The sequence below is a fragment of the Acomys minous genome, assembly GCF_964271855.1.
Source record: "Acomys minous genome assembly, chromosome: 3".
NCBI classification, from domain to species: Eukaryota; Metazoa; Chordata; class Mammalia; order Rodentia; family Muridae; genus Acomys; species Acomys minous.
The window spans coordinates 31,151,053-31,295,231 of record NC_140485.1 but is presented as its reverse complement, the minus strand read 5'-3'; the positions used below and the strand labels follow the sequence as shown (position 1 = coordinate 31,295,231).

General features: G+C 42.0%; 1 long non-coding RNA gene across 1 annotated transcript; it reads right to left on the bottom strand.

Annotated features, from left to right (window-relative positions):
- Positions 1 to 35,876: 35,876 nt before the first annotated feature.
- Positions 35,877 to 128,838, bottom strand: LOC311594122. The gene is made up of 8 exons (XR_014777965.1): positions 128,662 to 128,838; positions 125,781 to 125,892; positions 106,725 to 106,835; positions 99,983 to 100,321; positions 50,996 to 51,055; positions 48,770 to 48,931; positions 38,225 to 38,398; positions 35,877 to 36,022 (listed from the first exon to the last, which is right to left on the bottom strand). It is a non-coding gene; the product is annotated as an uncharacterized lncRNA (long non-coding RNA).
- Between the last annotated feature and the right edge of the window lie 15,341 nt (positions 128,839 to 144,179).

Genomic DNA, 144,179 nt, shown 5'->3' with positions numbered 1-144,179 from the left:
TTTTATGATTAATCAAGCCAGCTTCTGTCAATGTATATGGACGTATGCAGGTAGCAACTTGGTTCTTAAAAGACCAGAAATAAATGGCAATGGCAGATGCTATGTGTTCTCTGGCCTAGAAAACCGGAGTTTGATGGACTCAAAAACTATGCAAAACTATGGTGTGGTGGTTAGGTCAGTTGTCTGCTGTTACGGAGTGTTCTTTCTGTATGGAACTGTGCCAACACCACATATCTACCTGTGACAAGAAAAGACATCACAAATTCTCAGACACTGGCAGAAATGTTAGGGCTAACATTTGGCCTGTTTTCCACGAGAAGAAACATAAAATAACCTAACTCTCTCTGGAAGATACTTCTCTGAGAACAACACACTTCTTGAGAAAGTCTGTCTTCCTTCCTACAGCATCTTAGCTATTAATTTCCATGTACATCTTGTGGCCAGTAGTGTGAATTTTTCTCCCAGGCACATGGCTCATGATGACCAGATAGTGAAGGATGGAGGCCTGCCTGTAAGGACAAGCACAGCCTCAGGGGATCCTTATAGGAGAAGGGTCTTCTTCCTCCAGCCTCAGATAAGGAAGGCACAATTGCTCAAGCAGTACCCAATAACACTGAATTCTATTACACTGTCGTCTTTGAGAATTAAGTTCCAATCCTTTAGCGAGTTGAGGATGTATAAAAAGAGCCTACTGGACAGTGGTCCTAAGTCCACAGAGGTTTGTCTACTTTGTCCTGCTACCAACTTATTTTGTTTTCAGCTGATTTGTCTATCAGAATCTTCCCTGCCTCATTGGTGACCCCAGACCCAAAGTCCACTCCATGGAGAGATACATCTGTGTGCCTTAGGAGCCACTGACTTCACAGTGGAACTGATGATTTATCCTTGCTTACTTCCTGTGACTTTGAAGAACTCCAAGAATCCTTAAGTGATATAATATATAAAGAATTAGCACAAACATGGCAGAGAGCAACACGAACCCGGAGATCTCTTCTGTGTCATGAAATGTTTCCTCCTAAATTGGATTCAACGGGCTTGAAGGAAAACATAGTCGGTTCACAGGGCTTGAGAAATTGGCTGGGAATCTGTAAACAGCAGAAGGGTCTGTAGAACCACCATGTCCAAACTTGGGCTGTTGGCTCACGGGGCACGGGAAAGGTCGGGTCGCCTTTACAAGAACCCCTGAAGTCTAGAGGAATGGACTCAGAGGTCGCTGGTGTCTCACTCCTCATCTCGTGTCTGCACTGAGCTGTGTCTGGACCAATTAATGTTCAATACAGATTTCTTGAAAAGACTCCTCTGTCATTGCCGACACGCAACCAGTCTAGAGTACAGAAGAGCGCATGCCCCCTCTGAGATGGCTGACCTCGGAGTCTAAAGGGAAACAACGCTGAGTAAAGAGAGATGAAGCTTAGTTGTCAGGGGTTGGGGGCGTCTCCACCGGGAAGATGGTGATTCTTAAGGATCAGATTCTAGGGGTGATATCTGAGGCAAAAAGACATCAGAGTGAAGGAATGATCAAGGACTTGGTGTTTCTAGCAGGGGAGATATCAAGAAAGAGCCTGACTCCCAGGACTCAGGTTGCTATGCTTGGACCTTGAGTTCAGGGCTGACTGAGAGGAGCACTGGAGGGAATCAGTACAGGAGCTGATAAGATGCAGGGAGGGTCCAGCCATGTTACACAGGGAACAGTGAGCACATAAGGAGTCCCTGTACAAAACACAAATGTGGGGTTCCTTGTTTAAAATCAAGAAACAGTTAATAGTTTAAAGATCCACAAAGAGACCTACAGAGTCAGCTAACCTAGCTTATGGGGGCTCACAGAGACTGAACCACCAACCGAAAAGCAATGCTTGGCCTGGCCCTGGGCCTCCTGTACATATGTAGCAGATGCCCAGCTTGGTCTTCATGTGGATCCCCCAGCAATTGGAGTTGGGGAGCCTCTGCCTCTGATACTTCCTTTTGAATCCCGTTCCCCTAACTGGGCTGCCTTGTCTGGCCTCAGTGGGAAAGAATGTGTTTAGTTTCTGCAGCAACTTAGTGTGCCAGGGTGGGTCCCAGGGGGGACATCCTCATCTCTGAGGACAAGGAGATGGGGAAAGAGGGGTTTGTAAGGAGGGGTGATACAATCAGGATATAAATACATACATACATACAGACAGACATATATACAGACAGACAGACAGAGTTTTTAAAAACCCTCTTTCTTTTCAGTCTATCATGGCGATTTTATTTTCTATCGGTGGTCTCTCCCCATTGCTGAGCACATTCAGCAGTGAGCACAAAGCTTCTGGAATCAGGGGCGTCTGTTCTGGATGTGCATGGGAATCTCACTGACGCCCAGCTTTCTCCTTCCACCAATGACTCATCTAATGGGCTCTGCCTCATCCTCCAGGTTCAGGGAAGCCTTGTCCTGGGCTCTTCTGTCCTGTATGGAAGAGGAGTGGTGCCCAAGGGATTTCAGTTACTTTGTTGAGCTGTGCTCAGTCCTGAGATCAGGGCAGTGACAGCTGGCTTCCTTTCTTTAACCCAATCACTTTTCAAAGCACTGCTTGCCAGCCAGGTCCAGATCTTCCTCAGGTGCAAGACTTCAGCTGTCAATTGTCAGAGGCAGAGAAGATAAGGTTGGTTGGGAGCTGGGTACACAATGAGTGGGGATCAGGCAGCCAAACCCATCCTGGGAGGTAGGAACTGCTATGAAGAAGAATTGCTCATAAGCTGGGGTACCAAGACCTGAATACACACCTCCCTGTCCTTCTGTCCTTAATTCCCCAAACTCAAACTCAAAGAGGCCTTGTGAGAACCATCTTGAGTTACTAAGAATTTCAAGAGCTCAAATGTAGAGAGTAAAGTCCAACCATAGGAATCTTAGGAGTTCCAGTCCCTGAGCAGCTGCTCTGATTGGATGCTCAGGCAGCTAGCTGGTCCTGCATATGGATCTTAAACACTCAGCCTTTTTCTAAGTGAGACTCATCGGCTGGGCATGGGTGGTTAGAGGTGACAGAGGAAATAGTCCTAGTGATTTTTTTTTATTCTTCTAATAGCTCAAGGAAGAAAGAAACTCAGTCAGAATCAGGGTGCAGGGGAATGCTAGAAGAGGATGTGTTGCTCAGCAGGGTGTTGAAGGCTGGGAGAGGTGGTCACGTTTCAAACATGGTTTGAAGGAGTGACTTCTACATTTACCTTAAGAAATTTCTGGGGCTGATAGGCGCTGTAACAAAAATGCCACCATGATGGGTAATTTCAGAATAGAAACCAGGAGAGGTACCAGCTTACAAACAAGAAAATAACTAAGACGATTGACTCACAAATACAACATCTTTCAAATAAGCGACGTTAAGCTTAAGGGCCATATTATATAAGGAAAGCTTTGCTATGAAAGTTGCAAGATGATTTCACAAAAGGAGTTGATCTGATAGAGTCCCCGGGGCTTGGAGAAATGACTTCTTGTAGACACTCACCAGAGTAAGTGATAGCTGGCTTTCCAATGTTAAAAGAACCCCAGAAAGCTCAGCACACACTCAGTTAGACAAGCTTGAGACATCCTCACCTTGAAGGCTCCACTCCATCCTAGGAATTTCTGGGTCCATTGAGGCATTGTTAAGATGCCAGTATCTGTTAGCTCAAATGCCACCTCAGTATGCCAAAGTCACAAATGTCAGCTCTCGGAGCCCTCTCTCCTACTTCTGAGGGAAGACCACCTCTGGTTTTATGGATGCGTTCCCTCTTTCCCTCAAACCAGAGGCCACCCACTGGGAAGTGCATGCGTGTCTCTGAGCCATGAAGATTATTCTAAACACTGTGTCCCCAAACGGCGTTTACACTTCTTAAAATTACATTTTCTAGTTATATTTAATCGGCTAATCATTTAAGTGGTAGTTGATTCTCTAATTATCTTTCTATTTACATTTTGATGGTGAATTATTTTGACGTAATAGGATATTGTGGTCACTTGCAGAGAAACACATGGAAAAAAATATTGGGAGGAAATTTATTTGCTTCTGTGAAAGCCCACATAGCTGGAGTCACTGCATAATAATTAATGGGAAAATATGCTGAAATTCTCCAAGAAGAAATGAAGGGATGGGGTAAGGAAAGTGCCCTAGAGTTTGGACATTCTCCTAAAACTTTAGAACTAGAGAGCTGAAAAAATGTGCTTTCCACTCCCAAGTCAATAGTGATGTCATTTCTAACATAGAAATGGTGCCTTGTGGTAAGTGATAGTATCTACATGTGTTTCTTCTCTGCAATAAAACATAGAGGATCTAAGTAGTTATAACCCCCCCACCCCCATTTAGGACCATGATCTGTCCGGTTCTGAAATAGGCCCGTCACGGTATGTAAAACAGTGCTGCAGATGTCAAATCTCAAGTTTGGTACTTTGGTTCTTTCCAAAACTTTATTGCATTAATATTTCTTTCCCTGATGTTAGAATAATGAAAGTCAGTGTGGTCTCAGCAGTGCTGCTTGTTTTTCTTGTGATGCCCTGAAGGGAAGGCGTCGTGAGAGCTGCCTGCGGTCTGTGGCTATGGGTAGACGTGTACACAGTGGTACATTGTCCCTCTGTGCAGATAAATCCATGTGTAGGACTTGCCCCATTAGTTCAGAGAGCTGAGAGACGTGTTGCCTTCACAGCTGGTACCTTTCTACTAACCTCAGACATGTTTCCATGGTAATGGACTGTGCCATGGATTGCTAGTGTGCTGCTATGGTTTTTGTATGTTACTAACATCTTGATATATGTAAGAAGTTGCATTGAAATTGGTGTCCACTAGTTTTGTCAATGCAGGAAAATTAATAAATCTGAGAATGACCGTGACGGCATGTGCTATTAATTAAAGATAGCCTCTAACATTAAGAAGATAGACTAGACTCAGGGGCAAGCAGTACAATCCTAGCCTAGGATGGGAAACTGCATAGATTAAGATGGAGTTTTGAATTGTAAAATATAGAAACATCATGAGGAGTTTAGGGAACTTTACGCAGACACCAGAATTCTTATTTCATTAGTTGATGAGAAGCAATGGTCTTTGAAGGCAGAGTGCTACCCTGCTCCTCCGTCAGCACAACAATCACAAAGGATGCTAATCCAGAAAGAAGATGCTTCAGTGCTGCTCTTGGGCCATGTTTCAGGAACTGTCTTCGACTCCCCTTTCTCCTACTGATGCCATATAGTACTGGTAAGGAAGGACAAGAGATTCACACATAAAGGCACAGATGTAGAGTTTTAAGCTAGTGTTTCCACGGGGTGAGTGGCAGTGTTAACCCCTTCCCTGGGGGACACTCTGATGCCTCAGCACTATGAGTTCTTAATCTTGTCAACATATGTCAAGTTCAGAGCAAGAAAAATGAGCTCTATGTTGTTGTGCATGCGTTTAAAGAAATTTATCCAAAAGGTGCTTTAGCTAAGGATGTTAAATTTTCTGTGAGATCTGTTCTGTTATTGGTCTGAGAACTTTCTGGCATAGCTGATGTATAACAGGTGGGTGAGAATTATGTAGTGAGAAGAAAACACAAAGAACAATAGTCTGCTGCTGCCCATATATTACCTAATACACACACTTCTAAGATACAACAGTAGGTTATATCCACACAATTTGTACCTTTACAGATAAGAGCCTTAGCATCATCTCTGTCCATATGCCTGGCTTTCATGTGGTTATGCATGCTATAGAGCTTTAAGAGGCTTAGTGTTTACCTAGTCCACATGTTCTGTCTGTTCTTTCTCTTGTCACTGTGTAGGAAATGGAAAAGCGCGGCCATACACATACATGAATATTTAGACCAGAACCCTAGACTTTTTATTATAGTTAGATAAAGATCCCTAAATGTCTAATTTGTGATTAGTTGAAAGATACAAAGATTTATTTTCCATTTTCTCATCATCATCTATCGTGTCTTTCTCCCTTGGGAGAGATGCTAAGATGGAGGGCAATACACATGACTTCACAAAATGAGACGATTCTCTGAGTCCATGGATGGCTTCAGTGAAGAAATATTTAGAGAAGAGAAAGCCATTGGCTGAGAAAAATTAAAAGATGCTTGAAAGAAACCAAGTAGTTGAACCTATGCAACCATGAGGTTATTAGAACCATGAGATTCTAAGCATCTGGTCACAGCCGCTGTCTTCGCCTTAGAAAAATGTATGTTTCTACAAGATTTTGCTGATGTGTTGAGGTGTTTTTCAGATTCCTCTGGATCTCAGTCCATGGTTTCATATTACAAATTCTATTACAAAAATAAGTCCTTTATTTGACATGGCAGGTAATGCCTCAGAAGACACTGAGAAGGTTGCCTTTGCAATTGTGAGAGTAGTAAATAGAAGGAGAATGCTGCAAGGCTCATCTCAGAGGTGAGTATCAATCTGGAGATTTTAAACATTTTAATTGTATGAGCTTTGATGAAAATTTCTACCAACACATTAGTAAGAGTCACTCTCTGAGGAGGAGGGCTCCAGGCAGCCTGGTGAGAGAGAGCAAGGCTAGTGAAGGAAAGGCGGAGTGGTGGGTATACAACTGAACAAAGACCACCTTGTTGATCCATGAGTCCTTTGTGAGCTAATAAGCCACCTGGGAGAGTGGGCTCTAGGGAGAGGAGAGCTGAAAGTTTTCTTAACTTGGCAGCAAGACAGGGGTGCTACTGATTTCCAAGTTCTCTGGTCCTTGGAGACTTTACCAAGGAACAGCACCAATAAAATGGCTTAGGAAGCAGGATCTTAGGATTTGTATTTCTTGTTGCTTTGCATCTGTGTTTTTCAGTAGAAGAAAAAGAATCCTGGGTGAAGTTTGGAGTCCTTAGCTGGGTAACAGCCTCCCTCATTCACTTTATAATCAGTAAACTTTATTCTGCATCCTTGACATGGCAAACACCGTGCTTTATGTTGGTAACGAATGATTACTGAATGGCTAACATAAGCTCTGAGTTTGTGAAATGTTAATTCAAACAAAAACAATGACACACAAAACAGTAATGTATAACGGAAGATTTGAAGGAAATCACAGGGGAGCAAATGTATTAGTTACTTTCATCACTGCTGCAACAAAATACATGAGAAGGATAAATATAGGGAAGGAAAAGTTCTTCTGCCCTAGAGTTCTAGGAGATGTATCCTGCCCTGCTGGGGAAGGCATCACGGCTAGGAGCAGGATGATGCTAGTCACCTTGTCTCGCCAGCCAGGAAGCAAGAAGTGAACAAGAAGTTGTAAAACTTCGAGGCCATCACCCAGTGATACACCTCCTCTGTGATGTAATACTCAGCATCCTAAGGGTTCTATAGCCTTTCTAAACAGCAGCTGGGATACCCATTGTTCAAAGGCATGAGCTTATAGGGCACATTTTACCTTCTAACCACAGGGATTTTCCAATCAAGTATGAGAAGATGCTTCCTAGCAAAAATAGAGACCTGAAAGATGGGGTAGAGTTAACCAGAGGCAGAGGAGGAACAGAAGGCTCTAGCAAGAAGACAGTGCCATGTGATCAATTGTTTCTGAAAAGAAAATAAATGGGAAGAGAAAACTAAAAGAAATGGTAGGCACTGGACCACACACACAAAGAAGGAAGTGGTAGGTGCTGCACTGTGGGACATGCTAAGAAGTTGGAATTACTCATTGTACATGGAAGACACTGGAGAGTTGTGCATGAAGAGATGAGCACTTACTCTTGTGTAACTGCTCCTGATAGAGAGCCATTGGCAGGCATCACATTAGTATGTGGCTGTCCCAATTCTCAAGACTCTAAGACTCTTGGAAAAGAGGAATTCCTAAGTAGTCTTGCCTCATGTACCTGGTGAGATGCCCAGTATATATCTGTGCCCTTGGGCTTTGGCTACGCACTGTAGGAATGGATCAACCATCATAGTTATACTTCCTGTCCTTCTCTATGCACAAACTCAGTGTTATTTGTCTGTTGGAAGTCATAGTGATACTGCTCTACCCCGATCCTTCAGGTAAAGTGCGTGTGTTCCATCCTTAGCAGATAGATAAGTGTGGTGATTGTGATGGCTTGAATGAAATGGGCTCCATGGTGTCTAACATGGTAATACTTGGTGCACAGTTGGTAGCACTGCTTAGGCAGGCTTTGGAGGTGTGGCTCTGTTGGAAAAAGTAGGTCAGTGGAGCCAGGCTTTGAGGGTGTAAAGACTGATAAGATTTTGAGTTTGCTCTCTCTACTTTGCACTTGCCATTCAAAACGTGAGCCTTCGGCTTCCTGCTCCTGCCAGTTGCTGTCGTGCCTTCCTGCCATGATAGGCTCTAGACCCTCTGGAACTGTATGTCTAAATAAACTCTCTTTTTTATGCTGCCTCATCCTGGTTTTTCTTCTAATCATAACAACAGAAAAGTAACATGCTGTGGCAAAACTGTGGGTTGTTTCTCTTTTTGCCCTCATCTCTTACTTACCTCCTGCCTGGCCCATGGGAGGACACGCATATGATGTTAAATAGACAAGCATATCAGACTTTGCAAGACCCATCCTCTTCTTGTGGCCTCTTCTGTCTATGTATTTGCCACATCTTCTCTGGGTCCTTTTGCTTCGTTCATGCATTTGTAGCTTACGGTGTGCACTCTGTCTTCACAGTGTGGAGGCCTGGACTTCAGAATGTAGGTTCTATTTATGGGACCATGTTTTGGTTGTCATTCAAGACACAGTCTCAAATCAGCTACCCAAAGAGTGGGGATGATATGTTAATTCCCAGATTTTAAATTCCTGTCTCCATTTTTGTTTGATCTGAATCTGAAAGAGAAGAAACAAATCGTATTGCTTACAGTCTGATAAACCTGAGTGTGGTTGCATTGCTGGGCTTCGGTGGTGTCTGTATGTTATGGGGAACTTGTATCTATTGATCTACTTTGTCTTTCAACATTAAGAGAAGGCAGACTATATAGATTAGGCCATCAAAACAGACATGAAGGTTATGGCATCGTCACTTTCCTCACTGACCTTAGCTACCACTTACTATTTCTTTCCTTGAGGGAAAAGTGAGAACGTGGAGTTTAAAGGTGGCCACTTTGCCACCCACTCATACCATGTAATGAGTTGACAGTAAGATTAGAAGATGCTAAGGGCTGGAACAGACAGATGAATGGTTTTCTCTTCAATTCTCATATTCCATCCAATGTCCAGAGAGTCAGTGTTTCAATACTATGTTAATGCTTGGCTCCATCTTATTTGTGTAACCTTATTTCCCCTTTTTGTTATTTTCTTAGCTAAGTTTATTTTGTCTTTCTTTATTGTATGCACCTTTATATGGTTCTTAAATCATCTCAGCAACAAGGTGGAGATTAGATAAATAAATAAAACCATACCTAAATGTTTAAGTCGTTTCTGATCTGCTTGGCTGCAGTCAATATTAACATGTAGGGCTTGGATAGTTTAAAGCCATTCACACTGCCCATAAAAGCGTGGCAGAGCCCAACATATTAGAAATTGCTACCTTCCCTGCCATCTTTAGCTAATATCAGTTTTTCAGATGTCTTTATTTTTAGTTCATATTTAAATTGATTCAATAGCTTTTGAGGGTGACTCCAAAACAAAGACCAGTTTTTAGTTTTCTGAGCCTGTAGACTCTCAGCCTACATAGTATTCCTTTGCTAACCATCTCTGAGAACAGTCTAAGCACGTCTTATAAATCAGTTCAGTGCTTGCCTGTAATTTCCATGGACTTTGCACAGTGTTTAGTGATCACTTTCTTTTTGGCAAGGGTTGGGGAGGCAAGGTCTTAAGGCATGCACCTCCACAAATGCAGCCCAATAGAGGGGTTCTAGATGGTATTATGGCTCATAGAGGTTCAGGTCACAGAGAGCTGAGAAACTTAAACCTCTTCAAAGGTGCTGTCTGATATCCTCCTAAGGACCGTCTTCTTCTGCTCTAATGACCTTATTATGCCCCTGTCTTCAGGAAGTGTTTATTATCTGGCTTCTGCATTAGGAGCTAGTCATGTCTCCTCTTGGGACTCTCGCTCCTTGATGCTTTATGAGGAAGTAAATTCATAGGCTGACACTGGGGTCATATAATCCAGTTTACAGCTTCCCAGCTGTATTGGCCTATTTTTATGAGGATTACTTCTTTTGGCACCATATTCTTAGTCTCATTTCTGCAAATGCTTCAACCCAGTGAGTATAATTTCCTTATAGTCCAGAACACACCAAAGATGTGTTAAATAAACATTCTATTCCTTGGTTATTCCCATATTTTAATCTTTAATTCTTGCTCTGTGTATGTGTGTGTGTGTGTGTGTGTGTGTGTGTGTGTGTTTATCATTTCTGCTTTCTGAGTTGGCATACTGGCAAGTCCTGCATAGATCTAGAAGAAAATACCACTCTGTAATGACAGATTTGGTAGGAAAACGTTTTCTTCTTTAAGGATTAAAAAGAGGAAACATGTTCCATGTTGAAAGGATGACATATGTAATTATCATCCCAGCTGTAAATAGAAATATCCCTCTGTGGTCAAGAGGATGTACCATGGCCCTGGCCTCCAAAAGACACAACCCAGTTGTACTAGATGCCTGCTCCATTGAGGGGCCGCAGCAGATGTAGACTGGCCTAAGGCCACAGGCTGTATTTTCTGTTTGAATGTGTTATTCACACTGATAATCTAAGACCCTCATATTGAGCTGCCACACAGAAGCAGAGCACCATGAAGGCTATGCTTCGAGACCTTCCCACCTTTTTGTGGTACTTTATCGAGCTATTCCTGAAACCATCCCAAGCAGGAGAGCCAACTGTTTACATGCCCTCCCATCTTCAGACCCAATCAGACCCACCAGGGGTGTGCTGGTGCCCAAAAGCTTTCCTGTCTCTGGCTCTCCATGAGCATGCTTTCCATAAGACCAGATATCCCTGAGCTGTGAAATGCTGTAGGCAAGGAAGGAACATGTATCATTGGCTTCTTTTCTATCAGCATCTTAATTCAGAGCAATTGCATTTATTCCATTCTTGGAACTGTGCTGGATACTGGATACCAGCACGGAAAGAGGACCTTCCTTGTGTCTACAAAACCAGTCGTTTACTCAATAGTTTTTATAATTGCAGAGCAACTGCTTCTCACTCACTAGGTACATTACAATTGTTGAAAGCTATAGTAGTACCTCATCTTTGGAGAACATACTCCAAGATACCCCAGTTGATGCCCAAAGCTGTAGGCAATACGAAGACCTATATGTGCGAGTTTTTCCTGTATATATATGTATTTCATAAGTTTATAAATCACATACTATAAAAATTAAGAACAATGATGTACTGAGGAATGATTTGTATCCTGGGTAATATGGCATGGAATTTCGTGACACTATTGTAAATAATGTTCAGTGTAAAACTCAGAACTGTGCACATTCCTTTGTTTGTGTATGTATGTGTGCATGCTGTGGAATTCACATACATGTGTTGTATACATGAGTCTGTGCATGCTTGAGCACTAGAAGGGAGTACTAGATGTCCCTTCCTATCATTCTGCATCTTATTCCCTTGAGAGAGAGACTTTCACTGAAACTGGAGCCTGGTTGGTGGCAGGTAAGCTTCTGGGATCTTCCTGTCTCCACAGCCCAGCCCTGTGGTTACTGGCTGAAGTGTAACCATGCTTGACTTTTCACACGAGTTCTGAGAATTTGAGCTCAAGTCTTCATTCTTGTGAAGTAAGTATTTTACCCTCTAAGCCATCTCCCTAATTTCTGCAATATTTCATTTCAATTTCCATAGGGCATTTGACCAAAATAAAACTGAAAACAAAGAAATTAATTACATGAAGAGGTGAGGAACTAGTATATACCAGTAAGCAAAACAAAATTAATAGTAATTAATAATAATAATTCTCATGGTGCTTATATTCTAGTGATGGAAGAGAAACAATAAACAGCAAAATATATCGACTGGTTATTATGTGGATTTTTTTGGCAATTTTGATAGATTATACTTCCTAATTGTTCACATACACCCTAATTGAGATGTTGTAGTTTGTAGATATAATCAGAGTCCTTATCTACTTGCCTTTAAAACAATTATCCCTGAAAGGCTGGTATGTTCAGTCAGCTGAGGGACTTAAATTGGGACTAGTATGTTGGGGTTCCCTAATGGTTCAGAGCTAGAGTCAACTAATGAGAGAGGACACGTGGCATTTGTCTTTCTGATTCTGGGTTATTTTACTCAGCATAGTATTTTTCATTTACCTGCTAAATGGAGGAAGAGCTGAAAAGTCCCCATCCTTAGCTACAGACAGTAGAGAGCTGCCAAGGCAGGGCAAAGCAGTTTCCTTAAGTCTGAGTTCCTTTGAATATAGGCAACACTAATTGGATTAATTTATATGTACATATATATCATGTATAATATAAGTATTATCAATACATATATTAATAATGTACCACTAGAAGATGGAGGGCATGGATTTGAGAGACATATGTAGGAGATAGGATCTGGGAAAAGATGCACAGAATGGGCAAAAAGGTCTTATACTCTCATATAAAATACTAAAAATCAGGACTGGGACTGGGCTGCTGAGGTTGTTGGAAACAAGAACTCATTTGTGGCACACACCTTCAGCCCACTCTCAGGTGGCTCAATGTGCTCTCTGTGAGGGCCTGGCCTATGGACTTTGTGCCTGAGGCAGCCCCACAATTCCTGGATCAACAAACTTCATTCTGTTATTGTCACTGTTTTTTGTTTGTTTGTTTGTTTGTTTGTTTCTTGTTGAGTTCTGCCTGATATAGTGCAATGCAGAAAAACAATGTAGGAAGAGGTTTAAAACTTGTTGTGTGTTGGCATAATGTTATTGCACATGGTATAAAGTTTATCCTTGTGTTATTTATATGCTGAATTCTCTATCCCACAATCTGGTTTTCATTCAGACATGGCACTGTCATGGATATTCTAAGAATCTCCTGTCTCAAGTCTATATAAACATGGCTCACCATTTATTCTCTGCCATGTCAATAAAACTGACCAGCCAGTAACTGAGCAATAGAAAGAAAAGGGTGGGACTTCTGATTCCCTCAAGACACAAACAGAAGAGAGGGATTTACCCAAGAGGAAGAAAGAGAAAAGGACACCATGAAATTACAGCTAGAGCATAGAAGGCCAGAAATGCTAGTATTATGGGGATTTTTAGCTGGGAGGTAGCAAGATTAGCCTAGAGGATGAGAATAGAATATAAAGCTCCATTACTGTGCACTTAAGCTAATTCAATCATAGGCTTTCTGTATCAATTAATTGGGAACTAGCAGGATTAAAAAAATCATTGGTTTATTAATTTCATGTTACAGTTGTGGAATCAATATTTAGTATCAGTGAAATTTATACCTGCAGGCTTAGTGTTCTATGCTGGAAAGAGACACCATGACCACAGCAACTCTTTTTTTATTATATATTTTATTAATTTATTCATATTACATCTCAATTGTCACAGCAACTCTTATAAAAGAAAGCATTTGTTTGGGACTTCCTTGCAGTTTCAGTGGTTTAGTCCACTGTTATCACGGTGGGAACATGGTGGCATGCAGGCAGACATGGTGCCGGAGAAGGAGCTGAGGATCAGCAGGCTGCAGAAAGAGAGACATGAGGTTTGCCTTGAGCATTTGAAACCCCAGACCCCACCTCCAGTGACACACTTACTCCAACAAGGCCATACCTGGTCCAACAAAACTACACCTCCTAATCCCTCACAAGTCCTTCTACTCGCTGAGGATCAAGTATTCAAATATATGAATCCGTGGGGACCATTCGTATTCAAATTACCACATCTGCTATTGTGCTCATTTTGTAAGTTTTTTTTAAGTGTGTGTGTGTGTGTGTGTGTGTGTGTGTGTGTGTGTGTGTGTGTGCGCGCGTGGTGTGTGCGTATACATATATGAGCATGGCCACCTGAGTGCTGGTATCTACAGAGGCCAGAAGATGGAGTCAGATCTCTGTAGCTGGCATTGTAGAAAACTGTGAGCCATTGGATGTGGGTGCTGGGAAGCAAACTCAGGAGCAAAAGCAGTACTTGCTGTTCACCACTGAGACAACTCTCCATCCTTAGCTTGTCTTTATTGATAAGAAGAAAGAAGAAACAGTGTTGATTATACTGGTGAAAAAAAATCCCCCTTGGGTAAAGAATGAACTTGGTTTAATCCTGTAGGGTTTGGTCAGATTGTGGTTTTGCCCTGTGCTTTTGCTATTTGCTTATCTTGTAAATAACCCATGTCAACATCATATGCTTATTACAGAAATAAACCTATCATGTATACAGCACCTAAAGGTATTTCTGGCATGTTCTAATTGTGATTTCCTCCCTTCTGATTGTTGGTACCCTCCTACTGAAACCTGAAAACATATGTGACTCAGCATTTTCTCCTCACCGTGTTCTAGTGTACCAGGGCCACCAGCACAGTGTCAAGGCACACAGTAATGAAGCCTGATCAGCCACTAACCAAGCTGAAGGGCTTGCAGAGATGGGGATTAAAGCGCCATGGTGAGAAGCTGGGCTTGTCAGTGCAGGCGGCCCACTTTCCCGTCTTGTGATGCATTGAAACTTCCAAGCTCTCTCTTAAGGTCTGCTGAGAAATGTGACATGTTCAATCCTGTCGTTAAACATTTTCACAACAACCAATTATCAGAGAATACATGAGTGCTGTTTTGTGTTAAAAATCAAGACCAAGACTTCAAGTAGGATCTTCCTGGGCACTTTCTTCTTTTTGTCAAAGAACTTTGAGGCAGGCGATAGGAGAAATGTCATACTCCGGAATAGATCTCAACACTGTACTTTCTGGGCAAGGGAAATTACTGCCTGTCCTTTTGTACACATTTTGCATGGAGATGAAGCTCGGGAGAGTAATGCTTTACTAGAAATAGTCCACAGGCTGTGCACGCCCTTTCTGAGTCTGGTTAGGAGGACAGGAAAACTTATTTCCAGGGTGACTCGCCCTTGGGTAAGCTGGGCAGTACTCACCTCTATAGTTTGTTTGGAATGGTATGACGCTTTGGCTTTTGGGGTACGTGGTTTCTGCCTGGGGCATATTAAAGAGTTTCAGCATTAGTAACTTCTGGTTCTGGTTCAGCATGTCCAAGGAGGAGGATGAAATTGTATTTCCACATCTTGAAACTAATAATACTGGAACAAATCTTACATATTCACTCTTATACCCTTACCAACTAGGTGATAGGGACACATCAGTGTGCAAGAAAGCTGAGCTCTTTTCATGGTCACCATTGGTGGGAGGTCAATAAGGAACACATTCCATTTATTGACAACTTATGGTGTGCGAGTTCTCTGCTTAGCTAATCCTTAGTAAGACATGGAAGCCCAGGGAATCTTGGTCTGTGCCCATAGATGGAAGGAGGCTTGCAACTGAGATCTGGCCATGCATAGGCACCAGGACACTGCAGTCCCCTGGTGACATTACAAGAGGTCTAAAGGAGCAACCTGAATCCCGACCAGGGCCTGGGGCTCAGAGTGGGAAGACAAAATCCAGAACACCTTTCTAGGGAGCTAGATTCTGGCTAGCATATTAAGACAGATCTCAGTCTGGACAAAGTAAGACATAGGACGTGTATTAAGCAATCGCGACTCTAAATGCATAGCAAGCTCCTGGCAAGGGCTCGCTCAGTAAGCAAGCAATAAACACTTGCTGGGTGAGAAGAAAAAGTAACAGTAACATTTATAGCAAAAGTGAAATGGTCTTGCAGAAGTGTCCTCTGCCAAGAAACTGAATTTTGCCTAGGGCTCTGGGGACTGCGCTCTGAAGAAGTCAAATGCTCCCCTTGTAGAGATGGGCAACGTTTGTAGGATGGCTAGTCTTCACTGGGTGGTCACCTGGACGTGTGGCCAGCTTCACAGCATCACTGTTACCTCCTTACTAGACACAGCTCAGTACCCTGAGGGACGTGGGACAGTGAGAATGGAAGTTAGGTCTCTGGAAGCTGTTTCTAGTACCTTCTCCTCCTCTGTTCCTGTGCTTGCAATATAACCCTATTGAATTGGAGAATTTCTACAGACCATTTCTGGGGAAACTTTAGTCTCCCAAAGGCTAGTTCCACATCTGTATTAGCTTCATTGTGCCAAAGTTGTCACTGTCCTATCACTGAGAAGTTTTGTCAACTTTGGAAGAGGAAATTACAAAATATTTTTATATTTTGTGTATATATTCCATATGTTGCATGATACATAGAGTACTATACAGTCTGGCATATTAATTCAATAAAATAATACATATATTAGTTATATAATGCATCATATACAGTCCTATATGCCATATATTGAATATCAGGATACAATCAAAATTATGTATTTCGGCTTACCCAAAACATACAGTTGTACACAGTTTTGTATACACAGTTGTATACATTAGGTGAATGTGTGCTGCTGAGCCTGCACAGAGCTATCAGGAAGAACACTCCAAGTCACAGACTTCACAGCACATCTCTGGAGCCAGAACACAGCCCCATGTGGTTTCTAGCATTGCCTATGCAGCCCCTTTGCTGTGGAGAGCACCAGGTAAGTATTAAGCAAAAGACTACAGCAAGCAGGCTGAACTCCCTGGGTAAAGGGAGGCAGCAGCATCTGGAGGCCTTAACTGTGGAGGAAGAGTAGCAAAGAAGGGACAATAGCACAAGCAGTCACTGCTAAATTGGGACATCCTTTGTCCCCGCCCTGGGCTGAAAGTCTTCATGGTCCTGGGAGGTATGTGGTTTTGCTGATGAGAAAACCGAGGCTCAGCAAGATCAGCTTATTTCTCTAGGGAGCATGCCTGCACAGGGTCTGCACTCTTCCTAAGTGGAAAACTGAACAAACAAGGCCATGTGGCTGGCAAGTTGAGACTACAGTGATGCTCAGGCTCATGCCACAGACAGGCCCCTGCTGCTTTCTTCTCTGAGGCCTCAATTCTGCTGACAGTAAGAAGGCTACTGGAATAATATCTTTCAAGCTTGTTTCTGAGCACCATGTCTGTCCTTGCCCTTAAATAAGCCCAGCTGCCAGTGTACACTGGTGGGATTATGTTACCAGCCAGGAGTAGCTGGCTGCCTACTGTTATCTACATGAAGGAATGCTGTTTTGCCATTTCCCTCTGACTGATACTGAAATTGAGACAGGGACACACTCCAAGCACAACATATCACGCGGTGGGGAGAGGTACCTTCATGGCATCACACTGTGAACTTGCCGAGAACACATTGAAATCATTATTCTGACAGGCCCGGAATATTTTCCCAGTTAAAGCCAGTGGCCACGTGTGCTGGGCACACACCATGGTAGGGCTGAGCTGGCCAAGGGACACTCCTACTGGGGAGGCAGACTCATTTGTCCCACAACGCAAACATTAGAACAGTTGGAGGCGAGACTTTTGGGCTAGAGGCTTTGATGACATACTCCCAAGAAGTCATCTATACATTAGTGTTTTGACTCTGAAAACAGAAAGCACATGCTGTGCTGTCACTCTAGGGTTCATACCACTGTGGACTCAAGGCCTGAGTAGAGCATTTCCATGTGTGTTCATTGATGAGCCTCTATGAGGCAAAGAATCCATCTCTTGGTACTTGTATTAGGCAATCAGGAGAGCAAGTCAAAATGAAATAAGCCTTCTGTGATTCTCTCCTTCTTAGAAAGTCTACTCTGGGATGAGAGCGAGCCATGGGAGAGGGATGCTTTATGTAGTCTCAATATAGTTAAGCTTTGCTTTAGAAACCCAGAGGTCCTTAGACAGATGAGCCGCTTCGCTGGGTTCAGTCTTGTATTGGTTAGTTTTATGTCAATTTGATACAAGCCACTGGAGAGGAGGGGGCCTTAACTGAGAAAAGGCTTCCATAAGACCAGGCTTTAGGGCCTGGAGAGATGGCGCAGAGGTAAAGAGCACTGACTGCTCTCCCAGAGATCCTGAGTTCAATTCCCAGCAACCACATGGTGGCTCACAACCATCTATAATGAGGTCTAATGCCCTCTTCTGGCCTACCAGTGTACATGCAGGCAGAATACTATATACATAATAATAAATAAATAAATCTTAAAAAAAAAAATCAGGCTTTAGGCAAACCCATAGGGCATTTCCTCAATTAAGGATTCATGGAGTGAGATCCTAGCCCATTGTGGGGTAGGGTCATGCCGGGGCTGGTAATCCTGGGTTCTATAAGAAAGCATCCTGAGCAAGTCATGTGGAGCAAGCCAGTAGGCAGCATGCTCCCATGGCCTCTGCATCAGCTCCTGTCTCCAGGTTCCCACCCAGTTTGAGTTCCTGTCCTGATTTCCTTTGACGGTAGACTAGGATGTGGAAGTATAAGCCAAGTAAACCCTTTCCTCCCCAACTTTCTTTGGGTCATGGTGTGTCATCACAGCAATAGGAGTCCCGACTAAGCAAGTCTTGCAGTCTTACTGAAAAGGACAACTTCTGCTTAGACAGGCCTTAGAAGGCAGGGAATTAATGGCCTGAGGAAGAGGACCCATGGAAACCTGTCCTCTCATATATCCAGAAAATAATAGAAGTCAGGTGGCCTAAGGACTCTGGCTCAGGAATGTTCTAGACTTGGAATGGCTGCTTCAAACTGCACCTGAAGATATAACTCAGGAAAGCAATTTTAAGACATGGACCAACCATCCATCTCTGTCTTAGACTCTGAGGCACTGATTAAATAAGTGGCTTTCAGTGACAGAGAATTGTCACCTTCTTTGATTAAATATCTGACACTCTGCTTCTCTCATTTCCAGGACTATCTCCTATCTCATTTGTTCATGGGGCCTCCATATCAAATATCTTTTAGATCTTTAGTCACAGTGCATACCTCCTTGGACCTTCAGATGGGTCATCTGTCCCCCAGCCTGGAGCCCAGCTCAGCCCAAGCTCTGAGAATACGCTTCTTCTGTCTGCCCAGACCAGCAAAGAGTCCCACAGCTCAAGTCTAAATTCAGCCACACAGAGCTACCCTTCATTCGGCCAGCCAGGAAAGTAGGATTGGTTGGTTCTAGCTCGTCAATTTCTCTTGACCTATCTATCTGCTGAGGTGTAAGCCCTTGTCACTGTTCACAGCCCGAGCTGCCAACAGGGACCTCTTCCTGACTTCACTTCATTCCTTCCTCCACATGACCCGTTAGTGTGTTTCTCCATCTCAGAGCCCACAGCTCTCCTGCATTTACTGCTTTGCTCTCTGGTGTGGCCTAAAAAGTACGTCACACACTCTAATCCCTGATTGTTTCTGCGGTTCTTGACCTGGGTCTCAGCAGATACTCAGGGAACATAGCTCACACCCATTCTCCTCAGGCTTTCTCCAGTGTGTCAACTAGATACACATCCTAGATAACACATCCTAGATACACATCCTAGATAACACATCCTAGATACACATCCTAGATTACACATCCTAGATACTCATCCATGCTTTCCAAGTCAGGTTCCTGCTCATACTTCCAGAGTCTTATTAATTGTTTTAGCACTTGGTAATTCCATATATCTGTAAGATGTATTTAGGTCATACCTATACCTACTCCCCATGTCTGACTCTTCCAGGATTCCACACACATTTTCTAACCCACTTTATGTCTTCCTTAGCCCTCCCCCTTTCCTCCTCTCTCCTTTTCTTCTTCATCACTCACCAAGTATAATTAACGCTACCCATGTATACATGGGTGTGAGACCATCCAATGGATGGGCAACTTACCATGAGCCACACCCTGCAAGAAAACTGACTCCTGTTTTCCCGGAGGCTATCAACTGGCACTAGTTCCTGGTTTGGGGTAGGGCCTCTTCCACACATACTGAAATATTGAACTAGCTTGGTTTTGTGATCTTGTGCCATGTAGGCTGTTACTGTAACTCCCAGGCATAACAGCTGTATATGTGACGCTCTTGTGACTTTTCTCCCCCTACAGCCTGCAAAGCACATAATAGGGCTACAGATGAAAGCTAGCCAGCAAGGAGAAGCTTCCAGGTCAATACACGCTTGATTTTTCCAAGTATGTGGTGTCTTCAAGCAAGAGGGTCTTTCCACCAAGTTCTGGTGGGCAACCATGAACAATGAAAATAGCTTTTATTGTTTTGAGAGTTTCTGGGACTTTCCCTGACCAACAACTCAAAGAGGAACATTCCATACAATGCTTATACATATGCTTATAAAGTAGGTTTCCACATGAATTTTTCAAACACTCTTATTCTATCCCTCTTCCGTCTCTACCCTCTGCTCTTCCCTCTGACCCCACTCTCCATTTAAATCTACTCCTCAATATTTCTTGTTTCTCATTCATGTCACCTATGACTTCTTTAAGTGCTTCTCCCTTCACTCTGGCTACTTTCTAGTGCCCTGGCTTCTACAGGGGACTCAAACACACAAACTTAAGTATTTGAAGCTGGGAGACATATGAGCAAGAACTTGTGGCATTTGACTTTTCCAGATTCAGGTTACTTTGTTCAGTAAGATAATGAAACTGTTGTGCAGATACACTATGGGGTTGTATTAAGCCAAAGTGTCCCCCTTTCCCATCCCTCCAGTGTCTATACCAGAAAATAACAGGGTACTTGGGAAAGTGAATGGTGACAGAAATACGTGGCTCAGTCACCACTGTCTCACCTCCACCTATGCTAAACTTCAGTGTCACAGCAGGGGTAATTATTTCATTATTTTAAATGGGGATCAGAAGACACCTGCTGATTTAGCACAGGACTGCATTTTCTTCCTTTTTCCTTCTCTCTAAGCCCCTTTGGAAGCCATCTTCCTTCTGTCTCCTGCCAGCAGTGCCCTTCTGTTTGTTTTTGCTGGCAGTTTTCTCTCCCTCTGCGTCTGGTCTCAAGGGCCTTCAAGCCACCATGCCAGGCCTTTTCTGGTTTCTTCACTGACACAAGCCAGGAGTTGTTTTCAAAGGCGGTACGAAAACTCCTCCTAACGTGAAGTGTGCACCCATCAGCCTATGTGTTATCTAAGAGTCTGTTTTGAGGAACTGTTTCCTTGTTTGAGGAGACAATATAAAAAACGAGTTGGCTTGGTGTTGGATCCTAAAGGAAATAGTTGGGATGGGTGACTCAAAGAGTTTGGATTTTCTAGCTGCTGTTTTCATAACAAATAAAGCACCATTTTGGCTACCTGAACTTGGCTGACTTCAGTGTGCTATTGAGAAGGCTTGAGGGGCTATGCTGGCAACAAAGAATTTATCTGTTTGCTCTGATGAGGGAGGAGATGTGTACGGCCTGGAAGACCTGGTCCAAGGTCACCCATTGTAAGAAGTAACAGGAAACCTTACTCTTATTAGATATATGGGAATATGAGACACCTGCATGGTAGCATTGCAGGAACCAGAAATTCCTACTTGATTGAACAGTATTGCATTTCGCATTCCTTCATCCACCAAACTCCAGGACAACTTCCTTTGTTTTTCCAGCACCAGCAACACAGCAGAGTGCCTTGGTGCCTTCTGAATACGCAATCCCACCGAATCAATCATTTAGTAAACAGTTCAGTAATAAAGTGTCAGTTTTAAGGGAATTTAAAAATGGGAACTTATTAAAATAATTCAAATACAATGTTTTAGATTGCATCATAAAAATAAAAATAATTGCTCTCACCATTGTTTTACCAAGTACTTTCCCCTTCCTTGGGCTCAGGTATCTGGAATCACGCCTTTCTAGTGTCTCCCCATGAGTCTGATAGGGGTGTCTCACTAATGCATCTGCAGATTCGCTTCATGCCATGGATTGGGAAGAATGCCCACTTCCGAGCTGTAAGAAGGAAGGACTCAATCTTGGAAACAGATCCAGAACACACTGTTAGCTTGCATTTTATTGGGATTTATTTTCATCAGTCAGTGTATTTGGATAGAAAGTTCAGAGGTCCAAACTTAGGTGGGCTATAACACTGACAGGGTGCATTGTGTACACAGGACTCTCAAGCGAGAGCATTCCTCTTCATTATGGTCGGACCATGAAATTTATTAGATTTCACTGAAGAACTGTATTTTCTCAATTGCGCATTTGGCATTGGTGGTGTTTTTAGCTGGTTGATGTGTCTTTGAACAGTATTGTTATGTACACTTGGTGGGTGAGCGCTGATAGCATTTTTTTTTTTTTTACTTTCAGCGTTTATATTAGCACTGAGTCAAGATTGGGATTCTCTCCTTTGTTCTGTTGTCTTTCTTGTACTTTGCAAGTGAACGTATGTCCTCCCAGGGGCTGCCTTTCTTACTCACGTGTGTAAGTCATGCCTGGTCCTTCAGCCCACGAATAACTGCTGCAAATAAAACAAGAACTGATAAATGAAAACGTTTCAGTTCTGCAGTATGTTTTCCAAATCAGAAATATGCGAATTTTGTCAACCAATTTTTCTTTATATTCAAGGCCTTTATATATTCTAAGAGTCGACTCCTACACATTGTGTTTGGATAATAATTTTCAGGTACAATAGAAGCAGTAATTAGTTAATGTATGCTCTTTGTGTAGTATGAGACAGCCAACAGATGCATTTGAAAGTGCATATGATATATATGTGTGTGTGTGTATTCATATATCACATACCATAATAAAGCACATTTTCTTGGGCAAATTAGCAAAATTTATAATTTTGTATATTAATTAAAAGTCATTAAGACAATATGAACCCCAAAGTGGATGACAAATAGGAAAAGGCACTGTTTTTTTGTTTGTTTGTTTGTTTTTTGTTTTTTCAGTTGCTCTGTCTGGCTTTCCTGGGCCTTTCCTGCCCCTGCAGTTATGTAAGCCACTTCTCCTAATCGGTCCCCTTTTAATATGCAGTCTTTATCCTGTTTGCTGTAGCTGTCTGAAGAACCTTGGCAAACACACCAGGGCAGATGCCTCCAAAATTCAAGAGCTGAAAGAGAGTGAAAAAGACAGGGACTGGCTATTAATTCTCCCACACCCGAGTGACACAGATTACAGTCATTCATATTTACCTATCATTTGTCATTTTAAAATGGCCTTACTTTTCAGCTCAGTTTTAGGTTTGCATAGAAATTATGCAGAAAGTAGCATATGCTCATTTTCTCCTGTCCCAATAGTAACATCTTGCATGTGTGTGACACCTACAGATGCTCTAGCTGATGAGCTGACCACACATCATAGTTAACCATGTCTGTAGTTCACACTAAGGTTGACTATGTGCTGTCTTCCCATGGTTTTTACAGATGCATATTTTCCTATGTCCACCATTATAGTCTCATAGAATGTTTTTACTTGCCTAATGTTGTGTGTGTGTGTGTGTGTGTGTGTGTGTGTGTGTGTGTGTGTGTTCTTTTTACTCAATCCTCTTCAATGACCTCTGAACCTAAGGGGGATATATAATGTCTATGTGCCTTTAGGATTGAGCATTCTGAGTAATCATAAGACCCAGACGTAGTGGGTAACTACCAGGAAACAGTGTTTCATGGACAATGTTTGGCAGTTGCACAGCACATATGAACTCACAGAAGTTGTGAGTGAGTGCACAGCATCTGTACAAGCTTAAACCTGACAAGAACCCAGCACTGAGAGTGAAGGAAAACACGAGGTCCTGCCCAGGACTCTGGTGCTATTGGCAATCAACAGCTTCTCGGTGAGGCAAACCCAGTTTCCCTTTCTGTTGCATTTAAACCCCATTTCATGAGAAGAAATCCATCCCTGGAACCATTATTAGGCCCAGAGCTTATGGATCTTAGGAGGGAACTTATGATACTTATGACTATTATTCTGTAAAGCAGACATAGTATTTAACTGATGACTCATGGCTTAGCTTTATACTCCTAGAATAACGCATCTCTCAGCTTCCGTTAGAGAAGCTTTTACTTGCAGTGGATCATGACTAACACATCAGAGTGACTAAGCTAAAGAGGATAAAGGTATGCATAATTCTTATCATTGACTGAAACCTATATAGGGCACTCTATCCTTAAAGCCTCAAAGATCATTGCAGAATCAAAGGCAGATAGAGTGTAAGAACCAGAGGCAGTAGATGACTCCGAGGAAGCAGTGTCTTTCTTCTCATAGGACAGCTGCTCATCTGAACTCACATAGGATGACAGTACGTACAAGACCTGTGCAAGAACAAGCCAGACCAATTCCAAGGATGGAGAGGCAGTCAGGTGTGAAGTTCCACTGCAGCTGAGAAGCTATTGGCAATTGTTAGATGCTGAGAGAGAGACAGTCAGTTTTTGCTAAGTAGCCCCTGATGGGTTGACTCTGTAGCCCCTGGTGGATGAGTTGACTATGCTCTAGCAGAAGGCCACAGACTCAAGACTATTCAGGGAGCACAAATTAGCCTTGATGGGGGAGAAAGAGGACACAAAGTTGGGTGATTAGGGAAATGGAGGAGATCTTGGAAGAGTTGGGGGATTGAGGAAGGGTGAATATGACCAAAATTTACCTTATGGAATTCTCAAAGAGCAAATAAAAACTGAGAAAAAGCTTTTGTGTGATCAAATTATTCATCCCTTCTCCTGCTTTTTCCTGGAACCTGGAGCTGTTTTTAAAGTTTTGCCTCTTACAGAATGTTCTGGTGCTGGGACCATGTAGTTGGTAGGCTTTTCAGATTGGCTTATTTATCTTACAAGTGTGTGTGTGTTTCCTTTATGCCATTTTATGTTTGCTTTACTTGACTGCTGAGTAATATTCCATTGCATTGAGTTACCACAGCGTTTTTGTCCTACAAGCGACTTGTATTTTGTTGGTGAGAGTTCTTCACATAGCTGGTGTGTCTTTGATGGAATAAGGACATGTAGCCATGCATGCGAAGGAAGAGAACAAGATTTATTTTTGGAAACTGTGTGTTACTACTTAGTCCAAGGTTTTTGTGGTGGGAATTTTATGTAACCCAGGATGGGATTGAATTTGTGAGCCTCTGTCTGAGCATCCTGAGTGCTGAGGTTATAGGCATGTACAAAATTGCCTAGCTTCTCGGCAATAATTTTCAAACTGCACTAAAGAAGCCTGTGGCCTCTGTATATTTGCCCCGACCTGCAGGGTTCGACTAAACTCGGGAGGGAGGTCACCTGTTGAGAAATGCAAGACACAAGGAAGGAAAGCAAGTCTGATTGATCAAGCTCTCAACTTTATTAGTCAGGCAGCAGCTTTTATAATTCAGAAGGCAGGGAAGCATATCGCTACAGCAATGCAGTTGTGGGTTTTTCTCAAAACATAGGGAGTTCCAGGCAGGGTCATGACGTCCTGCTATGCAGGGTATCTTGCTTTGTCTTCACCTAGCTTTAGTCTAACTGTTGACTCACAACAGGGTCGCTCTATCCCTATCTGTCTTTAGCTGCTGACTCACAACAGGGTCAGCTAGTTTCTGGTGAAAGGTAAGCTCTGGGAAAGACAGAGACTTAAAGGTGCAGACTTGGACAAGATGGCTGAACATTGGTCATATGGCCTATCGCCCCCAACATATATTGACTGGAATAAGACGAATTTCAGGTAAGATAAAAGTGTTTAAATTTGATGATAATCTGGACTCTCACTCTCTGCCATGAAGAGCAAAAGGGACCAAAACAAATCTTTAAAATCAGGAGCACCAGATGTCAAAGCATGGCTGTGGGCTACGCACACACTCCTCTGTGTCTACTCTGAAGACAGTGTGAGAGACAGAGCCATTTGATTCACTAGTTTTTTTCCACATGTGCATGCAGCATGATCTCAGAACATGCTCTAACATTATCCTGGATGGAGAGTGAAATAATAGTAAACAAGGCTAAGACCAGTCTAGAAAACACTGCCCCCAGGATTGCTAACACAGAGTACTTTCTACAAAGAAGTGAAGCTCTGACCATGAAGAAGAGGCCCCTGGGATGACACAGATTCAAAGGCTGCAGAAGTAATCACCACTTCCATGGCCTAGGAAACAAATGGGATGTAACTGGCACAGGATCAGAAAACTTGACAGACATCCCTGACCTAGGAGGCATACTGCCTGACTGGGACAACAAAGTTGTGCTATGACCTCGGGGCCCTGTGTGCCATGAAAGGCACTCAGCATCAGGGAGGGAACTAAGGCTAGTCCAGGAAAGGAGAACCTGGAAGACAGAGCTAGGTACTACCTGGTGAAGATGAGGGAGAGGACCAGTCTGAAAGCAGGAAAGAGCCAGCCCCTCTTCCTCTTTTGGCTACCAGTCTCCATCTGGTCTCTCACTGACAAGACCCATGGATCCCTGACTGGCAAAGTACAAATGTGATTGACAAAGGTCCATTCCCAACCTAAGGAGTGAGGAGGAAGTGATGTGTTTAGATGATTAGCAAGGGCGTTGAGCAAGCCCCCCATTGGTTCAAGTCTCCTGTCCGGAACATCTGCTCATTGCAACCAAAAGACTCAAAGAAAGGTCTAGGCCAGACAAATAGAAAACTCAGTGTGTTAAGTACTAAGGTTCTTCCTTTGTATTAGTTGTCAGCTGATGAAATCAACCCTTCAGTCTTCTCAGTCGACCCATGGACGGTCTCAAGATTCCCCCAGATGTGTACACTCAAGATATAGGAAGGACAGCTCTACAACAAGTGTGGGCCCCCAGGTTGCCCAGATGGTCCTACAACACACATTTCAATTTCTAAACTATCTGTATCATGAAACAGAGCCAGTTCTCACCAACCATCCATCTTTTTTCCACGCAACCCCTTGCCTTCCCCAATTCTTTAATTCTTCTTTCACTTTTGAGATTATAATTATATCATTTCCTATTCCCCTTTCTCCCTCCAAACCTACCTTTCTGTCTTTCAAATTTACAGCCTCTTTAAAAAATTAGTTTTTACAAGCAAATATGTGCATTTACTATATTCCTAAATATACCCTGCTCAGCCCATGTAATGTTACATGTATGCATGTCTACAGGGCTGGACATTTCTCACACTCTCAGCATTCCTTAGTGTCGTCAGTTCCTTGTGTAGGGTTGAGATTTCATGGTTCGCCCTCTGCCCACTTTGGCGTGTTTGTTAGTGTTATCCTCATTCAGCTCACGTTTAGGCAATCATGTTGGTGAGGCTTGATGGATTAGTTTCTGACATTGTGAGGAGACACAGTCTCCACAGCAAACTCCATGCTCCTTGGCTCTTACCATCTTTCCATGCCCTCTTCCTCATGTTTCCTGAGCCTTATGTACAGAGTGTTTTATAGGTGCATCCATTGGGACTGGGCTTCACAACTCTTGAGCTTTTAAGAGGATGGCCTTCCCTAAATAGAGGATGCCCAGTTCAGTCCAGGGTATACAACTAGCTGTCTCCCCTTCCTAAAACCTCTAAACAAACCTTCCCTGATGTATAATTTATCTATCTCCTTGATTTCCAGTCATGAAATTGTCCCCTCTTTCCTCTCTTCTTCCTGTTTGCTTGTACTGACACCACTCACTTTCTCTGTGGCAGTGAAGTCTGGTTAGGAAAGTGCAAGCTGCAGGAGAAAGGCCTAGGATTGCATCCCAGTTAGGATAGTCACTTGCTTTATGATCTTTGACAAGCTATTTTTATTTCCAAAACTAGAAATGAGAACAGTTAGGATATACATATTTTATAAGAAATACAGAAGACAATGTATACGCCATAGCCGATAGATACTGGGACTTGGTGTGTCCATCTCTCCCTCTGGTATTTATTGAAGGAACTCTTCAGTTTCCCTTTTAAAATTCATCTTCCTACTCACCACATGCCCATGATGGGGTGCAGATACAGGCAATTATCCTAGACCCAGCCTGAATTCTTTCCCTGCTTTACTGTATTATGTATTTTAACCTGATTTTTTTTTTTTTTACTTAACTCTTTTTCTGTGTTAATTATTTGGAAAATGGAAAAGTTCAAATTCCAGCCTGCAGTGGTCAGAACCACTGCACTTGCATGCTCTGACTAACACGAGGAAAGTTCGCGGTATTCAGGGAAGAAAAGACAGACTTGATTTAGAAGACTCTGGCTGGCACCAAGGGCACACGGAAGGTTCCAGCCCTAAACTGCCATCTGCTTCAGCTTCCTGCCAGAACCAGACTTCAGATGCCATTCACCATGATGTACAGACTGGCCTTGGAGCTGCAAAAGGAACACTGTGGCTCAAGATGGTGAAAATAAAATGTTCTGGGCCCTTAGTGTTATGACATCTTCCAGGTCCTTGGAACCTTCGACTAGAAATCACAGCGAAGTCAGCCAGCCTAGGAGTGAGTTACCTGCTAGAGCAGGCCACACTGAGGAATCGACAAGCTGTTTGCTGGCATTTCCCCTGACTGTTGGCCAGTTGGTGTTCAGCTCCTTCTTTTACCGGACTCTTACTGGCATGGCTGAAGTTCAGTCAGCTTTGAGCATCCAAAGTCATTTCCCTTGAGGCAGAGTTGGGAGTCTCTCATCTGTGCCCTGGGAATGGCTAGGAGAAGAACTCAGGGTGTTCCCTTTTCTTATGAGCCCTTCAGGGAAGGTAGACGGAAGGCCAGCTTAAGAACCAAGTGAGACATCCTGCTGTTGTGCTTTTAGGATCCCAAATGCCCTGATGTTTTAGGAAATGCTCATTCTCAGGAGTCAAGGGACAGTTTCACCAGGGAGCTACTTCCTGCTAGGGAGGGAAGGGATGTCATGGCAGGAACCCATTCCTTTGTATAAAAATTTCTAAGAGGAGTTTTCTTTTTTTTTTTAATTTTTTTCTTCTTTATTAATTTATTCTTGTTACATCTCAGTGGTTATCCCATCCCTTGTATCCTCCCATTCTTCCCTCCCTCCCATTTTCCCCTTATTCCCCTCCCCTATGACTGTTCCTGAGGGGGATTACCTCCCCCTGTATATGTTCATAGGGTATCAAGTCTCTTCTTGGTAACCTGCTGTCCTTCCTCTGAGTGACACCAGGTCTCCCCCTCCAGGGGACATGGTCAAAGGTGAGGCACCAGAGTATGTGAGAAAGCAATATCCCACTCTCCACTCTACTGTGGAGAGTGTTCTGCCCATTGTCTAGATCTGGGTAGGGGTTTAAGGTTAACCGCCTGTATTGTCCTTGGCTGGTGCCTTAGTTTGAGCGGGACCCCTGTGCCCAAATCTGCCTATCATAATGTTCTACTTGTAGGCTTCTAGGACCCTCTGGATCCTTCTACTTTGCCATTCTCCCATGCTTCTCTCATCTAAAGTCCCACTAGAATATCCTCCCCTCTGTCTCAGTTTCCTGGTAAGTGAAGGCTTTCGTGGGACATGCCCCTTGGGCTAATATGCAGATATAAGTGAGTATATACCATTTGAGTCTTTCTGCTTCTGGGTTAACTCACTCATTATGATCATTTCTAGCTCAATCCATTCTTCCTTCCTTCCTTTCTTTCTTTCTTTCTTTCTTTCTTTCAGATTTATTTATTAAGTACACAGTGTTTTGAATGCATGTATACCTGTATGCCAGAAGAGGGCATCAGATCACATTACAGATGGCTGTGAGCCACCATGTGGTTGCTGGGAATAGAACTCAGGTCCTCTGGAAGAGCAGGCAGTGCTCTTAACCTCTGAGCCATCTCTCCAGCCCAGGAGTTTTCCTGATTGAAATGAAAGACTGAGATGGCAGTTCAGCAAACAAATGTTTCACAGACATCAAGCCCCCCCTCACAGCTTTTTTGTACGTCCCAGGCATAACCCCTCATGGCGGCAAGATGGTCAGCACTGCAGTGCCAACTCCCATGTTCTTCTTTATAACATCTACAACAGAAGCCAAGCCCAGTCAGTCTTCGCTGGAGGCAGGCTGAGGAAGCTGATGTGACCCACTCACAGCTTCGTGAGAGGTGGCATGGCTGGGAGCTCTCCTCGTAGACTTGAGCTCTGAGAAGATGTACTTATTACCTTCCATAGCATCCAGCATTCACGGCGCATGCTCTGTGTCTCCAGCCAAACCCAAGCACGCTTTTAGTCAGCTTTCATAAATGATAATATTAGTTTTTCATTTCACAGATGAGAAAACTAACATTTAAAGCTGGGTTATAGCTTTCTTTTTAAAAATCTAGATTCATTAGTAGACCATGAAACCAATTTGGATGAGAATGGCTACCACTTCCAAATATGTAAATTGAATCAGTGAAACCTTGCAAGAATAAGCACTAACAAACAAGCACTGACATGTTTTTAGTTTACATGAGTGCACATGTGTGGATACATGGGACAGTAGCTCATGTGCGCTGTTAAATATGTTCCTATGATTAATTGTTTTCAGGACGTTTGAAGAGCTATACCTTGAAGAGTTTAAGTTACTTAACCATGATCCTGAAATCATAATTTGTCTCTGTGCAGTTTGAAAGCACACCTAGCCACTCAAGCTCAGAGAGGTGAGGCTGAGTTAACTGTAAAGGGCACAGCGTGGGTGGAGGTGGAGACAAAAGGAGCCATTGAAGATCTGATAAAGAATGATGAGGTGGCATGAACTTTGACCTTCTCTCACTGGGCTCATGTCCTAGAGCTTCATCAGATGAGTGGGGGCAGCAGAGATCTTGGACAGCCCCTCCACTCACTTTCTTGTCAGATGCCACCCATAGTGCTAATAGCCATGCCTTACGTTTGCATCTTTTCTGGTTTGAACAACAAAGCATTGCATTCAAGGAACGTCTCTTCCATAGAGATGTATAGGGCCAAAGGGGACCAACATGTAAATCCTGATTTGTTCAATTGAGCAGAAGATGGGAGAAGCAAAAAGATACACCAAGTTCACAGAGAAAATGACGGGGACTCTGAGGCTCGCTCAGCACTGACGTGGTGCATCATGACTATGAGCCTCTCAGGAGGAGGATGCCAGGCTCTGAGAAAAGCCCATGTCTGCCTATCTGAGAGCCTGAGAAAAAGCACGTTCCTCCTCGCCAGCCTCTTCTCTGGGTGTCCTGGGGAGGGGGGCCCTTAGGCCTTCTCGTGGGAGCACAGGAAATGAGACTGCAAAGGAGGTGAACTGGGTGGCCTCTTGGCTTATTTTTCTATGGATAGGATAAAATTCTTCTCCAGGCAATATTTATAAACCACACGAGATGGTTTGAGACCATTTTCCAGGGAAGAATGTACTGTGCAGACTCTCTGTTCTGCAGTACCTGTTGGAGGTTGAACCGAATTTTGTTCTGGGTCTGGAAGTTTATGGTTCATTCAAGTGTGAAGCAGTTTAATGCTGAGAAAGTTTGGGGTTTGTTTGAGTTTCTGAAAGCTGCCAACCATTCTCCCTTTCTCGGGAGCAGCAAACTAGGAGTCCACACGACTGTGCATTTTTCTCATTAAGAAAACAATCTGTTTGCTTTTGCTAAGCATATTTCAGAGTGCAAACACACTTGTTCATATGTGCACACACACCAATTGCTGTGGGCTAATTGTTGTCTCGGGAATACAGGCTTTCTCTCTAGGCTTAAATGTATCCCCTTGCAAAGCAAGTCTTATCTATAACAGAGATTTCCTCTGCTCGTGATGAGATATGCAACAGTGTAATATTTGTGGGATTTTTCTATACAAGATCAAGCTAAGTTAGGATTTCTGTTGCTGTAATAAACCGCCATTGTCAAAAAGAAACTTGGATAGGAAAGGGTTCATTGGAGTTTATAGATTATAGCCCATCGCCCAGGGTTGTGAGAGCAAGGACTGAGGATAGAAGCTGATGCAGACATCACGGAGGCGTGCTGCTTGCTGGCTTGCTCTCCCTGGCTTTGGCAGCCTTCTTTCTCACAGCTCTGAGAACCACCTGCTCAAGGTGGGCCCCGCCCACAAGGCTGGCCCCGCCCACAACAGACTTGTCAGTACCATATCAGTCTTTAATTATGAAAATGCCCAGCAGGCATGCCTACAGGCTGATTTGGTGAGAACATTTTCTCAGTTGAGGTTCTTTCCTCTCAAATGACTCTGGCTTATATGGAGTTTACATAAAACTAACCAGCGCACATGCAATTGTCTGTGGGTTGGGAAAATGCTGTCGTTTTGTTGCTTCTGAATCCTGAAAGGCTTTCAGTCTCTTTACTGTATGAGGCAGTGTCTCCAGTAAGTGATCTTTACGCGAATGACGCCAACTGCAGACACACCATGTGTCCTCTCTCTCACTCAACAGGAGACCAAGTCATAGCTCCTTCTCCACGACTCTCTGAGATTTATTCTGGGTTCCACTCAGTCATACTTTGATCTATTTGATTGAAAATACAATTAAAGCAACCGGCCCCAAATTTCCAACCCCCGTATGTATGCGCACATATATAGCTTTCCTGCAGATTACCTTGGAGGGCAGAACCCTGGTGTAAGCTCTGCTTTATCATGAAGCACAGGCTTTGTTGGATTCACTTGGCAAATAGTTTGCTTAGAATTTTTCCATCTCTCCTTTTGGGAGAGACTGATCTGTGGTTTTCTTTTCTCATAATTTCTTTGTCACATGCTGGCAGAGATGATTGTTGTAATTTCATAAAATAAGATAAGAAACACTCTTTCTCAATTCCTAGGAAGAATTTGTTATTATGGGACTTTCCCAATAATTAAAAAAAACTTCTGTGTATGGATGCTTTGTCTGTATGTGTGGGATATTTGGTTTGTCTGTCTGTGTACCAGGTGTGCGCCAGCGAGAGAGGGCATTGGATCCCTTGGAACTGGAGTTACAGGTGCTTGTGAGCCACCATGTGGTTACTGGGGATCAAACTCTGGTCTTCTGGAAGAGAAGCAAGTGCTCTTAAAAACTGAGCCATCTCTCTAAGCCCAGAAAAAATTTAAAGTTTTTGCAGTAATGGTTGGTAAAAATTAGTTGATACATATCCAAAAAAGGCAACAGATGATTTATTTCATAATGGACCATTTTTATTGAAATGTTATTGATGTATTTTTTCTGAAATAAAAATAATATTTCAACTAGGTTTTCAAACAGGCTATTCAAATTTTATTACTAATGGTTTTCTTTGGATTATCCAAGGCATTTTAGGTGTGTCTATACTGTTGCTCCCAATAGGGAACAGCATTATCTTCTTTCTTCAGTGGTTCTTCAATTTCAGCAGAGGGTTCCATCTTGTATTTTTTTTTTTTTGCAACTTCCCTTCTCTTTTATATGTCAATATCCACCCATCAATTTTTACTGTTATTGCTTTCTTTGACTTGTGTTTTCTTAAGTGGTTTCTTTCCCCACAGTAAGTTTAATCCCCTGCCTTAATGCATATGTTTAAGGGATAAACCTTTTCCAGTGTTTCCCTAGTTGCACTCAATCTGCTTTAAAGTACAGCCTTTGATAGCATCACTTTTATGCTTTCTAATTGCACTAACTCTATTTTGACTCAATGTGCTTAATGCCTCTTCTTATCTATTCAAAATTTATTTTTTTTTGTTTTTCTACAATTTCTCAAATATCATCCACCTCTTTTAGTGCTTATGCATCTATTCTATTCATCATTATTGTATGTGTTACTTTTATCCATTTCAAATTGGCTCTTGATGGTAAAATAGCGATACAATTGGATTTTATATGACCATCAGTACCTTGCAATTTTTCTGCAGTTACAACTTATCCACATGCCTTAATCTGTTTTCTGCACCCTAACAACGTGCTGCAGATTGGCTAACTTAGATTCAACAACTTTCTTCTCAAGAGTTTCAAATGTCTGATTTGAAGACACTACCAATTTCATGATTGCATATGTCTGTTTCCTCAATGAAGGTGACTTTTGCTGTGTCACCTCTGCAAAGCCCCACTTTCTAATACCGTCACACTGGGGAGTAGCATGTCCACATATAGACTGGAGAAGTCAATCTTTTTATATACTGGAACTTACTACATTGAAGATTATACCATCTGAAAATAGGGCTAGTTCTTTTTGTCTCTTCCCAAGCCTTATTTCATAATTATTGTTATTATGACCTATGGCTCAGTACAATGGCAGTAAAAGTGATTAAATGAACCTCTCTGTTTCACCGAGTGTAATGGAAAACATCTGAGGTTTTTCTAATACTTAATGTTCTCTCTAATTTCCTTTCAAGGTATGTGGAGAGTGGGTGTGGGCCTGTGAGAGCTGCAGAGGGTATGGAACCCAGCATTACCTTTCCCAGGCTGCCTCAGACCCTGGATGTGATTTTGATGTGGGCAATTATATGTACCTGTATGCAATTTTAAAAAGTCTTGCAGGTTTGTCTAAAGCTGCAGAAAAAAATTAGATCCTCAGACCACATCCTGATGCCAAATCATTTTTAAAAATGCTGTGCAGTGAAGCCCACTGTGTACAAGGAACACATTGATTTTGATGCCTCTTTAAAATCCACTCATTCTTCTGCCTTCTCAGCTATGATGTGTTTTCTGAACTAATAGAACACAAGTATCCATCAGTGAAGTTCTCCTCAGAAAAAAATAAGAATAAAGGAAAACATTTTCCTATGACAGGCATACTATTGTCCAAATAGCATACTTTCATTGTATAACAAATATAGACTAACAAAAAGAAAGAAAGAATAACCATTCATCACTCTTTCCCCCAGAGAAAACTCCCTGTTAAACTTGGCATCCCGTTTATGTATGAATAGTACTGGCGTGTGTTATGAGCCAGGATCTGATTCTTATCAGCCTGATGCAATGCCATGCTCTGGAACTTACTGGCGGTTTGTGTCTCCAGGCAGGCAGATGGCTTCTAAGCTCGACATGACTGTGGTTAAAGTGTCTGGGCTATGGAGCTGGATATTTCTAATTCTTTTTGAGACACTTCTAATCCTTGAGTGCTCCTTCAATCATTGTTGCTTTAACTTATTTATTATCAAACTAAAGTTAGGTCTTGGCACAGCACCATCAGCCTATAATCTCAGTTCTGAGGAGATAGAGACAGGAGAATTACTAGTTTGAGGCCAGTCTGGGTATTACAAGGCCTTATCTCAAAAATAGATTTAAAAACAAAACAAACAAACAAAATAGGCAAACAAGCAAGTAAAGAAAGGGAAGAAGGAAGGAAGAAAAGAAGGAAGGAAGGAAAGAAGAAAACAAACTTATTAAGAACCCTAAGAGAAATGGAGAAACATGGAGATTTTCTATGAGGGTTGGTGATGGGGAGTGAGGAAAGAGAGCAAATTAGAACTATCATGATATACTACTTATGAAAATATCACAAAAAATCCATTACTTTGTATATTCATATAAATATTAATTTAAAAATGTTTTTTTCTAGCAATGGACACAGACATAAACCAGAGGAAACAGTTTCTGCTTGATGATAACCCAAAGAATCTGAAAGTATAAAGAAAAATCATCTCACAAACTAAGAGTCTAGTAAATACTGTCCTGTCCTCACCAACGGACATGGATAGCATTAGTGAACAAAGAAAAGAGGACTTCAAAGCCCTAGGGCATGCTCTTTCTTTCATGGAATGCAGAAGGAAAAGCACTTTGCTCTTAATTATTTTGTATTTTGCCACCCCGGTTTCTCAAGAGGCTCCCTCAGATTTTTTTTTGTTTTCTTACACCGATTATCTCCCACAAACTGTGATGAGCCACAGCTGCAGCCTTGGCCGCCTCTGGCGTGAAGCATTTTGTTGACTACTGATGTTGAGACAGGCCAACCAATCAGGCTGAACTGGCTCTCAGCAAAGGCTCCATCCGAGAATCCAGGCTCCCTTGTTACTAAGAAAAGCAAGAAAAGAATGTTTCTTGAGAAGGATTTTATGTTAATCTGTTCATCATTTATGATGGTGTCAAGGAAGCAAAGTTTATAATAAACTGCACCAGGAGTAATTTTACTCCTTAGAAGTTACAATGCACTGGGCATGCTCACTCCACCTGCTCTTGTTTCTACCCACCTCTCACTCCACAAAGGCTCTGCACCCACTGTCCCAGGAAGTTGACCTAACAGTGGCTTCTACATGACAACCACAGCTTCCCAAACTCAAGGGCTCCCTATTTCACTCTTTTCTTTTTCATGAGGTAGACTTGCCTCTTGAATGGTGTAGACTTTCTTTTTTTAAAATTAAATTTTATTTTTTTATTAATTTATTCTTGTTACATCTCAATGGTTATCCCATCCCTTGTATCCTCCCATTCTTCCCTCCCTCCCACTTTCCCCTTACTCCCCTCCCCTATGACTGTGCCTGAGGGAGACTTCCAAAATAGAAGATGTGGGTCTCTTTCTTCATAAGAGAGAGCGGGGATGGGTGACTCCATCAAGTCTGTCAGTGGTGTGTATTACTTCTGCAAGGGAAGTCAGGAAACACAGTCTCCGTATATGTCTAGAAGAGAAAAAAATGTGGGTTCTGATGCCAGCAAGGAAGAAGGCATTTCTGAGGTGCCCATAGAAAAGCAAGAGTCTTCCATCAGCTCACTGAAGTGCAGTGGCCTCCCTGGTCCCTGCCTTCATTGGCCTTTTTGCCTTCACGTGAGACTGCCTCTTAACCTACATGTGTATCTATGAGGAAATGTAATCTCTCTCAGGAGCTATGGAGCTCAGAGAGGAAGGCTTCCCTTTGCTGACTCCCTGCACATCTAGTAGATTTGCTGTTAGTTCTTTCAAGGATGGTCACACAGTTTTCTTTGAAACACTGTCAACTAGAAACAAGATCTTGGCACTCTGTCAGTGATATAAGTTAAGTGGGCCCTCCTGACGCCTTTGTCTGCCCTCCAAAATAAAATGTGTTGCTTTGAGCAATCTCAGCTTCCTAGATTGCTTCTCATGGATTGACAGAACCAAATCCTAATCCTTCTTAATGAAGACTAGAAATCAGGAAGAAGTTTTAAGAGACTGCTAAATGTTGAGAGTTTGTTCAGGCTGGTGGACTTGCTGTTGACATGCAGAGACACACTGCATCTGCTTTAAATTCTTTTGCTGGCTGATGAGCTTGAAAACTCTGTCTTATTTTGATTTCTGTACCTAAAGAAAGCCTCGATTTTCATTAGACTCCTTAGATAGAGTTTAGGTAAAGATGGAATAAGAAAACTTGTCAATGTCTGCCTCAGCCTTGCTGGCCTAGGGTGACAGGAAGAAAGACACCTCAAAGCCCACTGCTGGCTCCACTATGATGGGTGAACATTTGATGGAGAGATGGGAAAGATGGAGTACGTGGTGCAGATACGGGAAAGAATGTGAAGCTGAGAGGTTCACACAGTGAGGAGACAGGTGGAACTGGAGACTGGATGACACTAAGGAACAGGCGGATATGAGGAGCCTGTGGACCACTTGAGGCCATGGTGCTAGGATCTGTGTCAATGTCTTGGGTTCAAGGTACAGCAAAGACCATGTGTTCTGAGGGCATGAGGATGGGAGCGCTGGCCCTGCCCTCATGCCAGCTAAGGCATTGGATGAGCTAGCCTGGGCAGTGCTGAAGAGCTGACTCTAGAGATATGGGTGCAGGAGAGCTGGCAGGCTGACCAACTCAGCTACTCAGGCCTAGATCCAGGGCTTTGAGTTGGCCCATCTCAACATCTACTCCACCTATGACCTGCTGGAAGGATGAAGGGGCCAGCCCTTCAGATCCAGAGTTGCAGCATCTCTATGACACAGGGCAAGAACAAGATATCAGATAGGAGTCTGAGTGAGGATCCAGTGTTGATGGTGTAGCAGGAGCCAGAGGCCTCAAACCAGAACAGTGACTCATTGCAATGGACATTTGCAAGTAAAGCTGTGTGGGCAAAAGAGTATACTGTGGGGCACACTGTGACACACTACGACTTCCATGACAAGATATTTTTGGGGAGGGAGGGGTTGCAAGGGCAGAGGGTGGATATGAAGGGACAAGGAGATGAGTGGGATTAGGGTGCGTGATGTAAAATTCACGAAGAATCAATAAAGAGTTTATGTAACTTATTTGAGATCATTCAAGTGTGCTATATAGCTATTACTTAAACTGAAATTTAGTTTCTAAGAAGAAAGACAGACAGGAAGAAAACTTGTCAAAAGTAAGGATTAAGAGAATGTGAGCATTTCACACCATTGTTTCCTGTCCTCTACTCGCACCACCCCCCATTAAAAATCCTTTCCCTAAGAGGGTGGGAAGGCAGGTATAAGATGACCTTGGAACCAGAGTGACTGTATCTATGTCTTTAATTGCAGCTCAGATGAATCTCCCTAGACTTAGGAGGCCTCTGGCTTGCCATCACCAACAGGTAGCTGAAAACAAAAACAAAACAAACTCCCTTGGCTTTGCACAGGCTTGGCTAAAGTCACGTTGTTGGCAACAATCTGAAGAGTTAAGGCAGTCATCTTATTTTTAAAGTAATTTATAATTTCCCAAATGCTACCACTACCATTAGTATCTGTTTGGACTGCCTTGTTAGGGTTGTATGTGAACTTGGGGACTGAGGAGGACATTGCACAGCACGGTCATCACTCAGAAGTCATCACCAGGAACCATCAGACACTTCCCAAGACAACCTATCCTACCGCATGTTTCAGAGGCTTTGGCAGACAGCAGATGTCAGTTCTTCATGGTAAATACCTGGGTCTGGAAGCTCTCTCCACCAAATCTTCACAGAATGGAAAAAGACGAGCTCACGGTATTGTGTCGCTGCTTGTCAAATGTGTATACGTCCAGGGTGAAGGCGATCAGGTTAGACAAAAACTCCCCAGTGTTGAGTTGCAAATGCCTGGGTTTTACTCCTCTTGCCAGTAGCTGGAGGAATTGGAGAGAAAACAGCTTATAAATTCTTTATGACCCTGGAGCCAAGGTGATTTACAGATTAGATTTCAAGCCATACTGTTTTCAAAGTTCCAGAGGACGTGAAGAAAAATAGCTTGAAAGATAGGGGGAGCATTCTTTCTTTCTTTTTTTGAAAACATTACACAGAGTGAATTGATCCCTAGTTAATTCTTCTTGGGATTACAAGACACGGGAGACAACACTGTGCCAGGATGTTTGGTTCTGACTCTTGTGGTCCTGCAACTAGTCAGTTTTACTATTTCCTCCCAAGGTAACATTTAGAAATAAGACATTGAAAAGGATTTCCTTTTCTTTCACAGATAAACAGAAGTTCTTGCATATATGAACACCAGCTCTGGGATGTCCCTGGGGGATGAGTATGGAGTGTTGAAGGCAAATACACATGAGCCATCTATCCTGAAAAGGACAGGGAACAGTATAGACCAACTTGAAGGGGGTGCATTGGCGGAGATTAAAGTACTGTCAAAAGGATGAATGAGATGGCCTAAAGCCCTTCTGCTCCTAAAATATATGGTTGAATATTTGCAAATAAATGCATTACATTTTTTTTTTTGCTTTTGAGACAGTATCATATTATATTCTAGGCTGGCTTGGAACTCACTATGAAGCCCTGTCTTTGAAAATTATGGCAATATTCTCCTTTGAGCCTCCTGGGTGCTGGGATTATAGGTGTGAACAGAAAGCCACAACAGGTCAAAATGCAGGGGACAACTGGTCACTGGGGCATAAAGAAAATGAAATCGTGTGTGGCTTTATTTATGGATGTGGAGAGAGGTACTGGGCCAAACGTTATTCCCTAGGCAGGAAGCAGTGCAGTCTTTCCCCACTGGTGTCATGTTTGCAATCCTGTGAATGGAGGTGCGGCTGGGATTTCAAACTTCCAGACTCCTTTTTGACACATGATTTTCTGATTTAGATTTGGAGATCGTTAACACTTTACTGACAGGTCGCAGTGGTGTCAATGAAGGCTGGACAAGGGCAGGGCCAGACTGTGATGAAAGCTGTATGGGCAGAGGTCATGGAGGAAAGATGGATGTAAATATCTTAAATTATGCTTAGTTATTCAACTTTCAGATATATTATACGAAAAAGCCCCTTTCTCTTGATGCTTTCTTGTTTATAAGATCCAATATCATGCCAAGCAGAATATGTGTTGGTTGTGAATTAAGCCTCTAGTTTCCATTACTTGGAAATGATTCTCCTGAGTCTCATATACCCATGGCATGCACCAATCACCAGGGCTACAGTGCTACTGGGCATCATGTTTGATGATCATAGGGGGAGAGTGATCCTGCAGCGGCAAGCGGGCCATGCCTTCTGCGTTGACTTTCTGTTGTGGTCAAGGGGTCTTGGATGGATTCTATACTATCTTACTCATAAAGAATCATTAGATACTTCAGTCACCACCCACCTTTTGTCTACGAGGGGTCACATTTCTTAGGCTCACCTCTAAAATGGCAGAACTTCTTAGGAAGAGAAGAAAAGCTTGTCTTTCTCCTTGCCTACGCCATTGCCAATGATCAAATGCAGACAGCAGGATGCTGAGTCTGTGGAAACGGTTTAAGGCAGACATTCCTAACAAAAGCCCATTTTTGAACAAACAGTTAGGGCACATTTGTTAGAATGTGACCTCAACAAGGCTTGTGCTCCCCATGTGTTTGGCTTGCCTGTTTACTGGATGGGAGGAGGAGACCGATGCATCTCTGATGTTCTTAATACAGCCAGCCTAGCTGAACTGATGAGCCCCAGGATCAGTGAGAGACTCTGACTCCAAAAATACAAGATGGAGAGTGATTAAAGAAAGATACCCAAAGCTGAACTCTAGCACATGCGCGCATGCGCGTGTACACACACACACACACACACACACACACACACACACACACACACACAGAGTACATAATATAAGAAAGGCTGCATGTGGTTATTTGAGAGGCAGCCTGAGTGAAATATAAGTAAACTCCTGTGCCATGAGATTCCGCAGTTTTCTCCGAAGCCCTCACATATACAACCCCTCGAGTCCTGCAGAAGCATGCAGAGAAAGGAGATTTTCCAGGTACTTTGTGGGGTCAGTTTCAGGAGAGTGCCACCCTAAGCCTGTAAGACCAGAGTAAAAACCTAAGTTATGTGCAGAATTGTCACTGTGGCTGTTCTATTTGGGGTCCTACTTCTCAGTGGCAGGCAGAGGACTGGTCTGCAGAAGAGCTATCCAGGCAGCTGTTGAGTGGAAGACTGATTTTTTGGTTCCCAGAAAGAAAACTTCATTTTTAAGGAACAACTGTTGTTGAGCCTGCCTGAGAATATCTGCCCCTGGTGAGTGATGCAGCCGAATGGGGAATGGATGTTGACTGCACTTGGGGGCGTTGCAAAGGACTTCTGCAACCACACTTTTGGGTGACGTGATTCAAGTTGTCAGTTTGCCTCTGCTGATCTGTAGTAAGGATGAGAACACCACTGATGGCTGTGTAAGAGGTACTGTGTGTTTGTGTTGTGTATGTGTGTGCGTATGTGTGCATGCACACACATGTGTGCATGTGTGTGTACGTGTGTGTGTGTGTTTCTTCTTGTACTTGCATGTTGCAAGGAAGCCTGTTCAACAGGGTTAATTCTTCGAGTTTTGAAGCCTGCTGCATATAAAGTATTTTATAGCTGAACTTTATTACATTCAAACTTCACAGAGACATTTATGAACTTTATTGCTTTCTGATATGAAATAAAGCCTAGAAAAATATTTCTGATTTTATAGAACTGAAACCTTTATTTTATCATTGTCTGAGACATTAAAAAGCTGTTGGATGCTAAAGTTCAAAAGTTACTTCTCCAATATTTATTTCTGTAAGGATCACTGGGGCCTTTAAAAATTCCTAACGACTTCCACACCCTGCTTATGACTTCCCTCTCTTCCCCTTCTGGAGAATATTCCCAGGGACTCTAGTGAGAGGAATGCAGAGTCAGTCTTTTCTGTGTTCATGCCTCAGTAAGAAGAGAGACCCTGTTTACAACCAGAGGAGACACAGATGGAAAATGGAAAAAAAATACCAGGGCATAGACAAGTAGTCCTACATAGCCTGGCGTTTCTCTAACTCTTACAAAGACACATCTTCCTGAAGACTAGACTTGAAAATTAAGTACTAAGAGTCCTGATAAAGGATTTTCTACAATAGTGACCATGGAAACTGGGCCTTTCTAAGCCTCATTCACTTTATTCTATGCTACTGAGTTCTTCCTTTGCATCAGTCACTGCTCTGGGTGTAGCGGATCATCAAGGCAAAGGCAGATTTTATCAAGGAGTTTCTATCTCAGACCAGATAGTAAAGCAAAGAATAGACAGGGTGCTTAGCTGCCCACAGGTGAACAACTTAGGCCACAGGACAGAGAGGCTTCAGGGTGAGCACCCAGAAAGACATGTGGAGGAGGCCACCCCTGAATTCCTTCCTTCCAGGGTAGGTAAGGCATACGTAGGGGAGGTAAAGTTGCTATTTGTTTGCATTGCTTAGGGCAGACAGGAGGAACATGTATGCATATACAACCTGATATCAGAAAGGAATGTGTTTATTAAGGAACTTCTTAAAAAAAGAGGAACTGAGCATGAACATCTCCTTCCCATGGAAACAGCTGTGCTGAGCTTACATCTCTTAAGAACATAACAATCCAGTTATCGGCTCCTGCTCATGGCTACCATGGTAACAGACCTACTGTTTACATGGTGATTATGATGGGCGTGGTGCTTTCATGTGTTTTTAAACTGTCCGATCCTCATAATGTCCTGGTAAGACTGGCTTATTACTGTTGTTACTTGATAGGTAAACAACTGTTTCAGAGGGTGTTGGAGGACTGCCTGGGACCAACCACCCAGAGGATGGCTTATCGCACCTGAAAGAAACCTTTTCAGTTCACTTTCTGAGCTGATCTACTTCACCATAGGTCCTTAATAGTTTACTTTTGAGGATTAATTAGGTATGTCTTCATTTGACACTGCAAATATGTTTGTATGTATCCTATATTCAATGCGCATTCACTCAACATTTACTATATGCTATGCAGGCACTGATGTTCTAGAGTCTAGGAACACAGCAGTGAACAAATCAAAACTTCAGACTATAATCAATGTTATTTTAGAAAATCATTGTATGGGACTCAGAGATGGCTCAGTGGTCAAGAGTACTTTTTACTCCTGCAGGGGACCTAAGTTTATTTCTTAGCACTCTCATCGTGGCTCATAACCAGCAATAACTCCATATATATATGGAAAACACTCATGTGCATGAAAATAAAATAATAAATCTTAAATTAAACTCAGGTAGATACCCCATTTTAGGTTATTGATTCTATATCCTTTAGTGTTTTAGATTTATTTATTATGTGGATATGACTGTTTTGCCTGCACGTATGTGTGTGCACCACATGCATTGCCTGGTGCCCTCAGAGATCAGAATAAGAAACTAGATCTCCTGAAACCAGCATTATAGATACATGTGAGCAACCAAAATGATATGGATTCTGGAAATTGAACTTGAGTCCTCTGGTCCTCTGACAGAGCAGCAAGTGCTCTTAGCTCCTGAACCATTTTTCCAGGCCCCCGATTATATATTCTTGACCCTCCAATATGTATGCATTCCTCATGTCTAGCCGTTACATTTACTAATGTATGCTGTCCACTGAAAATTTATTAAGTTCTTCTATGAAAGTGTTGCCATGTGAGGCTCTTCTGTTATTTCCATCCATGTGCAGAAATATGTAATAAGAGAAACTCTTATTTGTTGAGAGAGAAGCTGTGCCAGTCTCTTTAATGGAACATTTTTATTGCTTTTGCTCATAACATCCTCTTGGAGCCTAATCAGATGCCAGGATCCTCTCCCAGCTAAATCTTCCACTGTTAGAATATGTACTGATCACCATTTTCTTTGGGGTCAGGGGGCAAATCCTAGGAAGACTGTGATCCAGCTTCTTCGATGCTCTGTTCTCAGCTGTCCATGCTGATAACAAAGAGCAAAGGCAGCTGATCAAGAGCATCCTTTAAACCTCTTCCTCGTAAGAGCCCAGTTCTTTCCTCCCAAATGCCATGGTTGGGAAGAACAACTCGTTGTATCTGTGAGCAATGACAAGGATATGAATACTTGAGACATCCATCATTTAAGCATGTTCCAGGGCCACATCGGCTGCCATGCTTGTCAGCAACACCACTCTGGGGTTGTACAGACTCCCTTTCTCCCACACCTGATGCTCCCGTACTGAAGTGGAAGTGCAGCCACAGAGCTGGAATGCTTCTAGAAGAGCACGGGTTGCTCTACTGACCCACCACAGCCATCTGGATAGTGCAGTCAATTAGATGAGTGTAATCTGTAAGTCTTGAAGGGTTGGGCTTGGATGGATTAATGCAGAGAGAAACCATCCCAGCACATATTCAGTAGAGCTCCAAAAGTAAGTGAGTCCGTTCTATGACGGTTAGCCTTTGAGGTTGGTACAGCACCTTGGTTTTGAAGCACATAACACTGTCCAAGCATATAGAGCCTCTCCTACTAATTATTCTTTGGGTTTTAGGAAAAAAATAAGCTTTGGACAAACAAGTTTCTTTATATAGATGCCCTTTATTTTTGAGGAGTTACATCCTTAATAAACTCCTCAGTTAAAAATATTGCAAAACAGAGTTGTATTTCATATGCTTCACCTACTTATAACATGACCTGCCTCAAATGCAGTCAGAAAAACTATGTAAGACTAAAGAAGGGCAAAGTTATCTAACATAAATCGTGTTTTATAGTAAGGTTTTTTGGCCACCACCTGAGAGTACTGAATACTATATTGAAAGTGAAAAGAATCTGTTATACATCAGAATAAAATCAAAATTGCAAATTCAAAGCATGACCTCTAAGTAATGCCTCCTCTAAACATTATCATATAGTAAACTATAGTCATTATGTAAAACCACAGTAAGTTGGATGGGGGGGGGTCTGAATTTGCTTCATGGCTTTATTTTATTATTTGCTTTTGAGGTGGAATAGTAGCTGCTGTCTTGGACCCTTTAACAAGGCATGCATAGATTTCCTTCAACACTAACCATTTGCTATCTCAGGATGTGTGCACAGGAATTTCAGGCTTGATGAAAATGGCTTCAGAAGCAACCCTATCCCTCTGCCTCTCCAGAGCTCACAAATAAGGCTTGAAAGAATAATAAGCCTGCTTAGTCTGCAATAGCAGCCTGCCCCTGAATGACCCACTGAGTTCACCTGGTATTCATAGCTCTCCAAGAAAAGGATGTAAGCTGGGTTCGGCCCATCTGATATGAACACTTAGGTATGGCCACATTTAACTGGTGTATGAACTGAGAGGCTTTAAATTCCTCTAGGATATAGACAGGGGTATATTAGTAAATACAACACCAACAACAATAACAAAAACTCACAAAAAACCAAAAAAAAAAAAAAAAAAAAAAAACCCCAAAACTAGTTTATCCTTGATTCCTGTTTTAATTATCAATATAGAACCAAAGTCCATGTTTGAGTCAGTTTCCATACAAGGAACTGTGATTGCAACAGACATTGACTAACTGACAGATGTGTTGATGTATAAAGTAGGAGTGTGTTAGATTTCATATAGCTAGGCAAGCTCAATAAGGCGGAAGCTTAGCTGATGGCATGGGAATGAAACAGTGATGTTTTAGTAATGTGAAACATGATAGAGGGCCTTTAGGCCCCTAAAGATACCCCCAGAGTGGCCACAGTAGCCCGGGATAGTCACATACCCCTAGGGAGGGAAGCAATGCTTTGGGACACCTAGACAGCACAAGAGCAATGCCGTTCTAGCTCTGTAGGCTCCTTATCATAGAGGATGCACACATGTGTGATGACCTGAGGATGAGAGAAGCAGCAGCAACTGAGTGAGCCCAGAGAACACAGAGTGGCATTCTTCAATGCCAGTTAAAACGCCTGGTTCACAGACACAAGCAAGGAGCAGGTACACTGAGGACCCCGCCCCCTGGAGCTCTTTTGCTCTTTTCCCAAGTTTTCAGACCAAAACAGACAGTGAAGTAGCTCCAACTGATGTGTAAAGAAAATCATAGCTGCACTTGTATAGGACGGCCAGTGCCAGGGTAATGCCACGTGAACCTCCCAGCCTGTCCCTCACCTCTTTAAGAAATGGCGGGTGGGGGGGTGGGGAAGAAAATTACATATTGTAAATGTGGGGACAGAAGGATGCTTCTCTGGCTGGTGTGAAACAGGGTTCATCTGGTTTATGCCCTGGTAGTTAGGAGACGAAGCCTTAGAAGAACATTTATCCTTCAGGAGGGGTTTTCTTCATGTCCTTTTCCCTTTAATAGCCAAGGCTGTGTCATTTGAAGACAAAGCCTAGTAAACCTGGCCACCTGGCCCGCTTTTCTCACTAGTGTGATCATAGCCCTTGTCATTTTCCAAGTGTCAGATACACAAGATTAATGACCACCCCTGTCCTTCAAGCCAGTTTAAAGTGACAAATCTCTTCAACCAAGCTGATCCAATTGGATATAGGATCTAAATCGTGACCTGGTTGGAATTAAATTCTTCATAGAATTTCATTACCATTAACAAACATTTCAGTTCAGTGGTCCGTGAGATGAGGCAACAGCAGCCCCACCCTCATCACCTCAGATAAGGAGCGAAAAGGAGAAGCTTTGCTATTCCTGGCTGTAGGGGCTGTGAGCTATTCCAAAAATGTTCTGGCCATCCTTGTTTTGAAATGATATGCAGCAACTGCTATTCTTGGCCCATGAATCCATCCTATTGCTGTGTGGTATAGCTTGTCTGGTGACCTAAAAACATAGGAATCCTGGGAATACTTTCAAGTAATTTGTCTTGGCTTTGTACTTCCCTGAAAAAGTCAAAGCTTATCTCTGCTAATGTAGTAGCAGGGTAGGCTGGTACTGAAGTCTGGCGTATAGGATTAAGCTAGCCCTGCATTTGAGTTCAGGTCCCTAGGCATTAACTATGCCAATTCAGGCAAGTGCTCCCCAGCATCCTATGTCCTGGGGGTTTTCTTTAGTAATAGGGCTACTGAAACAGTACCTTCTTTATAAGGTTTTATAGAATGTATAAATATCCAGCCAGGAGGCTAAGTGTAAAAGAAGACTACATTGAAAGGTGAGTGCTCCAAGTATCCACGAGGATTAATGAAATTGTGTTGTTACCTTCCCCTAGAGTCTAATAAAGCAAGAGATGATTCTGGGTTGGAGGTGACGAGAGAGAAGTGATTGAATTATTTCATTTGGAAAAAAATACATAGCTTTAATTCGAAAAAAAAATTCATGAACTCGATTGAAAGAGTCAATGTGAGCCAACTTAACTGAATGTCTGTTCCTTCGGGTTGGAGAGTGAGGGATGCCATACAGAGCTCCTCTGTGTCCAGGTTGGGTAATGGCCATTTGATACTCCCAGACATACCTTCCCAAGCCACATAACACATGGCCATGCCAAGCACAGAGAGTCTGTATATTTCTTTTTCCTGTTATTACACATTCCTCGCTGACTCAAATGTAGAGTGAGCGGTTGAATAACTTAGGGTTTGGAACTGTGTGTCTAGTGAGACAAACTTCCTGGCGATCTCTTAATAAGAGAGAATGACATGAGAAAGAGGAGAGAAGAGAGGGAGGAGAGGATGGAGGAAGAAAAGAGGGAGGGGGATGGACAAAGAAGGGACAGAGAGAGAGAGAGAGAGAGAGAGAGAGAGAGAGAGAGAGAGAGAGAGACAGAGAGAGAGAGAGAGAGACAGAGACAGAGACAGAGACAGAGACAGAGACAGAGAGAGACAGAGAGACGGAGAGATTCCACAGTCATGTATCTTCTCTTCCCTGATGAACAGTTTGGGAAATAGATTCTAGTCCATTGTTTTCAGTGACAGTGCACCTTGTAAAGCCGGTGTGGCTATTGCAGGGATGGTTAACTATGGTTAAGACTCACCCAAAAGCATTAACAAAAACATTTGGGACCTTGTTTGAAAAAAAAAACTATTAATTACATAGATGTTAATTGTGTAAAAAAAATCATGTATTATAGAAACATGACTTACTTGTTTTTAGTGAAGTCCTTATAGAAAAAGCAGAATGTCATTGGAACTTCTGATGGCAGAATCATTAAGATTTGGTGGAGAGAAAGGACAGAATCAAGTACTTTTAAGGAAGCGCTGGAATGGGTAGAGGTATGAAATCGACACAGATGATCGGCTGGAAAGTGAAGAGGCCAGGGTGGCGCTTTCTGTCTTATTCATGGTCTTTTTCTTCTTTATTTTGATTTTATATTGAGAGAGAGAGAGAGAGAGAGAGAGAGAGAGAGAGAGAGAGAGAGAGAGAGAGAGCTAGCAAAATGTTGGATGGGTAGGGAGAGGAGGACCTGGGAGGAAAAAATAACATCAAAATATATTGTATGCCATTTTTTTTGAGAGACAGAGGACATTAACACTGAAACCAGGAGCTACAGAAACAAGGAGGGGAAACAAAAATAAAACTGTAGGGGCTGAGGGTATGGAATCTGGGATGAAGAGGGAAGTGAACAAAGTGTAAGGGGTTGGGCCTGCATAGGGTTTTTCTTGGTTAAAAATTATATCTCAGGGTCCAGTGATGACTCAGTGGTGAATAATCCAGGCTGCCCTTGTAAATGACCAGGGTTCGATTCCCAGCACCAACATGGTGGCTCACTAGTGTCTGTAATTCCAATCCCAAGAGCTCCTTTGTCCTCTTCTGGCTTTGTAGGTACCAGGTATACAAATGGTTCACAGACATATTTGCAGACAAAATACTCATGGAGTTAATATAAAAATTAAGAAAACCATACCTATTGAAGTTGTATAATATGATACTTTGATATGCATAGTGAAATGATTATTTACAGTCAAATAAATTATCCTGTCTTTGGTTTCCTCTCATTCTGTTTTGGAGGTCAGACCACCTAGCATTTTCTCTCATCCAATCTGATGTCTGGAGATGTTTATTCTTTGTCTCTGTACATCTGTACTTTTAACTGGTTTTCCCCAATTCCTCCTCTTCCTTTGCCCCTGTAATCAATGAAATGGTAGGCAGTCATATTTCTACATAATTACTTTTTTAGTTTCTATGTCTTATCTAGTGTGCACAATCTTCGGGGAACATGGCAGAACAGGGCACTGACTTCATTTCATTTGCATATGCAGTTGTCCAGTTTTAACATCCTAAGACTAAATTAGTTGTGTTATTGGCTAGAAACAGACAGCAAGCTGGAAAAAGAATAACTAAAGGAGAGTTGAATGCAAGCAGTGATGCCTGAACTCATGGGCGGGTGTAGGGAAGCAGAAGGAGATGGCGGATGGGAATACTCTCACCTCAGTCTGAAGCAACTCTTCCAGGGTGGTCCTCCAGGGAGGAGTGGTCAGTGGAAGACAAAAAGCACTGTGGGCAGAAGCTGCAGATCATGTGGCTTCAGGTCCAGAGAGGGTGGAAAAGCACAGAAGGTCCACCTTTGCAGCCTCATGCACGTAGGAGCTCTGTGAATATGACATTACATTGATTTCTTTTATAAGGATTTCTTCTTTGATTCTAAGGTCCCTTCTCTCGGAGTTGAACAAAGAAGAAAAAAAAGGAGGGGAGAGTAAAGACCACTTATGTGATTGTTTTTCACCTCTCTCTCTGAAGCCTGAAGGGTAACTGAGTCACAAAGGAGAAGCATATTTCATTCGGTGGAGGTGAGAAGGATGCTTGAGACACGGAGACTCAGTGTGCACTTGTGAATGACCAGATGCTTCCTTCTTGCCCACAGGGAACATCTCCATGTCTGTGTCTTGGCTTTCCTTAGGAACGCCCACTAAACCACACATCCGAAAATACATCCAACTGTTTTCCTTTAATTATCCACCATATGAAAACACAGCAGCATAAGTACAAGTCACTGGAAGTGGAGACTCCCAGACCGCTTCTTCCTCAGGAGCAGTGTGTCTCAGCAATATTCACCTAGACAACCCCTTATTCTTGCTGATTTCTAGAAGGAATGGGCTGAAAGAAACTATTGCCATCCTGTCATAAAACCCCCAACCCAAACTGAGACAAACCAACCTTTCCATCCCACTTTAATAAATGGTGGGAAAGAGACTGTGAACTACAGCAGTGCTGAAGGCAGACTGATTTGAACTTAATTGCTCACTGAGCCTCAAGTCATGTGATGTGGGCCATAGACTCAAGTACTTAGTAAATATTGCTGATAATAATAATAATAATAATAATAATAATAATAATAATAATAATAAAAAAAAAAACAATAATAATAATATTGGAAGCCATTTCTGGTATTGATGTGTGCTTAAGAAATATGTATTTTTCTTATTAGATTAAAAAGCTGTAAAATGTCTCTGCTCCAAGTGTAATATATGCTCTGGCTTTCTCTGCAGTATGTTCTGAGACCCAGAACCCTCTCTTCTGACCACCCCACTTCATTCTTTCTTCCCAGGCATTCTGGGAGGGTCTGGGCTTCTCTGAAAAATGGTTTCATGGCCCCAGCTACCTGCAAACCGAGCAGTAAGCAACCACTGTTTGCCTTGGCTGTTTAGCTGACACCAGCCTACTGCCCGTGGACACCCCTGTGCTTCTGCAGGGAGAGCTCATTCCAAAGGACAACCAAGTTCCAGTTACGTGTTTTGGTGCCTTGAATTCACTAGGCCCTGCTGCAACAGACAAACTGTTCTTATTGCTTACTTCAAAGAGCAATGATAGTCTAACAAATTAAATATCTATCCATTTAATAACTGTTTTTCTCTTTGGATTTGAGAGAAACACACACAAGCCTTGGCCTCCTGAACAACGTTGCTGCTCCAATTCTTACCACTGATGGCAAATGCCTTGCCTCAGGTACACTCCGTGTCCCTAAGTGGAGTCATAGGGGTTTGACTTCTTTTTCTCTGTCCTCAGAAAACCCAATGATAATTATAAGCATCTAGACATATGTATCATCCCACTGAAGATGCATATTTACTTGTAAAACATATTTTTCCATAAGCCCCATGTGGCAAGAAGGTGAAATTTGCTTGTAGTGCCAAATGTCTTTTCCTTAGCTTTTTAGCCAGTTTTATTTCCTAATAATTCTAATTTACATATTCTCCTTTAGGGACCTTGATGCATCCCTAACTTTTAAAACAAACCAGTAGAGAAGTAAATAAACACTCTCACCGGTCTCTTTTTTCTTCAAGTATCTGGCCACTATTTTTGGTAGAAACTATTTTTAGAAAAAAAAAGAAAAAAAGAAAGAAAACAATCAAAATACTCATGTAGTGGTGCTTACAAAAGGAGAACTTCCCTTGTGGGTCTTGGTTTCCCTGAACCTGCTGGACCTGTGACCTTGTGAGACTGCATGGGCTGGACTGCGGCAGTCATGCGCAGAGTCCATGCCTGCCTGGGGCTCTTGCCTGAGGAGTGGCCACAGCACGGAGGAACCCAGCGAAGAGCCATGAAAAGCACTGATGTTAACCCCCTGACGTGGGTCTCCAGATGTTCTGTCTCCTTGTCTCCCACATGCTTCCCCATAATGGGACAGCACCACCCTCTCACCTAACCCCACTCACCTCCATATTCAATTCTTCTGCTCATTTTGATTTAGATGAAACGTGTCCTGGACGTAGGAGCTGGAAGCAAGGTAGGGGCAATGAGGCACAAGGCAGTCCCCGTGAGTCCTTATAGAGGAGTCATAGCGTTTATGAAGATGACCAAACCATTCTCTGAAAGTCCCATCTCTTACTATGGCTAGTTTGGTACCTAGGTTTCAGCTGTAGGTCCAGTGGACTCACATTCAGACCACACCAGGTGCTTGCTAAGTACCTGACACACGAGTGTTTCTTAAGGACTAGGATTTCGATTTCTTCTCTTGATGTTTCTTCCATGGAATCATTTGTTTCTAAATTTTCCAGATTTTGCTACCTTTCTCATGGCTTTTTTAAAAAAATATTTTAGATTATGTAACAGTTTGAAAATGTAAGCACACTGTCCAAATGTACTAGGAAATGTATTTTTAAATATATTTTACTAGGTTCAATCGTATCAGAGGGCACATTTCCATTGGTTAAAAGTGATGAAATAGCAGTAATTTCATCTGCATTGATATAAAACAGATTCATAATATGTAATATTATGTGGTCATTGTTTATGGCAGAGACTGTTCTTAATGATGCAAGCAGATGCTCATAATTTAGTTCAGTTTATAAGGTTCAAAATAAAATTTTTGGTGTGTTTTTAGATACATGCACACATGGATGCAAATGCATGCAAACATGCGAACACACACACACATACACACACACACACACACACCCAGCTCAGATCATCTGTAATTATCTTTGAGTGATAGCTGTTTTCTTTCTATTTGCACAAAATGGGTTATAATTGACAGGAATTGTTCAATTATATGAGTAACTTACATGACTGTGAAATACCATTTTCCCAAACAATGAGTAACTATTTCATCTTATCATTAACTTCAAGACATCCAGAGAAGGCTAGAGTTATTTCCCTCAAAGAGAATGCACCAAAAACCTAGTGCCCAGCCTTCATTGATAGAAAAACAAATGATGGCAAGGAAAGAAAGCTAACAAAATAAAAGGCACCCTCCACACAGAAGGTGTTTAGTTGATAGCCTGCTGTAAATTTGCATATTTTTCCTTTCAATTGCTTTTGAAAGAGCCAAGAACTGCATTGACCTTGGGTGACTTAGGCCATTTGATTAAGATAGTTTCTTTCTGCTTCACCCATGACCAGGAAAACCTACTTGCATGTAGTATTTTGACAATAAGCAATTCTGAATCCAAACACCATAATCATCATTCTGATCACTTTACAATACCATTTCAGTATATTTCTCAGAAAACACTGTAAAAGATTTTAATGATCCAATTAAGATTTCTCATGCTACTTTTATTAGAAAGACAGAGTTGACAAAATATTTTTTCAGTCAACTGTTTCTATGTGTTTTTAGGCTGGCAACTTAAATGCTTTTGGACCCTAGGATGCTAGAAGTCTAGAAAATATTCAAAATAATGCTGAGTTTACAATCTGAGAAGAAAGCACCCACTCAGTTTTTTTTTTTTTCAGGAGACGGAGTACAAGCTGTCATGGTTGACATTTTGGCACACTGAGAGCTAACAGCAGAGTGTTTCTTGAAGGGAGACTTTTTTCACACTGGTGTAGGTTTAGAGAAAAATAATATTTGTTTTCAATTTGCTTGGCTTAAGGTTTCCTTCCTTTCCTTCCAATCTTTAAACATACCAGTATAATTTTCTGCTCCTGCAATGGGGGCTGGGGCATGTAAGGACAAGGTGTTTGTATTAGATTTAAATGTGGTTTATTTACTTAGTAGTTTAGAAAGTTGTGAGAGTGAGTCCAAGGTCGTGAGTATACGTCTTGTGTGGAGCTTCAGTTTTCTCCTTTGAGCCTTTGAAAGCAACACCAAGGAAGTTGACAATTAGACAAATTTAACTTGATTGAAGAAAACAGCCGTAGAAATTCAAGTTAAAAGATGTTGCCTTGATGCCTTTGGAAACGAAAAGATGCTGCACAGAGTGTGACACGGTAATTAAGGAGAACGGTATGGGCCTAGCACAGCTCAAGGATGCCTGGAGGAATGTCAGAAGGGGAGGGTGGACTGAGCCAAAGGCAAAGGGCTCCATCAGCTGCCTACATTTTGTCTAAGGTGATTGCTCTGACTGGCAAACCCTTTCAGAACATGGCAGAGCTGGGCACCAGCTTGAGACCCAGCATTCAATTTCTGTAAGCAAGACAGCTAGAAAAGAAGAAAAAGTACATTCTACAATAGGTGCGCAGTCAACTGCTGTAGTTGCTGAAAATAGCATGAATAACTGTATTTTATGTATGGCTGTCATGTCTCTTTTTTAAGGTCATCATATGTAATAAAGAGTATGTATAGTTATACATTCAATCAAAAGAAAGATACTCTAGGCCAGCTAAATATCCCTTGTCCATGAGGTCAAGTCATGCATTATTAAATATTGTCAAGAAGTCAGGGTTAGAAATAGATACTAAGAATTAAAGTTCAAAGTTCTTATTACCATTTCATAATTCTTGTCAAAAGCCATAATTCTCATTTCACGGAGTTGGGGACGGGACAAACAGAGATCATTGAGGGAGGTGTGACTTTTCTGGCTCCTTCTGTGGGACTTTATTACCCTTGTCTGCTGTCAGGTTCCATCTTCTGGCTCTCTTGGTCTGAGTATGAGTGTATTACCTAGGATGCTTTGAGGTTGAAGAACTTTGATTTTTCTCCCAGTGTTTAGAACTTCCATTTGAACCCAGCCCTGGGTTTATATTCCTCTAGGTGGCTTCACAGGACATACACTTGTCCCCTAACAAGCCACAATGCCATGTGAGAAAGCTTATACACCAATGTAAATTATTTACTAATACAAATACACAATCTTCATCCCCAAGGTCATCATTATGCCATGGCTGTGCAAGAAAGATGGAGGGAGAGGATGAGCCATGATGTCAAATATCTAAGATCTTCATTTAGTCCACATGGAAATAAAATTTACAACCTTTTCCAGTTGCCATTCATTAGTCTCTTCCAGCCTACACCTCATGGTGGACTGTATGTAGGGTTCTGGAAGGAGACACAGAATGGCAGATCTATCTCAGGAGGCTGCTTTTAGTCGAAGGGTTTTCTTGGGCATCTTGAACAGTGTTGTTTTAGTCTGGTTTAAACAACTTGAAATCTGTACCCTATAGCACAGAACATAGACTCATGAACCTCAAGCATAAATATGTTTTCTTTCAAGAAAGACTTATGTGTGAGACTCTTGCCTACATCTATGTGTGTGCGCCGTGTGTGTGATTGGTGCCTGAGGAGTTCAGAAGAGGAGTATCAGCTCCCCTGGAGCTGGAGTTACAAGTAATTATGAGCCACCATGTTGGTGACGGGAACTGAACCTGGATCTCTACAAGAGAAACAAGTGCTCTTAACTGCTTATCCATCTCTCCAGCTCCCACACATGCGTTCTTAACAGTTATATGTCTAGAGAATGGTATGTTCAGGCCTTGTATCAACAGATCGCATACACACCAACAATACTGTGTTTCTTACATGTTACGAAGATGAAAGTGAAGTGTTTGAAGTCAACGGTATTTATGGGTTATCCTTGAAAATGCCCAATTAATATGCATATAGAGTAGAACTGTGGTTGGGAGCTGGGGAGAAGGGAAGGAGAAATGGTCAAAGGTAAGAGGCTGTAATTATAGAGGATAAATTCTAGAGATAAGGAATACAATCAAGACTGTCATTTATAAGAAAATTTACTCCAAGAATAGATTTTAAATGTCTTTACTAAAAAAAAAAAAAAAAAAAAAAAAAGAGAGAGAGAAACTATATGAGATGACAGATATGCTAATTAGCTTGATTGTAATAATAATTTTACCATGTATGATTTATTAATATACTTACACTACATTCATTATTTATAAGACTAAATAGATACGAAAAATTAGATAGAATATCCAGTTATCAAGGGAATATTAGGTGTTATTATCCAGAAGTGACTAGAAATTGACATCTCCAGAAAGGACTGGCTCTAAGATGACTACACTTGTTCCCGTCTCCAAGCGAAACAGCTAATCTGTGAAGGGACAGGAAGAGCAAGGTGTCACCTAGTGGATCCACTCATAACTTAGGACACCTAGCCACAGAAAGAGGACCATGTAGCAGTGCACTTTTAATGGGTTCTCTATTTTAGAAAGCGCTCCTTTAAGATAAGCCTCAAACTATTTTTTATTTGACAATCACCATGTGATTCAATAAAAGGCAGTTAATACATTACCTATTAAGGGTCTTTCTGAGTACTATCAAAAAGAATTTAGGTATAATATTTTGAATCAATTATTCATTTTATGGAATTTTGCTTTTTGTTGTTGTTGTTTGACTTTTCATGTTGTTTTGTTTGTTTTTGGAAACAAGTTACGCTGTGAAACCGAGGCTGTCCTGGAACTCACTTTGTAGCCCACATTGGCTTCAAACTTGCAATCCTCCTGATTCAGGCTCCCAAGCATGGGGTGGCATGGACTGCCGTGCTTGGCTTTTTAGTATTTGCTGTGAGAGGAATGGTCTTATAGTAATCATGTTTGTCTGAGCACACAGTAGGTATTCTGTGTAATTGTGAGTTGTAGGGGTGTGTGTGTGAAGGATTCAGAACAAAGATAGTAGCCTCAACTAGCCTAGAGCCATAACAGGGGTCAGATGTACCTGTCTATGGTGTGTTTCCTGGAAATCCTTACATATTTGAGAGGCTTCCTGCTGAGGTCGTCATAAGTATTGAACAAATTCACAGGAACAGAGCAAGACCAGCTCAGTCAGGGGACCTGATAAGAGACAGAGAGAGTCTCATCCCCTCAGGCTGCTGTGTGTGACCTATAACTCTGCCTCTAGCTATGGGCTCTAGAAAGTGATGCTCACTCCTCCCGCCCCACACACACACCCAGAGTAATATTATTTAATTCTGCAACTAAAACTATGATTTCCTCTAGGAAGGGAGCTAGGAATTGGCTTGGAAAAGCTCTCCTGGATGTTCACAAAATGATGTGGTATTTTTGTTTTCTGCTTTTCCTCAGACAGTATGTTGTGTTATGGATCCCAATAGAGAGGGAACGCAGGCTGGAGCCAAAGCAGAGATAGCAGGCTTGCCATCCACACAATACTGGAACCAAGCACTCCATGAATCGTGCAGTGCAACACCACCACAACAGTTCTTGAAGAACTTGTACGCCGATGGTTGGCTTGTATATATTCACAGTTTATGCGAATGTCTGCCAGGTGTTTTTCTGAAATACTTTACCAAGAGGTCAGAAAACGATCTCCAATTTGTACCAAAGAATTCAAGCACCGAATTGGTACATTAGCCACACGGTATGTGCATCCAACTCTAGGACAGCGTGTTCCGTGGCACTCTCTGGAGCGGGGGGGAGAAAGCATTTTTGAAGTTATTTATTTATTTTTTCTTAAAAACACCATTTTAGGGCAAAAGGCCACTGGATTGAACCTAGATAAGCAAATACTCCAATTTATAAAATTTACTTTCTCAATATAATGTTTCTTGACCTATTTGTTCCCATCATTTGAAAGAACGGAAGCCAGAAGGTAAAAGCCAATGTAAACAACCAGTCGTCAATGGGGTTATTCATAAGGAACTTTGGGTCACTTCTAAATGTGCAAAATTAAAAAAAAAACTTCCTTTAGTCTGCCTGTTAGGAGCCATTTAAAACTTTCTCATTCTTCCCTGTTTATATAGACTCACAGCTTATGAACAAACAACCTTTAAGAAATCAAGAGTATGTTTAGCTAATGAACAGCTTAAGTAAAAATATACCTCACAGCATATGATTATGAGTGACTGGGCAGAAACAGTATTGGGGAGTTTATAAAGAAAACATCTGTTTAGATTCAAGGTTTTCTTTCCGACCATATTTATAGCTTATATTTTTTCATTAAAAACAATTATCAGGGTAAACATTTATTTTAGGCTTTTTTATGCATAACTATTCATGAACTTGATTCATTAAAATGTTTGCCCCTCATAATAATTATTAACATTGAAATATGAATAGCTATTTAATCTTTCTTTCATAATCTAATAATATGCTTTTCTTGATAAAATAAAGTAAAAAGCCTTGATTACATGCTATCTCCATTAGTGTGATTATTATTGCAATACATTTCTATCATATATGACTTTCTCCAACATGGTGAAAGTGCACTAGGTGATTATTTAGTCCTTTTGCAAATGGACATGAAGGTTACAGTCACAACTCATGCTTTCTCATAGAAACATCTTTCCCCCGTAGTCCCCCAAGCTAAACCAAACCACATGACTCCCAATAAAGGGCCTCATAGCAACTGTGGTGCTCATGCAATCTGCTTCCATAGTGAAAATACTGGTGGCCAAAGAAAGAAAAAGGGAATTCCTTGGAGGAACACAACGCTGTTGCCAAGTGGGGCTCTGTCCTGACAATTAGAATCAGTGTTTGTGAGTTCAAGGAAAAACTAGCTCTATCAACGATTTTTTCATTTCCTTCTTTTCATTGGTCAAAATATACGAAAGAAGCAAGTACCACAGTAATGTATTCTCTGATGGGTGGTATGGTACAGCTACAGATGCCAGGCTAGAGGACTGTATGTTTTTATGCATCTTAACTATATCTATCTAGTCTATCAATCAATAACCGATCTATCATATTCACATATACTTACTTATCATCTAGCAATCATCTACTTATCCATTTATCATCCATGTATAACAAGGAGATATAATACCTAATTGTGTACTATTCATGTACTATTTTATTGTAATATATTTTTATATTTAATATGAGTTATGATATCAATGCAATATACTATTACTAATACTATGTAATATATTATACATCATATTCTTTGTGCAAAAAAATTAGGGGATTTTCTTCTAGCTTCTAAACAAATCTATTTGGTGCCACAACTACAACTGTGCCAATTTATTATTAGAATACCATAATTCATATGAGCCTTTTTTCAGATTTATTGGATCCCTGGCATGTAGGAAAAGGAAATTATAAGATGTTTTATATATAAAACATCTTTAAATAATATTATGCAGACATCTAGCATATAATGTATCATATCTTGAATATATATGTTGTGTGCTTAAGAGAGCATGAAATAGTTGTTTGAAATATTAATCATTTAAAGAATAATTCAGCAGGAATATGGAAGATAAAAGTAAAGAAAGTAAAGGACTACCATTAGAATATAAAGAGTACAAAATGGTTTTAGAATCATTGTTATAGTATGCCACTGTCATCTAATGGCAATTTCAAAGAGAATAGAGGTCACAATTATTAAATAAATAATCAGTCAATATCCAGAAGTCAAGGGCAGAAACCTTCAGATTAAAAGGCCATTGGATGTTTAAAAAAATGGAGAAAGAAAAGGAAATGGCTCACAGAACTGACATCCCAGGAGAAGCAATTGGTGACAGATGTGTCTGACAGAACAGATCCTGTACCTAAGAAAAAGGTTCTCACAGATGCAGTACCCATCACTGTCCAGCCCGCACGTTTCAGAAGGCCGTGAGCCTGTGCTCATGAGAGCCTCTGGCCTTGTAGATTCCTCAATCTGTGTAGTTGTGGAAAAGACCAAGTTCTGGGTTTGTGTCCATGACAGACCAGGGCCACATCAGAAAGTTAAGCTCACAGGAGAGTCTTTGCTTTGTAAGCCCCTCCATCTTTGCCATCCACATTTAAACCAATAAGAAAACTGAGCAGCTACTTTTTGCTAATCTTCACCACTAGACTAAAACTTATGATCCAGACTAACCTTAAAAAATCATAAATTTTAGAGCATTGTCAGAAAAATAATGCATATTTCCAACCCAAGGAGTAAAGGAAATCACATACAGAGCGTCAGGATGGCACAGAATTCTCCAAGTGGCATCAAAAACAAAAGTAGTGAAGTAAAGAAGACTCTCTTGCCAGCTTTGTTATTACTTCCCTCTGGTGGAACTGCCATGCCAGGCTACAGGGGAAGAGGGCACACTCAGTCCTGACAGGACTTGATCAGCTGGGGTGGACTGGATGGGAAGGGGGGCTCCTTCTTCTGAGGCATGGTGGGGGGAGGGGAGATAGGGAGATAGGGTGAGACTGGGAAGAATGGGTCTATGACCAGTATGTACAGTGGAGAGAGAGTGGGGAGGGAGGGAAAGAGGGAGGGAGGGAGGGAGGAAGAAAGGAAGGAAAGTTTAAAAAAGAAGGCCTTCTGAACTCAAGTACCACACTGTTAATGAAGAGATGTGACAGCACAGGTCTAAGGCAAGGAAGCCATGCCTTTCCTGAAGGAGATGGTTCATTCTACCAACGTGCAGAGTTAACGTAAAGAAGAGCACTATGTGATCCCAGGGACCCAAGTTAGAAGGCACAAAGGACACCCCTGTCCTGACGATGACATGAACTCAAGGTATTCTGTAGTTCTAAAGAGTGACCATGACAGAGGAAAAGGAATCCAACTTTTAGCAGAGCTTTGAATAAAATTAGTGACAGATACAATGTCGTGTAGAGGCAGGCAGAAAGCGCCATTGCACTATACCGCGTGCCTCCGCTGCAAACCATGTCTACATGGGCATACACATGACAATGCTGGGTTTTGGTCCTGTTTTCATGCCTGGGTTGGGTCTTGCTGCTGCCACTTAGATGTGGGTGAGTGAAATGTTAGCCATCCTTGGGTAGGCTCCATCATCCCTGACATCCAAGATGAGACATGTGCCATACTGAGGTTCCGAGGGATTTGTTCATTCCATGGTCCCGCTCTCACAGCCATCTCCTGGCTGGCCAGTTTTGCTTACGGATCAGTTCCTTAGCTTTGTTTTTTTTTTTTTTGTTTTACATTCTCACAAGGGAAATAGATGGCAGCACAGCAGGTGCAATCCGAACTTTGACTTTTCCACTCCACTCTTACTACTGTCTCCCCCAATTTCATATCTTGATATCTAATCTTCTTCTTCACTTTCAGGAACAGAAGAACCCAAGTAGCCCAGGCTTTTGTTTGTTTGTTTATTTGTTTGCTTGCTTGCTTTGAATTGGTAAGGTCCTGTGGTGGTTTGAATGAGTGGGGCCTCCGCAGGCTTCTGTATTTAAATGTTTGGCCTATTCTTGCTCTTCTTTTCTGTCTCCGTCTTGTGCATAGCTGTAAGCTCTCAGCTGCTGCCTGCTTGCTTGCTGCCGCCACACTTTGCACCACCATGGTCATGGGCTCCCCCTCTGCAGCTGTAAGGAAGCTTCCAATTAGATGCCTTCCCTTAGAAGTTGCCTCGGTCATCGTGTCTCTTCACAGGAACAGAACAGTACCTCAGATGGATGGGCTTGAACCATGTTTTGATCCGCGGCACACATTAAAAACTGATGTCATGCACATAAACCTCTAATTTCTGTTTTGCTTGGAAAAGATAATAAGATCAAACCACGCTGGCAATTTATCCAAATGTAGCTGTAACTGACTGAAACTGAGGGTTGATGTGGGATCCAGTGTGCTGTGTCCTCAGTAGCCCGTGCTGTGCTGTGTGTGTGTGTGTGTGTGTGTGTGTGTGTGTGTGTGTGTGTGTGTGTGTGTGCGCGAGAGAGGGGGGAGGGAGAGAGAGAGATACAGAGAGAGACAGAGACAGAGACAGAGAGAAGATCTTTTGCTGAACTAGCTAGGCTCATTGTCCATTCAGCTTCAGCAATCCTGTTTCTATCTCTCATCTGCCAGTGCTGGAGTTACAAGCACACGCCCACTGCGCTTGTTTTTTTTACATGGACTCTGGGATGTGAACTCTGGGTCTCACACTTGCATAGCAGGGACTTCAATGACTGACCATTTTCCCCAATACCAAGTGGGTGTTGTTTCTTATCCCCAAGCCTTCTTCAATCATTTGTATAGTTTCCTGTCCTTGCAGGCCCCACCTCCTGTCTCAGCATTCAGTTTCTAGTCTCCCAGTCTATGGCCCAGTCTTAAAAGCTAAGAGTGATTTCTTTCGCTGTCACTGGTAGTTGCTTCTTCAGAACTTGTCCATCTTACATTTCTGTACTGCATGAACTTAGGGACACTTACCTGAGATTTCCCTTCTCCAAAAGGTAATGCACATCGTATTACCCGTGACTATCCATCCTAACATTTTTACACTGAAGCAGTTACAATCCTGTACCGCTTGCTTTACTTACCACTGAACTTGATCCCAGAATGTCAGTTTTCCCAGTGTAAATGTTTGATTTTGTGACTCTGTTTAAATAGTGGTTTGTGGGTATTCCTTGATTTCACCTCAAGTTTGTTAAGGCCCTAGACTTTTCCTAGTTGCTGAAGGGATGTGGAGCATGTACCTGATTGATTAGAAGACATGGGGGGGGGGCACTGTTTTTCTCCTTAGATGTGTGACCTGGGAAATATCAAAAGTTTTCTGAAATGCAGACTTTTTTTCTTCATGGGTTTAAGGCTTTATAATTGTCTACAATGCAACTCGAATCATATGTTTCACAAATACAGAATGTTCTGGAACAGTAGTTTCCCCTTGAACATGGTCCATAACAGAGTGAAAGCGGAGAGTTTGATCTTTATTTTCCACATCATCATATCTTCCCCCATCAGGACAGTCTCCTGCAAGGCTGCCTTCCTTGTGGTGCACTTTCCACAACTCTCAACTCTTAAAGCCTGGGGTCTCTTTCCTGCCTGCTTCAACTTACTTCCAAATGGCAGTCATCAAGCAAGAAAACTGTTGCAAGCTTATTAACATTTAATATTGAATTATTATTTTAGTGTAATCAGTGGTTACTCCTTAACCAGCTTTATACCCAAATACCCACACAGAGAGACCTGATCTATTTAATCAGCCTATAGCACAATGCTGTGCAATAATTACTCCATCCTAATCCTCCGTGCTAGTGTAGTCTCCTCCCTTTCTGACTTCCCACTTCATACTAGCTTTTTACTCATATCCTAGGTCTGGCTCATTTCTCCTGGTGCTTCTTGGTCTTTGGTCTTCTCCTTTGGGTCCATCCTGTCCTCACTTTTCTTTTTCATCCCCTCACTCTACATGATGTCCCACCCTGTTCTCTGTTATTGTTCAGCATTGGTTAATTGGTTTTTATTGGCAATACAGAGAACAAACAGTGACATGTTTACACAAACTTGAGACAGGAGATACTTAGAATAAACATCAAAATGCAATGTCCTAATTGAAATCATATAGTTGGGTAGAGAAATCAGCATTTGAATGAACAAGGGCAAACTGTACACAGACCACAAGAACATTACGCCAACATTTCCCTTTTTATGTCCAACAAAAAGCTCCTTTTCTTTCAATAATAAAATACTATAAAATAATAATTATGGAACATTTATGAAAACTATCAGGCAAGATTTGCATTTGTAATGTTTAGTCCATATACACTTGACAACAGGGGAAATTATTAATTTACTTTCTGACCTAGCATCTCTCTATATTTTCTATATTCCCTCCTTTCTTTTCAATCCCTATCTTCATAACTAAGAAAGAAAGAAGAAAGATAAAGGAAAAGAGAGAAATCCCTAAGTCCAACCTTGTTTTCTTTCTGAATAAGACCAATAATAACTTATAACCAACTCCGAATGACAATAAACATCCATAGCTCAAGAAAACAACCCAAAGCCTACCCAACCCCCCTTAAGGAAAATAGAGCAACATTCTTGAGGCTGCTTCTCATTGAGTTTGGACAAATAATACCTTTATGAGTACCCGAATAAAATTGGGAAAAAATGGTTAAGCAAGCTAGCAATAACATTTGTGGTCCAGTCTCTAAATATTGAGAAATTTTAGGCTTAGTAGAAGCCCTGTTTGGAACAGTCTGAACTGCTGGACCAATTGAGATCAGCGGCTTTCTTCAAAGCTCTCCTGGGAGCAGGGCAGGCTTTGATGAGCAGCAGTGAGGTTGGAACATGCAGGATGCTGGAACAGTAGTGTCAGTGTCTCCGCAGGCTGGTGTATGAATCAGGTCAGGTCTGATCCAGCGTCACCAGTGTCAGGTTCTTCTATTCTGTAACTATATAATTTCTCACAAGCATTATACAGTCCTTAAATTATAAATGTATGAGATGTGCAGGATGTACAGATCAATTAAATATGGTTTTCTGTTCTTTATGAGAATAAAAAAAAAAGAACTTTTATATATAGGTCTGTTTTATTTTGACCCTTCTCAAAGAGGATATATGATAGTACCATTACCAAAGAATATACAATCATTATCTAATTTAAACCAATTCAAGATTATATAGATCTAAACGTCCTTCTCTGAGCTCTATAGTACTTGATGTATATAGGCCAGGCTTCTACCTGTTTCCAAAGAGACGGTCTCCTGTTGTAGAGACAGGCCGTTTTGCCCTGAGCAATAAAAATGGCATTATGTTTTAAATAAATGTTATATAAACTCCTTTTAATTTTAGTGCTCACGTATACCTTGGGCATCTTGTACTTGTTTAGAGGGTTGGGCCTGGTTTTCTGTGTTTGTTCTATTCATCCTGCCCTTTTGCATATGGAATAGGTGGTTATTATTTTATAACCAAACTTTACGTAAATTCCTTTACTTTTAGAGTTTACGTATACCCTAGGTATCTTGTACCTGGGTTGTTTGTTTTCATCTGTTGCGGCTATCTTCACCCTGCCCCTTTATCTGTATAGAATGGGTGGTTATGTCTTTTATATTTCACCTTAATCAGCACTCAAAAGCTCACAGTGGATTTTTGGTTGTAGGAAGCATGTAGCTTGCCTGAATCTCTCCCAGCCTAACTGTTAGCACCAAGCAAATTTAAAATGACCTTTTTTTTTTTTTTGTAGCCATGAGGCTTGGAAAAACCAGTTTTCTCAGCAAAGGGTCCTGCCTAGTCTCTATTATGTAAACAGGCTGACCCAGAACTCAGAGATCTGCCAATTTCTGGGTTTTCTGTGTTGGGATTAAGGTGTGAGCTACAATCACCCTGATCTCAAATCCAGTCAAAATCTTTTAACCCCCTCATGTTTTAGCAATGTCAAACAGTAGAAATGTCTTCTCTATTTCTGCTGTAAAGAAAAACAAAACTTTCAAGCAAAATTCAAGCAAAGAGACAAAAATAAATTCTAAGTTTTGGGCCTGTTGCACCCTTTCAGGCTGCAGTGCAGGAGCCCTGTCTATCCTTACTTGGAATTTAGTTGTTGCTAAAAATGTACAGGAAGACTTTCCCCAGAAACAACAGATAAGCACTTTGCAGTCAGACAGCTCTAATGCTGAGCCCTTATTAATCTAGTTTTTATCGGGAAGAACACCTTTTCTTTCTCCCTTCCTATTGTCCATAACTTAACGTTGAATCTCGTAGCTTTCTCCCTAGTTTCTCTCTGAACTTTCCTAGAGAAGATATGGGAAATTGTGACCACCATTAAGCACGTTGCAACCAAGTCTATAACCACAACAGGAAAAAAAAAAAAGCCAAAAAAGATCCAAGCTCCTCTCCCACGGCGCTTTTTAGGTACAGTTTTAGGCATAGCTCTGTCTAAAAGGCTGAGAGCCTCTCCATTTCACCTTCCGAACTGACATATTTCCATAGCCAACACTGTCCTGTGAGAGTCGAGCCCACAGGCAGCAGCAGGGGGAGCATGGCTTGTGAAATGTATCTGGCCGCAGGGGTGTGGCAGTTAGCTCTGTTTGCCTCCCACCTGCTGGCAGTAGGTCCTAAGCTTGGGCTATCTCTCTGGGAGCTATTACCTCTGCTAAACTATGAGAAAGTATGGTTTTTTTTTTAAGGGTGTGGATACATTAAGTACATTGGGCACCACTATGTCCAAAGATTATTAATATTTAATATTGGGCTTTTGCTTTATGTTGGCTTTTTTTGTTTTTCAAAGCAGTACCTTACCCAGTAGCTCAGGCTGGCTTTGAACTCAGACCCTCATGCCTCAGTCTCCTGAGTCCTGGGATTACAGGCATGTAACACTAGGCGCAGGTTGCCTATGACTTTCTTCTTCTGTTTTTAATGCTGATGTTTACCATTCGGACCCTAGCAGGGCTTGCTACACAGCAGTAGCTGACCATCTAGTTAACAACACACAGATTCTGTAATCCATGAATTAATTATATACAATGCTCATTACATTAAATATTACTCTTATGCAACTCATACAAATTTGTGCAATGATTTGGGCCCCAAGCGACCAAATAATAATGATATTAATAACAATAGTAGGCTTATCAACTAAGCTAAAATGTGAATTGATGATTTCCCGGATTATCTGCATCTCTCGGGATGGAGAGATGCCTATGAGGTCCTCTGACAAAGGATCCAGGTTTGGTTCCCAGTATCCATATGGTGGCTCTGACACTCTGTAACTCCTGTTTCAGTGAATCCAACGCCCTCTTATAGCCTCATGGGCACTGCATGTACTCGGAACACTTATATACAAGAAGGCAAAGTATCTATACACATAAAATTTTGTAAAAGGTACTTAAAAAAAAAAAAGAATGAACCTGGAAAACAAAAGCCTAGGTCCCCCTTCTCTCTCTCTCTCTCTCTCTCTCTCTCTCTCTCTCTCTCTCTCTCTCTCTCTCTCACACACACACACACACACACACACACCACTGGACAACTGGGAATGTTGGAAATAGCACCTTATTTAAAAGAGAATTCCATTTACTTTTCAGGCCACCCAAAACATCAGTTGTTGTATATCAAAGAGCAAGCAGAGGCTGCCTGTGATTTAAAGGCAATTTGTCCTAGGTGCCCTTTTTCTAGGTGCAGAAGAGAAAGCTTCCATTTTTGAGGCCATATCCCAAGGGTCACATGACTTGCTTTCTCCCTTGTTTTCTGTAATGAAGGGCAGCCTTTGGAAGCTATTGCCTTCCTGGGGAGCAGTCATGCCATCAGAGGGGCAATCCATCTCCCCCCTGCCTGCAAATTTGAGACTTGCCCCCAGTTTCTGAGGTCTGATCACTGATGTCTCAGTGCTCACTGCAACCCAATCCTTCTGTGAACACAGCTGAGCTAAATTAATTGGATTTTTTTAGCCTTTGCACCCTAGCTATCAATCTCACAGGCAGTTAGCACGCTCTGAGCCAGGCATGAGATTCCAGAACCCTTTATCACTGCCCTCTTTGTTCTCTGGCCTCCAAGCTGCAGGAGGCCCTGTGGGCACCACAGAGATGCAAAAACATTTGTCCCCAAGGCAGACTGAGTTCCCCAGGCCACTTTCCCTAATGAAATGGCCAATTCCCGTTAATCAAGTGGAGCGGACACAGTTCAGGCTTTCATCAGGTGAGGCGGTTCAGCGATGCTTTGGAAGGAGGTGCCTCCTCCATGGGCCGCAGAGGCTGCATGCTGCCTAGACAAACAGTCATCTCATAGGTGTTGTTCTGTTTTGCAGACAGGATTGTCGTTAGTGGGCGGAAGCATGCTGGGCCACCAAGTGCCAGGATCAAAAAAAACGATTTCACTCAGGAGCCAAGGAAAAGAACACACACACACACACACACACACACACACACACACACACACACACACACACACACAACCTAAAAGAGCCCATCTGGAGACAGGAGGAAAACAGGAGGCATCCTCTACCTTGTGCCCTTAACAGTGCCAGCCGGTCAGCAGGCACTGGGTATGTGTGGCTCTGAGGGGATCTACCAGGGGCATTTCAGTGTTTTAGGCAGTCAACTCAGAGACCACGCCCCCTCCCCATTGCCCCTTCCCACACTTTTGTAGCTGCCTCTGTCTAGGGGCTTTTCTCTCTACATCGTGTTTGTGGAGTCCTCCTATGGTTATAATTTACCCTGACCTATTAATTAATGTTCAGGCAGAAAACAAGAAAAAGAAAAAGAGCAAACTCTACTTTCTTAACTTTTACCGTAATTCTCCCATAGGATGCAACAAAGACTCTTTTGATTGGGTTTAGAAAGCAAAGCACTCTCCTCTGTGAACTTAGGAATCACTCAGAAAATTTTATATTGTAGTTTTATCATTCCTTAGGAATTATCCCTCGTGTCATTCTTAGTAATTGTATTTAGCAGCACTTGCCAGCCCCTCATCATGTATCAGAAGTTATTCTATTTGTGGGAGACTATTTTAGACAGACTCCTAGTTTTCCAGGGAGAGGAAGACAAGCAATGCGAAAGCAAGTGCCAGGTAATTCCAGCTGGGAGTCACGATGCGGCTTCAGACATATTTGGTCAATTAGCAACTATATTGGGAGAGAGATCGTGCCGGATGGAAGCAAGGGCTTTTTAAACAAGGTATGAAGCGCGAGATCTTGCTGAAGATGCTCTGTTAAGCTGATGTTTGTTTGAAGAGAGGAAGCAAGACACTTGAAGATCTGCATCCCAGAGAGAAGATCCTTCTAGAGATGAGGAGGTGGCCATGAAAGACAAAGAAAACAGGCAATATAGGCTATCTGAGTGAGAAGTCTGGAAGTGGAGATGAGCTTGGGAAAGCCCATTTCTCACTAGAAGGTCATCGGGGTAAATCTAGCCTTTAGTATGGACACATACATGTTACTTTCTGTGGTTCTCAGATAACTAGCTCTATGGAAACCACATCACAATCGTCTGTGTGGACTGACACCCTGGGATTCTGTGTGCCTAGACAATTTGCTAGGGTTTCTATAGGTAGGTCACAGACCCAGGAAGGCTGAGTCCAATTATAAACTCCTGTTTTTCCTACTCCAGCTATCTTTTAAAAATGGCAATTTTGGTAGAGTGATGCAGTTTAAGCATATGATAGAAAAGAAAATACCTTGTGTGATCTGAATGATATAGTGCTAGCAATGGCTACTTTACCACCTCCTTTGTATATTTGCTTTCCTTTTGAAAAAAAATGATAACAATTTGGCAGGGGAGAGGGGTCCCATGCCTGACACTAGGATTTTTATTAGTCTATTGCTTCTTTGTTAGGTAGTCTATGCATCATTCCATTTAGTAAACACACACACACGCACACACACACACACACACTGTATTTTTAAGTAAGCATATAAAATAATGACCCTTGTGGCTTTTCAAAAATTGCTACTGTTATCTCTCCTTACCCCCTGTTGCTTTGCACTGCCCCTCCCCTCATCAGCTAAACTGTGCACCACCCCGTTCCTTTCCCACCCCCTAAAACTCATTTCCTTCTCCCCACCTTGGTCCCTTTCTCCTTTCCTAGCTTTTGCAGTTACTTCAGTTCATATCCTCAATTCTAAAGGTTTGGAGTTAGAATCTACAGATAAGAAAAAAAAAAGCCATGTATGTTTGTCTTTTTGCATCTGGGTCACCTTACCAGTAAAATATTCCTTAGCTCCGTCCATCTCGTACACATGGATGGACTTGTATGAATTTCATGTACTTTTTCATAATGCTAATTAGCGTTCCATTGTGCGTGCATATCACATTTTCATTATCCATTCATCAGTTGAAGAACGCTTAGGTTGTTTCTATTTGTTACCTATTGTGAATAGAGTGGCGCTGAACATGGCTGAGCAAGTATCTCTGTAGTGGGATAGTGAGTCCTTCAGGCACATGCCAAAGAGTGGTCTAGTTAGATAATATAGTAAATCTCCTTTAAATTTTTGATAATTCTGTTCATCGATTTCTATAGTAGCTGCATCTATTTGCAACCCCACCAACAGTAAATGAGTTTCTGTGTTTGTCCCACCTTCACTAACACCAAACATGTATCCTTATATACACAGAGAAGTGTGTCACTTACCCCTTAGCAAAAAACAAAAACAAAAAAAAAAACCAAAAAAAACCCTTCTTTTTGCAGTAGATGGAGACCATTAGAAAGCTCTACAACTGGTCAAAATACAGAGAATAAGTGACTGTGGACAGTCTAACCTCAAATGATGTGACTACAATGCAGCTACTACCCCTGAGGCCCAGGGAATATTGCCAAAGAGGAGTGAAAATATTGTCAGAACCAGGGGGCCAGGATACTTGCTATTAGATAGTATCTTCTTTGCTTGGTTGTTTTTGTTGTGTTTTGCTTTTTGAGACAGGGTTTCTCTAGATAGCTCTGGCTTTCCTGGAAATCCCCCTGAGTCCTGGGATTAACGATGTGTCCCACCATACCCAGAACTCTGAAGTACTTGGACATGGCAGGGAAGCAGTTCAACTGGAATAGCGATGGTATCATTGTTTAAAGAAGGCTATCATAATGAAAATACCAGGGGACATGCCAGTGTAGATTTAAAAAAGTTTCATAAGGCCCAACCTGTTAGATGAAGAGCCACAGGCAATCAACGGCTGTCGAAGGAGGTAGAACCAATTTACCTCATGCACGAGACCCCCCGACAGACTAATTCAATCGTAAGTGATTAGTTCTAAACATGTGCAGATATGAGCAACATTAAATAAACTCACTAGGTTTTATGTGTGTTTATATACATATAAACACTCATATGTGTGCATATAAGTAACAATAAAAATGAGGCTATAAACCTGAAGAGGAATGAAGGAGAGACATGTCAAGAGTTGGGGGTGAATAGGGATGGATAGAAATGATGTAGATATAGTACTTGCATGTGAAATTCTCTCAAAAGGTTAAATGAAATATTGATAACGGACCCTCCTTTTGCTGGACAGCCTTGTTTAGGCATGGGCATTTGTGCAACGAGAGCCAGGAAGGCCACGGACAGGGACGGTGCAGCCAGGCTCAGGGTATTTTAGGGAGAGTAAAATCAGCCTTGACTATCTCCAACAGCGTTGCCTAAACTTATTTGTAGGGCACCTGGACGACTTGTTTTCATATTCTCACATATTATTTGCTTAATATTTCTCAACAGCTGTCTCTTGAGAACTTAGAAGAGTAAAGTTTGCTACTAGTTTAGTTTGTTCGGGATATTACCTTTTGATGCAAGCAGTCGTGGCGGCCCTGCGCCACTGTGAAACTTTAAACCATGCGAGATACTTTCCTCTACCTGAGTCGGTTTTAGGACACTTGGTCCTGTTAGAATGAAGTGATCGATCAATGCTTTCCTATTGAAACTCTCTTCTTCCACTTCTCTCTTTTGATGTCGTCCTTTGGAGGACCCATTCATGAACCTCTTAGTTTTTTCTTTATCTGTGGAGCTTCTTTGGGATGGAAAACAGTCGAGGAAGACGTGACCAGAGGAGGCAGCTCTGGAGCTTCCTTATACAGCTATTAGACTCACAGTGCTTCCTTTGTATTTCCACTGTTGCCGTCATAATTTAAATTTTGATCACTGTTCCCTCGGATTATGTCAAACATAGCCAAGATGGCTCTTCGCTGCCCTTGAGACTCCAGTCCATATCAATGCTGCCAATATGTGGTAAAGAGCTAAGATTGCCAGTGCATTTAAAATTTTCATCAGTCTCTTACTGCTTCCTTACTAAAGAGCTGACTTCCCTCTTAGCAGCTGCAGATTTTTCACACTATGCTCAGATGAGCTTCTGCATTCCTTTCAATACCTGTTGGCTGTCCCTAATCAAACAGTCCTCATCCCTTTCCAGCTTGAACATCTGCTAGAAGCTCTTTGTAGTTTTCCTTCCCATAATGCTCTTACTGTCTCCAAGTCAAAATTCCACTCATCTCTTAGGTACATTCCACCCTTGCTACTTCTGAATGTATTCACAGGATTTATATGGGTGTAGGGAACATAATCTCTACATCCTTTTCTTTGTGTCTAATTTCACAAAACAGATTTTTTTTAATGAGTAAAGTTGACACTGTGCATACACAACAGCAGTTCTGTTGTTGTGACTCCGTTATCGGTCACTGGGTTGCACCATCCACTTTTGATTCATATGAGAAAATGAATATTCACAATGAGACTTTGAATAGCTGTGCTCTGTTTTGCTTTTTACTAGGAAAGAAGCCTATAACTGACAGGGTAAAATCTCACTATTTTAGGCACCAGGAAAAGTTCCTGGCTTTGCTACTAAGTCTCCGGAGAAAAGAGAAAAAAAAAAAGAAAAGAAAAGAAAAGGTTTCAGTGAGCTCTGTTACATGGATCCATCAATCATCTTACTGTCAGATGCCATTTCCTTTTGTCAAAAGCTAATTCTACCTCCTTCTTATTCTAACTGCTGCTTAGGACCACAGACATTTCAATAGTAATAAAGTAAATGCTTTATTATCTCAAGACCATGAACCCTCTGAAGAGATTTGAGTAAGAGCTGCACAGTTGTTGGTGATAAGAAAATTGCCTTGATGTCCAAGAATCTTTAAAATAATAAAAAAAAAATCTTTAAGTGCCATTTTCTGTAGGTCTCTGAGGATTTTGAAGACCTTATCTAACTATTTTTACCTTATATATCTATAGAATCATATCTATATGTTAAACATAGGATGTATATTCTTGTGATAAAATTAGACTAGTAATTAACATGACCATGGCTTGATCAACTAACAAATAGCTTGTATTACTTAATTATATTAAAAGCCCTGCAATAGCACTTTCAAGGTATTGGAAGTAAACCCTATATTAAAATTGAGTAGTATGGGTACAATACCCAATCTTAGAGTAGAAATATATATATATGTGAAGAATAATCTTAAATTTGAATTTTATACCAATGTATCAAAATTAAACTTATTTTGCATCAATATACAAAATTCTATACAAATGAGTTTTTAAAAACACCTTATTTGTGTTTTTAAATTAAAGACTTAAATTGAAGAGTAGATTCAATAATCTACTTTTTGTCCTATCCTCCCTATACATCTCTATATTCCCCCTTCTTTCTTTTCAACCCCTATCTCAAAACCTAAGAATGAAAGATAAAGGAAGGGAGAGACATCCTGAGTCCAACCTCGTTTTCTCTCTGAATAAAACAGGTTAACTCCTAGCAACACTCAGCCAACCACAAAGAAGATGATGATCATCAAAGAACCCTTCTTATGGAGATGGCTTCAAATGCAGCAAACCAGCCATTGGGGAAAATGTTCTCATTTCTGACACAGACAGAATTCTTCCTAAAAATGTGCAAGCTTCAATGCAGGCAGAGACGATGGCCAAACTCTGCCAAGACAGGGTAAGCAAGTCCTTAGTAGTTCCTGCCTCACAAATATGTCTATTAGATACATTGGGCCAGAAGGCTGAAGATGCTGCTCCAATGTTATAGAGAGTTTTGGGTGACTGTTCAGGCAGCAAACTGTCTCTGACGTATTTTTATTTTGGAAGCTGCTAACCAGCTCTTCTTGTTTACTCAGGTAATTAAGTTTTTTTCCTTTTCAAGTCTCTGATGGGGTTGAAGACCAGATAGTTTAGTCTTATAATTAACCTTAGTTGCTTAGGGGTTATGATGTTTTTAGGTCTAGATAAATGTTTAAGTTTATAGAGATAAGATATGACATATAGTTGATTTACATTGAGAATTTTAGACTCACCAAGATAGGAAAGACGTTTTCTTCAAGATTGCCAAATATAACTAGCCAAAACACTATGAATGTAACATTTATATAATTCTTGATTGTTTTGTGGTTCTTCTTGCTATAGGTAGTTTATTGTATATATGTGTAATGATATAAATGTATATGTAAAAAGAAGAAATATAATAAAAAAGAAAATTGCCTGTGGGTGTCTCAAGCATACATAAAGCTGGATGCATGTGGCTATCAGATATTTTAGCTATGTTACCCTGACGCCATCCATGGTGGGGGCAAACCTGGAAACTAGAGAAGCAGAAGTGGGAACTCTGGTGACAGATGTTCTCAGAGCTCCATTATCACAGGCTGCTGGTGCTTAGATTTTGACTAACATAGGAGTTCGTTCAAGAAATACTTGCTGTGTGTGTGTGTGTGTGTGAGAGAGAGAGAGAGAGAGAGAGAGAGAGAGAGAGAGAGAGAGAGAGAGAGGGAGAGGGAGAGGGAGAGGGAGAGAGAGAGAGAGACAGAGAGAGAGAGAGAGAGAGAGAGAGAGGGAGAGGGAGAGGGAGAGGGAGAGGGAGAGGGAGAGGGAGAGGGAGAGGGAGAGAGAGAGAGAGAGAGAGAGAGAGAGAGAGAGAGAGAGAGAGATCATGTGAAACCAGGGCTCTGTGAATCATGGACTACACTTAGATTTCATCTAACAGTTTAATTCCAGTGAGTCATCTTGGTCACAGTACGTGTAGCGCTAATGTGTGTGGAGTAACAGTCAGCGGGGTCCCTGACAACAAAGATGTGCTGCTGTACCAAGCATACTTGGAACATGGGTGGTATTCCTCTTCACTACCCAGCAGATGAGAGTCCCATTTCAGATTTTAGAGCAAATAAATCAAGAGTTAGAGAAATGTTCTTCCATCACAGAGTCCCCCACCTGGCTGGTTGGAATGCTACTCCAGTGAAATGATACAGCCTGAGGTGGTGAAAGGCTTTGTTTGATGCCCCTCGTGTGACCTCTCAGGACTTGTCCTTCTCGTTCCTGTCAGAACTGTCCCCCTTCCACTGTAGCCAAGAGTCGTTGCTTGCTCCTCGACAATGAATCTTCTTTGCTGGACCCAGAGGCGCAGTTCCTAGGTGCCTTTGTCTAGAGCGCCTTCACTCTCCAAACCACTGGCATGAAGCTCCGCTGGCGCCATCCAGCTCCGGCCCTTCTTGCTCAGACCCGGGGCATTCTGTCAAAGACCATTTGTGACAGGACTTGAGAAAAACAACAAAGCATCTCTCCCTTCAAACCTGAGGAGGAATGTGAAAGGGGACTGGCGACACATAAGCTCTTTGTAACTTCAGGTGCCCACGTCAGCCCTTGGCTCCCTTCTTCCCCGACAGGGCTGAATGACAGAACAGAATGACATGCGCAGTTGAGCTACATAGGGTCAGTCAGGACAGAGGATGCTTTTATTTAAAGAAAGCAACATTGTGCCTCCTGGCAGACTGAGGTAATTTCCTTCCCTTTTCTATACTTCCTAGCATTCCAGATTTATACATTTTACAGTGTTTGCAAGCGCTCACCTGAAGAAAGCAATTCTCAAGTGAAAAACTTAAAGAAATATTTGTGTTCAAGGGCCCAGACCCATAAAGAGTAACTACCACAGCTTTAAAATCTCAACCTAATTTTACAACTAATTACTTGAGTAAACCAAATAAGCAGATCAAGTTAGTTTCACAGTGAGAAGAAAGCAATCAGCAAGTATAACCTCAGGCCAGAGTTTGAAATTTTCTATTAGAAAACCTTTCACCCCACTCTATTGACCTAGTGTGTAGTCAATTATTTTGCTGTTGAAACAAAAATGCTCCTGTATATTTGAATACATACATATATTTGAATCTATGTTTATTCATGAAAGAAGAAAATAAACTTTCCAATTACTAAGAAAACTAAGCTTTTGGGGAAGTCAACTATGTCTTCTCAGTAACATGAGCCTACCAGAGTTTTAATACAGTGATGGGCATTTGCCTTAGCAAGGAGACAAATACCCGCCTTCTTGGTAAAGTGCCTGCTGAGGAGAACCGAAAGGCATCAAGTGTTAACAGGAGGACTGGTGCCAATCCTCCTGTTACTCTGCTGATTGCAAAACCCCGCTTTCACAGTCACATGGTACAGGAGACACAGGGCAGGGAGATGTATGTCGTACGCCTGGGACAGTGAGCCTTTCCTGGGTCATTTTTTTTTTCACTTCACTTACTTCTTTGCATAGCTCCAGTAAGAGAAATTAGCTGAACAGTTCAGCAGCCTCAGGCTGACAGACATTAAGTAGTGAGGCAAAGAGACCTAACATATAGAAAGTGGCCCATCTCTGTATACTGTCATCTCTTAGCAACCAATTAACAATCATCCAATCCTTAACACGCCTTCACTTTTATTTTTTATGATCCAGTCCTATGAAACTCTTTCATGATAAATCACGGACTTTGGGTATTTATCTAATAATACATACATTCAGTGTATGATTATGGTAAAAAAAAATAGATTCTAGCATGCTGTAGGTAATAGGTTGGCTGGAAAGAGAGACCCATTCATTCTGTACTGGGTAAAAAGTGTGTTGACTTTCAACGCAAAGACCTTCTCACTTTTTGATAGATACGCGTCCACACAGGAAAAATATGCTTAGCATATTTTAATGGAAGAATGCATAGCCATGAAAACTTGATAAATATTTTGATATGTTTTGTTTCATTAACCTTATCTATAAACAGCAGGCAAGCATCAGTCCATTTATTGGTGATAGTACAGTCCCTAGAAGGAACTGGTACACAAGGCTGCAATGGCGTCCTTTCTCCTAGCATCCATAATACATAGAATGAGCTAGAACATCAAGGAGGATGGGGAATATGGGGAACAAAAAGTCATGGAGCTGGAGTCAGCCTTGTTCAGAGGAGACCTAAGGAGACAGTAGGAAGGAAGGGCTGGAGCTTGTGCAGATCTTGTCCAGGCAACCACAGCTGCTGTGAGTTCCTGAATATAATAACTGTACGACATTGAGAAAACAGCACTTCGCAGCACCTTTTCCCATCATTTCAGCCCTCACCTTCTTTTCATCCCCTTTTCCACAGTGTTCTTGAGTCTTAGTGTGGGTAGCATCGGTGTCCTAGTGAACACTGAGCCCTCAGCTGCCACTTTCATCATTTTGAACACATGTGAGTTGTAGGAGACTGTTGAAATGCAAATTAAAATAGTATTTTTTTTTTAAAGGATGAGTGAAGGGTTAGGGCTGACTTGGTACTGACTTGGGGATGAGCCATTATTCCCCATGGGGCTCGTTTCTCTGCGAGAGTTCCCTGATGGAACTATCAGCTCAAAATAACAGAACTTTATTTTCTCATGAGTCTGGAGGGCAGAGGCCTGAAAGCAAGGTGTGCACCAGGTGCTTGCTTTCCCTCCAACAGGACCGGCAAGACTCTTTCCTTGCCCTTTTCAGTTTTGTTAGCTCCACTGCTCCAGCCGCTGCCCCCTTGCATGTGGCCTTCCTTTCTTTTTCTGTCTTTGTCTCTTCTGTCTTTGCATTATGTATATGTATTCCTTTTTATTACATATATGCGATTATGCATTGTGGTTGTTTTTATTTGCACTTTTTAAAGTATCTACTTTACGTGTATGAACATTTTGTCTGCGTGCATGAATGTGCTCCAGATGTGTGCATGTTGAGTCAGCTACAACTGGGGTCCTGGCTGGTTGTGAACCACCACGGCGGTGCTGAAAATCACACTCAGGTCACCAGCAAAAGCAACAAGTGCTCCTAATTGCGGAGCGATTTCTCTAGCCCTGTGTACTTTTTTTTTTCTAGATGATTATACATCTCATCTATGACAAGCAATGAGGATGAAGAGCTTTCTACTATTTAATCATTGGTTATGATTGGCTCTGTAACATTAGAGACTCAAATGAATTTATCAAAAGTGTTTTTGATTAAAAATAGCATACTGTCATAGGAGAGAACATATACTTTGATATGTCCTATTATTGCCATGGGATAATTTTTGAAGAATTGTGTCTCAATTTTTAGTGTGTTCTCCTGTGAGATCTAAACACGTTTTTCTTCTACTTATTTCTCATGTCTCGAACCCTAAACAGAATGCTGACTTAACAAATAAATATGATTTTTTTGAGGAGGTGGGCCCAAAGGTCCACCCTAGCTGAGGAGCAGTTAACAGCTGCTGGGAGTTTCCTGTCAGACTGCAGCCCCTGGTAGGTCGTGCACCCTCTAGTGGATGTCAGCATAAATTAGATTCAGAGGGTTTAAAAGGCATACAGAGAGGCTAGGTAGCACTCAGTCCTAAATGGATATTTTCCTCAAACACGCAGGTTTCTATGCAGGAGAAGAGTCAGAAAGATTTTGAAAATCCTGAGATGGTCGAGATGACTCCAAGCACACTGTCTTCCGGACACCATAGGACTGATGCACAAATGAACTCAGAGACTGGCAGCATGCATAAGACATGCACAGGTTTAGGCCAGACAGAGACCCAGCCCTGAGGAAGGAAATGGACAAGGGGCTCCACCTTTAACTGAGAAGCTATTTGCAACTGATACTGGCAATTGTGGGCAAAGGAAAAAATCAATTTCTCCAATGGATATTCACTGGGTGTATCACCTCACTCAAGGGTAGACCCTTGGTGGCGCATGCCTTTAATCTCAGCACTTGGGAGGCAGAGGCAGGCAGATGGCTGTGAGCGCAAGGCCAGTCTGGTCTACAATGTGAGTCTAGGACAGCCAGGGCTACACAGAGAAACCCTGTATTGAAACCCCCTCTCCAAAGAAAGAGTAGGCCCTACGCCCAGGAGTAAAGCTTGGCAACATAAAACAAACTACGTGGTTTTATGTTTTGTGAGCTCTTTTTTTTTTTTTTCCACTTAGTTTTGTGTGGGCAATTGTTTTTGCCCTACCGGGATTTTGTTTGTTTTGATTTTCATTTCTAGTTGCTATTTTCTGAGCTGGGGGTGGGGAGTTTATAAAGTTGGGTAAGTAGAGAGATGAGTGGAGCTGGGAGGAGCTGGGGGAAGGTAGGTGTTGACCTCTTCCATACACTGTATAAAGATAATTTTTAAATAAAAAATGAGGACACAAAGTTGTTGCATATGGAAGAGGTGATGGATCTGGGAGGAATGAAAGGGAGGGAGGTTGAATGTGATCAAAATGTAATGTATGAACGTCTCATAGAATCAATCAAAAATATTTTAAAGTATTTTTTAAAAATCAATTTTTACAGGAAAAATTGCGCTATTTCAGGATGGTGGCACCATGTCACCTGCACAGCATTTGACTTTCTAATTACATTTTTGTAAGAAAACACTTGTGGATAACAGATCTCAAGGCCAGAGCTGTGATGTTGCCAAGTGTTGATAATTTGAGAATCATAACCTACCCTTGTTGAATGGCATTATGAAACAGGAAACACATGCTCCTTCCAAAGGCACTAATACCAAAGAAGATTTTCAATACTTTAATAATGCCTCTTTTGTAACTGAGTTATGGACCATTTGAAGAAGATAATGGTTTTAAGAGGAGAACACTCTCCTAAGTGTTCCTCAGTGCATTTCCTTTGTTATTACAGAGAGCCCTTCATCTTCTTGGGATGTCACTCTAACATTGGTACTACCCTTGATACATGTAGCAAATCTTTTCATCCATGATGCTGTTCGTGTCAATACTCTCCCTTGCATAGTTCCTAAGTATGAGGCTCAGGCTACTATGTACGGTCAATTGTGAGGTCCTGGTGTCAGCAAAACCTGCTGAGCCAGCCCGGGTGAGGTCCTGGCATTGGGACAGGCGTCCTGGGTAATTGGTTCCTCCCTATGTTTATATGTCTGGCTTTTCCATGGGATCACAGGAAGTCCCTCTTCCACGGAAGCATGGAAATGACAGCCATGTGCCTAAAATCTTCTCTTAGATTGATGGCCTCCCCTTCTCAGGAATCAACAAGAGACAGAGCAAAAGCAAGACAGAGGCTTTAGTTATGGAACATAGGGAGAAGCCATGGCAGCATCTGTCACAGAATGAGAGTAGGGAAACACTGGACCTGTTCGGTATAAGGGTTCTTATACTGCCATAGGATGCCAGGGCATAGAATTGAGATTAGAGGACAGAGCCATAAAGATAACCCCTTCTCCTTGGGGGCCATTAGGGAAATCCTTGGGACAGGAACCCCATGAGGGACAGTTCCCTAGAATCTGCTCTGTCTTTCTGTTAAGACCTCTGTGCCTACTGAGGCTCATGGGTGGCCCTGGTAAGGTCTATGCTGGTTGGGGAACACAATGGCCACTTGTTGCAATGTTGACTTCGAGGCACCGTGAAATACTGAAGTAACTTTTAAAGCTAATAAAATATACTAAAGGCACATAAGTATATTTTAGTACTCTGCGTTAAATATGGCATGTGGTGCTTTTTTACTTCTGAATCTTTAGATGTCCCCAGACTCTAACAACAATGGTATTGTCTAGAACGTCTTTCCAACCTTGAGAGGTGACAGATCTTAAAAGGCTTTTGCCTTTTAGAATCTAATCCCTTAAGATTTCTACTTCATTTACTTTGTCAGTGCACTGCATTTGAAAGTAGATCTGATGACTTGGAAAAGTTCATCCATTTCAGAAACACACTGCAGCAGAGCTCACTGCACAGGGACTGAAGAGTGACTCAAACCTTAGCATGTGTCTTGTCCATACTGTCTTGATTCCCCTTTGAACACTTCTGGCATGTGCCTTGGGAATAGCATCAATAAAGCCACTGTACAGTGGAGTCACTGATTTGATGTGTTGGAAAAATCATTATGGATGACCAGCCTGGAAACCATTTCAAACACTACATTTTTAACTTACTAATAGCTCTGGAATCAAACTTTATCCCAAACAGAGACACATGTCTGGAGATAACATGATTCCGTCATTCTGCAATGCCATGTTAGTGTATGATCCTAACTTTTTGGAAAGAATGTGCATTCTAAAGTCTTTCCATTTGTTCTATTTTCAGTATGCGAGATATAAATGTCCAGCCATAGTTTCACTTCTGGTAATTACTTTGTGCTTCCTTTAAGACAATACTAGTCATAATTTTTTGAGGGCTCATTTATCAAATTCTGTGGCCCTTTGAAACAACCTCCTTGAGTAAGGAATCCGTGATCTTTGTAAACAAACTCTCATGAGACTAAGGAGATCTTGCCTTAAAAATAGAAACTTCTAAAAAGCATCAATATTTTTCCAGGAATTACTTTAAAAATACTAGTGTAATATGTTTTTGTTGATCTTCAAAGAATTTTATATGCATATATGGCAATGCCACAATGAAACCCTTTGATTTGAATAATTAATATGAAGTCATAAAAAAAAAGGGTCAAGAGTGATTTCTGATAGTGAATCTGCACCAGAGCATTGGGAATTAAATTAGAGTAATTCGGTTTGAATTGGGACAAGGGAAGGGTGGATGGAGTGTTGTAGCATTCCCAAACTCTGTAAACCACATCCCAGGGAACATGAAGAAGAGCTGGCACACACTGTTTCCTTCAGTACCCGTGAAAATATTTTCATGGAAATTTTACTCTGTAGCATTATACTTGCCTGACTCTTATTTTGTCTCACAATATTTCTCTTTCAGAAATGGGTAATTCTGGGGAGCTAGAATATAAAACTTAACATTATATTTAATAATTAGCATGAATATTTTCAGGAGGGAAAATATGTAGTTTGAGTTTAATTTTGAAAGTGAGCAGCAAAATGAATACCCTATTAAAATGGAACAATATGCTTTTGCTCGGATTTATAATTTTCATTTCATTTCAAGTTCAATTTTGCATTTTATTATGCAGATATTTAGACTCACATGAGAGATATATTCATGTTTTTAATATTGGTTGGAAATTAAAAACTTTGAAAACCACTCATTCATGCTTTTAAACTTGAGACAGACTAGTTAATGAAAATCTATCATTGAACTGAATAAATTATACAATTTTAATAAATATGTGCTGTGAAATTAGCTTTGTAAAATGCAGAACATGGAAGAATCTGTTGCTTTAAAAAGAGAAGAATTATAAAATTATAAAATTGAAGAGCCTGGCATTCACTCAATAAATAGTTTTTAGCCAAATTATCAGTAATAATGGCAGTGAAGCTAAAATTTTTAAGTAATCAATAAATAATTATATATATATATATGTACAATATAAGTATGAGCTATGAACTTTAAAATAAAAGATTGCATGATAAAGATTCCCTTATACCCGATCCAGGTAAACAGGAAATTTTGCTTTATTGCTCTCAGCCTCTTCCTCCTTCCTCTTTGCAGTAGATGAAAATGAACACAGAACCAACATGTAGAGTCATAGAATGTGGGATGCTATAAGAGGCAGAGGTAGTGGATGTCTGCAGGGAAACAGTATCTACTGGACATGACAGGAATTTTGCATACCTGAACTCACAGGGCCTATGACTGAATACACACAAGACCTGTATAAGATCAAGCCAGCCTCATGGATGGGAGCGAGGCTCATGAAGTACTACCTCTGCCTATCTGAGGAGCTTTTCATGCTTGGTGGAGGGAAAGCCAAGTTTTCCCAGGAATGCCGCCTCTGAGACTAGTCCTACGCCCATGCACACAGGGCCAGTGCTAGGTGGAGTCCGTGGCTTCCGGCAAGGATTTTCAGATGTGAGTAGAAGCCATCTCTTAGGACTCCTTCCGGTTCTGGTCTGTTACATCAGTTTTACTTTTGCGTCAGATCATAAAGAGATTGGATGTGGCTTCTTACTAGTGTGTTTAGCCGGTGAGTTCTACATCTCTGTTTGTCTTTGGCAGTTTTCTAGGGCTGAGACAGACTTGGATCCCTTGTCTCCTAGGAACTGCTTGTCACTTTCTACAATATAGCACACTTAGATTCACTGCATCGTTGGCACTCTGAAGATTGCTTTCAAACCCAGAATATTGTGCTTTATTTGGCTTCTAAAACGTCTAAAGCGAACTAAAAAGAAAATATGTATTACTTACTTTTTTAGTTCGCTTTAGACGTCTTCATAGCCATAAACATTCCTTGAAATAAATGTATGGAAGTGTCTCAGCATAATGATTGTACCTTCGGTATTATTTTCCTTCCGTGGTGGATTGTTGACAGTAATTACGGAGTTCAACCCTTCAGGGAAGATATTTCTGAACACCATACTTTTATTCTTCGTACTTAGAAAACATATTACAACTTTTCAAAATTTCACTTCTTATAAAAGTTGCTGTAACTAATAGCAATTCAATATTTCTCTTTAAAGGAAATTTAAAAATTTTTATTCTAAGTCTAAATAAAGGGTATTTGAACTTATTTTTCTCATAACAAAGCAGTTTTCATCTATTTCCTGTAAGTCTTAATACCATTATTGTTGAATTTATGATCATGATAAAACTGGAACACTTGCAAGAAGGAGCTTACAGAAAGTCAGATACATCTCAAGGAGAAAATACATATTTTTATAAAAATTCAAGTGTGGAAGTTGTTTGTGGAATATTTCCTAATTTTTTGTGCTTTCTCTCATCAGTAAAAGGTCTATAAATCTATTTGCATGGCTAACATATATCTCAGCATTTTGTTTTATTTTCTTCTTAATTATTGCAAAATAATCAGAAATAATTTTAATATATTTTCTGTCTTCTATATTGCTTAAAAATAACTGGAAAGCCTGAAATGATTTCTGCTGCATTTTATAAATTACTACACTATTACTGTGTTTTTCAATGTGCATAGATGTTTTGCCTGGATGTCTGTTTATGCACCATGAGCATGGTGGGTGTCCTAGGCAGCCAGAAGAGGCCATTGGATCTCTTGGGTTGGAGTTACAGACAGTTGGGAGCTGTCATGTGGGTGCTGGCACTCAAACCTGGGTCCTCTGTAGGAGAAGCCAGTGCTTTTAACTGCTAAGCTGTCTTCCTAGCCGCACAAATTTTTATTTTCAGGTTGAGTTTCCAAAACAGACTTACAAAGCAGCATGGGGGCCCGGGAGCTGACTTGGCATATAAGGTACTTGCTAGGCAAACATGAGGACCTGAGTGTGGCTCTCCAGCACTACATAATCCCATGTGTGGTGAATGTTCCTGCATCCCAGCAGGGGGGATGCTGGGAGATCAGAGATCAAGCAGCTTAGGGTTCAATGAGAGACCTTGACTCATTAATAATGATACTGTCAAAAAGTAATTAAAGGAAATATCCTGACATCAACCTATGGCCTCCGAGTATGTCCACACAGGTGAGCAACGCCTGAAACACATACATACATGCACTCACCACACACACACACACACACACACACACACACACACACACACACACAGCAGGATTTGTTGCTTCCAAAGCAGAAGGATTTGTTCCTATAATAACATTTGTAGGAAAACACTCTACTATAATACAGATGAACCTCAGAAACAAGATGTACAATTTTTAAAAATAAGTCCTTGCTTTACTCACAGAAAGGGTGTCTCCATACGCTAAGGTTGCCAGTGTAGCTTCTCTATCAGCAAACATGAAGAGAGACACAGGGTCACACTACCTGCTACTTCAGTGCTGAAGATATAACAGAAAAATCTCACCTCTTGCCTAATCTGCGATGCTGTGGTTTTTATCCTTAGTGTTAGAGTGCTGAAGCAAGCCAGGGTCTTGTTGATCAGAGAAAACTCTCTCTCTCTCTCTCTCTCTCTCTCTCTCTCTCTCTCTCTCTCTCTCTCTCTCTCTCTCTCTCAAAAAAAACAAAAACAAAAACAAAAACAAAAATAAAAAATACATACCAGAGCTTTCTGTTTCAAGCAGGTGCCAAGTACACAACATACTTAATTTGTCCCGGAGTGAGTGAGAACTTTGGGTAACTTTTCTGCAGCGTTAAGTTTGAAACGAAGCCATGCCAGTGGGGGAATCCAAGTGACATAAAATTCGTCTTCACTGGGCCTATTACGGGCCACCAATTTTATAATTAATATAAGAGAATGATAACAGATAATAAGATATGAGGTATAAGATAAATCAGATAATAAGGTACCAGATGCCAGGTGTTATGTTGTAGAAGAGTTTATTAAATGAGCATGGGGTGGAAGGAAAAGGGGGAAGAGTACCCCAGAGAGAGAGACAGACAGAGACAGAGACAGAGACAGAGACAGAGACAGAGACAGAGACAGAGACAGAGACAGAGACAGAGACATAGACAGAGACAGAGAAAGTATAAGAGGGAGAGTAGAGAGAGAAGGGAGAAGGTTGGAGGGGGCAAGCGGGGAGGAGGGGTGCTGGCGGGGGAGTGAGAGAGGGAGGGGAGAGGGAGAGGTGAGGTAGGACTGTCCTTTTATACAGCCCTGGGCAGGGCCACACTTCCCTGGCAGGTAGGCAATGACATCACAGGTAGGCAGACTGAAGCAGAATGCTAATACCATTTGTAACTCTGTTTTTCATGAGAGGTTATTTATCTTCAAGAAGTTCTCATAGAAAACTGAACTGAGTAGGTAAGCTGCACGCAGTGGGCTGAGGTGAGTGTGGGCACATGTGTTGTACCTATATAGGGCGCTGAGCTGTGCCTATTACGAAAGCCTCTTTCTCCGCTGTTCACCTGCAGTGCGGCCCAAGGTGCTTGTTAAACAAGAACCCTTTCTGTAAAACCACTGTTGCCTCTTACTACACTTGCTAAAACTCATCTACACGCACATCACACATCATCGAGGCAGGCAACCAAGAGCCATCCCTAACCAGCTCTCTTTCTCTTTCAAATTGGTGTTTAAATGGAGTTGGGTGGGTTCAGGTTTAGAACCTTAGCACCTGGGAGGGTTACTGGGGGTTCAAATCCAGCCTGGACTACATAGTGATTTTTGCAGTGGGCTAAAGACTGAGATCATCTCTCAGAAAACTGGGAAAAATAAGGCTTGGGATAGAAGGTTTTATGTCTTTCCTAGGATAATCCTAACTATGCCGAAGGCTCGCTTTTCCGTGCCCTTTCCTTATGAATCCACAGTTTTAAAAAGGAATACTGGCTAAACACCACCAAGGCGGGACTTTGACATGTGAACATCTCCAAACTAACAGACCCACATCATTGCAAATTGCATTGTAAAATATTTACTAACCTGTACTTAAAGGGGGAAGGAGATGTTGAGTCTCTATTAATAAAGGAAATGTATAGACCCACTTCACTCCCTTTACTACCCAAAGTAGAGCCAAAGTCTGGGAAAATAGCAGATACAAGGTTTCTGCTTTCCTATAGCCCTTGTACTCTCGGCCCTTGTAATTAATCAAAACAACAACTTTTTTTGGCAAGGATATTAAGGATTTTGATAATGAAAGAAATTCCTCCCTCTCAGGACCAGCACTGCACACTACGCAGGCTTTTCTGGTCTCTGGATTTCATCTGCCAGCTACTGCTGAAGTCTGGCTGCCTGTGGGTGTGCATGGACGAGGTTAAGGCGATCAACAGAGACTGAGAAGCGCTCTTGCTTTCCTTACAGTTTTATCAGAAGCGCTCTCTGCGTCAGCTCCGCTTGGACAGGGTCTTATTTCTGAAGCTACATAAAAAGCTGCTTAAGAAGGGATGACTCGGCGGAATCTCATTTCTGGTTACTTCCACAGGCATTTGCGTGTTCCTCTGTATCTGTTTGAAGCGGTATATTCTGCTTAGGAATTCCCAGTGACCCTATAGTGGCTGCTATATTTTCATTTTCATTTGCTTCTAGATTTAATTTTTAGTATTTAATTATGCATATGTTTGCTTGTGGGTGGGTATGTGCCTGTGGGGACCAGAGGATTCAATCCATCTGGAGCTGGAATTATCTGTGGTCATAAGGCACCTGGTCTGGCTTGTGGGAACTGAACTTAGGTCCTATGACAGAGCAGCAAGTACTCTTAACAGTCAAGTCCCAGCACTTGGGAGGCAGAGGCAGGCGGATCATTGTGAATTCCAGGCCAGGCTAGTCTACAAAGTGAGTCCAGGATAGCCAGGACTATTACACAGAGAAACCCTGTCTCGAAAAACCAAAAAACAAAGAAAAAGAAACAAAAACCCAAACAAATGAACAAAAACAGTTGAGTTGTGTTTCCAACCCCTCATTTGTCTTGTAAAAGTACGAGTTTTATTCACTGTTCCTCTTTATTAATATTTGAATCACATGACACAAAGGAAAGTATCATAAAAATTGCACATTTATAAAGAAGTTTTTAGTGGGTAGAGACCTAGCTTAGTGGTAGAACAGGTGCCTAGTGTATGTAAGGCCCTGGGTTGGATCCTTAGTACCACAAGAAAAACAAATGGTACATGTATTCATAAAAATGCATACAGAGTTTCACATAAAGCAAGGCAGCACTATTTTATTGTGGCACTACCAAAAATATCCTCAGAGGTGAAATGATCTAACGATCTCATCTTCCCTTAGAGGAGAGGTTCTCAACCTCCTTAATGCTGCCACCCTATAAAACAGTTCCTCCTGTTATGGTGAGCCTGGCCTTAAGATTATCCTTTGTTGTTCTTCATAACTGTAATTTTGTTACTGTTGTGAATCATACTGCAAATATCCAACATGCAAATAGTGTTAGGTGACCCCCTGCGAAGGGGGCTGCGCACCACAGGGCCACAGGTTGAGAACCACTGCCTTAGAGCATGGCAACTGAGCTGAGCATAAGCTCCATGGTAGAGCATCTGCGTGTGACACAACCAAGGCTCTGAGTTCAGTCACCTCTATAGATAGGTGGAATAGGAGGGGAGAAAAAAGAGAGGAGCCAGAGGCAGAGGAAGATGAGGAGAAGGGGAGGGAGGAGAGAGGGAGGGAGAGAGGAGAGAGGGAGGGAGGGAGGGAGGGAGGGAGGGAGGGAGGGAGGGAGAAAACCTTTTGCAGAAGGCTCCCAATTCTGAATTTGCTAATTCTCAACCCTATTGAACCTTGACAAATGAGTTTGCGTCCCTGGTATCATTCAGAGATGAAATGTCCATCTGTCGAAATGGTCAACAGCAACTGGTTTCCTTAGCAATCTCTGAATGACAGCAGATTTTACCGTTTACCCACACTGTGAACTTTTTAGTTCAGCCTTTGGCATAACCTAAATAAGGTAACACATCCTTAACGTTATGAAAAACACAACAGATTAAAATTGAAAAGCAACAATTTACTCAACAGAGATATATGGAGCTTTCCCCACTGCCAGGAAGTTTAATTTAAAATTGTCCAAGATTTAGATTTTGAAAAATATGATAGAAGTTTATGCGTGTATCAGATGTGTGTGAAATGTATTCAGGACTGTAAGGAAGGATATACATTTGCTAGCAAGCCTCCCTCTACCAGGCTGACCTTCAGAAGCTACCAGTAGCTTCTTATACATCATTTAAAAATATTCTTTGGAGCTGGGGATAGGGCTCAGTGGTTAAGACTGTTTGGAACCTTCTAGAGGACGTAGGTTCTTTCCCCAGCACCCGTTTCAGATGGCTTGAAACTGCTTTTGATTCCAACTCCAGGGGATCTGATGCCCTCTTCTGGTCCCACACAGGAACTCACACACACAAGTGCACATAGACACACACACATACACACAGAGATGTATACACACAGAAGAAAATAAATCTTAAGAATATTCATTCATAAGTGTTTATTCTTTGAGTTGGTTATGTACTAGGTGCTGATCACTGGATATTGGTGTTTCTTGAAAGCATTAAGGGATAAGATTGTGTGTGTGTGTGTGTGTGTGTGTGTGTGTGTGTGTGTGTGTGTGTACATATACCTGTGTAACCTTCTAAATGAATCAAGATCTAAAATACCTTGATCCCAGCAAGTTTACTCCTGCCCCTTTCCAGTCAACCCCTGCTTCAGTTCCTCAACTCCATATTGCAGGCCACCACTTTGTTTTCTAACACCGAACCTTCGTCTGCTGCAGGGTTTTACACACACAAACTCATAAGCACCTTCTGCGACTGGCTCCATCTGCCTGCAAAATGTCTCTGAAATGCGTCCTCTTTATCACTCACACCACTAGTCGATTTTCACTGTTCCATTGTATAAATATGCCCAAATCTGTGCACTCAATGCCTTTCCTTTTTGATAGACACCTGGATGATTTCCAGTTTTAGTGCAATGTGTAACATGAATATGGGCATTCCTAAATACTGGGTCTGTGGACATAGTTAGTCACTGCTTCTCAGAGTGCAGCTGTTGTTTCAGAGAATATCTCTGTGTTTACAGACACTGCCAGATTTCCAAAGTAGGGGGACAGTGCACACATGGGTGGTGCACAAGGCATGCAATTGTTCAGCAGCGTTATCAGGGATTGGACCCTCTGGCATATGAAGTGACATTTTAGTATTAAGTTGATTTTTCTAAATATCAATTTAGTCCATGGGCCTCTGTGAACTGTCCCGGTAAAAGTGTATATATATACATACACACACACACACACATATATACATATATATGTGTGTTGTATATATTGTATATATGTATATATATATATATATATATATATATATATATATATATTACAGTATCAGACAGCTATATTCCCAGCAGCACCCTTGTGCTTGACCCCAGGTTTTTATAAACACCCTGAAGCAGGCTGAGGGAGTTCTTTCTCCTGATTTACTGGACCCTGTCCATCATGAATGGAGGCTAAATCTTGCTAAATCACTGTCTACAATTATTAAATGAGCCACATGTTTCTCTTTCTTTCATGCTTTTCTTTGGCCTTTATTCTGTTATCACGTGGTCACAATGATGAGTTTCCAAGTGGAAAACCAATATTGCATTCCAGGTAAGGCTCACTCGGCCACAGTGGATTACAATTTTTATATATTGCTGAATTTTACTTGCTAACATTTTGTTAAGCATTTTTATGATTTATGCATGACAGAGATTTCCCCATAGTTTTCTTTTTATGTTTTTGCTGGATTCGGTATTATGGTAATATTGGACTCATAAAATGTACCGGGAAATGTTTCCTCTGATTTCTAAAAGTTTATATAGGATTGGTTATGAGCACAAAATAGCAAATAGTATTTTCTTATCTTTTTATGAGTTCCTCCTTCAAATACACATGAAGTGTGTTTCCCTTTGTTATTTTCAACTATATCTTAATATAGATGGGTCTTTAAAAATATACTTATTTTTTAAATTATGATGTGTGTGTATATGTGTGTATGTGTGTGTGTGTGTGTGTGTGTGTGTGTGTGTGTGTGTAGATACCCATGGAAGCCAGAGAGATTGTTAGATCTCCAGCCACAGGTCTTGATTTCTGGTGACATCTACCTTTAAATCAGCTTACTCTATTTACGTATATAATTCTTGATGTGATCGAGCTTTAGCCTACTGTCTTGCAACTTTTTCCACTTATATCCTGGGAAGTTTTATTTGTTCTTCCTCCTTTTCCGTTGTTCACATGGATGGAGTATGTGTCATTTTTCTATCTGCCTATGTAGTTTACCTTTCAGTCCACTTCTTTACATTTTTGGTAGTTGACCTTATGATTTTATGCTTATTACTGAAATATAAAATTATGGTTTAAATTAAATTTGGGTATCTTATTAGTGGAAGAGTCTTTTATGAAATTTATCCCACCCCCCCCATCCTTTGTATGTTTAAATTTTATCTGAGTTAAAATGATTCACCACATGGCTGTGTTTTGTTCAAGTGGATACGTGTCTTGCAATGAAACTGAGATGTCTGTGCTGGTTGGAATTTTTTTTCTTCAACGTGACACAAACTAGAGTCCCCTATGAAGAAGGGACCTTAGCTATGGAATTGACATCATCAAATTGGCCTGAAAAGGTCTGTAAGGATATTTCATTGGTTAATGATTGATGGGGGAGGGCTAAGTCTACTGTGAGTGGGGTGTTACCCATGGCAGATGGCCCTGCATGGTATCAGGAAGTGTGCTGAGTAAGGCATGGAAACCAATAAGCAGCATTGCTCCATGGCATCTGCTTCAGTTCCTGCCTCCATGTTCCTGCCTTGAGTTCTTGCCCTGACTTCTCTCAGAGAAGACTGTGACCTGGGACTTGTAAGCTGAAATTAACCCTTTCCTCCCCGTGTTGGTTTTGGTCATGCTGTTTATCACAGCAATGGAAAAAGACTAGGATAACAACATATGGCCGTCTTCGTTAGTCTTCAACATGTTCATGTTCTTAAACACTCTTTGTTTCTTTGCTGAGTTCTTTGAAGTATTGATCAGTTGGCAGGCTGAGCAGCTCTTTTTAAAGCACCCTGGTTATATAGTTCTGTTTGTTTTTTTTATGAAAAATTTCGTTTCTTTATCTGAAATGTCTTTATCTTGCCATCACTTTCGGGACATGTCCTTGGGCCATGAAACCATGCATTGTCAGAACGTTCCTCTGAAGAGCTCTGTCACCCATTATCTTCCAGCCTCCATTGCTTTTGATGTACTTGCTCTGGTTGCTTTAAAATGTTTCTCTTGTTCTAGGTTTATTTTTAATCAACTTGATTATACTCAGCCTAGAAATTGTTCTCATTTTGCTATTTAAATATTTCAACTCTTGAGTTCATGTTTATGGTTCAAATGTTTGAAAACTCTTAGCCATAATGTTCCCCAATGTCTTCTTGGCCGTCACTCTTTATCTCACTCATTCTTGACTCTACTGGCAAATGCTTGCGTCCCTCTGTTGCCCACGATCAATGCCATCAGCATCAATCAATATTGCCTCACAGGCTTAGCATCTCTAACTCATAGTCAGTGTCTCCTTTGCACCTGTGTACTTTGCTATGTGTACTTTATTATGTCTATTGTGAACTGCACAATCTCCAAGGAATTTCTTTCTTTCTGCATAATCCAGTTATCTAATAACTTCTAATGCAGCTTTCACTTCAGACATTGTATTTTATAACACTAGATGTCCCACCCAGTCTTTCATTATGTCTGTATTTTATTTAAAAACATTTTTCTTGTTTTGGGTCTTTATCATCACTGGTGGTGCTTCCACTTACTATCTTTCTTGACTTAGAGTCATTTCCAACTTTTAAAACATTTATGTGATGTTTTATTTCGCTATCATAAGTTGGATAATACGATGTTATTTTTTTCTCTTTTGAATAATGTTGGTTATTGCATGAGAAGGTCATTGATTTACTGGAGGACCAGCCTGACTCCAGCAAAGCTTCTCTAGAGCTTTCTTGAGCTCCCCTCTCCATAGGGTTACACTTAAGCAGGGCACGTGATGCTAGTCTATGGCTTGTCCTTCCTTTGTGGTCTCCAGAATGGCCTTCTTGGCATTTACCTCTAATGGCCACACCACCCGAGACCTTGCTGTGTCTTATACTGTTTTTATGCACTGCAGTAGTGAGGGGAAATATGCGCACTTCCCATATTGTGTGCATTTCTCTCCTCTCCTGCAATCTGTCCTCTGAGCTCCATGCCCCTCGGCAGGCCTGAAGTTTGGTCTCCTTACACCCAGCAAACTGTTCCTTTCTGTTGGTTCTGCACTTGCCTGTAGTATGGATGATGGAAAGCCAGGGCAAATGTGGGGCTCACCCTGTGTTTGCTCCACACAATGCTGCATTGTTGAACACCACATTCTTGAACAGAATTCTTCTAAGTGTTTCATCAGAAGTGTTTTATTCTCTCTCTCTCTCTCTCTCTCTCTCTCTCTCTCTCTCTCTCTCTCTCTCTGTGTGTGTGTGTGTGTGTGTGTGTGTGTGTGTGAAACAACAATAATTTTTTAAAAAAAGATGCCATAAATTCAAAGGGGTGGGAGACATAAGAGGGGTTGAAGGGAGAGACAAAGGAGAAATGATGTATTTTATATTTTAATGTAAATGATGCATATTTTAAGTAAAAACAAAACAAGATTCTTTTATCAATTTTTGTGTTTATATTGACTATACAACAGAAATAAAAAGCTCTACTTCCCATACCATTTCCTATAAAGATACTATACAAAAATGTTTTACAAGATGTGTTAAGGCGATGCACATTATTTATGCTAATGGAAACTTCTGGGGTGATAACTGAAATTGATGGCTTAAGTTGAGTCCTGTTTGTGGTCCTTGCAATGTCAGGAGCACAGAGATTTGGCAAATGTTCGGCACGTTCACTTGAATGGGCACAGTGGAATCCTCACACTTTGTAAAACTCTAGCCAGAGCAGTGACTTTGCTAGGGAGAGATGAAGCCTGACACTACAGAGGCTCATCAAAGTTAGAAGACACTTGTCACTGACAAGAGCGGCTTCCAGTGAGGTCACCTGGAGGAACTTTCAGGCTAACTCACAGCTTAGATTGACAAATCTAAACGTGGGTCTATTTTTAACCACTTTCCTCTGCTTATTTGCTCTCCTTAATCCGAGTGGTCTAGGTTTCCTGAGAAGCGTGTTTTCACATCTGGTTGGAAATGAGAGATTAGGTGGTTTAGATCAAACACAACTCCTCTTACATGGGGGGAAGGAAACCGAGATGCTTTCAAAACACACTAAATTAGCCACACAGCTTAAGGCTTGTTCTAGGGGGAGAAAACAACCCTCTCAGACTCTCTTATGTACACTCAGAGTTCAAGCAATTAGTACAGAAATTGAAAAAAGGCAACAGGGAGAGTCAGGATTTTGATGATTTCTTCGAGTAACTCCAGCATCCCTGGATCGAGTGGTCCAGATTGCCATTTATATCCAGTGGCATAGGACATTCAAAGCCCTTGGCAATGGGCAGAGAGCCACCTTGGTGGTGGTGTTCTTATGTCAGTCAGGGGCAGAGCAGATGGCAGTCCTTTATTCATCTAGCTTGATGCCTGGCTTGGTGGCCAAAGCTGTCTTATGCCTAGGACTCATAAAACCCAAGTCAAATCAAATCCAGGCAGCACCACACAGGAAGAGGAGGAAGACAGACAGAGATCTGCAGACCACTATGCCACCAACAGATCTCTCCTCCAACATGTGGCACAGGCAGGGCATAGACACTTGCTTGCTGCCATGCCATGAAGCACGGATAGATAATGTCACCTAGAGGACCACCAGGTGCTACAGGAGCCACCACAATGTGCAAGTATGTGGTGGATGGGGACAGACTGAGCATTATAAAGAGGGTTAGAACTGGATACTCACAGGTGGAGAGGAGTAGCTTGTTATGAGTGGCCAGCCCTGCCACCTGGGGCTATGGTGAGGTCCCAACCCGAGCTACCACTAAGGGCCATGTCTGAGTCTGCAGGGGTCAGTGTCAAAGTCTGTGGCTCATACTACCACCAGAGAACTTGGGGATGCCCCTAGTCAGGGGGGACCGTGTGGATATCCAGGGGCTGTACATAACTGGCTGTGACCCTCACTGGCTTTGGTGTTCTATAGAGCTGACCCCATCTCTTACAGGCTGTGGGTTGTAACACTTGGAAGAGTGAGCCCTATGCTTTGCCCAGAAAGCTGGTCCTAGCAGCCAGTGTGTGTGTATGTGTGTGAGCCAGCCCCGAAGGCATGAGTGTGAGAAAGCTGACCCTACCACTTGTCTGCTACGGGCACAGAGGAGATGCCACCACCACCACCACCATGGCAACTGTGGCTATGTTGGTCCCAGGATATGTGGATAAAAAGAAAAAAATACCAGTGGTCTTTCAAATAAAAAATAATAGACTTGATTGCTGGACTAGAAATGCTGGATGCACATTTGTTCACATGTGTATGAGCAATATGTGTCTCATGTGTACAGTTTGAATATATCTGCACATGTATGTGGAATCCAGAGGCCAACATTGGGTGTGATTTCTCAGAAGCTGTTTACTTTGTTTTTTGAGACACTGTCTTTCAATTGAACCTAAGCACATTGATTAGTCTAGACTTGCTGTCCACTGTACTCAGCAACCCACCTGTCTCTACCCCCACCCCTCACCCCCACATATACACTGGTACTGGAATTTCAAGCTTGTACCATCACACTTGGCTTTTCCCATAGGTAGTAGGAATTGAACCCAGGTCTTTATACTTCTGTGGTGAAGTATACCACTGAGGTATCTCCCAGGCCTTCTGGATGAACACTTTTTCAAAATGATGTTTAGAGGTCGTTCCTGAAGGAATGATGTTCGTCTTCAATGGAGTGAGGACTGCTAAGAAAGACTCTGACTTCAGGGTTGGGAGAGCTTAAGAATTAGTGTGATGGACATGCCAAAGTGCAAGGGACAGCCAGGCAGCCACATTGTAACTTATAGGAAAACTCTGAAATTTGGAATGTGACTAGGAAGTCTAGACTGAAAATGAGTGATGGTTTGAAGAAGAAATAATCTAGAACTCAGGAGGAATCGATATTTTGGCTTGTGTAGAGTTCTATATACAAATGTGCGACTGACATGTGAGTTACAACCAAGAAATGCCGGCCACTAGCCAAAGTGTACAGCACCGTCAGTGGAAAATGATGCTTATGCCATTGTCCCAAACTGCCAAGGTTTATGGGCTTATGTACATTTATTTCCTACATGAGCTGGGGCGATAACGGAGGCTGCAGAGGAAGGACATTAGTAAAGGGCACCGGGCTTTCCTTGTTTTATTGCAGATAGGACAAATTCTTTGTGGAAGTACTCAGGAATGTATCAAAGGTCTAACTGTGCTTTTGAACTACTAAAAAGAGAGCTCTGCATTTTCCTCTTTGTTCAGGAAGTACAGGCTGAGAATTGGCTTGCAGGCCTGTTATGTGGCATTATATGTGCATAACAGGTAGGTTGGAATGTTCTAAACAAAGCATTGGAATGTTTCGTGTCACATCTGGTCTCACACTGTCTGCTCATTCCTTTGGGATGCCTGCCCCCTCCCACACACACACACTTTCAGCCATGCTGGAATGTTCTTGAGGACAGAAGAGACTGAAAGTTTTGTTTTTAAAAAACATTTAGCAACTTCTGAAATTTTTATTTCCTACACTCCAAAGCATACTTCACCTGTCCTTTCTCATAAAAGACAAAGCAAATATCTTTTACACTTCTTTTCTGTGTGTGTGTGGGGGGGGGGTGACAGGGTGCTACAAAGAAATGACTGGATAGAAATGAACATCTGCCTGAGAAACAGAATTATACACAAACCAGAGAGGGTTTAGAAATACTTACAAATGCCCATACGAACAGAAAAGAGAAAAAGAATAAGCAAAGATCTCCATAGAAGGGCAGCTTTTAAATGTTTCTGAGAGAGATCCGGAGCAAGAGCTGAAGTTATTTCTGAACCCTGGTCTGTGTGCACAAGTGCAAGTGTAATGTAGGTACAGGCACGGAAATGCCACACATAGACCAAACCTGCGGCGATGTATGCAGAGAGAATGTTTAGCCTTGTTACCCGGAAGAGACACTTTAATATGTTATTATACTATATCTTGTGAAAAAGAATAGTAGCTGGGATTTAATAAAATGATAGTGACTCTATAGGCTAAGGATGCCACTAAATGGGCCCTAGACCCCGTAAGAACATCTTTGTTTTAGTAAACTTGGAAGCTTGGGGACAGGTATACCTTTTGAGCTTAGCCATTAGCCTCTCTCAGATTAGAAAGGGACACATGGCCAGGTCCCCCATAGCCACCACCATCTCAGTGTTCCTAATGCTCCCACTGTCATGGTAAATTAGAGAAACACTTCACCTGTCTGTTCTCCACAGACCCTACAGGGCACATTAGAACAGTGTCTCCAGGGAGCTTTGGTGCCACATGCTGACTAGATGTTTATGTTGCCACCTCTGGGTCAGATAGCTCCACATCTGAATGGATAGAGGAGGCTAAGGAAGACAGGAGTGAAGCACCAGTGACACCCAGATTTCCAACAGGGAAGTCCTAGCTGCGTGTATCTCGTTGGAAACCGCCTCCTCATGAATTTGCTCCTTTTCCTAAGCAGAGTGTGTGTTCATCTGAGGAAGCCTGTTGTACTTGGAAGCAGGGAAATGAAATCGTGCCGGACCAACCTGAGGCAGCATCAGGAAGCTAAGGCAACTGAGTATGAAGACTCTAGTCTGAACCAGACTTTTCAAAGGGGGATGCTTTCCCGGAGCCGTAGCTTGATTGGCAACAGGACAGCAGGTGAAAGCTCTCTGGGGTCTTCAGTGATTGTGTAAAACATCATAAAAGTTTGTTCATAGTATCCAATGGGTGTAAACAGCTCAAATGTTACCCAGTTGGTGGGCAGACAAACAAAATGAGGTCCATGCATATAGAGGAATGTTGTTGCGCTACAAAAGCAAACGGCTGTCACATGAAGGGATAAAGACTGACACCTTGATATGGTTGATAAAACCACTGCCACTCCACTGGAGAAAATGGATTTCCCCTTTCCCACAAGGCTGCATGCATTGGGAGTTGGTGATGGGAGAGGGAAAAGACCATGATCAAAACCCATTACATGAAAAACTGAATAAAATGCCTTGTAAATTTGAAAAGAAACCACAGAAAATGGGCTACATAATAAAGAGTAGACAACGGGCAACGTGCTGTGGAGTTCACCCCAGTAGAATGTCAAGAGTAGGCAAACCCAGAGACACAGAAAGTGCTTGAGTAATTGTCAGGGATAGCAGCAGGGTGTCTCAGGAATCATTGTAAATAAGGACGTGTCTTCAGCAGGGACAGTGGGGGATGTTTTAGAATCACGAGGTGGCAATGGTTGCTCAGCACAGCAAACACACAGAAGCCTCCCTAGGTGCCGAGATTTCAGAGGTGGACCCCGCAGTGGAACTCATTCAAGTGCGCACGTTGTAATGGTTGCTTGTGAATTTCCTCATTGTTTAACTCGCTGGAAACACCAGAAAGAAAAAGTAATGAAGGACACTCTACCTTATCTCACGTCACACCTATCACAGTGGCTATTATGTAAAAAGGGCATCTCTAATGATCTTAAAATATTTTATTGCTTTATAACTGAATTTATAAAAGCTGCATTTTTGCTAATCTTTGATTTGCACACAATTCTTATGAATGATGATGGTTAACTTAGCTCAGGTCAAATTCTTCCCTGCCCTGTTTACCACCTTCAGGCTCTGCTGTATAGGCAAAGCTGCACACAAAGATATTTGTCCCTTGGAATCTGCAGGACACTGGGTGTCACTGTTTGTCCCCCACAAGGTAGGAACATGGCCAAAAATGGTGAATCAGATCAATTCTAAACTACTCTTATCAAAGGTTGCATTCTTCCAAAGTTTTATTTTTTCCATTCATTTTCTCTTTTTAAAATATGCCCTCCTTGTTTTTATATTATGAATAGCTTTAACCCAACTAAATATTTCTAGGTTCAACGGAGTTGGGAATGATCCCAAAACGCCTATAAAAAAAATGGCAGTTTTATTTCTTGATTTTTTTTTCTTTTGATGCCCAGCTTTTGATGTTTTCAGAGTGCTTTAGAACACCTCCAAACTTTTCACACATTGGCTCATTTTCAACTTTTTCCTCAGATGTCCAGAGCTCCTGACGCCTGCCTCTGCTGGCCTGGTGCAGTTGTAGCCCTGGCTTCTCTTCCTCCACACAGAGCCCTTCTGTCTGCCCTGCAGATAGACCAGCTGGGAGCAGGCCCTGGCTAGGACAGACCAGCGTCTCCAATGCTCAGCACGAAGCAGTCCTATGGCAAAAAAGTTGCATGTCTTTTATGTGATTTCATAATAAATGTTGAATAAACTTTCAAAGGAACCACAGCTCTTTCTATTTCACAAGTCGCAAAGATTCTATCAATGTAAATTAATAAGAACCTGTAGCCTCCAACAAAGAAATCCTGAAGGAAACAAAACAAAAGCAGTTGTCAGGCACCTTTTGATTTATTTTGTGATTTATGTAAACGAGATCAAGTTCATTTCAGAAATAACACTACTCTGTGCCAGGATCCTCACTGCTCCTTTAAGGAGACCGCTGACCAGCAGCGGGATTTGCCCTCTCCAGGAGCAAAACGGGAAGCGGGGCAGCACCGCAATTACTGTGACTCAACTGGTTTCTAATTTCCCAAGTAGGAATGCTTACTATTCTACAAATCACACTTTGGTAGGGTAGGACACACAGGGCATGTCTGTGTCCTCTGGCCTCAGGAGACTGAGATGGGATTATAAGTGCACTGCCAGCCTCAGATAAGAGAAGAGGCATTATCTGTGTCCAGGAGTCCAGGGGACCAGGTAGCATTTCAGGGTAGAGTCTGCCCAACTTGTTTTGCATCTGACTTTGCACTAACAATCTAAGCAGAAATAAATTCAGGCCTCAGTCCTTTTCCTTGTCTGTATATGCATGATGGTAGAAAGCAGGCTCTTATATGTTGCCTATACTCGGGCAAATGTTTGTTTGTACTTGTAGAAATCCTGGCCAGGCCCTTCAGGAAAGTTAAACAGGAATCAGGGTGGTGGTAAAAAACGGCAGTTAATAGCGTCATTAGCACTTGGCTGAATGTCTGGTAATCTGTTTAGTAAAGGCTTTCCCAGTTGCTACGTATGGTCAGGAGTCAGGAAAGCAATTGCTGACTCCCCTGCGAGCCACAGAGCACTCCTCTCGGTCACCTGCAGGCTTTAGACAGTAGGCCGACAATCCACTTGACACTTCTCTGACTGGAAATGGAGCGATAGTTTTGGGGTGATTTCTGAAAGCATTAAGCATGCTGTCTAAATCCAGTCAACCAGAGACACATGGTCACCGGATTCATCTCAACCTTGCATGTTGCCCTTCGCTATGTCTGAATGTCTGTCCCCTCCAGTGAATGTCTACCCTCCCCACAAGGTAGGATTAACAGGTGGGGCATGAAGGACGGTCTTAGGTCATGACACTGGATTAATTTCCTTACAAGCAAGGCCTGTGGAATCCTGCTTCTGCCTCCCAACGTCACAGACTTCCTTGAGGCCACCATCTCACCATCTGCAAACTAGAGATCAAGCCCTCAGTGGTCAACAGAACTACAAGCACCTTTCTCTTGGACCCCCCCCCCCCAGCTTCCTGTTGTGTGTAAACCACCCAACTTATAGTATGTGTTTTACCTGTCAGAATGTACAGAGCTTACAGGTTAGAGTGTTTCCCCTGGGGTGGCTGATCATTTCCTATTTGCCTCTGACTGTCGGACATATTCATTTTCCCTGACTCTTATCAGTTCAGTTAGAAGGAGCTGAAAATGGTCCATGAGAAAGACAGAAGGCCTGGTCTTGCCCAGTGGCCATGAAGGTGGAGAGGTGTGTTGGACTGTCATCACAGCAAGAGACCAAATTCGCAGTGTTCATAATTATTGGAGGGATCCAAGAGAAGCTGTATGTTTTTAGGTAACTTGCTGGGTTTATGACAACACTAACTCAGAATAGGGTTTTATAGAATACAAACAGGGGGTTAAGATAGAGTCTGTTCTCCACCCAGCAGGAGATTCACATAGATGCCGAGACATGCAAACTCCAGGGAAGAGCACATGTGGGAGTCTTACGGAAGAGTTGGGGAATAGAAGGACCTGGAGAGGTCAGGAGCTCCACCAGGAGACCAATGGAGCCAACAAATCCAGGTGTTGCAGAGACTGGTGCACCAACCAAGGGCCAGGCATGGTTAGACCTAGACCCTCTGCTCAGATGTAGTAGATAGGCAGCACAGTCTCCTTGTGGGTCCCAAGAGTAGGGACTACTTCTGACATGGACTCTGGTCCCCCACCACCAATATTGATTATTTCCCCATGGCAGGCAGCCTTGCCAGGCCACAGAGGAAGATGATACAGGCAGTCCAGATGAGACTTGATAGGCTGAAGTCAGGTGTTAAGGGAGGAGGGCTCCCCTTTCTGAGGACTAGGGAAAGGAGGGTAGGGTCAGGAGGCAATGAGGGAGGAGGCTACAATTGGGATGTAAAGTGAACAAATTAAAAAATTTTAAAAAGATAGTCTGTTTTTGAACATGGACTCCATTAATTATCTTTGCAAGATCAATATTTGTTTGTTCAGTGGGCCAGTGTCTTTCCAGTGTTTTTAATCATGACCTGGGGTAAAAACTATGCCAAACATAATTGTACATTCCCATACACATTTTAAACATTTCACAAAATAATAATTATTATACTAATATTTCCCAGACTTTGTTGGAGAATGCCTTCATATTAAATATGTGACGGTGCCACTAGACTTCCTTCTGGTGCGGATTATAAAATTTCATGGCAGAAAGTCATTCAAGACCTTATTCAAATGACTGCAAAGCCTTCTATTCCAGTTTCAGGAGGCGCAGAGTAAGAAGGTGACTGTTTCAGGTTCCTTATCAGTCCAATTATTGACTTTGTCAAGATACATAATTGTCCCACATTTGGGTTGCTGCTGATGGCCAGTGTTTACCTACAATCTCCTTGGCAGTTATGTCCAATATATTATATGGTTTCTAAGTTAAAACCTGGACATCACATTTTACCTTTTACCTAAAGGGGCTATTGTGAAGGGTCTCAGTGGACAGGTAGCTGACTTATGATGCAACTTCTCAGCAAGCTGGGCAGAGAACAAAGGTTAAACTTCTCTCTCTCTCTCTCTCTAGCCTTAAGTTAATGATGGAAGTCGCTCTGGGTTTAAGGAGAACTATACTGATGCTAAACTGAGTGTTCTGAAACACAAACTTCACATTTCTTTCTTTTCTTTTCTAACTTCACATTTCTTAATAGAGTGTGAGAGAATTAAGAGTCCTGAGTGGTGTCTGCTACTGAAAGTAAACACAGCATTCTCTAATAGTTTTCATTTCCCAAAATATTCATACTCCTTTTTTACACAGAAATACATTCCACACACAAATAGGATGCCATGTCAGCCACAGAGGCCATGACTCACCTTGCCGGCTCTTCCTGGAATCACATTGTTCTTCCACAGGCCTGGGAAGCTGGTGTCCCAAAGCCTAGGATGCTTCCCACCACTGGCTGAGCTCAGCAGGACACCAGCTGTTTTACAGTCACATTGGAGGGTGAAAGAAGAGTCCACTCAGAGCGGAGGTTGGCCATGGGATGCAGAAGCTTGCTGACAGGGAACATACGAGCCAACCGACAAGCAGGCTACTCAGAGGTCAGAGGTGAATTTTAGCGGTAAGATGGAATCTCACTCTTCCCATGTCCCATTTGTGGACTTTTCCTGAGTCCTTGCCAAAATGACAATAGGCAGGAGGCAACGACTGTTCTGAAATATCCAGGTTTAAAAGGGCCTTACCTACTGATTTCTGAGACTCAATTGACTATGAAATTCTGAGTCTGAAACCAGTTGACAAATCCATCTACACTAGAGGTCAGTGGGTTCTTCAGTGCTCCCCCATCCCCCCACCGCACCCCCTCTCCCCCCCCACCCCCAGTTCCCTGTTTGGGTCAGCAGCTCCCCCACAGTCATGTGAGTTCATTCCTATGAGTGAAAACGCATGACTGCTCCCCTTTCAAGCAGCCACAGGGCATGGCTTTGCCATGCGAAGCAGTTGTCACAAAAGGACAAAGGAATTTGTCTCATGCCTATGAGGACTTTAAGTATGAAATACCAGCTTGTTTGTCTCAGAGGAAGGAGCTGTAAATTAAGGCCACTGTAACCAAGTCTCCCAGAACCCTTTGCTCACTTTGACAGCTACCTTCCTGGTCATGTGGCTGCATTCATTCAGCTGCCAGTGATCAGGACTTATCTGCATTGTTGGCATTCCTTCTGACTCGTGGCCTCTGTTCATTTGATGGGTATCTGACTGGGGCGGGTACTAGTGAAGTGGAATGTCCAAACCATGCTGGCTTTGGTGAGTGAGAACTAAAGTAGCAGGTTTCCCTCCCAGAGGAAAATCTGCGCTCGCTGGCACGGGGGTCTTGCTAGGTACTGTGAGGAATGGGAATGAGCGATTCCTGGGACATGCTTTGGCAGTAGATACTTGAGAGACACATTCTCCTGCACTTCCTTTATTTAGCTAACAGTCAAGAGGAGAGTGACAAGTAAGACAAAGAGCCGGAGTGGGAAGGATACGTCCAAACCACCTTCATCCACGTTAGGGAAGTGTCCCCAACTTGTAATGCTTTACTCTTGTCATTTCACTAATTTAGGCAAAATGCTGTTGGAAGGATCTAGGCCTCAAAACAGCATCCTTAAAGAATTTATTTATTTATTTATTTATTTATTTATTTATTTATTTATAGACAGAGTCCCTATACATAGCCTTAGTTGTCCTGGAACTCACTATGTAGATTAGGCTGGGCTCAAACTCACAGAGATCCACTTGCCTAAAGAATATAGCCTTAAATTACATTTTAAAGAAATATGTTGTGTGTATATGTGTTTGTGTGTGTATATGAGCACAGCATCTGGGAGCCACAGGTTGATACTGGGGACCTTATTCTATCATTCCGTTTCTTCTCCCTCCTACGCTATCCCCGTTCTTCTCCTTCCTCCTCTTCCTCCCTCATCACTTACTGAACCTGGAGTTTATTAACTTGGGTAGACTGGCTGGTCCTCACCCTCGTGAGGCAAGTACTTACCTACTGAGGCATCTCCTAAGCTGCACAGAGGAGATTCCTTAAATCCTGAAACTTAAACAAGCAAGCAAATCTCTTTTTTTTTTAAACTGCATGAAAATCAGCAAAGCACAGCATAAAATCCCCCCAGTCTGTCAGGGTAGCTGCCCTAACAGAAGCGGGCTTTCTTCAGATGCCGAACTACATAAACAAGTTGACTTAAAGGACCCTTTTCTGTTGGGGCTTAGATGAGCTCACAGGGAAAATCAGCAAGATGAAAAAAAAAAAAAAAAGCCAACAGAAAACCAGAGGGTCAATGAGCTTCCTACGAGCAGAATTTCTTAAGCGTCCTCAAAAATGTCTGTTTCATGATTTAGGTGTACTCATACCTCAGGAAGCTGACAGCTGTGGCATTTAACATTCTAACTTTGAAGAGACCATGCAATTACAGGAAGGCTGGAGTTTCCTTGTCCTAAATATGTTTTCCACTTGAAAACATACTTGAAATATGCTAACTATAATAACTGAATTTCCATTTTAAGGAAGTCTGATCTATGCAACCAAAAATTATGGTGCCCCTTTAGTGCCTTTCAAAAGAGAAACAAGAGGGGTTTTAAGATAGCATATTTTCCTGTCCTTTTAGAATTGGCGGGTGAGCAGTCAAGTGCTACCAAGGAGATCTAATGCCTGGAACATGACAGATCTGAATGAGCATCTGATTCCCTCTCTTGAGGTTACTGACTACAAGGAGTTGCTGGCTGGCTTGTCCTAAACGTCTCTGGAACAAGAGAAAAACTCTAACCATAGATGAAAGGGAGAATTCCTCCGCCATTGCTCAAAACTTCAGGGATGTGCTGAGACTATCCAAGGACATGCAGCGATGCTCCAGAGCATGCTGAGATCTCTGCCATGCTCCTGCATGGGCTTTGCTCTCTGTGAGTTTCCACCACTACCTTGGCTTTGTTTTTCTGCCCTCTGGGTACCATTCCCTCACCAGCTTTTCTTTCTCAAAGCCTTTGCATTTACACAGCAGTTCAAAGGAATAAAAGATGTAGATTAGTCTTAGCCCAAGCTGCAGATGATGAACACCCTCCCAGCTCTGACCTACCTCATCCTGACATACATTTCTTCCCATATTAAATTAAAACAAGGTTGCACTTTCTCCTGTAGAGGCCAATTCTGTGTCTCTCCTCTGAGGGCTGGCTTCTCCCGCTGCCCTACCATCTCCAAAGGAAGCCTACTGTATGAAGGGTATCGCCAGTGTTTACTAAAGATTGCCAAGCCCAGGAAGCTAAGAATTCTTGGAGTAAGAGAACAGAAAACATTTCTCTTTGGCTGGAATCTGTTATGGCAGTGAGGGCAAGTTGTACATTAATGTCAGAATACTTTACTCTGCCTTGTCCATGTTTTTTTTTCCCGGTCTCTTCCAGTAAGTGCCATGCTCCATAAAAGCATGTGCTGTGTACATGGTATAAATATTTCTGTAATAAGTTATTTCAAGCTGGGGTAGTTCACAAAGCTAACTTCTTAATAACCAGCTCTCCAAAGAGGCAGTAATTAGCTCCAGTATATCACTGAAATTGGACATCCCATTAATGCTATATTGTTAAAAAGAATCTAATGTTCCTTACCACAAATTAAAAGATATAAGCCTAGCAGCCACTCTTCTTTATATACATGAGTAACATGTAGAAACCCATTGCTGGAGGAATTAAGAGTAGGTAGTGTGACTTCTCCAGAAGATGAGAAATGTGTGTCTAGCTTCTGTTACCAGATGGTATTAAGCAAGGCAATAGTTTGACTAGGGCCCAAGAAATAAAGGACTCTTCAGACCGAGAGCCAATTAAGCTTTTTTGACAATGAAGTCACCCCTATTTCTCTAATCTGGTTTTTGGTGCACTAAGTTCCCATTTTGAGAAGTGTAATTTATGTAACCAAAAGTGCCATGTTCTTTAATGCCTTTAAAATTAAAACAGAAGGGGAATTCTTTTCCCACTGTGTCCTCAGCATTCCCGAAGGGACTCTAGTGTGGCTGCACTTTCATACCAGGTGACTAGTCAGCCAGACAAGTCAGCTGTCCCAGTGTCTGGTCACTCAAGGCAACTGGATGACAATAAGATGCAGGGACAAAGGCTCATGATGAGAGGTCACTGAGTGAAGGGTTCTTTTCCTTTTGAGGGATCCTTCAAAGGACCAGAGGGAAAGACACATTGGCTCTAGCTCTGGTTTTTCCCATGTTTCACTAAAACTGGTTTTAGCAGATCCTAGCAGCATGAGACTTAAAGGCATGCCTTACATATCCACTCTGTTAGGCTTGCTTAACATTTTATTAGGAGACTGAAGGAATGAAGGTCAACCTAAAAGACAGAACTTGGGAACGCTTTGAATCCTTGCGTGGCCTTCTGAATTTTTCCTCTCTGTCCAGTTTACACAGAGAATACTGGAAACTTGTTCCCTTCTGAGAATTATAGTTAACAACAAGGGACAGAGAAGTGAAGTGCTCAGAGAGGTGATGAATGTGAAGCAGGGGAAATAATAAGTTATTCACTATATATAAAAATTTTTTTCCAAAGATGAGCAAGCACTTCCGTTCCCCTTGCTCTGGAACGGACATAAAGTAAGCATAAATGAATTCAATGGAAGAAAGCCCCATGACCTTTGTTGTTTGGCACAGGTCACAGTCCCGTCTAAAGAGATTGCCAGGAAATTCCTGTATATATTAATCTGCAAAGGAATCACTATTTATAAGGAAGGGCAGCTGTGTGTTTTCTTTATTGGACATGACTCTTTGGTATAAACAGATTTTCTATTAACATATTGAAATGGTGTCCATGTTACCATGTGAACGGCAACTCTCTCAATGGACTTTGTGGAATATTCCCTATATATTCCAGGCCCTTTGCTGAAAATATGAGGTACACAATGGTGAATCAATCAGACTTGGTCCTCACCCATCTGAAGTTTACACTCTTAAAGGAGAAAGTAAATAAAGAAGTAACCATGGGAATAGTTAAATACAACTTGCAATGTGCAAGAAAGGCTAGGGCTTCTAGAAGCGAAATTTTCTATTGAGTGTGGAGTGAAAAGCTCCTTGTGGGTCTCAAGAATAAGAAGACATTCATTAGTAACAACATGTATCTAATTGCAGGGCTAGAACAAGAGTGGAGTGCATCTAGGCAGCTTTAACAACTGTGCATAGGCTTAGGGAAGACCCAGCAAGATGAGGAATTGAGATTTTGACTTCAATAGAGCTGGAAGGGGAAAGTTGTGTACAATATCTGTTGGGATGTTCATTCAGGCCAACAGGCACACTTGGCTCTTATTTTTTTTATATATAGAAAATGAAGTTCCTGTTTAAAAATTGGTAAGTATTTCATTTGTGCCACAAATGATGATCTTACCCCAAATATTCATTCTAATATCTTGGCTGGGATTGTAAACTCTCATGGCAAGGGTGCAGCGGCTCTTGTAACAAACATAGGTCAAGGTAGCAATGGTGAGTCTTTGCAATATAAACGAAATATAGACTACAAATTGAGTTCATCCATTAGATAACCAGGTGCTCCCCTCAGTGGAGATTAATTTGGTGGGATGCACTAATTTTTAAAAAAATGATCATTGTTACGATCTGCTTCACAGATATCACATTTTCTCTTGCATGGCTTCAGCATTCCCTCTGTCTCTTAGCTTTCGAAGTAAATGGGCCATGTGAGGTAGAAAAGGTTGGCATAGCCAGTACTGCGTTTCCTCATCATGTAAACTTTAAACCAGGAAGGATGTGGCCAGCCCATGGTCAGTGCTGCAGGAGTGCATCAAACTCATTGTGTTTCGGTGACAACCAAGCTGAAAAAAATGAGAAGCTAAGGACACCAGAAGTGCAGAGTAGGTTTGCATGACTCAGATTCATGGGAAATTTATACTGAGGTAAAGGAAAATAATTGAGCCAGGGCCTAAACTTATTCCCAGCTCTTTGAGCTTCATGCTGCTAGCAAGATTTATACAACAAGCAAGAAAATTCACTGAGAGTCTTTGGCTGCTAAGAGCACAATGTTAGCATTCTGGAGACTCATCCAGAATGAGCTGACACAACATAAATTAGAAACATAGGCATGAAATATCTCCAGATTATCCAGGGTGACTGGGAGGCTTGACAAACTCAAAGCCCAGTGAAAGGTATTTGGAAATGCTTTCATGGTTCAAGAACGGTAAGACTGTCCCATGTAAGCATGAAGCCATGACCCCATGCATATCAGGGCACTTCTCATGTTTTTATATTTAAGAAAACGAGTTCTGCCCTACTGTTCATCATATAACAACCCTTTGGGGGTCAAATGAAACACACAGATGTAAAAAAAAATATTGGTAAGAGAGATTTTTACAAAAGGAATGCTTCCTTAATCTAGGACATCCTAAGATCTTTGGGAGACAACAACTCTACAACGCTGGAACTCTGTGGAGGTTTGATTTAAATGTTTCACAGTATCCACACATTTAATGAACTATCATATGGTATCCCTAAAATATGCATTTTGCTGTGTCATGAAATGTAAAGTAAAAATTAAAACGAAAACACATTTAAACCTGGCTCTGAACATCACAACCATTGAAACTTCTCTAATCCTGAAAAACTCTATTAAGGAATGAGACACTACAGGAAGCGGGAAGCTCCTTTCATCTTCCATGTCCTTTCCCCATGGCTCGTGTCATTTATTTCAAGGCTGAGAGGGTTGACGAGCTCCTGGAGGAACGCTCTGCCAATCACCTCATCTGTGACAGAGAAATCCTTAGGCTCAGGGATAGAAATCATAGCGCGCTTTCTGCAGTGCTTTAAGAACCTTTCATAGCTTCCATTGCTAGTTTCCATCCTCCAGAGCAGTAGCGCCCAACCTGTGGATCATGACCCCTTTGGTGGGGTCACATATCAGATTACAGTACAATCCACAACAGTAGCAAAATTACAGGTGTAAAGTAGTAACCGAATAAGTTTATGGTTGGGGGTCCCCACAGCATGAGGACTTGTATTAAAGGGTCGCAGTGGTAGAAGGGTAAAGATGCACCACTCTAGAGGGGGAGATCTATTTGTAGTTTCAAAATAAAACCAAAGTTACCTTTAATATAGTTCTTTTTGCCTCCTTCAGTGTGTGACACAGTGAACACGTGGCATGTCGAGCAAGAACCTTCTTCTAGAATCTGATGTCCAACTGCTTGTCATTTGGGCTCTGAGGAAACAGGAAGCATTGTGACTTTCCCTGCCCTCTGAGTGCTGGTTGTAATAGGTCTCTGCCTCAGGAAAGCAGCCAAATACCTCCCTTCCTTGTTGGATATTTTCATAGCCTAACACCATGACCATAATCGTCAGTGTGTATTTGCTTTACTGTGTTTCTACTCGTCCATATAAGGGGTAGAATTTACATTTCGTTTATTTATTCAGTTTTTCTACTCTATTCTAGCACATAAGCATTTATAGAATGAAAAAAATGGGATAGTAAAACTGAAGAAGTGAAGTGAAAATGGCAACAAGGAGGAAAAAAAGGTGAGAGCTAAGAATGGGACTGACAAGCCTTGGAATTAGAAGGATGTTACATCTGATGAGGAGATTTTTTTTAGTAATTTATTCAGATTACATCCCCATTGTTATCCCTTCACTTGTATCTTCCCATTCCCCCCTCCCTCCCTGCCTCCCTCTCACCCCATTCCCCTCCTCTAGATTTGTGACAGAAGGGGACCTTCTTCCCCACCATATGAGCACAGCCAATCAAGTCTCCTCTGGATAGCCTGTGTCCCCTTTCTCTGTGTGGCACCAGGCCTCCCCATCAAGGGGAAGTGGTCAAATATGGGGCACCTAATTTTAATTTATTAGAATTTATTCAGATTATATCCTGAATGTTTTCTCATTCACTTGTATCTTCCTGTTCCCCTCCCTCCCTCTTTCACCCTATTCCCCTCCCTTAGACCTCTGACAGAAAGGGACCTCTTCTCCCATCTGACCAATGCCTATCAGGTCTCATCTGGATAGCCTGTTTCTCCTTCCTCTGTGTGCCACCAGGCCTTCCCACCAAGGGGAAGAGATCAAATCAGGGGCACCAGACTTCATGTCAGAGGCAGTCCCTGCTCTCCCCAGAACCGTGGCGAATGAGTTGCCTGTTGGCTAGATCTGAACGGGGGTGGGGGGGGGCGCGGTCTGGGTTTGGGTAAAGGCTAAAACTGGTAGCCTTTGGGTACTTCTTTGGGTAAAGAAGTGAGGCATGGGGAGTTCCTCTCTATCCTAATTGTGCAATTCAGCCAATCCACGCTTTGAGTTTGCAGGAACATCTTGCAGTGATCAAAATAGAAGATTTCCAAATCACAGAAAATGTCATGAAGGCAGAATGGGTCTGCAATTAAATATTAAAACAAAGAACTGAACAGATTCTTGCAGAAAACCCAAGGTGGGTTCCCAGCATGCATGTGGCATGTTCCACAACCACCTGCAACTCCAGAGACTTTGATACCCCCTTATGACTCCTGGTACTCTATGCATGCGTGTGTGCATTTTAACACAGAGGCAGGCATAGTTTAAAAATAGAACTTGAAGAAAACCCAAGTAAACATGAGTGCTTGCTGCATAATATGTTTGGTTTCTAGTCAATTAAAATAATTGTCTTTTACATATAAAGTAAAAATTTAGTTTGCCATGAGTCCTATAAAAACAATGTCTTTTAACGACGGGTTCCTGCCCATGTTTTTGCTTCCCTTATGATTTAAAAATGAATGTTGTTTTTTCTCCTCCTTTTTACATTTAGTATGGAATCTTCTTTCCAATCCTTGGCTTGGTTTGTAGCACCAAAGGACTCATTACTACAATCGTGGAAAGCCATAAGCAAAGGGAGTTTGTGAGACAAACTGTGCCCAGGCGCAGCCTTATTTGACCATCATGACCACAGTGAATTGCTGGGTGGCACCAGCAAGCTCATTGGCACCTTGGCACATGGCAATAGGACCTAGTAATTTGGGTGCATTGAAAGTGAGTAAGGAATTGTCATTAAACTGCCATCTACGCATGGAAATATGTGTGTTTGGCAGGGACATCGAAGTATAGGAGGTAGGAAATGAGAAAAATTAAGGGGAAAGAAAGGGAGATGAAAGCCATCTTAGCCTGGGCTAATGTCATGTTTTGTTTATGACCGTGGAGGTCTTCCTGTTTCCATGGGTCACAGTACTCTTAGCAGCTCCTTACCGAAGCCCACTGAAGCTGGTTACTTTGTGAATCTTATTTCTTTGTCAAAAGACTTGTAACAGAAATAGTAGGACTAAATTTTTACAGTGCATCCACTCTTCAAACAAGAGATATAATGGAGTAATGAGCAGAGGAGGAAGGGACACTGGGGTCCTTAGAGGAGAGGTGTGGGAGGAGGAGGAGGCAGCAGGTCTTTTCATCCCATAAACCGGGTTCAGATATGTGCCTGTGTGGCTTTTGTTTGAAACCACAGTCTTAGACAAGGAAGTCCCTGAGATCCTGTGGCTAGGCACAGCAAGAGGCTGACCAGTTTCATTGCACTGAGCACCTCTTTGATGGAGACACGGGTTGACAGTGTGTCCAAATTCATCAGGTTAGGTAAGAAGCCTCCTAGCACCTTCTTTTGCACTTCCTATTTCATTTTGTACATTCAAAAGCTGACGTTTAGTGTACCACCCAGGAGTCTCAGTGGCACATTTAGTGTGAGGTTGGGGGCATCATGTTTCTTTAAGAATGGCTTGATCTGCTTCTCTCTGGCCTTTGATGACAAACTACTCATAGCCGCCACACCCCTTTATGACTTAGACACAGAAACCCAAGAACCGGGCAAGAGGAGTGTCATCCAGCGTATCTACCCACTCTGCCTCTTGCAACAAGGGGCACAGATGTCCCCTCTTTGTAAGGAATATATCGAAGAGCAGAAGCCTAGAGCCCCAGCGTAGGATGCTCCAACCCCATGGTCATCCTTTTCTCTGCCTCATATCCCTGTGATAAGGCAAAAAGAGGGAACTATTCTCTCTCTCTCTCTCTCTCTCTCTCTCTCTGACCTTAGCTGGGAAAGCATCAGATGCCTTCTTGACATTCTTCTCCCATCTGTGTCCATCACTTCAGTTTTGCGTGCCAGGACAGTGACTCCATGGAGTCTGCAATAACACTCGGCTCTTCTCTCAATTGCTTCTCTTGTATTGGAAACTGAGAAAAAGCTTAACCGAATCTGGGCTTAGTCTACAAAAATATTTTAGCAGTGAAAATAAATTATTTAAATGTGTCGGGCGACATTCCACTTTCTGGTTAAATGTTAAGGAGGGTACCATATGGGTGTGAGATGGCTATGGAGGTAAGAAAAATATTCCCAAAAGATGGGGCCACAAAAGAGAGGATTGTGGTGGTTAACGAAGCTTGGAGTCCTGGCTTTGTGTCAGGGAGTGGGTGGGGTCCTGAGTGAATGTGTACTGTTGACATGGTATGGCCATGTCAAGGACCCCAGTGCCTCAGTCCCATGGGAATACCAAACCCTTCCCCAGGCTAGGCTCAGGGAGATGGCAAGGTATTCCCCCCACCCTCGTGTGCATGTGCATGTTAGTAATGTGTGCAGAAAATGACCACAGTAGCTTTCTGGCCCTAACTCTTTACAGCCTGAATACTGTTCTCCTGCCAAGACTGTTCCTACCAAAGATAGCTAAGCCTGCCATACCATAAACCCTATCTTCAGCATACGCTACCATCAGCATACCATAAGCCCCACCTTCTTGGTCAGCTCTATACAATAAGCCCCTACTCCTTGCTAACTTGTATAAAGAAAACACGCCAGGGTGCTATGGCTTCTCCGTCCATTTAATCCCAGCTTTTTCCTGTGTCTCTAGGTTTTGACTTTTCTTCATCCTCTCACTATTCCAGTTAGGTTAGTCCCTGTAGCTGTGCAGGATGTGACAGCTTTGTGTGATATCTACTACATCATGGCATCAAGTAGGGCTCCCAGATAAAGACCGTCATCCTTCGTGCATCATCCTGTGGGCCATGATGCTGAGATGCAGTGCAATAGTCTAGTTCAGCAAAGCCATTCACGTTTGTAAACTGTGAATGGTTATCCCTTTCTTTCTCTTTTCATGTCACTCTTCTGCTTCTTGTTACAACCATTTCTCTTATCACCGACTCTACTGCCTCACAGGTTTCTAGCAAAGCCATGGGTCAATGACAATGATGGTATTATCAAAAAGGAGCCGTCACTCATTGTGTACCTCTCATGTGATGGACATAAGAGTTTCCACTTAAGTCCTCAAGCAACCCCAGGGTGAGAATTTTTCTCTACTCCCCAATAAGGAAAGTAAGGCTAAGGAAGTTTAAAAACTAGAAATAAAGGGCTGGAGAGATTGCTCAGTGGTTAAGAGTGCTTCTGCTCCTACAGACGATCCTGGTTCGGTTCTCTTCAGCAGCACCCATACCAGGCAGTTCATAACCTCCTGTTAACTCCAGCTCCTGGTGATCCAAGGCACTCTGCTGGTCTGCACGGGCACCTATACACACATGCGCATACTAATATGCTGACACAAATATGCACATATATGAAAACAATAAGGCAAGAAATATGGAGTATCTCTGAAGTAGATATCTTTGCTAAGCTATTAATATATTGTCTCAATATATGCATATACATTTGGTATCGGTTATAGTTATTAAAACAGTTGTAGCTTTGATCCTGAAATCGTAAGCATTCCTTGACACCCTAAGAAATTTCTTCCAAGGTGTTTAGTAAAGGGGGCCTGAAAGTGTGTAATGTCTCATATGATGGTGAGAAACATGTTTTTAATATCAATCTATTGATTTCTTTCTTTCTTTCTTTCTTTTTTTTAACCTCATTGTGCTTTCAGATTCTCAGTGGGAATTGGTTTCTCAACAGACATTATCACTTCTCATTTTTAACATTCCCTAGTACCTCATCCTCTTTTTATATATTTCTATTAGCATATATTAATTATGCACAATGACGGTTTTCATTGTGGCATGGTTTATACATGTTAATGGTGCATTTTTATCATATTCTTGCCCCATGACCTCTTGTTACCTCTCAGCTCTACTTACCATTTCCCTCTTCCCAACCAGATCCCCTTCTTTTTTCATTTTTATTTTGTTTAATTTTTTTATTTCTGGGGGTGCAGAAGTTTTCTTCAGATTGCTACAAAATCATGGACTGCAGAGGATCCCAGGGCCCAGACCTGCCTGTAGTTTTCCAGGACCCACTGGATCCTTCTATTTCCTCATTCTCCCAGGCTTCTCACACCTAACGTCTCAATAGGGTATCCTCCCCTCTGACCCACGTTCCTGGTAGGTAGTTTTTCATGGGGACGTACACCATAGGCAGTAAACTTCGAACCCCTACCCAGACTACCCGATGGACAGGACATTCTCCACCGTTAAGTGGAGAAGGAGATCTGACTTTCACACAAACTCTGGTGCCCCATATTTGACCATGTCCCTTGGATGGAGATGCCTGGTGGCACTCAGAGGAAAGATAATAGGTCACCAAGGAGAGACTTGATACCCTATGAGCATATACAGGGGGAGGAGGTCCCCCTCAGTCACAGACATAGGGGAGGGGAGTAGGGGGGGGGAATCGGGAGGAAGGGAGGAATGGGAGGATATAAGGGATGGGCTAACAACTGAGATGTAATATGAATAAATTAATAAAAAATAAAATTAAATTAAATTTTAAAAAATCATTGAATGCCAGTGTCTATACTACTGAAAAAAAAATATTTTTCCTTCCTCCAGAAACCAATTTAATTGCCTATAAATTCTCAGAGAAAGGATGGGTCATTGTGAATTTCTCCCATTCCCATGGTGGGATGTTGATAGGTCCAGTCTGGTACCAGTCTTCTGCCGGTAATCACATCGGCTGTGAGGTCAAGAGTGCAACACCCACGTCGTGTGGCACAGAAAGTATTCCACACAACTCTGCACCATCTCCGGCTCTTCTGTGCCCTCTCTTCTGTGATGTTTTCTGAATTTTGGAGTGGGAGATATCAGTCTTTCATGTGCGGCTGAGCCCTCAGTGGTCACTCATTCTCAACACTTGGAACAGCAGTGGATCTCTGCGGAGATTTCTCCCCACAACAGGTTTCTTAGGCAAGAGTCGGAAGCAAGCATCTAGCACTGCATTTTCTTCTGTAGCACGTGTTTGGCTCAATTAGAAGGCAAGCGCATCTTTATGAGTTTGAGGCCAGCCTGGTCTACACGGTGAGTCCAAGACAGCCAGATAAACCTTGTTTTGAAAAACTTAAAAAAAAAATAACTATGTAGAAGTTTTTCATTTAAAAAAATGCCCTCATTTTAGCCTATTTGCAATCTATTATTACTCCCATTTTAAAATGAGAAAAATGTTCTGTCCAAAGGGTAATGAGTTGGATCATCAAAGGTTACAAATATTCCCAGTTAGGAAAATTTCCACCATTTGGATGGCTGTGTTACTTTGCCCGGTTATTCCTGTGTGATTCTTTCTCAAAAATGGTCTAGCCTGAGGCACTACTTTTATGGTCAGCCCACTTGAATGTATAGGGGTGGATGCAGAGTGCCACTTAGAGCTAGCGACTTCTAACAACATGGTAAGTTGTGCCCTGGGTTATAGGGTACAGAGCTATAGTTTCATGAATAGGAGTGATTACTTGGTCAAGGTATATATTTTGGACATCGGTGATAAATTTAACTCTCTCCACTTGCAGAACTGAAAGTCCCCTGCTATAGTATTTTATCCCCTAACACATTAGTTTTGTCTGGTGAGCCTTTTCACTTATTTTTGTACTTGTTTATTTTTAAATTGTATCTTTCTTTCTTGTTTGTTTATTTCTGTGTAGATATGTGTGTGGAGGAGGTGAGAGTACAACTAGTGGGAGACAGTTCTCTCTGTCAACAGCGTGGGTACCAGGAATCAAACTCAGTTCATCAGGTGTGGCAGCAAGTTGCTTAGCCAGGTTTCTGGCCCCTGGTGACTCTTTGAAACTTTAGGCTGCCTCAGTTCCACCTAGGAACAATGAACTAGACACGAGGCTGGGGAACAGCATTTCTACAATTTATGTAGAGCTTTTGAGAATCCAGCTAGAAGTGACAACAGGTAAAGAATGTCAACAGGACCACAGAAATAATGATGCTGTATATTAGAGGATATTAAAGGCCAAAACAGAGTCAGGGAAGATGTTATCAATAGAGTATTTGAGAGATGAATGTTGCTTAGTGCCCTGGATTTACACAATGGGGAAAATATTGTTGGCATCTCGTCTATATTTTGCCACTCAGCACATACCTATGTTGACCTAATGTAATACTGTGTTGCTTAAAAGGTTCCATTTTATTGAGTAGATACAATCTGTTCTGTGGCTCAAATTGATTTATCTCTTGGAAATTTTATTTACAGCTGTTGTGACTTTCCATTATATGGTGTATATGTGCCCATCTATATGCTTATTGGGGTTATATAGATGATCATTCAAATATATTGGATAAAAGGGTTATATACAAAAATAAAGTATTTAACCATCATAATCATGTTTTCTTAAAAAAATACACCTTTGTTATTTCATTCTCTTCAGAATACACAAAAAGTCTTCCTCTTTCATACAAAGACGTGGTGTCACAGAAAGGTGATAGCACAGGGCCATGCAGTGAGCCACCCCAGGTCCTGAATCCACAGCAAATTGTCTAATTGTTCATTTAATGTTCTGTGAAAAATCAAGCATGGTAACAAACAAAACCTCTTCATTTTTTCCAATTAATAAAGCAGTTTTAGAATACCACAAGACTATTTCATGGTTATTTATTGTAGCAAGTGCTTATTTTCCTTTGAGACACACTAAATCATGCCCTAATCTCTTTGCGATAATTTTTCCATGGAAAGAAAATAACATTTGAGTTGATGCAATTTCAGTATGTTGGGAGTGAAATCTCCTGTTTCAGGTGCCTGGGGATGCTGGCAACTGAGCCAGGGATTTGTTCTTTCCTGGGGCAGATCATGGCAGTTTAGAATCACCAAATTCCTTACTGACAACTCCAAGAAACTCAAATTCTTTCCTTTAGTTTTTCTATTTCTGTGCAAATAGTATCTACTTGGTTTTAGGATCCTATTCTAAGTGGTAATTTCTCAAGTTTCAAACTCCAATCTTAACTCTGATTCTCCAGTCTCTCATTTGTTTTCCTTAACTGACCCTCGCCCCAGTCTCTCTGGAAAGAGGTCATATATATGGAAATGAAGGAAGAGGCTTCACCAGATGTCAACCCAGAGCAACAGCCATTGGTGGTGGAGAGAGAGGCATATGATATCACAGGTGAAAGATGGCATCTCCTTCCTGGGGGTGGGTGAAGGAAGGAAGTAAAATATATGACTCCTGGGTCCCCTCATTACAGGACACCGAGTACTTGCGTATAGCGGAAGAGCAAGTCCCGGGCCATTCCTAAGACTCACAGTATGGCCTCCTCAATGCACTAAACCAAACCAAACCAGTAACAACAACAACACACACAGAAAGAAACCAAAACCAATGTCTAGCATTCCAAGCAGAGGTAAGAAAATGGCTATAGAATTTTGTTTCCTCAGACTAGTAGATCATCAGAAATACAAATTAATTATAAGCATAGGCTTTAAGTGCTGCCACTCTTAGCCATATTCTCTCCAGGACCTTTCCCAGCCTTGTGCTAGCTGAGAATCAATCCAAGAGCCCACTTTGCCAATGGACGTAAGTCCTTAGCCATGTAGTTGCTTATGTCAGTTAAAATCCACATGATAGAAGAAAGTTAGAAATAGTTCAAATAGAACCGGGCGTGGTGGCGCACACCTTTAATCCCAGCACTCGGGAGGCAAAGGCAGGTGGATCACTGTGGGCTTGAGGCCAGCCTGGTCTACAAAGTGAATCTAGGACAGTCAGGGATACATACAGAGAAGCCCTGTCTTGAAAAACAAACAAACAAACAAACAAACAAACAAAAAGACAGTTAAAATAGTGACATCTTCACAAAATTAAACATGAAGAAAAATTGATTAGAAACAGTAAAAAGGGAGTACAGTGCAGACACAGAAACAGTAAAAGGGAGTACCGTAGGGTGGATGTGTGGAGCCGAAAGCTAAGCCAGAAAAAGGCTCTTGTAGAGCTGCCAAGTTTTCTGGGAGGACTTCCAGGTCTCACCTGGTGGATCTGGAGGAGCCTCCTAAGAGCAGAAGACTGACAGATGAACTCCCTTTCAAATATTGGGGATCCCTAAACTAATAGGAACTAAAGCTAGACTAGATGTAGGAGTAGCCAAAGAAAGGCACAAAAATAAAAGAAAGAGAAGCCTTACCCCACCCCCACCCCAGGGGCCTGGATACCACTTGGTGGAGAACTGTTACTCTTGTTTGCCCTGGGCCTGCCTCTCATAGGATGAGCGCTGTGCCCACCTTTATGATATTCATCATGCAGGCTCCTTAACTGACTGAGGAGGGTAGGAATAGAGCCTTTAGCAAAGGTGTTTTCTAGCCACTCTGGCTGTCAGATCTGGATCCTGTGTGTCCTCCCATCCTCCTTCAGGCACTCTCAGAGCAGACAGCATCTCACCTCTAGTATCAAACGCAATGATGCTTGCCTTTGGTTTTGGGGAAAAGACTGCAGTGACCAGTTAAACTGACTTAAATTTAGCAGCATTGGGCAAGAATAGCAATGTTCTAATCCTGTCTCCTCCTACGGAATGTGAGTTGTGGTCAGACTAATATGTTTCTGCCTCCTGTGACTTAGATCAAATTTCACAGGCCAGACAGGGCGTAGGGAGCCAGGCAGCAGCAGCAGCAGCAGCCACTCTCCCTGGTAAACAGTGTCACACCTTCCTTGGATGGCTCAGGGCACCACGTGTGCCCTGGCATTAGGACACAGCACCAGGGCCTCTGTTTCCCCTGCCTTGTTTCTCTGCCCAGTGTTCATGTGGAGTTTGGCTTCCTATTCTTAGAACTGGGCAAGTGATGCTGTGCAGGTGTCAGAGATGCACCCGCGGATGCCTTCAGGAGGCTGCTCCTGAAAAACACGCCCAGGAGTGCATTTGACTCAGAGTTTTAGGCTTCACTTTTAGTAAGCAAACAAGGTCACTGGTTCTGAAACGTCCACCGGAGGAGGCTGCATTGGCATCGAAAGGTAGAAGGACTTTGGGTAATTCTATCTCTACAAAGCTGACCAGAGCTGTTAGACTAGCTAGCTGTGTCTACGTGCATGCAGAAAGGAGCAGGAAGAGCAGGCTTCCTCCAGGGAGCGCTGTGGAGACACCCCCTCCCACATGAGCTCAGTAGCTTTGCCAAGAAACAAAGGGAGCATCAACCTCCACACTTCAATAGCTCTTTTGCACACACATATTATCATGGAGTCAAGATCCAGTCAAGAAAAATGGGAATTTTTTTTTTAACCTTCAGAGGAATAAGTTGAATTTCCCCCCTCCTTCTTAAGGCTTTCCTCCATCATCAACCACCATTTTACTCCAAAAATACTATTTAAAGCTATAACTAGACAATCAAACACATTCTAGGAGCTAGGACACACACCTAGAGTCCTGGAATTGGGTATCTATTGATGTGGTACACACCATGACTAAAATCAGCTTGGGGGCTCATTTCATCTCACAGCTTCTAGTTGATCCCGAAGGGAAGTCAGGACAAAGTGATGGGGCAGGAAGGAATCTGCAGGCAGGAAATGAAGCAGCAGCCATGGAGGAATGGCTTGCTCCTCCCAGCTTGCACAACTTGCTTTCTTATACACCTTAGGACCACCTTGCCCAGGGAGAGACCCATCCATAGAGGGATGGACACTTCCTCATCATCAGTCAAGAAAATACCCCACAGGCCAATCTGATGAGTGCATTTTCTATGCTCTGTTTTCCTTCTCAGACAACCCAAGCTTGTCAATAACAACAAAAACAAAACCATCTGACCAATGGCACCTAGAAAAGAGAGATTCAATGGGGTGGGGGATGTTGGTGAACATGAGGAATTTAAGAAGGAAACAGATTTAACTGATCTTGCCAATTTGAAATTAGAAACCAGGTGCCACAAGGCTTATATAGTCAGTTGAGAGCTCTCTGTGAATTTCCTGTAGGCTTGTCTTAATCCATCCTGGGAATAATGACCTCTAAGAGGAAAATAAGAGAATCATTGTAATCAATCCACTGCAGTCTATTTAGTTGCCCTACTAGCTACCAAGACCGAGGTTTTTCGCCTGAGCTAGTTGGCCAGTAAGCTTGGGCCCCAGGGACCTCTACACCATGACTCACTGGCCGACAGTAGCCAGACTGGCCCTTTTGTGGTTGCCAGCCTTCAGCGTGTCAGCCCTTGGCCTCTCTTCTCAGAAGAGAAAACAAAAAACCAAGCAGTCAGTAGGAGGGCTCAAGACTCAGATGAGGTACCATCCCTTAAACATTATCGTTAAAATTAACCAGAGGCATTAAAATGATTAGTAAATGACTAAGCAATTTGGAGGAACATATGATAGAAAGATGTTCATGAGCACAGGAAAATGCCCCGATGCCTGTTGTAGCACTATTTTAATAAGACCTTAATGGCATTTGGGACATTTATAGGAACCTTTATTTGGATTAGTTTAAATTATATGTGTTTTCATTAGTTTTAAAAATTGCGAGAATAAGAAAATCCAGTCAATTCAAGTTGTTGGAATTTATACAACCGTTTCTTTTTATAGTTTAAGGACTTGAGCTTTTTGGAATACTGCATCACAATTGGGGAGGTTTCCATCTTATTTTATTACTTCATAAGACATTTTAGTTCTTCCTAGAAGCTATCAACTAGCTTTTCCTTTGGGGACAGTTAGATGCTGTAAGCAGCCCATCTGTACAATGCACCATACTGAGGCATGTGGGATGATGCCTCTTCCCTGACAAATCATCAGAGAGAAAGACAGACAGACAGACAGACAGACAGACAGACAGACAGACAGACAGACACATTACAGAAATGGGAGAAAGACACATCAACATTAAGGCCAGAGATGGAGTAGGAAGAGAATCTAAATGCTTCTGTTTTCAAATGACCATTTCACCAAGTAGACTTTCCTTCGAACTTTAGTAGGTAGGTGTTTTTTACCTTCCTACTTTCCATTTTAGCAATGTTTTATTTGTCTTTGCCATGGATCTGTATTATAGGTTGATATGGAGGGCTAGGGAGGGCATAAGATTGAAGGCATATGAAGGCATCTGGAATCTAAGCTTAGAAACAACTAGTCATCCCTAATATTTCCATTAAGTTGTCTGTATTTTAAAGAAGATATATTCATTCAAATTTTCATGCTTTTTGCACATAATTTTTGAATACTCTTTCTAATTGGAGCATAGGTTTCCCTGTAAATACAGACAGGCTCAGGAGCCTGTGGGCCAGTGAAGTCCTCAGCCACAGTTCTCTGGGAACTGTTGGTAGCCTCTGGCCTGAAAGACATTAGCAAATCCATTTTCTCCATCTAAAGACTGATGACCAACAGAGGTACACAAAAAAAAGGATGAGCGATGGCTAAAGGACAGCTGTGGAAAGAGTGCATCTGAGAGTCTACTGCTAGTAACTGGTGTTGACTCTGACCTTCAACGACAAGGCTGGAGGGAGTCAGGGACTGCAGCCTACTTTCAAGCTCACAGGCCATGTTCCCACAGGTTTATGGGCTCCAATAAAGCATATGAGACTTCGCTCAGGCACACACACACACACACACACACACACACACACACACACACACACACAGAGCCGTGCTATGGAAGAGACAGCCTGAGCTAAGGAACTTGCAGTATTTTTCACAGTAGACAGTAAACCTACTTTTCTATTTGCTGGAGTAAGACAATAACCAGTTATGATAACATCCTTCTTGAAAAGTCTGTCATTGTCTCTGTTTGGAAAGTGTCCAGAAACATGACAACCTGACAGAACAAAATGTTCCTTTCCTGCTCCCATTTGTCTTTGGGCTTTGTAGTGAGGAAACTGTGAAGTTGCCTGTAGTGTTTGGCTATGAGTCCCCCCGAGTTCTCCTTCCTTTAAACCCCTTCCTTCTTCTGAGTTCCTGTGTAGATGAACTCACTCTAACTCAGCTCCTAAATACCATCAGTATATCACCTGCCCCAATCATTTCCCATCCACGCCCTGACAAAATGCATGTTTGTTTTAGTATGAATTCTACAAAACCACAGAGCTTTTAACCAAGAATTGAGGGAAGTACTCGATGGCGGGATCTGCGACTGCGTGGGAGAGGTCAGGGAGACAGGTAAGGCTTGCAAGAGCTATTGGACGTCGCCTCATCACAGTGTATCAGGGACTTGCTTCAAAGCCACAGTGTGCAATCATAGTGTGTACCTCCCCATCAAGGAGAAAGAAGTCCTCTGTTCATGGTCACTGCAGTACTGGGTCTTATGAAGTCTGAGTCCAAAGTCCAAGTGCTCAGCAGTGTCTGAGTCTCAGGGAATGAGCAGTAACTACACCCTTAATCACAGAAAATAATGCCCCACAGAGAGGGTGGTCAGCTCATTCATGCCACACGCTCCCTAACTCAGTGCAGTAGCTAATCTTGGTTGTCAAGTAGGCTGCATCTGGAATCAACTAAAAGGCGAGCTTCTGAAAACACCTGTGGCAGATTTTTTGATCAGGTTACTTGAAGTAGGAAAACCCACCATATTGGTGGCACCTTCCAGTGGTGGCTCAGACAAAAGGAGGTTTAAGAAGAAGTGCTTCACTTTTCACCTACCTGCCTTCACAGCTCATTGGCAACCTCATGTGCCCAGTTGCTGCCGCCGCCACCGCCACCATTGCTATTTTCCACGGACACCAGAACCTAGCCTCCTCAGGCTTCCAACATGGACTGGAGACCTAACTCTAAGTTTCCAGGAGTCACCAGGCCTTCAACACCAGAACAGGGACTGCTAAGGCACCTCACCTTATAGACTGAGAAGCCACTAGCCTCTCTGTCTCTCTACCATGAAGACAGCCACTGTTGGCCTCTCCAGACAAGGGCTGTGTTATGTAAAGCAACCTAATAAATCTTCCCTTAATCTGTATTTATTCTGGTTCTCTACAGAACTCTGAATAAATCCACCCAAGCAACTCACAAACAACTGTGATCATTAATTTTAAATGGCCATTTATTCAAGCCACCACTGGGGGAAAAAACCACCACCAACAACAAAACAAAAAACAAAATCAAAAAACAACCCAGCCAGGAATCAATTTCCTTGTAGATAACTTTTTCCCTTTCCAACTAGGAGTCTTTTTTTTTTCTCGTTTGTGCAAAGACCATGTGTTTGTTGTCCTTGTGGGAAAGAGGTGATGGGGGAGTTGGAAGGGTGGTTTCTTCTCTCTCTAGACGCAGCTGTTTTCTCCATTAGAGGCTCCTGGCAAAGTTCCTCACATCCTTTTACAGTGGAAGGGCGAGCAGCCGGAATGTGAAGCCCAAACTTAGTCTGAGAAAATAAAGCCCCATCCAAGGATGGATGACTCTAGTCCCGAAATGCCCTGGAAACATCACTAGGACTGGTGTTTGCCTTTGTGTCTAAAGCTGTCGAAAAATGTATATCTTTATACATGCCTTTGGAATTTTTCTTCATCGTCTTTGCCAGGAGTAGATGTAACCAGTCAAAGAAGTCTACCCATGAGTTCAGCTCTATTCAATGAAGTTGAGACAATTCATATAAAAATGTAATTTTGACTACATTGCGGATAGTGGTTCAGGTTTCTCGGTCAGAAAAAAAGACATAATTACAAACAAGAAAGGCTAGAATAAACCACGTGGGAGTGGATTCAAATTGAAGGTTTCTGTATGAGCTCATGATTTCATATACACATTTTATTCCTAGTTATGTCTTTTACACGAGGAGCAGGAAATGTGATTATGCCTAATACCCATATTTTCATTTCTGAGTATTATTCTTCCCTACAAGGAAGCAGTAGTCCTCTGAGAAGCGTCTCATTCCAGGCCTGGGGCATGGAAGTTACAGTGTGAGCCTGGAGCGAGCCTGAGTGTGTCCAAAGGAAACGCTAAGACTCAAGAAATGATGGGAATCACCATAGCGGCCTGTGAGGTGTTCCACTGCTTTGGGAGAGAGAGGACAGGTGGAGGGAAGCAGGAGAGAGAGAGAGAGAGAGAGAGAGAGAGAGAGAGAGAGAGACAGAGAGAGACAGAGAGAGACAGAGACAGAACAGACAGAGACAGACAGAGACAGAGACAGAGAGACAGAGACAGAGAGAGACAGAGAGACAGACACAGAGAGAGGAGGGGGAAGAGGATATAGGGAGATGAAAGCAAGCATTGCAGTGCAGCTCTAGAGCCCAGTACACTGTGCCTGTAGTCAGCAAAGCTTGCTTTTTAAAAAATTAGTTAAAAGAATAGCTATCATTGTGTCACTCAAACTAGTTAAAATAGTTGAATGTATTCATCACAAGAAATTGGAGAGAGAGAGAGAGAGAGAGAGAGAGAGAGAGAGAGAGAGATCACAAGAAAACAAACACACGTACACATGCACACATGCACACACAAACAGAGTTAGGTGATACATTCACTAATTACCCTGTCGATCATAACTCAGTACACACCCGAGTCAAAACACGACAATGTGGCTCATTAGTATGTGCAAGAATTCTGGGCAAGCCAGAAGGATGAAAATGGATAAAAGAAACAAGTTAACACTTGGGAAATCTGGCTAAACAGCACATGAAAATTTTGGGTCATTAGTTCTTCAGTATTTCCATAAGTCTGAAGTTATTTCAAAATAAAAGGCCAAATGCATTCACAGACGGTGGGGGTAGAGGAGGGGCCAAAGAGAAGCAAGGGTGGCCGACTATTCACTGCTAAAGTGGAGTGAGAGATGCCGGAGATCGTAACTGCTCTCTACTGTCAGAGATGAATGAATCTTATGCACAATAAAAAAGGTAAAAAGATAGAAAAGTGAACCGGTATGATTTGCGTTTAAAGTTTTCTGTCTCTGACCTCAGGGTGCCATCAGATTGAAGCCCTCTGTGCACGATCCATAGAAACCTCTCTCAAAAAAGATGTGATAATGACTATAGGCTTTACTTCTGGGCTTCCACCCCACCGCAGCCCAGCAGAGGACAGTCTCTGCTGTCTTGTCCTCCCTGTAGTACAAACAGCTCTTATTTGCTTCCCATGGCAAGAGGAGTAACTCTGAGCTTTTATTTCTAAGCTTTCAAGGTTCCCTATTTTTTTTTTTTTAAATTAGGTCCTGACCCACTTTTTAAAATCTCCCTTTCCAAATTCCTGACTTTAATATTCTTTATTAAACACTGTTTTCCTTGCCTTGTGCTATCCTGACAGCAGCTCTTTGGCTCTTCCTCCTTCCCTATTTAGCACCCTACCTCACACCCCTTTCTTTCTTCTTTTTAAATGTTTAGTCTCATTTTGGTAATGGATTAGGTGAAGGGCTAAGGTGGTTTGTTGTTGTTGTTGTTGTTGTTGTTGCTGTTGTTGTTGTTTTAAGGAATGGGCTCTGGGATTCCTCCTCAGGACTGGCTGGGCCTCTGCAGAAGTCCACTGTGCACTGACATGTCTGATGCTGCCAGAGTTCTGGGTGGTGGGACGCTAGCTGGCTAGAGGCTGGTTTATTCCCTTGAGACAGAATCTTCTGAGTCTAAATAAAATCCTTCTCTATAGTGAGCCTGCAGGGAACTTACACTAACATCAAAAGAACCCATCTTCCTTTGCTCCCTTAATCTTTAGTGTCCATATGCCTGGTCCTTCCACCTTTCTTCCAAAACTCTTAGATATATTATGTCATTGCTTAGAACCATCCCAATTATTATCTAAGTCCTCAAAGGACCACTCCTATTCTACCCTTATCAGAAATTTTTTGATGTATAACTTCTAACTTTAGCAACAATCTAAATGATCCAGAAGCTCGGTTGATAACTATCTATTATAGGGATTTTTTTTTTATTTTTCCAGAATAAACATTTACACACATAAATTTTCAATGAGTTCAAATATTTACTAGCTCATCAACATAAAGTTTATTTGTTCATAAATATTCTAATCACATTGTTCTAATGCATAACCTGAAGAGCTTGAAAATAATTGAGTCAAAGCTTAAAGAAAATTTTCCTAGTGAAGAGGTCGCTCCTTTATCTCCTTGCACATTTTTTGGCACATCTAAATGCTGTCCAAATGCTTGAACATCATTCTTCCTTCAGGATGGCAGTTCCTATGAAAATTTGTTCCTCTTGTGATAATTCCAATGTCCTTACATTTTAAAAAGACATTGGGTGACCTTCTGGTCACTAGAAACTTTATCTCAGCCTCTGCCTTCCGAACCATGGATCATTTTGTAAGTAAAGTTACCCAAAGTGCCCACTTCAATCCCTTTGCACTTTTAACCCTTAACCCATGATAGTCATCTGTGAACAGTTTCTTGAAAGCTTTCTGAATCCTGACACTCATTTGTTTAGAGAGTCCTTTGTTTGGAGTGTTAAGGAATAGTTATCCTTGCATGAGAAGGATAGCCTCTCTTGTTCCACCTAGCCTCTGATGCACTGGCATCTTCAAAGACCTCTGTGATAATAAGCATTAAACTAGCACCTGCTAGGCCCAAGGCTAAACACTTTCTCAGAATTAACCAAGACCCTGGTTCATTTACAGTTCTGAGCTATTCTATCTGATTAGCTTCTGAAACAAACCACTGCAGAAACATGCTGGGCGGCCCAAGGATGCACACTTGCCAGACAGAACAAACTAGAACTCTAAACATAATCACCTAGGTCTGTGGTTTGGTATGGCAATCATTGGTGATTCAAAAAAAGAAAAAATTGAAGAAATGCTATTTCTATCATAAAACAATCTTTTCTAAAGTTCCAAACAGAAAAAAATCGTGACACTCCCAACATATTTCTGTGGTTGGAAAGGTGAAAGGAGAAAACTGGATTTTAAAAATCATCAAAATACATTGTGTAGCCAGCCATATTTCCAGTGGCTTTAAATGGAAAGAGTGATGAACCAACCTGGGTACAGGCCTGGCATTTCATCTCAAAACCTTTTTCAGTTCTGTGGTCACAGCAACACTCCGGGAAAAGCATCCTCAGAATCTTGTCTAACGCTAAGTAAAAATTGCCCATTTCATGGTTTCAAATCTGGGCCCAAGGAAACATAAGCTTAAGCAATGTCAAAAGTTCTGTGGGTTGGGATCTGGATCGACCGACTGCACATCAGGCTGCATGTGGGTATATAAAATGGGTACACACATCAAAAGATGACAAGTAATAAATCATAAATAAATGTATTTTGACACATTTTGTATTATATACATAATTTGACATTTATCAAAGAGTAAAGAAAAACTTCCAATAAGTTTGTTTATTTTCATATAAAGAATTAAATCTTGGCTGAATATTAAATACTAGGGCATAGAACATCTTCGACACTTTTCAAAGGTGATTGCTGTTTTGATGTTATAGGCAATGCCTAGAACACCACTTCACACAAATATGTAGTACAAAATGCAAAATAGCATATAAATTTCATATAAGCATAATTATCCATATCCATATCCATATGCATATACATATGTTTAGGACCACTAAGGGAAAGCTGCCTGCTTCAGGATTGAAGACTAGGCTGTGACTTCTGCTTTTGACAGCTGTTAGAGTTCAACACGTTATATACTATCTATCATCTCCTCTTTCTAAGGGCTAATCCAGCTGGGTCTGCAGGCACTTGCAGAGCTTCCATCATAAAGGGAGCACTGGGGAGCATACCTGCCTTCCAGAGTTCTCACCACACCAGAGAACCATAGCCTTGCCTTTCCTTTCTTTCTTTTTTCTTTTGGATACTGGCTAAATACCTAAGCGTGCTTTCCCTGGCCATCTAGGATTGGCTTCCTTCCCTGTGAAGATCCTCCCTCTCCTACCACGCAGCTGCTCATTGGCCCCCATTGCTGAGGCTGCCTGATCCCCTGAAGGCTGCACTTTCTCCCTCCAGCAGATGGCAGGGTTTACAGCTTGCCTGTCCTGTTTTGTTTTTGTTTTGTTTGTTTCTTTGTTTTTTTTCTTCTCAAAGAAAACTCTGAATTTCCTTGGTAACATCTGTCTCAACCAACCAACCAACCAACCAACAACCAACAATAACAACAACAAACAACAAAAGCATAGTCATTTTCTTTGCACAACCATGTTTGATCTCCTTACCTGTCAGGAGGCAGATGGCTTACTTCAAGTCTCCTCCATGCCTCCTTGTTCCTCATAGCTGAAGGGTCACGTTAGATGACACACAGCATCATCTTCTCAGACTTGCAGAAGCCTAGAGTGAAGGAAGCAAATGCTCATCTCAGACTTGAATTTTTTTTAGTAAGAAATGGTATGAAGTCTGCTACCTTGTACACAGGTGTTAAAAGTTCTTTCTTGTACTTATGCTGATGATGGTCAGAAAGGCCTGTCATGCAGACGCAGTCAGTATTAGATACCCTGCCAGCTATGGGTGTTTCTGGTTTTCTTGTTCCTGTATACTTAGCTGCAGCATACATAGATACACCCAGCTCCATCCTTTATCCTGGCTCAATACTGGCCTACTCTTGCTATTGTTTTCTTTATCCAGAGTTCAAAGATACTGCCAAAGGGGCTCATTTCCTAAACTACAAATGAGGAGAACGGATAACCACAACGCTGCTCACTGTATTAAACTTATCCATCATCTGTGGTTCGTGATGAACTGCAAGGGCCTACTCTTCAATGGGAGTTTAAGAAATATCATTATTATTTTATAGTCATGAAAACAGAGACTCAAGGCTAGTCTGGAACAGTGATGCCTTTGTCTGTAGCTCCTCTGTGTTAGGGTCAAAACCAGTTGTGTTTCTCTCAGCTCCAATTTGCATTTGATTCTAGTTTGTAAAAATGGCTACAGTGTCTCTTGGGAGAACTGCTGAGGCCTGGAAGTCACAGAAAAAGTGGTTATTTCCCAGATATCAAAACTGAGAAGGATAGTCCACTTTATCGTGTGCAGCATTTTCATCTGTGTATTAGGATTGCTCTAAGCAGTACCACACAAGGGAAAGCAAGACCCGATTACCAGGTCTCAGTGTTGCCCGTGTTTGAAAGCACAAGCACTGGCATTCACTGTCTTCTTTACCTTAACTAACCTTCATTATTCAGAGGTGAGGAGCACAAGTTGGTAAAGTTTCCCAAGGTTCTCTCTTCACAGGTGCTATATGTGGTGTGTGTGCATGTGTGTATGTGTGTGTGTGTGCTATGTATGTATGTATATGTAATGGTGTATGTGTGTGTGGTGTGTGTGGTGTCTATGTAGTGGTGTATGTGTATGTGCGGTGCGTGTGTGTATATGTAGTGGTGTATATGTGTGTGTGGTGTGTGTATACGTAGTGGTGTATGTGTGTGTTGTATGTGTGAGTGTGAGGTGTGTATATGTGTGTATGTGTATGTTGTGGTGTGTGTGTGGTATGTATGTGGTGTGTATATGTGTGGGAATGTATGTGCATGTGGTATGTGTGTGAGGTGTGTATAGGTGTGTGTTATGTATTTGTGTGTGTGTGTGTGGTGTATATGTGTGTGGAGTGTGTGGGTATATGTGTATATGTGTATATATATATGTGTGTGTGTGTATGTGTATGTGTATTGTGTGTGCAGTTATGGATGTACCTGTGGAAGGCAGAGGTTGGTTCTGGGTATCTTTCTCTAGCATAGGAAGATGGTCCTCTATCAGAGTTCTCACTGTAGGAGCATGGAGACCACAGGTTCAGCTAGACTAGGTGAGCAGGAAGCCCAAGCACATCTCGTGTGTCTGCCTCCCCAGCTCTAGGAGCACAGGTGTGCACTCACACTTTTAGTTCCTTGTGTGGGTGCTAGGGATTCAAATTCAGGTCCTCACATTTGAGTGATAAGCACTTTTCTGACTGCACCAATTCTGGGCTCCGGATAGTCCAGCCTTTGTATGTGGTGGCACGCAGGTACAGTTTTGTGTGTTTTCTTTTTCCTGCGCACCTTGACAGTGCAGAGTTAACAGACTGAAAGGCTGGGAAACCCAAGCCAACTGGTTTCTCCTCCAAGGCCAAGGGTCTGTCCACCTAACAGGCTGCCCACTGGGTATTCCAAACTTCAAACATACCTAAAGAGCGATGCATACGTAAATGTAAGAAATGCTTTCCAAGCCTCTAATCCTTCTCTTGTCTCCTAATCTGAAAATGTTTGGTTGGTTGAATTGTCAAATTCCAGCTACAAATTTTGCCACAAATCCATGCCTAATGCACTAACCTCCTGTATATCATTGAAATTAGTGTGGGAGTGGGAGTGGGGGGAGGGGTGCTAGGAAAGGAGGCCCTGGCTTGATGTTTCTATTTTTGCACAATGAAAAACGGTTTCATTTTTAGCTCCCTGAGATCACCCATCTTGGGATCGATGTCAGCAGAGAAGGGGGTATGAAGTCTATAGGCTAGCAAGTTCTATCTGGGCTCAGCACTTTGTACGGGAGCTGAGAATCATTTATAGCTACGGAGGAAATGTTTGATGCTTCTTTCTCATTTTTTCTATAGCTATTACTGCTCACACACTCCAGGTCTTCGGTGTGGCCAATTCTTCCCCAAATCAGTAAGCAAGAATGTGAAAGGCGGGTAGCAGCGTTCTGCTTCTCATATTCCTAACACACTCTCGGACGTTGAGAATCTTTGACCACTTAATCAGCATCCTTAAGATTCAAATACATCTATTCTAGAAGGACAAAAGTAGCTACCTAGTGTGGTGGGCTTTCTTAAGAGGCAAAGGGATTCTGACTGGTTTAGAACAGCCTTAGGACAAGGGAGGAGTTCAGAGCCCTAACCCATCCCTCCATTTTATTCCTGTCCCAGAGCCTTCTGCATGGTAATCAAACCTTCCAAAGGTTCTACACATAACTCCGGCCACTTAGGTGGGAAGGCCTCAGTCCTCCTAGGGTCATTTCACAGGAAAGACCAGGCAAGACGGGATTGTCAGCACAAAGCCAGGCAGCCTACGCCTCACTCTCACCAAGTAAGTTCTTCTGAGATCATGATACTGAGAAGAAGGTGAAAACTGATCTCCCCACCTCAGATCCTAGTGAGGAAAAGATCCCTTGAGCCCTCGGTGCCAAACAACCAAGAGAATGCCCTTCACATGTCCTGTCCTGTCTGCTTGAGTCTCTGGAAAGCCATGCAGAGGATGTGGGGCCTCTTCCTCCCAGCCAGAGCTAGTGACAAGCAAGGTCCAGCACTCACAAGGCTTGTCTGCTTGTCTCTTTGGGACCCTTCTGTGTTGTCACAAGGACTAATATAATGCAGACGTGCAGAGGTTCCATTTGGACTCTGCAGCGGTTCCAGGGTGATGAGGATCCAAATACATCATGGACGTGGCTCTCTAGCAGGAGCCCAGGGCAGGAAAGCGGATAGCTATTCCTCTGGTGATTCAGGTGCCTCCTGCATAGGTAAAGGTTTCCATGCTTCCAGTCTTATAATCCACCAGATAAGGTAAACTCTGGGTGGAGGCTAAAAGTAGATTCAAGTCAATGTGCTGGATCAGGCCAAACCAGAATAAGAACAGTTTCATTCCATCATACCAAGTGAGTTAACCCAGAAGCAGAAAGACTCACATGGTATACACTCACTTATAATTGAACACTAGCCCAAAAGGGATGTCCCATGAAAATCTTCACTTATCAGGATATTAGGATAGATGTGGGGACTTCCTGTTGGGACCCTAGGTGAGAGAAGTATGGGACATTGAGAAAATAGAAAGACTCAGATGGTCCTAGAAACCTACAAGAAGAATATCTTGATGGGTAGATCTGGACTCAGAGGGTTCTGTTCAAACTACTGCACCAACCAAGGACAATACATGCAGTAAACATGAACCCCTACTCAGATCTAGCCAATGGACAGGACATTCTCCACAGTTGTGTGGGGAGTGAGGACTGACTCGGACATGAACTCTGGTGCCCTGTATTTGACCACTTCCCCATGGTGGGGAGGCCTGGTGGTACTCAGAGAAAGGATAAACAGGCTACCAAGATGAGACTTGATAGCCTATGACCATATAGGGGAGAGGTCCCCTAAGGTCATAGACCTAGGGGAAGATAATAGGGTGAAAGCAGGAGGGAGAGGGGAACAGGTGGATACAAGTGAGGGGAAAACAGTTGAGATGTAATCTGAATAAATTAATTAAATAAACATCCTCAAAAATAAAGAGAACTGTTTCATTAAACCACAATGCTGGATTTGCAAGTTATTATTAATGCTGTTGCTGTTATTTTTAGGATTCTTCAGTACAAATAGCCCATCCCTGGTTATTTACAGATGTCCTTTGGCTTTATACAAATGAACACAGGAGAGACAAAAGGGGAAATTGGGGAATCTTTAGTTCCTTAAACAATCCCCCCTATAATAAAATAGCATTCCCTCTACCAGTAATAAGTGAAATGGAGAATCTTTTCTTAGAGGTAGCCTCAGGCTAAGACAACAGCCCAAGGAAGGGCTAAGAATATGTTCACAATATGTATTAATGGGTCTTTTATAGCAATGGCCTTGTAGATTGACTTAGCATGGTCTTATGTCCTTATTCCAAAAATAACAATAAAAATAACTATACACACATACTATGTATGTACACACATATGCATGTATGCACAAATACATGTATGCACACACATACACATGTATATACATGTACACATAGATATGTATTCACACACAAACACACATATACACACATATGTATAGGTTAGTGGGAATTACCTTCAAGAAGAAAGTGAATCTAAAGCCAAAGTCAGCCATCCATGTGGATATATTTGCTAGATATTCATTCAATTGATTTTTTTAATTTTTCCTTCTGATATTTTTTGAGACAGGGTCCTGCTATGTTGTTTTTTTCTGACCTGTGATTTGCTATGTAGGCCAGGATAACCTTGATCTCAGAATAGTCCCCCTGTCTCACTCTCTATAATAAGTATTTAGATTCCAGGCCTGTGCCAGCAGATGCGGCTTTCTAGGTATTTACTAACAAAAAAGGGGGAAATGTATACAACTGTTGTGGGGGCCTGACTACCCTAAAAGTAAACAAAAGGATGCTCCAGCCCTCCACCACGCAGCTGCCTTAGTCCATTTACGTTACTATTTCAGAGCACTCCAGACAGTAATTTATAAAAAGAATAGAAATGGATTTTCTCATGGGCTCGGAGGCTTGGAAGACCACAGTCAGGACACTGGCAGTCAGAGTGGTCTTCTCCCTGCATTATTACAGCTGGGCCCAGAACAGCGAGAGTAGGAGACGGTACCCATCCCTATCAGCCTTTTTATACTGTCATGGGCCAGTGATGAGGAAGTGACCCTCATGGACTATACACCTATATGAGGCTCTTGCTTCCCTCTTGGAACTTCTGCTCTGGTGGCAGCTTCCATGTGCATGAATTCTTTCTTGGTGACACATTTAATCTAGAGCATGCCACACAGGGCCTCCCAATTTTATATCCATCTCACGTACAAAATACGTGGCGTGTTTCTATCCTGGCATAGTCCTCTCCTCAAGTCTCAGAGCACACTGCTTAAACTTTAAAATCTCAAGCCCGAAGTCTCATCTAAATATCACCCCATTGAGACCCACATAACCATATATTCTGATGGAAATTTCCCTCTGGCTATGGCTATTAAAAACAAGATATAAACGTCCAGGCTGTTGAGGAGGGGGAGGAAAGTCATCAACAGTCTTACTTGGATGTGGACCTTGTGCGCTACACTACTGTGCTATCAGGCGAGATAGGGTGGGAGCTGTACACCACAGGAGAGAATTCCTGCCACTGAACACCGGGTCAAAGCCCATGGCTGGAAAGGTGCTAGGCCCTAGAAGGGAAGCTGCTGGTACAGTTTTACTAAGTGGCTGTAATGTGCATGCCAAAATGCCTTCTGAATATTTATGTGGATGCCCACAGATCAGTAGTTGCTGTCACCTCTGACCAGGGAAGGTTCTTTTTGCGGCAGGTGGCAGTTATTAAAGTGACTTAGAACTCCTCCATGTGCCGAGCATAAGTGACTATTGGGTGTCACTTCTGTGCTACCCCTTCACGACAAGATGAAAGCAAGTCAACAAATTTCAGGAGTAAGCAAGTGAAACTTCTGGTTTGGGACCATCCCTGCTGTACATTCCAGGCACCCTAGAACAAGATGGGGCTTCCAAAACCTCAGCATCTTATCATACAGCTTTGCTGTGTTCAATCCACGAATACCCTTCATGAACTGAAGCCTTACGCCTGTACCTTTCTCAAGCTAGCTTGCGATGCTGGTGGCTCTCTACTGCTGGGGCCCATGGTTCTCCACTAGGAAGGACAGTGTCTCAAGTACATACTTAGAAATCTCAGGAAGGTCAGCCATGGCAGCACAACCTGTGTGTTTGAGGAATTAATATTATGTGGACACATCTAGGTTTCGTTGCCCTCTGCCTTACGAAACAGCAACCTGAGTTCCAGGTAACCCTCTGCAGCCACAGCTGGAGGAGTGGAAAGTCATTACAATGGGACTTAGGGAGTAAAGGCTTCAGGATGCCCTGGGCTGGAAGCCATGAGTCACACAGGCTCTCCTGTCCTCTCATCTAAAGTTGTGTTTATTGGCAATACTGTGCACTCTGGTCTACTATAGGGGAGCAACCTGAAAGGATTCTGACATGTTTTTTGGGGAGGTCTCACTCCTTTTGTCTTGATAAAGAGCACCTGGCCTCTTTCTACTCATATTAAACCAGCAATGGCTTGGCCATGTTCTCAGTTTTCTCTACTGAACATAAGTTTTTAAATCATTACAAAGCCAGGCTGAGAGATTTTCCAGCTATCCACACTTCTCTTCCTCTTTGATTTTAAACTACATCCTTAAATCATCTGGATCTTTTCACATCTAATGTATATGATTAAAAGAAACCATGGACCCACTCATATTTTGCTCAGAGACTTCTTCAGCCAGAAACGTCCATTGCCTTTAATTTTGGTGTAAAGTCCTTGAGCATGTGCGTAATTTGGATTCCTTGGTACCTTGCAACAAATACGTTTTTCCTCCAGTTTCCAATACCTTGATCCTTAAAGAAGAATTCTATTTGTGAAAGATATTAAAGAAGTAGGCTGTGTGGTGTGTGTGTGTGTGTGTGTGTGTGTGTGTGTGTGTGTGTGTGTGTGTGTGTGTGTATGTGTGTGTGTGTGTGTGTGTGTGTGTGTGTGTGTGTGTGTGTGTGTGTTTTAGTCCTAGGAGAGAAGACATGATGCTTAGTATAAATTTACACCAATCTCTTGAGCTCAGACTCACAGAATAAAGATAAAAATACAAGGCAGGGTATACCACCTCATAGCTTTCTGGAATCTCTTAGGGAAGAACTGGCTGAAGACCATTACTCTCCACATTGTTTCCCCCCAAAGCTGCATAGTTCTAACTCTAGGAGAGTCCAGACTGCAGCACAGTGAGGTCTTAGCCTTATCACTATGGCTGTCCTGCTCAGACACTCCCTAGATCCTTGACAATTATGGGTTGGCCTAGGACTCCAGTCTCATGAAGTCTGATCTATCTTTGGGGTTACTGAGACCAGGTTGTGCAGTGCTCTAAGTAGCTGCACTTGGTATAAAACAGCAGGGGTCTCAGGCTGTCTTGCCCTGATCGACTCTGGTTTACTCACAGAACTTGACTCCATCTAAACAGCCACAGCCCTGCAGTGTCAGGATGACAGCTCACAGCTGCACAGCGGCAGGATGACCATGCACTTCGCTGTGAGTGTAAGCAGTGCTGGTCCAGCACCACTCACGAGATCCAGACTGAGACATCACATATTTCTAAAAGTACATTGGGACCACATAATCACAGGGGATTACTTCGACCATATTAAGAAAAGCAGGCCAAAGAAGTGATCAGACACAAGACAAAGAAAGAGTGCAACATTTTCACCTGGACCCCAAATATAGACGAAAAGACCTGTGACTGAGATGGTGACGGCCCACATTGACCTGACATGTTGCATGTGTCAGGCATAAAAAGACAGAGAACTCCCAACTGTCTCAGGAACTTCAGTTCAGCCCCTATTGCTGATGAGACCTATTTCATGCTATACCTCTGTCTGAGTGTCGTCTGGACGTGACCCTGTGTTTGGCCTCTACGCCCCTGTGTGGCTGTACTCTTCACCTCTTGGACAGGACCTTGAAATTGAGCTCAAATCTGTGATCCTGTGAGTAGCATCCCCTACAGGGGTCCCTGTCTGTGTCCTCCCCAGCAGAGAGTCTCTGAATCCCTGACAGCTTTTCCCCCTGTTTTCAGTAAGGCTAGTGTGAGCTCCACGAACCCCTTCAGCTTCTTTAATTCTTTTGTGGCCATTCTAAAAAAAAAAAAAATACAAACACGCTTAGATATATGCAGAGACAAATGTACTTACTGTGTGATATGTGATGGACAGTTAGTTAATATTGAAATTAAGATAGGAATAATTAAACCTGTTTGCAAACAGATAGCTAGAAAGGGAAATCAAGACTACATGAAAAGTTGCAAACAATATCTACATAGCTTATCAACTTATTCTTGTTCAATAAATTTTGATACTATGGAAATACGCAAGCCCATCTGTTTCTGATAGAACACACTCATAACAGGGGTTAAGTTACCCACGCTTAGCAAGGGCTGCTAAGTTTCTCAGCATCCCATTGCTTCAGTGGATCTTTCTTGTCTGGGGTTGTATTTCCACAATCACTGTATGGAAACATCTGATAGCATAAAACATATCCAGCTCTCAACCAAATGACTCAGGTAAAGATTGATTTGCAACAAGATATTTTAAACTTTTTTCTTGATGATTTCATGGACACACAGTTGAGAGTCTTTCCTCTGAGTCAACGTCCTACTATGGAAGAAGCTGGGAATCAGGTTTTTGTTCATTTGGTTTTGGTTTTGTTTTGTTTTGTTCTGTTTTACAGTCCTATATTTATGTTTTTTCTTTTTTCTTTTTTTTTATCTTAATCACTTTACAGCCTGATCACAGTTGAACCCCGCCCCCTGCCACTTCTCCCAGTGTCGCCCTCCCACTCCCTTCCCTCCAGTCCACCCCTCTCCTTCTCAGAGAACGGGGAGGAGGGACTCCTAGGGGGTATCAACCTATTCTGGCACCTCAGGTTTCAGCAGGCCTAAGTACATTCTCTCCTAGTGAGGCAAGATAAGGCATCCCAGCTAGTGGGAAGAGATCCAGTGGCAGGGAACAGAGTCAGGGCCAGCCCCTACTCCAATTATTAGGGGACCCACATGATGACCTTGCTGCACCTCTGTTACATATATGTGGAGGATCTAGGCCTGGTCCATGTAGGGAGGACCAGGAGAGAGAACAGAAATACGTGAGGGAACATCTCTGGGAGAGCGGAGGCCCCAGGGAGTCTGTGGGGGTGACCCCAGCTTAGAGTTCTAACAGTGGAGGATATGGAACCTGAAGTTGTCACCTCCTGTAGCCAGGTAGGACCTCCAGTGGAGGGAAGGGGACACACTTGTGTTGTGGTAGGCAGGTGCTTTGGCTTCTAGGCTTACATTTTCACACTGGGTGGGGAAAATCAGGTAATGGAGGACTGCATTGTTTTGCTATTTTATTATCCTAACTAAACCTTCCTTTTACTTAAATATCCCTTTTCTGTTTTCTGTATACTTTGATTGGTCAGCATTCAAAAATATATTTTATAAAGAGAGGTCTTTCCAAGAAACTCCTCTGTCAAATATGTCACTGTTGTGCCCAGAAACTGACTGGGTAAAGAAAGGTAGTTGTTTTCTTTGGCAATTTACGAATACATTCCAGAGAAGAGACAAAGACTAGAGCTCATGAGGTGTTGCAGTATCTGTTTCCTGCTGTTTAATATTAATTAGCACCATATAAATTCCTGAAGGGACAACAGTTGGGATTGCTTCCCACTACCTTTTCAAGCCAAGTGTTATTCTCCAGGGAAGAATGAATAAAAGTATTCATTGGGAATGTTGTTCTGTAGCAGTAGGAAAGTCAAAGGGTTTGTATCACCCAGTTTGTATGTCCTTTAGTACATGACCTGTGGAAGAGTACCTCATGAGTACAGCCAAATTCCACACAAAAAGGCAAGAGGAAGTCCCAATCCTTAATCACATTAGAGGTTTGTTTTGGTAGATTTTTTTTAACAGCACAGTGATTAGTAAAATAGTTCAAAATGGAATTTTTCTACAAAGAACCTCTACAATATGATTATTAGGGTGACTTGTTTCTAAATGAATATAAAATATGGAAAATAAAGCAAATTAAAAGTATTCGAAGAGAAAACATATGATTATAAAAAACAGGCCAATGATCTAGTGACTTGAACCTCATGTGTTAAATGCTTAATTCTGAGTAAGTCAATTGCTTGGTCTATCTTGTATTAAATGCTTTCATTGGGAGGCAGGAGTACAAAGCAGGGATGACGTCACTGACCTAGAAGGCTAGATACAGGTTTCCTGAGTTTCCTGAAGTGAGTAACATCATCTCCCTGGACTTGCTAGGACTCGAGCTTGCTTGTGTGTGAAAGCTGAGGGCTAACTACATAATTCACGAGGCTCCACTGAGCTCCTTCTTGGACTTATGGAAAGACTACTGAAAATCTTTATGTCACCAGCAAAATGTCCTCATTTCAGCCATTGACAAAATTCTACCTAAAAATGAGCAAGCTTGGATGCAGGCAGAGCCGATGGCCAAACTCTGCCAAGACAGAGTAAGCAAGTCCTCAATAGTTCCTGCATCGCAAATAGGTCTATCGGATATTGGGCTAGAAGGCTGAAGATGATGCTCCAATGGAGTTATGGCCAACTGTTCAGGCAGCAAACTGTCTCTGTCCTTTACTTTTTCATTTTGGAAGCTGCTAACCTGCATTCCCTGTATACTCAGGTAATTAATCTTATTCCTTCTCAAGTCTCTGATGGAGATGAAGACCAGATAGTTTAATTTTTAGAATGAAGCTTAGTTGTTTTTAGGGGTTAAGATGTTTTTAGGTGTTGAGAGATGTTTTAAGTTGATAGAAATGAGGTATGGTGGATACTGATTTACATTCAGAATTTTAGACTCAACAAGATAGGAAAGATGTTTTCTTCAAGGATACCAAATACAAATAGCCAAAACACTATGAATGTAACATTTATATAATTCCTGATCGTGTCATGGTTCTTCTCGCTGTACGTAGTTTATTATATATGTGTGTAATAATATAAATGTATATGTAAAAAAGAATATCTTTTTAAGTCTAAAAAAAAAACAAGAAGAACTTTACGTCTCAATTCCTTCTGCTGCAAAATGGTAGTAACCGCTACCTATTTCACAGGATGGTTGTAAAGACGAGTTTGGATTTACACTGGGAATAATGTGGCGTGATAACCAATCAATAATCATTTTTATGTTACCATTAGCTTTGTTGATTTTATTATTTAATATCTCATCTTACAATTGAATTAGCCCTTACCTTATAATGCTAAGTGTGTTCTCCAAAAATCATTGCCAAAACCCATTCATTGCTTCTTTTATGATATTTTAAAGAAATTCTTCAGTCGTTTAGGAGGAAGACAAAAAATGTGGTGATACATTGAATGTTGAAGACTTGAGTCCATGTCTCGGGAATTTTTATTTTATTTTATTTTGTTTGTTGTTTTTTTTTATGTCAAATGGGGCTTTTGGCCAAGTTCTTTCAAAAGAGAAGACACAGCACTGGGAAGAGAGTGGGGTTCTGTTTATACCACATCAAAACAAGAGACTCCTACAGCCAGTTTCATCAAACAACTGGTCAGTTCTATGAAACAATGGTCCAGTTAAAGGCTCATCCCTGGCACAACAGAGGTGTCTCCAACGCCAACACAAACAACCAGCCAAAGGCAGTCTGTGCACTCCACTCAGAGAGCTGGCTGTGGACCTGTAACTTGTCTGTGGTTTATGAATGACTCTGATGGTGACTGTTTCCATCTTGTAATAAAACCTGCTGAGATCTGAATCTCAGATTGGTGAAGACTTTCCAGATGCAAAGGCCGCAAAAGTGCTTTCAAATGAAGCATCACCCTGAAGCCTCCTTGCTCCCACAGACCACCCAGAGAGGTGTTTTCTGATTTCTTTAGATCCTCAAAAAAGGCATGAGAACCAAAGCCTTCTCTGATGGCATTTCTAGACATGACATTCTGTCACTGCAGGAGAGAATGGGAGAAATGTAGACAATCAAGTAATTCTTAATGGCACAGGGCTGGGGCACATACAGCTTTGATGAAAATATTTTCATATATTAATTGGCCACTCGTAGTTATCTTTTGAGAACTGTCTCTGTCCCTTTCATCAGCCCATTTATTGATTGTGTTGCTTAATTTCTTGTTTTGTAATTTTCTTTTTTAACTATGGGTTTTAAAAATTCTTTTGTGTGTTGATATATATATATATATATATATATATATATATATATATATATATATATATAACTATGGTTCACTGATTTTAACTACTGCATAGTATCCACTGCATAAATATATACCATCTTTTATTTGTGATCATCGAGATTGCTTTTAATATTTTATTACAAATACCCTGAAATAAAACTTTATAAGTTTTATTTCTTACAGACAAAGTTAGCTTAAGTTAATGTTTTAATACACATGTGTAACAGCGCATACACATATAGAATTAAAATGTTATAAAACAATTCATAGCAAGTTTGCTGTTTTAATGTATGTATTCATTTGATTATACCCCATTCCATTTCATTCACATTCATTCTGTTCTATTCTAAAAAATAATGGGGTTTGTAAGTGATTAAAGTGACTTCCCATTTCACCAAATTCACAATTTGAACCATATTCATCAGGCTGTGTATGGGCTGCTTTTCCTGGGCCACATTATATATGCATCTTCAGCTTTGTTACTAACGTCTCCTTCACAATACCCTATAAATAGAACAAACAAAAAGGACTTGTTTAAAAATAGCAAGTTAGGCCAACCACAGCAAGAATGAATGTTGTGGTTGGTTCTTAACAATATCTCAAAGGGACAACCTAGGGAAGAGGGAGCCCACGTGTTCTTAGGACCTGTTTCAAAGGAGGTCAGCTATGACAGAGAACTGGTATGAATCGGGCAGCATTTATGAGATAAGGAATTTGGGTTGATGGGCAAAACTCTGGGGGGAAAACTTGCAGGAGCAAGCTGTTAATCGTGCTAAGCAAATTATCTTTAGAACCTCACACTCTTATCTCTGGAGCAAATTTTCCTGGAGCAAGCAGCTAAGTGTTGGTTCACAAAAACAGAAGGAGCCGGAGCACCGGGCTGATAGCCGATAGTGATATCACTTGCACTTCTCCAATGGCTAGTGATCTTTAGTTAGGGGTGTCGAGTGCATTTGGTTCACACTAGAGCACATTCTTTAACAGGCTTGTAAGACTTTATACTCCTAGCAGAATTATACAAAACCCGTCATTTCACATCCTCACCAAGACCTAGGACCACCTGATGGTTTAGTTCTGTTCGTCTTATGAGCACAAACCAACATCTCCTTGTCATTTTGTTTTACATTTCCTTGACAATGAGAGAGATTTGACATCTTTCTGCCTGACACTTGGCCATTCACTCTGTCCTATCATTAGTCCATTTTTCTACTGTTTGTTTCACTTTCATGGTTGTATTGATTCTAAATGTTACGGATGACAATATTTTGATGGGCATAGCCATGACTTGAGTACCAGCTCCCAGTTCGTGCTGCAAAATTATCTCATTACTTAGCGCATTTGCTTTTACAGAATATTTCATATAGAATAATCAAACAATAGTTTTATGTTTTAGTCATTAAGTATAGTAGAATTAACAAATACATTTTATTTTTTATCTATTGGGCTCATTTGTTAAGAAATTTTTAGAATATTTCCCTTTACTCTACTTAGATTCTTAACTCTTATTTATAGCTTTAAACTGCCTGGAATTTATTTTTCTGTTCAGCAAGAGATAAAGTGTTTTAGTGAGGCATCGGCATAATACTGTTTAAAATTACTGAATCGCTGGATTCTAACAAAAAATAATTATTTACATTCCATGCATCTTTGGTTTAACTAGTGTTTAACCAATCTTGGCTATTATCAGATGGGTTTGGTTCCAAACTGTGTATCTGGGTCAAGTTTGCTTCACATACTGGTCATAGTGCTGGGACACTGGCTATTCAGGGTGGATGGCAAAGCAATAAAAGAAAAAGCCCAACCTTGTAAGAAAATTTTGAGACCCTGACCATGTGACATGTGGTAATATTCTACTGACCAAGCTCAGAATCAGTTAGTGGGAAATCCCTCTGCATCTGGGAGAGGAGCAGTATAGTTCTGTTGAGGCAGGTACATGCGGCATTGCTGAAAAGTTGAGAGCAATAATGAAGTGTCCTGCAGGCTAGCTCTCAGAATCTCTGCAGACTCCCTACACGGGGGTGGGGGGTGGGGTAAGAATAGGCTAAAAATTGAATGTATTCTCATTATCTAGTGTTCAGTTTGAATAGAAAATATAATTTATAAGGCAGGTCTAGAAGCCTCACCTGTCCCAGAGATGCCCTCCTCACCACCAATTTTTGTTTGTGGTGACCCTAGCTTTGATTTCTAGCAGTAGGAGTTAAGAAGTCTGAAGTCACCACCTTAAATAAGACTTCCAGAGGAGGGAAGGAGACAACAACCCACCTATGAAACCTTCGGCCCAAAATTTGTCCTGCCTACAAGAAATGGAGGGATAAAGATGGAGCAGAGATTGAGGGAATGGCAAGCCAATGTCTGGCCCATCTTGAGACATGCCCTATGGGAGGGAGCTAACCCCTAACACTATTAACGATACTCTGCTATACATGCAGACAGGAGCCTAGCATAATTGCCTTCTGCGAGGCTTCATCAAGCAGCTGATAGAAACGTGTGCAGAGACCCACAACCAAACAAAAGGGCTGAGCTCGGGGAGTTTTGTGAAAGAGTGGGAGGAAGGGTGGAGGGAGCCACGGGGCTCAAAGGCTCCACAAGAAGAGCTACAGAGTAAACTAACCTGGGTCCATGAGGGTACACAGAGGCTGAGCCACCAACCAAAAAGCATGCATAAGCTGGGCCTAGACCCACTAACACAAGTAACAGATGTGCAGCATGGTCAACAGGGGAGTTCCCTAACAACAGGAGTAGGGGCTGCCTCTGGCTCTGTTGCCTGCTTCTATATCTCTTTTCCCTAGCTGGACTGCCTTGTCTGGCCCCAGTGGGAGAGGATATGCTTAGTCCTGCTGTGACTTGAGATGCCAAGGGTAGGTTTATATCCCTTAGGGACCTCCCCTTCCCTAAGAAGGAGAGGGAGAAATAAGGAGAGAGAGGTGTGAGAGTAGAGCTGGGAAGAGAGGAGGGAGGGGGCTGGGATCAGGCTGAAAAGAGATTAAATAAATAAATAAATAAATAAATAAATAAATAAAATTACATAAATACAAAATTGGGGGCAGGTCCAACTCTCCGATGAATAAAAAGACCACAAAGACAGAATCTTAAGGTAAAGGCTGTATTAAGATTTTTGGCTATTAAACATTTTGTTGGGACTTATGACAAAAGTTATTCTCTGGCAGAAAAAAAAAATCTTAGTGACATACTGCATAGATGCTCAGTAAGCCACGCCTCTGTTTTCCTAAAGCTCGCACCACTGACTTGGAGATTGTTTCCCATCCTAATCCTTCAGATGCTTTTGTGACTCTCAAAATCCTTCATAAGTTCCATTCTCATCCTTATGAGTTTTGAGTATTGTATCCTGTGGCGTGCTCCTAAGATAAGAGGGCTGGTTGCCAGGGGAGGGAACCACATGATCAGAAAGTGAGCCTACTGCTGTGACTATCATTTTAGAAGGGAATGCTGGGGGTGTCCTTATTTTTTATCTTCTGGTTAAACCACAGACTGGGAAAAAAAAAAAAAAAGAGAGAGCATGCTGGTATAGAAGATCTCCCCACACGGAGGATCTTCAATTAGCTCCGCTCCTCATCTGGCCTGCGGTCCCAGTGCGTGGAGGTCACTCTGATGAGGTGTCCACTGCATGGATGATGAAGACATCACTGACACAAGCACTAAACTGTGGGCTCTTGCTTTAGCGTTGGCACTGCCATGATGTGCCTGTGTATCCCAGCGATGGTGGCCCACTGTTTAACACACTGAGTGCTGTAACACACACCGGTCCCATAGTTTTGCTGCAGTTTTCTGTGAGTTCAGGCTGACTTCAGCACTTTTCCTGCAGTGTACGATGTACAAGCCAAGTCCCTCCCGTCATAACTTGCTCTCAGACTCACGGCCTAGCTTGTCCGTGGCTCCTCCATCCAGGCTTGCTCGTGTCTCTGCTTCTTTTGTTTCTGACTGACCTATCCTGTTTTGTTTGCTGTGTTATGCCCTAGTGTTATGCTATCTTTGAAATGCAGGGGGAGGGGTAGCATTACGATGACTTAAATTCACTGCAAAAGATTTGGTCAGAAACTCATGAAACTAAAGAAATGACAGTATTGAATTAACTAGTATTTATTTTCCTTCCCTTTTCACATTACCACACCTGTCTGACTGTTGTCAAAAGGGAATTTTTTCCTTAAGCTGATGAAGGGCAACAAATGGAATAAATAGAGCAGTAAGTCATTGGCAATTAGAGCAATCTGATAACTTGGGTATTTAAGTTCTTTGTCTAGGACGCTGAGTTCCGCTCATAGGTATGAGCACTCTGGGAGCTCTGCTTGTCTTTGGAGCTTGCCAGTTGGAGCATTAACACAATATAATGTTTACTGTTTCTCCCTGATTGCATGCCTTTGAGAGAACTGGAGTCCTACCAAGTGGATATCGCACTTACCCATCTCACACACACAAGTGTGACAGGTGAACTCTGTTCCACATACTTTCTACAATTTTGCTTGTGATGTTGTATGTCCCCCAGCAAAGTGCTTGCCAAAGGAAGAGCCCTGTCAGACAAAGGCCTTCTCTGAACAACTTTCTTTTCTCTGGGCTGACTTTCAGGCTTGAGGAAAGATAAGCTACTTTGCCTTTGAATCACCTTAGATAAGAGCACCAAACAACAGGGCAGACAATACGCTGAGTGTTGTATATATCAGCCTTTGGTTACAACTCCATAAATATCATCATCTTCCTCATTCTTCCCTTTTACTGTTGTTCTTTTACTTTCCCTTTTTCTTCAAACACCCCCACCCCCAGACTTTGGCCACTTTCTTATTTTACTATAGAGGACATTGTTTTCTTTCTTTCTTCCTTTTCTTTTCTTCCTTCCTTCTCTCTGTCTCTGTCTTTGTCTCTCTCTGTCTCTGTCTCTCTCTGTCTCTCTCTCTTTCTTTCTCTGTCTCTGTCTCTGTCTCTGTCTCTGTCTCTGTCTCTCTCTCTCTTCTCTGTATAGCCTTGTCTGTTCTGGAACTCACTCTGTAGACCAGCTGGCCTTCAACTCAAAGATCCACCTGCCTCTGCCTCCCAAGTGCTGAGATTAAAGGCGTGTGCCATGACCATTTGGCAGAGGACCATTATTTTCATTCCCATGAACTATTGCAAAATCTATGTCTGTAGTCTGCCTACTCATCCTTTTTCTCTTGTCATATATTTCTTCAATATAAACTATAATTTTAAATGATGTCTAAAAGCAACATGACCTACGCAAATTACGAAGTCACTGCCAGAGGACATATAATGAAGAGCAGCATTCTGTGGTTCCGTGTGCTCGCTCAGTAGTTCCTAGGGTTTGCAGTGCTTATATTAGTATCTTACTTGTAATTGTCAATTTGATACAGACTAGAGGCATCTGAGAAGACAGCCTCAATTGAGAAAATGCCTGTGTCAGATTGGCCTGTAGGCATGTCTTTGGAGGGTTGCTTGACTATTAATTGATGTAAGAGGGCCTCGCACAGTGTAGGTGTTACCATATCTAGGCAGTAGGTCACTGGTATGTAAGAAAGGGATAGTAGATTATATAAGAAAGCAAGACCTAGCCGACGAACACGATATTCTCCACTGTTGAGTGGAGAGTGAGATCTGATTCTCACGTGAACTCTGGTGCCCCTTTTCTGACCATGTCCCCTGGATGGGGAGGCCTGGTGGCACTCAGAAGAAAAATAGCAAGTTACCAAGAAGAGACTCGATAATCTTAGAGCATACATAGGGGGAAGAAGTCTCCCTCAATCACAGACATAGGGGAGGGGAGAAGGGGGAAGTGGGAGGGAGGGAGGAATGGGAGGAAACAGGGGAAGGGCTAACAATCAAGATGTAATACGAATAAATTAATTAAAAAAAAAAAGAAAGCAAGTAAGGCATGAACTAAAGAGGGAGCCAGCAAACACTGTTCCTCCATAGTTTCTGCTTTTTCTTGCTTCATAGTTCCTTCAAGTTCTGGCTTGTCTTCCTACCCTGACCTCCTTTAATGGTGGACCATGGCCAGGAAGTATAATGTAAATAAACCTTTCTTCCCTCTAGTTTTCTTTGGTCTGAGTGCTTTATCACAGCAACCAAAGGGAAGCTGGAACAATCAGCTACAACACTGACTCAAAATATAATTCTTTGAGAACAAATGAAATCAACTGAACTTCATCACCTTATTGCTGATATTACTGCCTTC